Source organism: Ictalurus furcatus, chromosome 28, assembly GCF_023375685.1.
Source record: "Ictalurus furcatus strain D&B chromosome 28, Billie_1.0, whole genome shotgun sequence".
Taxonomy (NCBI): Eukaryota; Metazoa; Chordata; class Actinopteri; order Siluriformes; family Ictaluridae; genus Ictalurus; species Ictalurus furcatus.
The window spans coordinates 10,388,443-10,532,621 of NC_071282.1; the positions used below are offsets into that span (position 1 = coordinate 10,388,443).

General features: G+C 39.1%; 9 protein-coding genes across 17 annotated transcripts in view; 3 read left to right on the forward strand and 6 right to left on the reverse strand.

Annotated features, from left to right (window-relative positions):
- The window catches only part of ptges (prostaglandin E synthase), an 11,146-nt gene extending 8,850 nt beyond the window's left edge, over positions 1-2,296 (forward strand). The window contains exon 3 of the mRNA XM_053618408.1: positions 13-2,296. Coding sequence (XP_053474383.1) covers positions 13-259 — 247 coding nt within the window. The 3' untranslated portion in view covers positions 260-2,296. The remainder of the gene's footprint in view (positions 1-12) is intronic.
- A 20,313-nt stretch (positions 2,297-22,609) lies between these two features.
- On the reverse strand, positions 22,610-28,787 carry ftr83 (finTRIM family, member 83). 2 transcript variants are annotated; one of them, XM_053618318.1, is made up of 8 exons: positions 28,212-28,787; positions 27,478-27,573; positions 26,754-26,987; positions 26,443-26,602; positions 25,643-25,699; positions 25,013-25,102; positions 23,935-24,007; positions 23,422-23,559 (listed from the first exon to the last, which is right to left on the reverse strand). In XM_053618318.1, the coding sequence occupies exons 1-7, from the start codon at positions 28,785-28,787 to the stop codon at positions 23,946-23,948; spliced, it is 1,275 nt and encodes a 424-aa protein (XP_053474293.1). In that variant the 3' UTR covers positions 23,422-23,559; positions 23,935-23,945. The 2 variants fall into 2 exon arrangements, with proteins under 2 accessions (XP_053474292.1, XP_053474293.1); XM_053618317.1 differs by lacking the exon at positions 23,935-24,007 and having other exon boundaries at positions 22,610-23,559.
- Positions 28,788-38,067: 9,280 nt separating this feature from the next.
- On the forward strand, positions 38,068-44,333 carry ftr82 (finTRIM family, member 82). The gene is made up of 8 exons (XM_053618320.1): positions 38,068-38,351; positions 38,596-39,243; positions 41,084-41,179; positions 41,574-41,807; positions 42,292-42,451; positions 42,931-42,990; positions 43,095-43,163; positions 43,351-44,333. The coding sequence occupies exons 2-8, from the start codon at positions 38,653-38,655 to the stop codon at positions 43,869-43,871; spliced, it is 1,731 nt and encodes a 576-aa protein (XP_053474295.1). The 5' UTR covers positions 38,068-38,351; positions 38,596-38,652; the 3' UTR covers positions 43,872-44,333.
- A 1,804-nt stretch (positions 44,334-46,137) lies between these two features.
- On the forward strand, positions 46,138-49,357 carry ift22 (intraflagellar transport 22 homolog (Chlamydomonas)). 2 transcript variants are annotated; one of them, XM_053618513.1, is made up of 5 exons: positions 46,138-46,463; positions 46,565-46,647; positions 46,738-46,827; positions 48,560-48,762; positions 48,948-49,357. In XM_053618513.1, the coding sequence occupies exons 1-5, from the start codon at positions 46,410-46,412 to the stop codon at positions 49,052-49,054; spliced, it is 537 nt and encodes a 178-aa protein (XP_053474488.1). In that variant the 5' UTR covers positions 46,138-46,409; the 3' UTR covers positions 49,055-49,357. The 2 variants fall into 2 exon arrangements, with proteins under 2 accessions (XP_053474488.1, XP_053474487.1); XM_053618512.1 differs by having other exon boundaries at positions 46,140-46,463; positions 48,906-49,357.
- Positions 49,358-49,531: 174 nt separating this feature from the next.
- Positions 49,532-54,752, reverse strand: atp5l (ATP synthase, H+ transporting, mitochondrial F0 complex, subunit g). Its single transcript, XM_053618515.1, has 3 exons — positions 54,605-54,752; positions 54,077-54,237; positions 49,532-49,735 (listed from the first exon to the last, which is right to left on the reverse strand). The coding sequence occupies exons 1-3, from the start codon at positions 54,654-54,656 to the stop codon at positions 49,637-49,639; spliced, it is 312 nt and encodes a 103-aa protein (XP_053474490.1). The 5' UTR covers positions 54,657-54,752; the 3' UTR covers positions 49,532-49,636.
- A 3,099-nt stretch (positions 54,753-57,851) lies between these two features.
- nherf4b (NHERF family PDZ scaffold protein 4b) lies at positions 57,852-70,210 on the reverse strand. 4 transcript variants are annotated; one of them, XM_053618542.1, is made up of 12 exons: positions 68,865-70,210; positions 68,291-68,334; positions 67,131-67,158; positions 66,766-66,827; positions 66,319-66,530; positions 63,705-63,909; positions 61,826-61,962; positions 61,221-61,425; positions 60,683-60,879; positions 59,198-59,437; positions 58,438-58,665; positions 57,852-58,356 (listed from the first exon to the last, which is right to left on the reverse strand). In XM_053618542.1, exons 1-12 carry the CDS (start codon positions 68,993-68,995, stop codon positions 58,303-58,305), a joined length of 1,743 nt encoding a protein of 580 aa, XP_053474517.1. In that variant the 5' UTR covers positions 68,996-70,210; the 3' UTR covers positions 57,852-58,302. The 4 variants fall into 4 exon arrangements, with proteins under 4 accessions (XP_053474517.1, XP_053474516.1, XP_053474519.1 ...); XM_053618541.1 differs by having other exon boundaries at positions 66,766-66,830; XM_053618544.1 differs by lacking the exon at positions 68,865-70,210 and having other exon boundaries at positions 67,131-68,327.
- An 8,254-nt stretch (positions 70,211-78,464) lies between these two features.
- Positions 78,465-81,797, reverse strand: LOC128603295 (ATP-binding cassette sub-family G member 4-like). Its single transcript, XM_053617605.1, has 4 exons — positions 81,664-81,797; positions 81,471-81,571; positions 78,938-79,169; positions 78,465-78,505 (listed from the first exon to the last, which is right to left on the reverse strand). Exons 1-4 carry the CDS (start codon positions 81,707-81,709, stop codon positions 78,465-78,467), a joined length of 420 nt encoding a protein of 139 aa, XP_053473580.1. The 5' UTR covers positions 81,710-81,797.
- A 6,625-nt stretch (positions 81,798-88,422) lies between these two features.
- Positions 88,423-110,246, reverse strand: LOC128603647 (ATP-binding cassette sub-family G member 4). The gene is made up of 14 exons (XM_053618233.1): positions 109,864-110,246; positions 99,732-99,849; positions 99,224-99,356; positions 99,066-99,116; positions 98,656-98,801; positions 97,414-97,537; positions 96,876-96,990; positions 95,835-95,980; positions 95,644-95,742; positions 95,355-95,523; positions 95,162-95,262; positions 92,864-93,022; positions 92,601-92,719; positions 88,423-91,679 (listed from the first exon to the last, which is right to left on the reverse strand). The coding sequence occupies exons 1-14, from the start codon at positions 110,114-110,116 to the stop codon at positions 91,454-91,456; spliced, it is 1,959 nt and encodes a 652-aa protein (XP_053474208.1). The 5' UTR covers positions 110,117-110,246; the 3' UTR covers positions 88,423-91,453.
- A 20,341-nt stretch (positions 110,247-130,587) lies between these two features.
- hinfp (histone H4 transcription factor) lies at positions 130,588-142,690 on the reverse strand. Of its 4 annotated transcripts, XM_053618416.1 has the most exons (11): positions 140,516-140,592; positions 139,468-139,510; positions 139,140-139,347; positions 136,803-137,032; positions 136,130-136,229; positions 134,840-134,992; positions 134,474-134,551; positions 133,580-133,700; positions 131,728-131,866; positions 131,235-131,359; positions 130,588-131,106 (listed from the first exon to the last, which is right to left on the reverse strand). In XM_053618416.1, the coding sequence occupies exons 3-11, from the start codon at positions 139,306-139,308 to the stop codon at positions 130,758-130,760; spliced, it is 1,464 nt and encodes a 487-aa protein (XP_053474391.1). In that variant the 5' UTR covers positions 139,309-139,347; positions 139,468-139,510; positions 140,516-140,592; the 3' UTR covers positions 130,588-130,757. The 4 variants fall into 4 exon arrangements, with proteins under 4 accessions (XP_053474391.1, XP_053474392.1, XP_053474390.1 ...); XM_053618417.1 differs by lacking the exons at positions 139,468-139,510; positions 140,516-140,592 and adding an exon at positions 142,558-142,690; XM_053618415.1 differs by having other exon boundaries at positions 139,468-140,640.
- Positions 142,691-144,179: the final 1,489 nt, after the last annotated feature.

The following is a 144,179-nucleotide window of genomic DNA, read 5'->3' on the forward strand; positions in this document are numbered from 1 at the left end:
TGTGTTTTTCAGGGCTCATAGGAACGACATGGAAAATATCTTTCCCTTCTTGTTTCTGGGTGCCATCTACTCCATGACGGGACCATCATTGATAATAGCTCAAGGTCACTTCCTGGTCTTCTTCCTGGGTCGGGTTGTGCACACTGTGGCCTACCTGCTTGCCCTAAAAGCACCAACACGCTCACTAGCCTACACCATTGCTCAAGTTCCCTGTGTCTCCATGGTCATACAGATACTTCTCACTGTGTGCTTTTACTGAGGTTCCCCAGTTCTCTACTAGGCAGAACGCTTCAGTAAGTTGTTACTAGTTTAATTATTGAACGCTTGAGGACTAAATATAATGCTTCCACACAGTACATTGTTTGTGGGACAATTATATTAACAGTTCACACTTTTATGATAAACTGTTAAGATGGTAAAGGTCTGTTTTCATTTCATTTCGTTGTATTCGTGGTAAGGCTGCAGTGTCAGGAATCAAATGAAAGTTTGAGTAAGGCTTATTGTCCTTAAACTAGTGGACCTGAAAGTTTCTCCAGACTGTTTACAAAGCAGTGTCCACTCAACAAAATGTCCAGGCTCAGTAAAGGCCATTTCATCAACAACAAATCCATTATTCAAGTCTTTTTGAACTAAATGAATGGTTATCATTTTCAAAGAGGCTTACACAGTGTGGGCCTTTCAGAGCTAGTGTAGCATTAAATGAAAAAATGAAAACAGTGAACCAGTGAGTTTAAAGCTGCCATGTGTGATTCTGATAGAAATTAGCAAATGCTAGGTGATTGCTAAAAATAAACAGCTACAGTACCAATTCCACCTCTCCCATCAGATCTCCATCAAACACATGCATGTGCACTGCCAATGATAATGGTTACATATCTGATTTAACCTTTTAAAATATACGAACAGCTATTTGTTTAGCTGTTGTTAAGGTGAGCTAGCTACATGCACTCACTCATTGAGTTACAAGCAAGACTCACTCATTTAGCCAAAATCGGATGCAATGTCATCGACATCAACAAAATAATGTTAGCTAATACAAGTAACTTTCCTATCTTACACTTGGGCATTAACTATTGGGAATTAATGCTTTGGATGATTAATTCTGCTAGAAATAAGACTATGCAAGGTAAAATAATAACCTTCCCCAGAAGTAAAACTAGGTCAACATCGCTCGCTCAGCTCTCTCCAGCATCAGAAAGCCATATCAATGTTTATTGTGTTCTTCTGTGACTCTTCCTAGATACAATAGCACACAAATGTCATCATGACATGTTTAATTTATGTCTCAGTTAATTTGCTATTATATCATCTGCTGCGTCCAGACATCCTTGAGTATAAAATTAGATCTAAAAGTGGCAATGCTACAAGACATCATTTTTTCCTGGTGATTTTTGCAAAAAGCAGATAAAACATACGTTTCCGTCTTGCAATTTTCTTCCTGTGATTAATCAGTATATCCTGCTTTTTTGAGGTTTTGTTTAGCTGATAATCTACCGTGGCCTATAAGTGCAAAACACGAATACATTTTTTTTTTTTTAAATCAGCAACAAATCAGAAAACACAACAGCAAAAACAAAAACACAGTAAATTCAGAAACATTTACTCAAAATGGAAAGGGTGACTCCTTATTGAACATCACATGCTCGTTGCTAATTGAACATGGTGTATGACTATCACAAGGAAAAACTGCACCTTTCAGTTTTGTATGTTATTACAGTGAAGAGTATTTCTTTCTTCTGAGTAACCAATCGTCCTTTTCAGTGTTCACCTACTCATCTCTGCCATTCAAAGTTGGCAGCATATCTAAAATCACATAATATGAATGCCTTTGATAAAAACAAGCACAGATAAAAGCATGAGTACATTAACGTAGGCTTGTTTTTCCTCTTATTGTAAACATTTGCTGTAAAACCTCTGTAGATAATCAGTAACAAGCATGTGATGTTTAATAGGGACCTAACCTTTCCATTTAGAATGAATGCATCTTCTGGTTTGCTGTTATGTTTTTGATTTTTTTATCTTTTGATTTTTTGATGTTTTGATCTGATTTTTGCAGTCTTTTTTATATGCTTCCTGTCTTTCACATTAGCTCCTGTTTTATTATTTTAGCATGTTTGCACTTTCTTTGTGCATGTGCTGCTATTATTTAACACATTAGGCCTAATAATAATAATAATCGTCTTGACTATAGAACCTAGGACAGCCACAGGAACCAGATTATTTCTCTTAGCATCATCGATCTTTCAGAATAGTTTAATCATAGGGTTTTTTTTTTTTTTTTTTTTTTTTTTTTAAATCACACAATACAGCTTTAACTTGTGCTGGTTAAACAGTGTCTTGTGCATTAGGTCAAGGATGTTTGATATTTAATAGCAGTATTAGTATTGACATTAAAAGCTTGTATAAGGTTTTAGTACTGTATTTTTCACAGTGTATTTTTATAATAAATTATTATCTATATTTTCTAGCGTATATTTTATATGTTTAAAATATTTTCAAATAGTTTGATCTCTGTAAGATGTAGCTGCCAAATATAAAAAGAAATCTAATAAAGTTATTATCCAGAAGACTTTGTGTGTGAGTATGTGTGTTGGAAAGAGAGAAGGAGTGACAGCCTCTTGGGGTTATAAAATTGTTTTTTGGTCTATAACAGCCAAAGTGAGAAGTCCCGAATGCCAACATTCCTGTTATGCAAGAGCTGAAAAGTGGAAGAGAGAGAGGAAGCAAAAGAGATGACATTCTTTCAATGAACAGTGTCACTCACTAAACTTGCCTTAATTTCAACTACTAGGTGACTAATCACATTGGTGCATTTCGGATATTTTCATATACACTGCTTACAAAATACAATAATTTTGTAATAATTGTTCACCCATGAAAATTGTGTGATTTCGTCAAGAACTAATTGCACAACAGGAAATTCTGCAAGCCTAATTGCAACACTCATATGACTACTCTCATTCACCTTATAAGCTCATACTGACTGACCTAATTGGCCTTTTATATCACATCATCATAGACGACTAAGCAAAAACAAAAACAAACAAACAAAAAAAACCCCAAGGCAACACACCAGTGATAGAATGATGAGGATGAAAGCAAGTATTTAGATTTAGTGGATTTAGAGTTGCATGTAAAATTAAGGACTCGTTGGCATGGAGCATGCACTAGCCTGCCTCTCAGCTCAGAGCTGCTGCTGCGTGAATGTGTCAGCACATGTTTGTGGCATTTCACAAATAACTGAAGGCTATTTGTTAAACTTCTAATTATATGCATTAGGGTTTAAGCATTGTCATTTTATACTTTAAAAGAAAGGGATTTATCAAAGAATGAGGGGGAACAAGGCACAAACAAAGCCTGTTAGAGCTTCTGCTAGGCTGAGACAGACAAATGCCTTCCTTCATGCTCAGAATGACTCTGAAAAACACTTTGGCCTGGTTCTCAGGTAGAGGTGTGTTAGTATACCGGTATACTGTGAAAAAATAGAATAGAGTCCAATGTAGTGCTTCACACCCAAAAGGAAGCACCTTGCAGGCAACTCTGGGACGGTTAAAGGTCATAGACCTTTCTTTATGGAGCAGAAAAGGTAGAACAGGGCTATGTCTGATACCACTCTGACTGCAGACACAGTCCCAAAAGTTTTAAAGAACACAAACATTTTTGTGGAAGGTCAACAGAAAAAGTTATTAGAAACAACAGAAAATGGCACAGTTTATCTCATTAGAAAAAAAAAATCCTACACACTCCACCTCCTTCCACTACATTTACATATTAAAAACTGACAGGATCTTATACAGTGCATCCGGAAAGTATTCACAGAGCTTCACTTTTTCCACATTTTGTTATGTTACAGCCTTATTCCAAAATGGATTAAATTCATTATTTTCCTCAAAATTCTACAAACAATACCCCATAATGACGACGTGAAAGAAGTTTGTTTGAAATCTTTGCAAATTTATTAAAAATAAAAAATAAAAAAGCACATGTACATAAGTATTCACAGCCTTTGTCATGACACTCAAAATTGAGCTCAGGTGCATCCTGTTTCCACTGATCATCCTTGAGATGTTTCTACAACTTGATCAATCAGCCTACCATGCATGTCTTTGGACTGGCAGAGGAAAACCCTGCAGCATGGGGTTAACATGCAAACTCCACACCCACAGGGCCACGGTGGGAATCAAATCCCCAACCCTGGAGGTGTGAGGCAAACATGCTAACCACTAAACCACCGTGCGCTTAGTGGTTTGCAGTTTTTTGTGATATAAAACCAACATAAAACATGTTAGGTATTTTTTCCACCTTTAGTGTGATATAGTAATAGTAATAATATGGTATCAACAAAATTCAAGTGAAAAAAAATGCAAACATTTTAGGGGGGGAAAAGAAGTGATTGAAATATACCAATCTTAAAAAGGGTTACACAGCCATTTCTAAGGCTCTGGGACTCCTGCAAGCCATAATGAGAGCCGCTAATCTCCAGATGGAGAAAACCTGAAACAGTGCTGAATCTTCCCAGAAATGATTGGCCTACCAAAATTCCTCTCGGAGCGCATCCTCAACTCATCCAGAAGTCCCAAAAGAACCCACTGGAGAGGGTTCTCACCTTCTCAGGTCATCAGTCCATGATCTGAAGCTGAAGTGTAATTGCGTTAGGCAGCAAGACAATGATCTGACACACAAGAGCAAGTCCACCAATGAATGGCTCAACAAAATGAAGGTTTTGGAGTGGGTTAAAGTGGTGACCTGAACCTCTCCTTAAACAGGCAGTTCATGTGTGAAAAAACTCTAATGCAGCTGAATTAAAGCAATTCTGCACATAAAGAGATAACATATGCAAGACTGAAACCACATTGGTTTAATTATAGATTGAGAAGCACTCAGCACTTGCTTTCACAGCCTACTGTGTGTGTGTGTGTGTGTGTGTGTGTGTGTGTGTGTGTGTGTGTGTGTGTGTATGCAAGCAATGGCGAACCTTTCAGACCGGCACTGTAGCTCTTATGTTATCTTGAGCTTGATCTTATCAAGATTTATAATTATGCAAGCATTTTGTCACATGTTTATTAATGTTCCTGGAACTGAGATGAGCGTTACTGCTGATTAAGATCTATGTGATTTCTGCACAAGTGAATGCTGATGTGAAGGTGATCAAAGCTGTGAGGTCAGAATGGTTTGATGTGATAATTTCTTGAGGAAAATTTGAGAAAGCTGTACTTTATCAAAGGAACCACATGTCTAATGTGACTGGACTGTTTTAACAAGCTATGCACTGCCAAAGTGTCATTTGACAAAAAGTGTGAAATGTTCCAGGGCCCATGTTATTAAGAGAGTGCAGGCGTGGACTGGCCATTGGGAAGTTCTGGAATTTTCCCGGTCAGCCAGTCTTGTGAGGGCCAGTCTTTTTTCCCCCTAACCCTGGCATTATATAGCTTATATACAGATATTCAATAGGTCATCTTAGCTGCAGTGACACGGTTTCATCGTTTTACATATTAGCTTAACACAAACAATACAAATGAACAGATTGTGTTTTTTTGTTTTAAATCAATGATTCATTGATCGAGAAACATGTTGTGTCAGTTCGAATTTGGTGTATCAAATTGGGGCCGCTTGACAGGAAATCCCCGGGCTGCTTTTTGTTGCCAGTCCACCCCTGAGAGAGTGTAAATGGTATTTGTGTGGTAGGATAGATTTGGGGAGTGGTGTGGGTGTTAGAGGGCCTTGCCTCCCTCAGAATGAAAATGGTAAAAGTTAGCCCTCTTTGGATTTGTCCTCCTGGAGCCATTAAATCTTCTATGTAGAACACTACTACAACTCCTGTGAAAGGTAAACCCTAAAACAAAGGGTTTTCCTTTCACAAGAGTTAGAAATATTGGCCACGCAAACCCCTTTAAAAAGTATATAACACATTATATTATGTATAATGAATAATGCATGTTCATTAACTGAGTCAAAAATAGTCTACAGGATGATTGTCTGTATTTGTGTATTATTAAAAGAACATTCCCTGTTAATTTCCAGTTCATCATGAAAGTCTGTGTAATTGAGTAGCCTAAAATATGTAACACAAAACAGCTGAATTAGGTCAGACCATGCAGGCAGCTTTTTGTCTGCTTTTTGTCTGAAATTGATATGTCAGACGTCTGTGTCTTTACTCACAATAAACCAGACATCCGCCTGAGAGGCGACTTTTCCCAGCTGTTTTCTACAGATTTAATGCATTTTACATATAGACATTTTACAGGTATAGACATGTCTACTGACTTTGCATACCCAGCTACTACACTGCATATTGCACAACAATTTTTACACAGGGTTACTGCAAATTCTTACATGCACTCTGGTACTTTACTTATGACTTTACTTATGACTACTGTACATTTTTATACAGACATTAACAAAACTGCTCATCACATATGTCTAATGTACAGTTTCAAACCTGCTAACCTGCAATATATTTCATACACTTAATCTGTACATGAATCTTAGTCTATAAGAAATATATTGGAGACCTATTTGTATGTATATTTTATCCCCTATAATTTGTGCTGTATATTGTGTTTATTGTGCATTTAAAAAAAAAAAAAATAATAAAAAAGTTGTGTTAACTGTTAAGTCTTAGTCCTCCCTGTTGCTCTTGTGTTGTGGCTGTTGTGACACCAAATTTCCCCCTGGGGATGAATAAAGTACTCTCTATCTAAATCAACAAGCAATCATCAATGCTCAAGCAACACTGCCATCTAGCGTTTAAACTGACAACATTTTTAAGTTAAGAGGTTAAAATAAAAAGGTAAGAGGTTTATAAAAATATATCAGTACGCCATCACAAGTAATTTAACAACCCTTCATTTTCATTAACAAAAACAAAACAAAAAACGTCTATACAAACAATTTAAGTAAAACTGTAGATGCTATGAATGTCCAACCTCTTGTTATAGCAGCCAATGTTTAGGGAAGAGGCGATCTTTTGGCATTGTGGACTTGACTTCCATAACTCATTCACCTAAGATCCTAGCAAAAATAATCCTGAAAAGGTGACTGTTTGTTACCATGTGATATCAAGATAAAGGATTTATTGTATAAGATAATAAAAAACAAAACTATTAATGCCATCGAAATGCTCCCCAACCAAGTCCAATATTAGAAGTGGAGTCAGGCCACATGTGAAGAAACAATTAGCAAATGTTCACTTAAAATAGCACTCTGAAAATGTTGGAGCTTCTGTTTTTGAATTGTGCACTTATTGTATCTCTAAGACCATGCGGCTACAAAAGTCGCACCAGCCTGCAGGCCTGTCCAGATTGGCATCATCTGTAAGGCATGAGACTGGGAATCAGGAAGTAGATCCCATGACTTCCACCCTGGCATTCAAAACCCCTTATCTTACAGGAATAAGACATTCCCTGATATAAGTCTTATGCATATCCTTTCTTTGTTAGAGAGTTGACAGTTGCAGTTTTATATTTGCATTATACAGACGTATGTATTTTGGAATTTAAAGTATGGCATTCAAGCTCCCAGGTGCAAACAGAAAAGCATTTGTTCTATAATCAGGAGTTTGTGAGTTCGAATCCCTGTGATACCACAGACATGGATCCAAAAGACTTCCCTGTCAATCAGAGAGACATAAGCCAGTAATAGGCATCTGTGAGCTCTTGTATTCAGAAGAGTGCAGTCAGTGCTTTCTTTTGAGAGTTCAGCTGTCCTGTGACATAGCAGTTTGAAAAAATCTCCCAGTTGGTAGCTGTTATATGACAGGAAAGAGTTGGCTTATAACCAAATTAGTGTAAAAAAAAAAAAAGAGAGAGAAAAAAGTTGAGTCTGGCTTCAGAGAGTGGGGTAATCACCTGTATTCAACAGAGGTACTTTCCTTTTGAAAACAGCTATATATTGTATATACACACAAAAAGTGTAATTAGGGTCAATCATTCAAGTCTATACCATTCTCTAGGCGTATGTCACACATGCACTCACCCACTTGCTATTGTCCCCTTAAAGGGAAGAGTCACTGAAAATCTGCAAGAGGACTCAATGAACGGTTTAAATATGAAAATGATGTAAATCATGTGCTATAGCCTCCATGGTCACCAATGAGTGGAGTGCCTTGAGAAGGACTGGCTTTCCCCTGGCTTTGAAACCAACACTCAGAATATTATTCTTTATATGGCACAAGACTTGTGTTTGGGAGTAAATGTTCAGTACTTTTTATACAGATATTTGTATCCCTATAAATCTATTCAACTCAGTGACCGTTTGACCTAGAGCACTCAAAACCAACTGCAGAGCATTATTATTACAAGAAGGTTCAAGATAGTGAAGAGGGCTGGCAAAAAAAGAGAGACATCACCATTATTGTTCAAATCCAAATGGACTTTTTTCAGTAGTTGTGCAAAATAATCTGAAATCTGAAAGTACAATATAAGATTAAAAAAATATATATAACAAATATTTTGTTAAATAGAAAAAAAAGCCATAATAATAAACCAAATCTCCAATAAATATACTTTAGGAGAACATTTATTAAATTAATGTCCTTTAATAATTTAAAATCATTAGCACCTTTAAAAATTGTTTCTCTTGTCCTGTTCTCTGTTTTATTTACTATTGTAATACACAGGACATAATACCATGTAGATCGTTTGTCTGGGACACTAGATGATTTCAGGCAACAGTCATGAAACCAGTGTTCACAGCTTTCACACTGAATCTGAAACAAGCAAAACACCTAGAAAAACAAGGGATAATAGTTAATGCATGCAAAGGGAGAATGTAGCACACAGGTAAATTAAAAGTCTAAGAATTCCAAAACTACAATTGTACTTTAAAAATGATCCAAACAGTAGCACAACAATTTTTTATTCCTTAACAACAGTGATGCCAGGCGCTCATTAACATTTACGTTAAGTAATCAAAAGCAGATGCTTTTATCTAGCACCAGTTATTGTACATTTACTGGAGGAGCATTCCCATTGCAGCAACTATAGGCTATTTATCTAGCTCAAGACCAGAATGGTGATGGCTCATAGCTCACTGATTATGCCACTTTGAACCAGAAACCTTAGTGTGGCAGTGTAAGTGATTTGGCTATCCTATTGGCTCTACTCGGGGTATGGCTTCGGCAGAACAATGGGGTGGGAGCTACCCGACTATTTAAGGACCCTTATTTTGGTAGGCACATGGGTGTCTTGGTGATTCAGAGTCCTCGCTCCCCTGGCATTTCCGGTTCCCATTTCCGGTTCCCATGTCCGGTTCAAATTTCCGGTTCCAATTTCCGGTTCCCATTTCTGGTTCCCATTTCCGTTCAGTCTTAGAGCGGCGCTGGTGGCGCATACATTATAGCGAGTTGGCGCTGGTGATCGCATTCAGTGATCGCAACATTTAGCTGGTGGCTGAATGATATGTGTATGTATGTCGAGCCGCGGTACCTGTGAGTAATCATACAACTTCACATCTGGTGTTTGTTCAACCCAGTGGTGAGAGTGGGGAGTTGAACATCTAAATCTACTCTAAGACAAATCCCTAGCCGAAGACGCTACATGTGACGCTGCTGCTGTTTTTGCTTTACTTACTGTTTTGTTTTACCCAATCTGTTTTGCTTGATCGGTTTCTTGTTTTGCTTCATGGTTTTATTTATTATCTTGCTTTGTCTAGTATTGTTCGTTGTGCTAGTGTCTATTTTGTTGACTTTAGTTTTGGATGTGGAGAGATCGGACATGGAGAGATCGGAAGGAGGGCGTGAAATTTTTTAAAAAATTCACAGACATAGCATCATTTGGGTCCTTGGTGTATTTTATTAGTTTTCAAATAGGATGTGCATAAATTGAAAAACTAGTGTTCCCTCTCCCTCTGTATTTTCTTTTTGCTTGGGAGAGGAGGAGCTTAGCTTGCCTTTTATGTAACTGTCAGTGCAGATCAGTGTTGCCAACTTAGCGACTTTTCAGACCCCTTTAGCGACTTTTTTTTTTTTGGAAAAAAAAAGCGCATAGCGGCTTTTTGAACAAACCTTAGCGACTTTCCAAATGTCGCCAGTACTGTCCTGCAAGTGCGAGGTAGACTTATCTAGTAGCACTAAGATTTTCTATAGTTCAGGAGGCTCTCCTTCCATGCTGTTTGAAATATTACCAATTCAGTTTGATGCCATCTACCTTCTAATTGTCGAGTGGTCTGTTTTAAGGTACACGTTTGATCGTTATACCAGGGTGCTAGCTTTTTCTCTCTAATTATTTTTCTTTTGAGTGGATTGATCAGTGGGAAAGTCCAGTTCAGTTTGAACTAAAATCAAGCATGTAAAATCTGCTGCTGCCTATCTTAAAAAGTGCTGAAAGCGCTTTTGGATGAACTGAGAGTATTCCTGGTGAGATTGTAACAAAAACAATGTGTACAATTAGGTGCTGAGTTTATTGACGCCATTAATAATCCTCCTTGTCAGTTTCTCTCTCTCTAGGCAATGTGTTAGTGAGCAGTAGTCATCCTTGATGGATCCACAATCCACGCATATTCCCATGGATAGACTGGAGTTAATAGAACTTTATTTTAACTTGGGCCTCACATATACAGACATCCTTCATATTTTGAGTGTTAAGCACAGGATTGTTCTCCGTCTGACAACCCTAAAACCAATCCTGAAGAAGAATGGACTGTTTCGCCAGAAAATATTTGACAATTTAGCAGAAACTGTTCACTTCATAAGGGAGGAACTCCAAGGCTCAGGGGCTTTTCATGGCTACAGGTGGATGTACACTAAGTGCAAAGAAAGGGGACTGTCTGTATGGAAAGAGGATGTCCGCCTAATTTTTCCAAGGGGCCAAATTTTGTATGGCATGTTGATTCTTATGAAAATTAAAGCCGTTCGGTATATGCATCAATGGAGCCATTGATGGGTTCTCAAGAAGAATACTGTGGTTGAATGCTTACTGTACCAGTAGTGACCCCAAAGTTATAGGAGGTTATTTCTTAGAGACAATAGGGGAACTAGGGGGATGTGCCTGTATCGTCAGGACAGATATGGGGACGAAAAACAGCTCTATGCGAGATATGCAATGGTACCTTCATCGCAATGATGATGATGTTTATGGGGGTGATAAAAGTTTCATTTATGGAAGAAGCACAAGCAATCAGAGAATAGAGAGCTGGTGGGGCTTTCTCCGTAAAGAGTGTGTGGACTTCTGGCTCGACCACTTTCACCGACTTAAAGATGAAGGTGATTTTGTTGGGGACTTCTTGGACCAGAACCTCGTTATTTTGCTTCCTTGGTTTTGATACAGGCAAGTGGCATCAATAGACAGTGGATGATGTACATGTCTAGCCTACCCTATAGGCCTGTGGTTTTGCTGCAATCAGCAGTTCATCCTAACATCAGAAATGTTTTCCAGGACATGCTACATGATGAGACATTACAATTTGACAGAAAAACTTTTGTGCTTGCTACAAATGTAATTTAATTCTATTTTATTTTATTTATATAGTACCATAAACAATTTAAATTGTCTCAAGGCGCTTTACAGTGCCCTGAGCCTGAATCCCGAACCCCCTAGAGCAGTGGTTTTCAACCAGAGGGGTGCGGAGAGATTGGAAGGGGGGGTGCAAATTGTTCCAAAAAACCCTCCACTGGCCCCCTGAGGCTGCTAGAATTAAATTTAAGTCCCTCACTCTTGCCTATAGGGCAGCCACTTGATCAGCACCAGTTTATTCAAACTACTACCTCTCAACTACTTTGCTCCTCCGATGAGCGTCTGTTGTGTTTCGCTCAACAACAAGAGATCACAGTCACGGTCACTTTTCATCTGTGGTACCTCGTGGTGAAATGACTTACCTAGGGCTGTTGGTTTCTTTATTTGATATTTTATTGTTTATTTACTTTAACAATTACATTGATAATTACATAGGCTTGTGTGTATGTATGTGTGTATGTATATGTGTGTGTGTATGTATGTGTGTATATATATATATATATATATATATATATATATATATATATATATATATATATATATATATATATAACCGTAGCCATAAATTTAATATGATTTCACAATTTCTACTTTTGTCACCTATGCAGGATGAATTGCATTCTACCAAGGAGGCCTGGAACAGCCACCTGATATGTCCATCAACGAATGAACGTGTTCCCCATGGTCGGCCTGATGTCATATATACTATTCCAGAATTATATGACATAGTGGACTATTTGTGCCAAGTGTCAGAGGAAGAATGTATCCGGTGCGAAGGTGACTGCATCCACCGCCGTGACATTGCTTGTGATGATGATGTATTCACACTCTGCACCTACATAATGGCACAAAACAATCTCTGTGTTCCTTTGGATCATCTACAAACACACAACCGTTTTTAAAAGCAGCATTTAGTTCACTGAAAACATTTCCCCTGTGAAGCCTTAGCCTGGTGATCTTTGGTGGTTGACAAGGTTCCTGTCCTGTAAACGAACTTTCCTCCTGCACTGGGTCCATTGGAAGGGTATCATCAAGGTCATCCAGGCAATCATCAAGAAAAGCATATCCGAGCACAATTTCCTCATCAATTAAAAATGATGCCTCTGGTACAACAATTAAATCCTCCTTATCCGGCATGTCATTCTCTGTTGAGACGCACAGTGTCTCACAAAAGTGAGTACACCCCTCACATTTTTGTAAATATTTGATTATATCTTTTCATGTGACAACCCTGAAGAAATGACACTTTGCTACAATGTAAAGTAGTGAGTGTACAGCTTGTGTAACAGTGTAAATTTGCTGTCCCCTCAAAATAACTCAACACACAGCCATTAATGTCTAAACCGCTGGCAACAAAAGTGAGTACACCCCTAAGGGGTAATGTCCAAATTGGGCCCAATTAGCCATATTCCCTCCTGGTGTCATGTGACTTGTTAGTGTTACAAGGTCTCAGGTGTGAATGGGGAGCAGGTGTGTTAAATTTGGTGTCATCGCTCTCACACTCCCTCATACTGGTCATTGGAAGTTCAACATGGCACCTCATGGCAAAGAACTCTCTGAGGATCTGAAAAAAAGAATTGTTGCTCTATATAAAGATGGCCTAGGCTATAAGAAGATTGCCAAGACCCTGACACTGAGCTGCAGCATGGTGGCCAAGACCATACAGTAGTTTAACAGGACAGGTTCCACTCAGAACAGGCCTCGCCATGGTCGACCAAAGAAGTTGAGTGCACGTGCTCAGCATCATATCCAGAGGTTGTCTTTGGGAAATAGACATGAGTGCTGCCAGCATTGCTGCAGAGGTGAAGGGGTGGGGGGTCAGCCTGTCAGTGCTCAGACCATACGCCGCACACTGCATCAAATTGGTCTGCATGGCTGTCGTCCCAGAAGGAAGCCTCTTCTAAAGATGATGCACAAGAAAGCCCGCAAACAGTTTGCTGAAGACAAGCAGACTAAGGACATGGATTACAGGAAGCATGTCCTGTGGTCTGATGAGACCAAGATAAACTTATTTGATTCAGATGGTGTCAAGCATGTGTGGCAGCAACCAGGTGAGGAGTACAAAGACAAGTGTGTCTTGCCTACAGTCAAGAATGATGGTGTGAGTGTCATGGTCTGACATACTGAAGCAGAGCATGATCCCCTCCCTTCGGAGACTGGGCCGCAGGGCAGTATTCCAGCCTAATAACGACCCCAAACACACCTCCAAGACGACCACTGCCTTGCTAAAGAAGCTGAGGGTGAAGGTGATGGACTAAACCCTATTGAGCATCTGTGGGGCATCCTCAAACAGAAGGTGGAGGAGTACAAGGTCTCTAACATCCACCAGCTCCGTGATGTCATCATGGAGGAGTGGAAGAGGACTCCAGTGGCAACCTGTGAAGCTCTGGTGAACTCCATGCCCAAGAGAGTTAAGGCAGTGCTGGAAAATAATGGTGGCCACACAAAATATTGAAGCTTTGGGCCCAATTTGGACATGTACTCACTTTTGTTGCCAGCGGTTTAGACATTAATGGCTGTGTGTTGAGTTATTTTGAGGGGACAGCAAATCTACACTGTTTCACAAGCTGTACACTCACTACTTTACATTATAGCAAAGTGTCATTTCTTCAGTGTTGTCACATGAAAAGATATAATCAAATATTTACAAAGAGATACTGTAAGCTACGGCATTCAAAGTTTCACTCGACATCAGACTGGCAAATTCACTTGTACTTGGAGTTCCAGTTGTGAAAGCAGTTCCACTGGGAGATCCAATTTTGGAAACAGCTCCATGTGAAGCAGCAGCTGCACAGTATGATTCACTTGTGAGGGCTGAGAAAAAAAAAAACCCACAGCAGTATCAATGCTTGAATTAGTTTCCTCTGCAATTCATTGGGGTTTGTATATTTTGATTGAAACAAAAATTCCAGCATTCAAAATACAATGCACAGATATTCACCTTCCTAACATACGGTTCCAAAATATTCAGTTGTTAAAATACCATCTTCATTATTCATCAGGTAATATTTCAACACATTATTTTTCAACCTCACTAATTCAGGCTTGCATGCATGCATTTCTATTGTAAAGTGACAGATATTTTTACACAGTAGGAGGTCATGACAAAAACAGACACCAAACTCAACTACTTCTAGATTGGCTATAGCCTATGTGCAATTCTGTGCCTGTATGTGCACAGGCAATTGCGTGTTCTATGTGGATGATAGTATATGGATGAAATGGGGGCTATTCCAGACTAGCCCAATTTAACCCCAATGTTTTCAACATTAAAACTGTGTGGTATGTTGGAATGGGGTGTCATATACCTTTTCATTGATGAAGGTGGCAATAACCTCCTCACTTAACCTCTGTTGTTCTCGAAGGAACATGTGGAAACTCTGGTCCATTCTATTAAAGAGATATGATGATTTATTGACAGGCAAAAATTATTAAATTACTTTGAACTTTTGGGTCAGTATGTATCAAGTCACCAGTGGTAACTAGCCTACTGGCTAGTTAATCAAAACTCTCCCTTTATGAGTTCCAATTATGTTAAATTCAATTGGATTGATTTTCCTTGAGTGTTAGTTCTATTATTTTGAGTTTCCTATTCTCTTTCCTTAATCTTTCCACTCTTTCCCCTGTCCACTCACTGCAGTCAAGTAATAAGCACCGGAATGGAGTGAAGATATGCTGCACCAGCAGTAAAACAAACTTAATCCAAGGCTTCACTAACGTTATTAGTCATCACCATGTTACATTACCAACAGTTGCAGGACACAACACTACGCGTGTGCATGGAAAACACATATGGCGCCATAGTGTTCCAGTTTGGGTTTTGAAAATCTGGTAACCTACCAGACAGAGTAAATGGAAATTCAAAACTTCATAACTGGACAAGCACTTGCACTGTTAATGGAGGTCTCAAACACAAAGTTTGGCTAACAAGAAAGCCTGGGAAGCTAACGGTTGGGTTTGGAGTGCAAAGCACAATAAAGACAATGTTACACAATGAAAGCTGTGAAACGTCCAATTCAAAACACAACATAGCATTAAATCTACCCTTAAACCTCGATAAATTGGACTTACCAGGCAGATGTACGCCGTCGAAAAGTCCTATGGTCTCTTGTTTGCTGCAGAAAGAAGTGAAGAAGGAAGCGCACACAGAGTACAAACCGAGAGCACGGATTACAAAACCGAGGGTACGGTTTACAAAACCGAGGGTACGGATTGCAAAACCGAGAGCACGGATTGCAAAACCAAGGGTACGGATTGCAAAACCGAGGGTACGGATTGCAAAACCGAGAGCACGGATTGCAAAACTGAAGGTACGGATTGCAAAACCGAGGGTACGGATTGCAAAACCGAGAGCACGGATTGCAAAACCGAAGGTACGGATTGCAAAACCGAGGGTACGGTTTACAAAACCAAAGGCACGGATTGCAAAATCGAGGGCACGGATTGCAAAACCGAGGGTACGGGTTGCAAAACAAAAGGTACGGATTGCAAAACTGAATGTACGGATTGCAAAACTGAGGGCACGGATTACACACGGCTGTTTTTTTTTTCTTACCTGACACTAAGGGGGCTCCGTAGATTCCAATTATTAACAAAGAGCAGATTCTCTTCGTTGCACCGTTATATTAACCACTCGCTTAAGGCGAAGAGTCTACTGAACCTTTCAACTCCATGTCTGTATGTGGGGAGAGGTCCAGACATGATGAGCTTCATCTTGGGCGATCTGTACCTCTCCCAGTCCAGGATGTATGTAAAATACACCACAGATTTGAGTAAACTGTAGGCTGGTTCTCCTTTGAGCTCCAAAGGAGGGGGCTACAAAAGCATGGAAATGATACGTCTATTCCTTGACCCCACTTTATATCCATGCCCATCAATACACAAAGCCCGACCGTAATGAACTCAAATAGGAGTGTTATTCACTTGAAATGTGTTCTCGGAATATCATTGAGAGTATAATGTGAAAAATATTTCAGTTACTACTGATTGACTATTATGTGTCAATCAAGTGCCTGAAATACACTGTAAATGTCCAACACCTGGGACAAACCTTTCATTTCCCCCAACTGGACCAAGAAGCCCAGTAACGGCTGGTCGTGATATTACCATAGATGGGTGGAATAAAATCTAATATTTATCATTATCGCAATAATAAAATTACTCAGTCTGAGCAATGTATTATATCATGAGGTATTATCGATGGCGTAATAAGAGGGATATTCCTTCATTCATCTTCAATAAGCACTTTATCCTGATCGAGGTCCCGGTGGATATGGAGCCTATCCTGGGAACACTGGGCACAAAGCAGGAGAATTCACTCTGAAAGGATGGCAGTCCAATGCAGGTTAACAAACACATACATTCATAAACTAATTCACACCTATGGGAAAATTTGGGACAAGTTTATCAGACAGAGTCTTTGCATGAACTGAGACTCTGGTGATGAGTTTCAGTAAATGTTCAGCTTTCAAACAAGTTACTGAACTGGATTGGAGTTGCTGAGAGATTTTGCCAGATTTGCTTCCCCTTTTCTCTTCTTTGCAATCTGAACCTAGAAACATTACAAGAGCCTTGACAGTCATTTTGTATCAGTGCAGACTGAACCCCCTTTCACACTGGATTGTAGTAAAAATCAATGTCCGTATGCATGTTAGAAGCAGTTTCAGTGCCTCTGGTTCACATCTTCTGTGAAGTCTTTCATTATATTTACTGCTTGGTCTTTAAAAAGTCTAAACAGCCTGCACAGTGGTCGCACTTGTGTTTTGCTGTAACACATGCCAAGTTCTGATGTCCAGTTCTTAGGGTCAAAGAACAATTTCCCCTTCAAATGAGAGATTTTTCTCCAGGTTGTTTATGGCAGCGGTTCTCAAAGTGGGATCAGTGATGCATTGACAGGGGATCCATTTTTAAAAATTTTGTTACAGTGGCATAATTACTATCTACCACTGTCAAAGTTTTTACATTTATTACATTCTTACTCTATTAGCCTATTTGACTGCTCACTTGAATTGAATGGGTTTAATTCAAACCTCAAATAACTTAAAGGTATCCCAGACTCTGGGAAACTGATGACCTTAATCCGACTAAAGTCATTCTCAAAGTAAAAACGAATCTAATTAAGATGTGTGAAGTATTCCTATTTTAGTCTCATTATCGAAGTGCATTATAGACATGTACACACCATAATCACACTATTAACGTTGTGTGGGAGTTTTTGCCACATTTTGCGACAGGACACATACACAAAAATTTATTTCCTTTCGGTGTCATCAAATTCCATTAAAACAACTCTCTCCCACCAGTCCTTACTTCGTACTCATATCCAGTACCTCCGAGTTCCCTTTCAAAAGGACCTCCACATTGAGTTAGCTGAACTGTGGGAGGGGCCCTCACACATGACCAGTATCTGAAGCTTGTGTAACATCATGCGTATAGGCCTTTATAGGCCTGCCGTGATCAGGTGACACGGCAATTAAGTGTGTCGCATGGTATATAAACGACACCTGTGAACCACGCCATCAGCCTTATTATCTTCATCGAGACTGCATGTCGGTTGTTTGTGTAACGCTCGCAAAAAGACTCTTCATTTCCTCTCTATGTTTAAAAAAAAAGGAAAATCTCTTTTATTTTCTTTTATTTTTTTTATTTTCTGTCCCTTTAAAAAAAAAAATAGAGAAAAGTTTGAGTGAGAGAATTCAGGAAGTGTGTTACGCCTTGCTCCCGTTTCATGAATGGGGAGGAATGCACACTTTCTTTGTGAAGTGTCTACGGGTGGAACACGACACGGCAGCCCTTGAGAGGTCTGACTGTGCATTGTGAACGCCTTACAATTAGGCAGCTCCGCTCGCGACTTGCTCTCTTCTCAGAAGCCAAAACAAGTTGGGTTTCAGAACCTCGTGGATCTGGGGGCGGCCGCTGTCTAGGCCGCTAGCCGTCTCAGGTCCGGGGGATCTCGTGTGGAAGGATCTCCTTCCGCTATGGAAAGCCAAAAAACCACCACACACACTAATAATAATTAATAATTATAATAATTATAATAATAACAATTCCTCTCTGACTCCAAGGAGCCAGAAGGATGTACTAAAAGCTGAGAGCAGCATATAAAGAGCTGCTTGAAGTGATTACTAAGGCTGGATGAGCTTTTTTCTCCCCAGTGAAAGTAAATCCCTCACACTGCAGAAAATTCCCTTTTTTTCCCAGAAGTGCATGACAAAATATCAGGCTTCTTTGGAAAACCATGCATAAGCCATATTTATAACCCCACGATGTCAGATTATACGGCCATTGTGGGGAATGAACGGCATGGCTATTTAGCTATGCTGAAGGTGGAGGAAGCGCTTGCGAGCTACCTCTCTCCATTGACGGCACGTAATTTAGGGGGGGCTGGCTTTGCCATCCAAGCCATGTAAGGCCACCGTGGCGTTGGTTGGCAAGGCTTATGCAGTAGTGGGTCTTGCTTGTGGGTCACTTCAGACACTGGCCGTGTTGCAGGCCTACCAAGCAGACCTGCTGAGTGAGCTCGACATATGGCGGCATTCAGCCAATTCCTTCCCTGTTGTGTCGAGTTCACCCGACATCTAAGAGTGGAGCTTGGGCCAGCGCTAGGTTGAGGGAGGCACAGAAGGTAAATATGGCAGCCCGCCAACCCCCGCAGACAGCCAGGGGAACCGGGCGGCCACAGTCGCGGCCTGCTACTAGGCCTGATCTGAGAATGGTCATAAAGGGCCAAACAGACAAAGGACCTGAGGGGCCGTGGAGGGACATATCATGGGACATGAGGTTGTTAGGACAGTTAACCCCCAATACTACTGTAGGGCCTCCCCTAGCCAAGGCTGTAGCAAGTTTTCAGTGTTCTCTGCTCAGCGAACTGTCACAGGGCAACAAAAATCTGATGCTTTCCCTCCAATAGAATGTGGAAAAGTTAACGTCACTAAAAGACCATCTGGCAGTGTGGAAACTATTGCCACATGTGTCTCCATGGGTTCTGTCTACCGTAGAAAAGGGTTACCAGGTCCAGTTCAGAGCTTGACCCCCGGGTTCAGAGGTATGCTCACCACAGTAGTCAGCACAGACCAGAGCCCGACGGTAGAGCAGGAAGTAAGATCCCTCTTGGACAAAGGGGCCATAGAACATGTACCCTGTTCCCTGAGGGAGGGAGGTTTTTACAGCCGTTATTTCCTTGTCTGCAAAAAAGAGAGGAGTATGCGGACAATTTTAGATCTGCATCATCTGATCTGTACTCTTCAAAAATACAGGTTCAAGATGCTGACGCCCAAACTTATTATTCCACAGATTCAGTTTGAGGACTGGTTTGTGACGATAGATCTAAAAGGTGCATATTTCCGCATAGAAATATCGTTAGCTTTATCCCCTCGCACCTTCACAAAGTGCATGGATGTCATTCTGGCTCCATTGTGACTCCAGGGCATCTGCGTACTTAACTACCTGGACGACTGTTTAATTCTAGCACAGTCCAGGGAACTGGCGGTTCAACATCGAGATGTTCGCACCCACATGAAGAGCTTGTGGCTCAGGTGGAACCTCAGAAAAATATGCTTTCTGCAGTGCAGTGGACAACTTTTCTAGTGGTTATAAGGATTCCACTATGATGAGGGCATTTCTATACCCAACATGCGTAGGGTCAATCCTATCAACACTGAGCAAGATAAAGCTGGATCTTGGCATCCCCTTTCCCCTTCAGTCTTTATGAGAGACTGTTGGAGCTTATGGCAGCAGCAGCCAATGTAATACCATTGGGCCTATTGCACAGGAGGCCGTGTCAGTGGTGGCTGAAAAGTTGAGGGTTTCGTCCGAGGATGAAACCTCTGACAGTAATCAGTGTCGCACGGCGATGCCTACGTGCTCTGAGAATTTGGAAGTGTCCCCAGTTTCTAGCCTTTGGTCACACTCTAGGGGTGTCTCCTTATCGCAAGACAGTAATGACAGATATCTCCCTCATGGGCTGGGGCGTGGTCTTAGACAGCTGTCCAGCTCACGGTCTCTGTAGTGGAACTTATCTAGAGTGGTATATAAATTGCCTAGAAATACGGGCCATATTTATAGTACTGAAATTCTTTCTTCCTCAATTGAGAGGTCACCATTTGTTGACAGACAACACAGCGGTGGTCTCATATATCGACCACCAGGGAGAATTATGTTCGCGCCCCCTGTTCAGGCAGGTGCAAATAATTCTTCTCTGAGCAGAGGGAAAGTTTTTGTCAGTGAGTGCAATGTACATTCTGGGTAACTGGAATGTGGGGGCAGACATCCTGTTGAGGCAGAGACTGAGGCCCAGGGATTGGTGGCTCCATCCACAAGTGGTGGAGTCCATATGGCGGAGGTTTAGCCAAGCAGAAGCGGATGTGTTCACCTCTGAGGAGACAACACACTGTCTGCTGTGGTTCACCTCTTCTCCCAACCATTAGGGCTGGACACCATGGTGCACATGAGGTCACATCTATATGCTTTTCCCCCGTTCGCTCTGCTCCCACAATTTCTAGTGAGAGTTTGCCAAGACTCTTTGCTGCTAGTAGCACCTTATTGGCCAGCTCGAATATGGTTATCACAGACAATATCCCTGCTAGATGGCACTCCTTTGTAGATTCCCATCCGCAGGGATCTACTGTCTCAAACCAGAGGGCTGATTTATCACCCTCGGCCAGAACTATGGAAACTGTGGGTCTGGCCCCAGAGTTTTCCTATGAGCTTAATTGCCACGTCACCTGATCACAGCTGGCCTATAAATAGGCATGATGTTACACAAGCTTCAGCTTCAGTCATGCGCGAGGCCGCTTCTCACAGCGTTCAGCTAAAGCAATGTATTGTTCCCTTCTCAGGGAACAGGGTTACATGCATAACCCAGATGTTTGTCGCAGTAGCTTGAATGAAATGTTGCTGAATGAAAGTACAGAGGAGGCCTGTTGCTGGACAATTTGTATCCGCCTTCGTCTATTTGCATGTATAGCATGACAAATAATGAACTGCATTTGAAGCTTTTGTAAAATTAAAAATGAAACACCCAAAACTGTATATTGTACCATAATGAAGGGAATGTCAGATGAAGTGGCATAGGGATTTAATGATGTGTGCCATTAAGCAATCTATGTTCTATAACATGTAAAACGGGAACATGAAAGGAATATTCTAAAAACAACTCATGTAAACACCTTAATCAGAGTATTGTCTTATTCAGAATAAGCTCAATAATTAGATTATTGCTGTCCATGTAAACATACTGATAGTAAACTTTTATTGTGTATCTTTTTTAAGCATCGTAAGGCCCCCTGTGATCATTGCCCATTTACAGCGCTTCTAGGAAGAAACGACCCTGCTACAACTTCAGCAGCATGTGATCTAAGAGATCTACGATCGTCTGATATGAGATTCCTCCTCCTCATCGTAAATCTCTTACAAAGCTATTTGCTAATTCTCTACACTAGCTTTTATTGTTTTTGTACTTATTTAGGTTTTGATTTTTGTCCTGTTTAGTTAGCGACTAGACCACTCTAGCACTTGTGCAAACAAATCTCTTGAAAAGAATAGAAGCTGCAATTAATGTAACTAAATTATGTAAATAACATCAGATCATCACCAAGACAAAGCAATCATGAAGCATTCATATCTATCTGGCAGGGGGGAAAAAGATATTTTAAAGTTAGTGGCTAACTACTATCTAGAGTAAGAAGTGTTAGGCTAACACATTAAGTTGCTAGCTTGTTAATACCAGCTTGTTGACTGCTCAGGTGGTTGAAACATCAAAAACTCAGATATAATAGCAACTCAGATGATCAAGCCCAATGAAGAAATTATTCCTGTGTTTACACATTTCACCATGCTAAGTACCCAAATGGTCACTCTGTTGATTTAAATCTGCCTAATTGTCGTGTTGTAGGCATTTTGAGAAAACTATAGAGGAACTATGAATCAAATACAGTAGTGTGACTATGTGGAAAATCTTTTCCTGTACAAAATTGGGTGCCAACCCTTAGTGTGCACCTTCCCCCTTTTGCCCCTCTGTACCAGCACATATCTAATCTGGACATGCTACCAGTTCTTAGTCCATCAATCAGCTTCATACATCGAGCCAGTAGATGGCGCTGTTTGTACACTTTTAGAGCTATGAAATTTCAGGATTTCAGAATTTCAGGATAAGTTGTATTGGGTAGTTCATATTCATTTAGCTATTTATATAGCCTATCAGTGAGTTCATTGAAAGAGCCAACTATGTACTTCATTTATGTGGAGCATAACATTATAAAACCTTCTATATGGACAGATATTTTAGATTGCATTTATTGTCTTTTTATTTGCATATACAAACCAGCATTGGAATTTGAACACACACACACACACACACACACACACACACACACACACACACACATATATGAGACACCATGTTCACTAACAATATTGCTTATTGAACTATATTGCTTATTCACATTATTTTTCGTACTAATATCACAAAGCAAATAAAAAGAAAAAAAAAGAAAAAACAACGACATTCATGCATATATATGTATATAGTATATAAAATTATAAAAAATATTTTTATGTTTTCTCCCTAAACCAAGTACACAGAGCTACAGTTGACAAATAGAGATGGCCGACTCATACCACACCCAGAAACCAGGATACACAGGCTCAGAGAAGGAGGCTTTAAACTGGTGGATAAGTGTCATGGTCTCTGCTACACTGTAGAAGGACAGCGTGCCTGCATTATAGTCCAGAAAAACCCCAATGCGAGAAGAGTAGGGCACATTGATATCGACTTGATCTTTCATGTGGCGAGCCGAGAAGCTGGAATCGGAGCAGAAAAGGCCCCAGGATTTGCGGTTGTAGCCAATACGGGATGAATCACCGTAGCCTGTCCTCTTGATTCCCTTGTAGGTGATGCCGATGGAGGCCCCCTCACCACTCCACTCCACCTCCCAATAGTAGGTGCCACCAGACAAGGCCTCTTTGCACAGCACCTGGGGCAGGCAGTCGAACCTCTGGGTGCTGTCGCTGTAGGACTGGGGTTCTCTTTTCAGTGCTGCCTTCCTGTTGCCTCGGGAAAGGTAGAGCTGTCTGTATGCTGTGTTTGGGTCTAGAGTTAGCTGGCAGGCATCTGTTCAACAGAGCAGAAGAGGTCGGAGATAGGGTTAATTATTCTTAGAGGTTTTAGATTAGAGATGCCTACGTAAAGTATAAAGTTAAAACAGATGAAATCAACCACCAAGGCCAAAGTGTTAAACTGAAATTTAATACTGATTAAACAAAAGTTTTCAAGGTATTCCAGAAGTGACAGATCCTACAGGTGAAGCCCAGGCACATTTATCTTTAAAATAGGAGTGCTGACCTCGTATCAGTTTTTATAATCAGTGACTTCAGATCAGTGAGGATTGAAATGGTGAGAAAGCTGATCTTTGGTCAGCACTGCTATACTGCTTGGCTGTCAAGGAGTATAGGCCCAACATGCAAATAAAGTCTAGAGTCTGCCCACCTCGTCGCCTCTCAGAGCTGGTTGTACATTAGGCGGTTGTGGCTGCCTGAGGAACCATGTGATCGTCTCTGATCTAAAGGGCCGAAAGTGGCACACTTCAGACTGACTACACACCCATGCAGTTGCTGTATATTGGAATTCAATGAGTTTTGCTACATATCTATGCTTACCTGAAGTATATTGTTTAAGCTCCTAACTAAAATGTTGACTTAATAAAGTTTTCCTTTACCACAAATCTTTGGGATTTGTGTTGCCATAACTAACAGTACTTTGCAGAATATTTGATTATAAGCTATGAAGAGAGTAAAGTGGTTTCACTGTCTTCATCGCTACTCAGGGCGTCACCCAGTTTGTGCACAATAGATGAAAGACTTGCCTTTTGTAGCCCTGACCATATTGTGTTTTTTCAATTAGACAGGAACAAGCCTTTCAGCTAAGCTGTTCCAGCTGTAGAAAAACAACAAACAGTTCACCTAACCATCTACGCAGATGCAGGCGTTCAAGTGAAATGTTTGATGCTCCCCTCCCTCCTGCTTCAGGTCACAATAAACACCTAGAAGGGGTTAGAACAAGTGCATGCACCAGTACGCATGAGCCAGAAAGTAAAGAAGCGTCCAGGCCAGGTTTGCAAAATAAGGCTTGCTCATAAATTTTTGCGCTCTAGTTCTTGGAATGTCTTCTCCCCTTTAACAAACCATACGCCCACTCGCCTAACAGGCCGAGCAAGTTCTTTCAGTCTTTTCATGCACAAATCCCATATCTAAGGAATGCTGCAGGACAACTCCCTCAACAACCCGCCTAGCACTGGGCCAACGGCCAGTCTTGTTTCTCAGAACTTTGTTTAAGGTATAATTAAGCAAATTATGTCACATACCATTACGGAAATGTGTGAAGCATTGTATAAATATGATACACTTAACTTCTTCCTATACTGTTTTTAGTAAACATGTCTAGTTCTTAAAACACTATGAGCCAACACCTAATGGAAACCAGATAGCCCTCTAAGATGACCTGTAAAAGTAATATTTTTGTTTCTGTGCTGTAGATTAAAAAGACACAAAAGTAAAATCAAACTTACATTGGAGAAATTCATCCCTGGAGCGTGGAGCCTGGCTGCGAGGTGCTTGGCTCAGAGTCCTCTGAGTCTTATACACATCAACTTCATCAGCTAGAGACACAGCAGAAAATGACTACTATGCATATACAAGATTTACAGGAACAAAATACATATTATGTAGAATAATGGCAACAATTCTAAAATCAAATGTTTAATAAAATGAATGTGTATGAAGAATGAAGTTTCTAAATTAATTTATGTGGCATATTTTTAAAAGTATATTACATTAATTCATATCACTTATTTATGTACTTTTTAAACTGATCTTTATCCCTCCCCGACCCCCCCCCACCCCATCTTTGACCTATAAATGTAACGCCTAATTGGCTGACAGAGAGAACTCTAGGATTATGCAATCCACACCCAGAAATGTGTGAAACTGCTAACAGTGCATATCTACTCATCATTTACATAGCTGATCACATGGTATTTAGTTCACATGTCAACCTGTTTGTTACTGAGCAGACAAAAAGTATTTATTTATTTATTTATTTATTTATTTATTTTACTTTTTTGACAATGCTTTATTTCAACATTGCAGCCAATGTTAATAAAGAGAACAACGAAAATGTCTCATTTGACATAACTCACCCTTTATAGACTTCCTCCCCTTTTTGTCCTCTAGTTGACAGAAAGGCATTTTGTTCACTGGAAGAGAATTTTTGGGTCATAATTATTAATTCAAATAGTAATGTGTCATAAAATAAAACAACATACTGAACAGAACTGTATGGGAAGACAGTTGTAAAAGGGAGCGCAAAAGACACCTAATATACAGACGGGTGACAAATTAAAGGCAAAAAAAAACAGCAGTGCTGTAGTAAGGTGGATGTTTAGTCCATTACAAGCCTCAAGTACAGCTTCATTGCACCTTGGCATAGATTCTACAAGTTTCTAGATCTGTACTGGAGGGATGAAGACCATTCTTTTAAAAGATATTCCCCTTAATTGGTATTTTGACGATAATGTTGAAGAGCTTTATGTACCATACTATAGCTTTTCATACTCATAAAATCATTCCTGTAAGCCTGTGGATGAGGGCGGAGGCTTCTTTTTTTCGAGAGACTACTCCCATCAGGATAGAAATGTTTCATCATAAGATAAAGGTGATCCGTTAGAAGAACTTTGTATTGACTTGCAGTGGTGTTTTCCTCTAAGGGGCCAAGTGAACCCAGTGCATGCCAAGAAAATTAAATGCCACTACTGCATAATAAAGCCACTTTTTGTTTTTTCCTTTAATTTGTCACCTGTCTGTAGATTATATACAAAGAAAATGGTGACATTCCCACTTTGATAAATTGGAGAAATCTCATGTAATATGAATCTCTGAAAGGCTATATTTTGTTATGATTTCAGTTTCACAACATAATGTAATGTATGCTTTAACTCACCCGTAGTGGCCACCTTGACCAGCTCCTCATTGCCATACTCATTTAAGTGCTGTTTCAACTCCGAGACAGTCTTGGTAACGGAGCCGAAGGAGAAGTAAGGGTTGACGCTAACTGTTGGCAGCTCTTCAGCATCTGTCTGGGCTATCAGCATGTGGAAACTCTTCAAAAGAAAAGTTTAAATGATAAAGAATCAGGAGATGATTTGTCTGCAGTAATTAACCTGAGGTACTGTACCAACCTCACTGATTTTTTTGAACACATAAAGCCGAAACATCTAATCACACTAACTTTGCTCAGGGATTTTCTTCTACCTGGATGAAGTGGATGTGGTCTTCTGTACGCGACAGCTGCGTCAGCTCATTGTCTCTCCTCTTCAGGTCAGCGATCTCCTGCCCCAAACGCTCCATGTGGCCCTCTGCTGTGTTTAGCGCCGCTCTCTTATTGGATGAAATCAGCTTGGCCATTTCCTGTTGCATCCTTTCGATGGTGCGAAGCATGTCTCCGAATAGCTTCTCGCTCTCCTGCAATGCCCGCTGAGCCGAGCTCTGGAAAGAAAAATTGTGTTTCGTGTTATTTTGTTTCCTTTGATTGAACATAATTATCTAATCTATTGTACTTATTTATAAGCACACAAGTTCTGTATTTAAAAGAAGACTTATTAGTGTAGTATTAGACTTAGTATTGACTGTGTTGACTGAAAGGTAAATCTACTTTTTCTAGCTATTAGATCTATAGTTCGTACAACAAAGTCAAATATCAGTTAATACAATGATATGCATTGTGGTTTAGTTTCCTGAAACTCTAGCAACTGACCTAAATGACTTAAATGCGCCATGAATACTGTTGGCTAAGATGACAAAAATCATTTTCCAAGGTCTCTTGGTTCCTAAAGGGCTTCTACTTAAAAACCATTCTGACAGGGGGAAACACTCTTTTGTAGCATTCTTTAAGGGTTTCCTCAGAATGCAGTTATTTAGGACTGAAAAACTTTCATCAATGCCTCATTCATACACGTAAAACGCATTATTTAGTCACCTTTAGTGCATCCACAGCTTGTTTCAACTCCTCCATCTGCTTCACTCTGTCATGGATCTTCTCCTGGATCTCAGCTTGTGTGGCACCCAGACGTTGCTATAGTAACACACACAAACATTATGAATATGATTCATATACGATGTTGTCTTGCATTTTGTTGTTCTTGCTTTCACTGAACTCTGCATAAAAATGGACACTTTTAATGACAACTTTTTTAACAGAAACATTTTTATGCATTGCTTTAAACATAAAAGCAAGGACATGTTGGTATGTTATGTTGGTAACTAAAGTGAGTAGTTCCTTATTTTGGTTAAGGAACAATGGAGGACTTTTGCCATCACAAACAGCAGTACAGTCCTTCCCACACCAGTGATACTGCACAGACAACTTCTTTATTCTAATCTAGCTGGAGATCACTCCCACATCGATATGTTTGTTTTAAGAGTTTGGCAAGAAGCAATATTTGCTGTCCATTCACATCCTCTATGATAAAAGGTTGAATGTCAGGCTAATTTGTCTTAAATTCAACAAAATTACTCTCTTACTGAATGTGCAGTAGTGAGAAGGAAAGAGCAATTTCATGTAAAGGAAACTAGACTGACAAATATGATCCCTAGGACCTGTTTTATTGAACCAACAAGATGACTTTATTATGATTCGTGTCATTCTAATTAACATCAGTGGTGAAACTGAAAGACAAACACCTTCACTCCCTCCTGAATAGTTGCTCTCACCTGCATCTCGCCTCGCTCCTGTTCGGCCGATACCATGTCATGGCCCTTGTGCTCCTTCACAGTGCACAGCACACAAATACACATCTGGTCTGTGCGGCAGTACAGCTCTAGGCCTTTCTGGTGCTGTGGGCAGATCTGCCTGTCCAGATGACCAATTTCATCCACCAACTTGTGCCTCTTGAAGGTCCCCGACTCATAGTGAGGTTTCAGGTGCTTCTCACAGTATGATGCCAGGCACATCAGGCACGACTTAACAGCTTTGAGCTTCTTCCCAATGCAGATGTCACACGCCACATCCCTGGGGCCAGCATAGTTGTAGTCTGGAGCTGGAGGAGCTGGAGGGGTGGACTCCGAAAGCTTCTGGCCTGAATCACTGCGAGAGGACATCAGGCGGCGTGGGGCAGGCCTCTTGCTGTAGCTGACTCGGCACTGCGGGCACAAGTACTGGCCCGTGTGGTCAGCATGGTCCCAGTAGGTCCTGAGACAGATGGCACAGAAAAGATGACCACAAGGAATGGACACAGGGTCCCTCAGGTCCTCTTTGCAGAGGTAGCAGATGTCCTGATCATGCGACATGGACTCAGTAACAGGAGCAGATTGTGACCTTAGTATAGGTGTGTGTCTGTCTGAAGGCAAAGGCAAAGTGAGTATGTGGCACCACAACCGTGTTATATACAGTCAACATTCAGGCAGCGAGGGAGGACAAACTGGTTGAGCAGAAACTAGTTAAATGTGTAGGGGAGTGGCTGAGACACAGGTTAGGAATGAGAGAGAGAGAGACCAGTAATCAATCAGAAGAATACTATGAAGGGAAGAATGAATAAAATGTACGATCTCAAAACACAGTTTTGGTGATGTATGTGTTTCTAATTACAGTGTATTTTTCAAATAGGTACTAGACTCTGGGGTTGCATAATGCATGTGACAGCTTTATAATCAAGCTATGCTAACAGCAATGAACATTAGCGTACACACACACATACACACAAGCACACACATCATGTGACACTGGTGCAACTAAAAATACTTCACCTAAACGTACACTGTGTGATGTTTGTTCATCTGAAGGTAATAAAGAGGAACATGAAATATACTATCATTTATTTAACCCTTTAAAGTCCCAGGTTAGTATTCAGTTATTCATCTTAAAACAAGTTTTTCAGTAACTACTATTAGTTACTCAGCAACTACAGGAAAATTAACAGGAAAGCCAGAGTGAGAAATGTAAGTCTGGGTCTGTCAATGGTTCTAGAAGTTTGAGGGGTTAAGTTATGCAGCACTATCTAGTTTTTGCAGTCCTCCAGTTTTGCACAGTCTAAATGACAAACTGAGGTGTGTCATGAACCTGCGTCATAAGACTTCCATAAACATATTTATATTTATTACAGATATATAGTGCAAGATGCCATGTTCCATCATGAGTTGACACCCTGCAATATTAACATGTCATTTTACCAGTACTGTAATTGTCATAATAGTAGCCATAATTAAATTTATTTCACAATTGTCATAACATACTTATCATTGGCTGAAGGATTAGACACCATTAAAAAAAAACCTGTTAATGACAAATTAGGGCAGTGCAGCTCCATGGCTCCTGGTTAGATTCTGAGCTTGATTTACTGTCTGTGGAGTTTTGCATGTTCCTCCCAGTTTCCGCTCACCTCCTAAAAACATCCCAGTAGGTGGATTGGTGTCTCTCAATTGGATGTGAATGAGTGTGTGAATGTGCTCTGAAATGGACTGGCTTCCATTTCTGGGGTGCAATCCCGGCTTGCACCAAGTGGTCCTGGGATAGGCTTACATTAATGGAGAAGGTTCAATTAAGACTCACAAGAAAAGAGTGAAATAACTCCAAGATGCAACCATAACACTAAGTATGTAATGCAGTGTATACTTATGTGGGGTTAGGGGCAAGAATATAAATAAAATGGCAATGAATTGATCTTTTATTTACTGTTCATTGTATAATTACTAACACCTTCATGAGAATGATCAAAAATTGTAAAATATGTAGACAGCGGTGCTTGAAAGTTTGTGAACCTTTTAGAATTTTTTTTATATATATATATCTGCATAAATATGACCTAAAATATGACCTTCATCAGATTTTCAAACAAGTCTTAAACATAGACAAAGAGAACCCAATTAAACAAACGAGACAAAAATATTATACTTGGTCATTTATTTATTAAGGAAAATTATCCAAAACTACATATCTGTGAGTGACAAAAGTATGTAAACCTCTAGGATTAGCAGTTAATTTGAAGGTGAAAATAGAGTCAGGTGATTTCAATCAATGGGATGACAATCAGGTGTGAGTGAGCGTCCTGTTTTATCTTCCTAAATTCTGTCATAATTGACCAGTTCAAGTTTTCTCGTGCCTGCTTGTGTTATATTGTGGCATGAGAAAACTTAATAAATGTGAAAGTGCAATAAAAATATGTTGTCACTAAAATCAATTAATAATCGTGATAAATAATCGAGATCTCAATATTGATCAAAATAATCGGGATTATCATTTTGGCCATAATCGTGCAGCCCTAATAAATATGACCTAAAACATCATTAGATTTTCACACATCATTTAGAAGTCCTAAAAGTAGATGAAGAGAACCCAATTAAACAAATGAGACAAAATATTATACTTGGTCATTTATTTATTGAGGAAAATGTTCCAATATTACATATCTGGGAGCAGCAAAAGTATAGTTTTACTTTAAACCGCTTTTTTAAGTGGTGCAATTTTTTCTACAAAACACTGTTTTCAAAATTATTAGCACTCCCACAGTTAACTCCAAGGAAACAGCACTGAGCCTTTTCCTGTAATGTGGAACAAGGTTGAAGACACCTTGAAGACACCTTGAAGACACCTTTTGTTAGCTCCATGCAAAACATTTAAAGCACCTTATTGTTCATTAGTTTGTGTATGCACATGTGGCCCTCTCTCTTGAATTCATAACACAGGATTTTAAAAGGGTTACAATCCAGAGACTGAGATGGTCATCAAAGAAACACTGATTTTGTGTCCTGGAGCTATATCTGCATTCTTTTGGAATAAGTGTGGGGTCACTGTAATGATGATTGACCCATCTATAGCCAAATCTTAAACTCTTGGCAGAAGCAATCAGATTTATTAAGTTTTACATATGGCTACCTCTCTGTGTGCCAAAACCACTTCTAGTTTCTATTGCCAAAAGCTCTATTTTGGTTTCACCTGACCATAGAACCCGATCCCACTTGAAGTTCCAGTAGTGTCTAGCAAACTGAAGACCTTGAGTTTGTTTTTGGATGAGAGTAGAGGCTTTTTTCTTGAAACCCTTATAAACAACTCGTGGTGATGTAGGTAAATTCAGATTGTAGTTTTGGAGACTTTCTAACCCCAAGATGCAACTAACTTCTGCAATTCTCCAACTGTGATCCTTGGAGATCTTCTGGCCACTCGAACCATCCACCTCAGTGCATTGAGACAATATAGACACACATCCTCTTCCAGGTTGATTCATAACATTTCCAGTTGACTGGAACTGTATATATATATATATATATATATATATATATATATATATATATATATATATATATATATATATATATATATATATATATATTTGTTTGTTTGTTTATTTATTTATTTATTTATCAAGGGTGCCAATATTAGTGGAGGGCACTGTACTAAAACATTATAATGACGGTACACTTAACATGTGACTAACATGTGATGTAAAATCATCATCATATCTAGCATTATGGGAGCTATCACACTGCAAAAAAATGGCATCTTTGTAAGTAAACAATATCTTGAATATATTGAAATGTATTAGAAAATAGTATTTTATATTATTACAATAAGATTGGAAACAATCCTAAAATTATAATAAACCAACTACATGACTATTAAACAGTGTTGGGTAAGTTACTAAAAAAAACCCTACAGATTACTAATTACTACTTTAAAATTGTGATTTGATTACATTACTGATTATTGCATTTAAAAAGTACTAATTACTTTACTTTCAAAACCTATCAAACCTACAAAAATACAAAGTGAAACTCATAGATCTTGCACTAATTTTAGTGCGTGTCAATGTATGACATGATCAGAAAAAGTTGGATTTATCATAACACTTACCTCGGGTGTTGTCACTGTTTGTAGGATGACCAGACCAATAAAATATACAACTTTTCTAACTAGGCTAGTTTGGTGTTACTAGCCAAGGGGAGGCACAGCTAATCTATCAATGTATGGGTTTAGGTGCTACAGTTCCATGCAAAGTACATTATCTTGTGAACATATCATGTTCACATAAACTGGAACTGATATAGACATTTACACACCTTGTTTTCCTGTTCATCATCAAAGGATGTTACTGTTTCAGTTACTGTTTCAACCCCTTTACTAGTTTAAAGGGTCATGAAACACTAAACTACATTTTTTGAGATTTTCTGAAATAGTATTGCTCTATTGGCAGAAAATGTTCTAATTTTAAGCATTTATTTTGAGAAAGAAGCAAAATTATCTGCCAATTAAATAAAACAACGTAAAGCTTGAAATATGTCAAAGTATCTAAAACCTTTATGTATAATCTTAAATAATGTCATCATAAGAAATATCAGACATACTTATAGATGTCCATATTCAAGTATTTTTCATTTTCATCACCATGTTTTTTTTGCAGTAATGATAGCATGACACTGAAATACACCTGGACTTATATCTGCTTTGAGACTTTAATGTCATGGTTATGTCAGTCTTAATACACAGGATTTGAGTAAAATGGTACCTTTAACAGTATGACTAATTAGCATTGTTGATGAATTACCACCTTTTCCCAAAACAACAGTGCGGTGAGATTTTGGGAAAGGTATGATCTCATTTCCATGCTATTCTTGGGAACTGCATTCTCAAGGGGCCCCAGTATGAGCGCGATGTCTTAATCCATGGCATTACAGTGTACTTCAGAGGTTTCTGTGATGGATGTGCACTTAGTATCCATAAACCGTCTGACCTTTTAACACATCAAGCCATCAAACCCAGATAGTAATCTACAAGGAAGAAGAAGATCACATGGAGTAAAACTAATATATATATATATATATATATATATATATATATATATATATATATATATATAAATAACTATATTAAGAGCATTATGTTCTAGTAGAGGCTAAATGACATGAACAACATGACAATAATAGCTTGAAATGTTAACATTCATTGTTAATTGTTAACTATCCAGAGTGAAGTTTAACAGTGTAGATAACCTTTCCAAATTGGACTAGTGGAAATTACCTTCTTTTTTTTTTTTCCCTGTCTCAAATGTCAATTTAGTGTTGACAGCAAATCTTTGGAGCTGTTATGTATCTCTTCTCAGAAAGTACCTCAAAGTTATCTCTCACCCAGAAGAAAAGATGGCCTTCTGCTCTTGAGTTTCAATGCAGGGCACAAAAAGTGTCAGCAAGAATGTGTCCCAGCCTGATAACTCAGATAGCAAAGGGCCAGGGAAGAGAGATCTGAAGAGGTAAAAGGTTCCACTTTGAAAGTGAGATGGCTTTTAAATAAATAAATAAATAAATAAATATTTATAGCTTAGGGAGGTGTGAAGCAGCACCCAAACCTTCTGGACATCTGCATGGCACAACATACCCTCCACTTCCATTCCTGCAGTGGAAATTATACTAGCAAGGCTTAGAGGCAGGGATTCCTGTTGAGTCATTTTTGCACTGTAGAACTCCATAATCTATAGCGCTGACAATGTAAAAGAAATGTAGAATTACTTTTACAATCCATGTTTATATCACTCACATATCTCACATTCGCATATCTCTCTCATAAAATGTAATAATGTGGACAGCAGAGATTTTAATAGCCCTGGTCAAATATTTATCCTTGCTTGCATAGGCTGTCTGATTTATTGCTGCTTACACCTTCCTCTGAAGCAGCAATTTATAAAAAGCAGTCCTACTGTGATAAAACACAATCACGTGGACATAAAGACACCACTAGTATCTGCAACAAGAGAGTTTCTCCAGATACAGTAATTAATTTGATGAAATGTAGACATTGCAAATAAAACATTGCCAAAAATCACTTTACACCTCACAGTAGGTGTAATATCATTGGTCTATTTTCAGCATGTATACTAAATGAAGTGGGTGAGTTTCTAAAATGCCCCCCTTGTCTCTACTGATTGCAGTGTAACTGGAGCTGCTTCTCGTTCAACTGTGACACCTTCAAACTAAAGCAGAGACGACTGCACCAAGAGAACAGACTAATGGACCCTACCATTTATGTTTTATCACACAGCTGCACTGAGGCTGTGAAAACCACTGGACTGTGTGTCACGTAGTAGTGACATATGTTTTATAGATTACTAGAAAGGTATTAAAAGGGTTTTCAAAACAGGAGGAAATAAATGAATACTTCATTAATATGCTTTATACTAGCAAGTATGTTTGCCATTCAAGAATACTGTAATATATAAAATAAATAAATGAATATATATATATATATATATATATATATATATATATATATATATATATATATATATATATATATATTATAGATCCTTCTATAATCTTTTGAAACCCACAATAATATTTAAAATATCAGTAAGCTTAATATCTATAAAAAAAATCATCATTTGTTGGGTACTTTCTATTGGGAGCTGGCTTTCAGGAACCTTAACCCCTAAATTTCAAGTGATGAAAATGACATTGAAATAATTTTTGCATTTTATTCCATTGTTTATTTTAAAAACATCTTTTCGTTTTTTGTTTTTTTTAAATGAAGTTAAAAAAAATATTTCTTTGATATTTTCTTTGTAAATCATGAAACTTTATGACATTTTCTTGTCACTACCGAGTCCACTGGCTGATACTGAGGTTTTTAATCACACGTCTATATTTTTGATCAGGAAATATTCCTGTGTCCCTCTCTCTCATAGCTACATGGTGAGTAGATTTTTTTAGGTAAATGTGTACAAAAGTCTAAAAATCTGAACAGATCCAAAATGTTAAAAATAAAATGGTTTATTAGGTATATTTATGTCATTGCTAATTGAGCACACCACGAAACTGTCATCATAGTGCTGTCTATGTCATGCAAGAGATTAAATAAAAAAAAAGTTAACCATCTGTAGTTAACAGGTGACGGTTTTTATATGCTGTTTATCCCATGATATGCTTCAGGATGCACGCGTCTTTCCATTACCTCAAAGCACATGAAGAAGTGCTCCATAAAATAAGCATAGACGTCTGTGTCTTTTAGGCTCTTTCTCTCCAATTTGTTTGGTTGTTTCTCGTGGCAGTTTCAGTCTCTGCAACCTGTTCACTCCAACTTGGCTCTTCTCCAAACAGCTAGCAACACACACCCTGCATCTTGGCTAATACTGACAAAGGTAACCATTGTTCAAAGGGAAGCACTTGTAAATACCTCGTCTCCATGCACTGATGAAACAAATGGACAGAGGCAAGCCCTTGACTTCTACATTATCAACATGTATGTTATGCAAACCCACGCTCTTTTTACACTTGGTCAGTCTGTGTTAGAGACACACACGGATGCACACACACATACACACACACACACACACACATTCCTGCAACCTCAGTACGAACCCCTGCACTCCTATACACTTCTCGTAGTCACTAACCAACAGAAACATGATCGCTGAGTTGTAATGTACAGAAGGAAATACAAAGCTTCCTGGCTGAAACGTGGCTCAGAGGAGCGGAGCCGAGGCTCTTGCAAACTGTCTGAGGTTATATAGGGGTTATAAGCATGCAATCTAGTGCAATCTTAATTGCCATAGTACTGATTTATTATATGGATTGTATCCAAACTTATATATATATATATATATATATATATATATATATATATATATATATATATATATATATATATATATATAAAGAACCACCTAGCCAAATTTTGCTTCCATTATTAAAGATATTACTGTGCACGTCTCAGAGAAAGAAGAGGAGGGCGTCCACCCAGAGACAGTTTCACCTATAGCACTGTGTTAGTTATTTAGTGGTCACACAGAGACAATCACAGGAAAAGCTCTGTACAGCTCTGTGCAACAGCCTTTCCTGGAATCTGATCAACTCTGGAAATAAAAAGAGGAAGGAAAGAGAAACTGGCTTATCAGAAAGCATACCAAATAAGGAGTGAGGCGAAACCATCTACGAAGTGATGTCAGATAGGCATGGGAGGCGGGGCAGATGAACCTGGTCTTGTACAGCCAGTCAAAGTTTAACAAGTGTAACTGTCTGTGTCACTATGTGCGCACCTGGAATTTGGACCAAACCAGTTTGAAAAATGCATCTCGGATTGTAGATTTTGACACACTTTCTGAATCCAGTTCAAGAAGGTCAGAATCTCTAAGAGAAGTTAGAGATTAAATTTGATGTGATGACAATATTTGAAAGACATGGTTTGTATATTTAAGTGCAGGTTAAAACACACAGAAAGGTGCACCCAAGCCCTGCCCCTCTTCAGCGACAACACACTTGCTGTGGCTATGCAAATGAGAGGTGAAACGTTGACAATAATGGGCACTGAGGTGTTACACAGAAGAGAAGGATTACACAAACCCTGAAAAAGCAAACAGAGTGGTTTCATTTGTCCTCTCAAAAGGAAGTGTCAGGTGGAGTAAGTAGGCTTGTACTGCAGGGCGAGGGCGACATCTTTTGAGTTGGCAGCTTTCAAGGCCGAAACTAACCTCAAAAGTTCTAGTCACTCAAAATTGCATGAACATTTACACAGACAAATAATTTCACAACTACAGTATGGCGGTGTTCACGTGCAGTATTTGGGTATGCAGTGCGAATAGGGATTGACAAACGCGACTGGAATGCTTGCCCATGACATGCAAGGAATGTAAGATGCTGCAATATGACTTCAGGTTCATCATGTGGTTACAAATATCTACAAATCTTCCGTTACCACTATGACATATGTTTTCTAATGATACAAAACATAGAGTCATTATTTGGTCATAAACCCAAAATATGTTTTTATACCAAACACTATTAAACCCTGTTAAATTGAAATGTATTACATATTTACTAAGAGTGAAATTATGGGGCTGAAATGGACTGCCATTTTATATTTGCACATTTTATTCATTTGTCAGTATTACTTATATAAACATGTATCACACTGTTGCATTTGAAGGAAAAGTGTTTTACATTATTTAAATAGCGATTAGTAACATTTTTCTCTTTCTAATAAAGTTGTTACATTGGAGTTACACATATAATATATACTCCTAATAGATAACACAATGTTATATTATATGGAATAACCAAAATCAGGGTAAAAAAATGTATGGTGGTGTTTAGTCACTGATGGTCCCACCCTTTGATATCATCGTCATTGGATCTGGAATCTGGGGAGCAGAGACTTATATCTTTAAGACAAAAAAAGTTATACTAACAGACAGAAACTATTGAATGAGACACACACACACACACACACACACACACACACACACACACACACACACACCCCTGCAGCAACTGTACAATGAGACTAGTTCAACCAGATTTACTTCAACGTATGAGTCAAATCCCGGGCATAAACCATTACACCCCATCACACCCCCATCATTTGTAATGAATCAAATTATTAAAAATGAATATTATGTTTATTTTATTTAATAATGATTATGTTTTACAATGTTAGCTTTCATCATTTATGTTTTTACACCTACAAAACAAAACTTAAGGTGTTTAGACAATATTTATGCCATAATGTAAATGGGAAAATTTAAATTTTTCATGTTAGAGTACATTATTCTGTAGCTATTGTGAATTATCATCTACAGTGAAACTAATGGGAGAGGTATGTCATTATGAGATTGAGGAATGTAAGAAGATTAAGGGAATATATGCAAATGTACACAATTAACCAAGTGTAAGTTTGGTATGTGTAGACTATCAAAATATACTCTGGCTACCTACTCTAGTGTGTGTTTGTGTCTTTGCTATCCTGGTACACTTTGGACTACAATTCACTCATTCTCAATAGCCCTGCCCTACTTTTCTTTTTACTCCACCCTCCACACTCTCATGCTCTGTTTCTCTTAAGGCTCTGGCACTCCTAACTTGACTTGCTTGTCTAAGGTAGGCTGTGCTCTCTCACTCTCTCTCTCTCTCTTTCCCGCTGTCTATCTCTCTGTAAGAAGGGGAGGGCTTTACCTACTTTCAATCAATAACTTGCGGAATTCAACTGTGCAAGTAGGTTGTGTGTGCAGTTGCTTGCTTCACAGCCCCACCGACTGCAAGGTTCCAGATTTCTGACTTCTTCTCCTTTGCGCTCGCTCTCTATCTCTCTCTCTCTTTCTCTCTCACTCTCTTGTGTTCACAGACACTCCCTGTTTGGACGCATCTTGTGTGTACGTGTCTGTGCATTTGTGAGTTGAACATGGCTGAGCCCGTGTCCCCAGATTACTTCAGCTGCCACCTGTGCGCGAGTCTCCTGAGGGACCCAGTGGCTATCCCCTGTGGCCACAGCTTCTGTATGGACTGCATTAGTGGCTACTGGAATGATGCTGACTATACCGGGATTTACATCTGTCCTCAGTGCAGAATTACTTTCACCCAGAGACCCGTGCTCAGACCCAATGCAACCCTCTCCAAAGTGGCTGAGAAGATCAAGAAGACAGGCCTGAACCTCAACCTGGTGCCTCCAAGCAATGGGAGCTTTGCTGGACCAACAGATGTGCCTTGTGACTTCTGCTCGGGAAAGAAGCTCAAGGCTGTCAAGTCCTGCCTCAACTGCTTGGCCTCATACTGTGAGAAACACCTGAAGCCCCACTATGAGTCAGCTACCTTCAAGAGACACAAACTGGTGGATGAGCTTGGAAACCTGGACAGAAAGATCTGCCCGCAGCACCAGAAGAGCTTGGAGCTCTTTTGCCGTACCGACCAGATGTGTATCTGTGCTATCTGCACCGTCAGCGAGCACAAGGGCCATGATATTGTGTCAGCAGAGGCAGAGAGAAGTGAGAAGCAGGTGAGGAGTGATTTTTTTTGTTTAACTAAAATAAAACTCTGTAATTCTGATAGAAGCTTATGCTGAGTTGTTCAGTATTGTAGCCTTTTAGTGAGGTGTGCAGAACCGTTAAACTGTCCTTTCATCAGTGAGCAGTAATTATAGTTAACCGGGTTTATCTCACATTTTGTATTATCCCATATCTTTCAGTCAAACTAGTTTTGTGTTATCTAAAACAAGCTAGCCATGGATCATTAGTGACAATTCATGAAAACATATTATGGGTAGAGAGGGTAAACATTAAACCAGTTGTATGTGCGGGAGACAGAACTAGTAGAACAAAAGTCACAGCCAAATAAAGTTATCACACTCTGGTGGTTGACCCGAAACCACACAGGGAGTGTCTCTACAGCAGATTAGCCAAAGGTGACTCAAAGCATGTTCTGAGTGGGCTTTACTCTGGAAACAGCTTGCATTTTCTTCCAAAGCACTAGCAAAAAAAAGAGAGAGAAAGGGTGGGAAAGGGTTGGTCAGGACTTCTGGACAGGCAAAATCCCACAGATAAAGGTACGTGCGTTTGAGGAGATCGGGCCAAAGCTTATGACCCAACCATCCCCCCCAACCTCCTACATTATCAGTAAATGAGATTGCTAAACCACTGAAGACATTACCCAGTCAGTAAGTGAACACGTATGATTGAGAGAATGTGCAGATATCTACCGCCCTCTGACCCCTCTTTGGAATTTCATTTCTATTAAACTGCTAAAATCTTTCAACAGCCTTACGCCATTGTCTCTAGTTTGGTTGTATGAAGGCTTGCAATAGGCAGTACCTGTGAGAAAGTGGGAAGATGATATTAAAAACTATAAATAGCTGTCCTTTATATGTTTTCCCCTTCTCTGGAACAAGTACAGGACAACTGACAGCAGGGATTGTTCAGATATTTTTCTGTTTATCTCTATAATAACATTATCAAAGCTTGGCAATAAGTCCAGTGCTGTTCTCATAAACCGTGTGATCCACTGCCAGAGCGGGAACCAGCAGGTACTAACTGAGAATGGTTTGTTTACTCTGTTGAAACCAGAAGGACCTTATTTCAGATTTAAGACCCCCCTATTTTTCATCAGCCTCTCAGTCTCTCACACAAACAGAGACATACACTACACACTCCCTTTATTCACCCCCTTCCCAGATTCCCCACATTCCATCAAGCTTATCTTGAGGAATGGTCCTGTGGGATCACTGAAATGCTGCACCAAAGCCCCCTCTTCATTCTCCAAGGGGCCAGAGCATGTGCACCTTGAAATACTTCTACACAAGACGGGAGCGGCTAGTTTCACATTCCTGGCGTGATTGGCATTCCCACGCTCCCTTTTCTTTCCTCTGTCTCCTGAGATAGAGGCGCACAATTATTAAGCTGATATCTCCAAATAAGACCAATTACTAATGAGCTGCAATGACTCCCTGTGTGAAATATACTAATTAAATGTTATTGAAAGACTTGGCAATGTACATATACAGTAGATACTCTGAGTTCCCATTTTATTAGTTATTTATTAGTAGATTGGTATACATCATAAACATAAATATGCTTATGTACTCTTAGAAAAAAAGGTTTCTAGATTTAATCTTCTGCGGAAACCCTTAAAAGGTTCTAAGTAGGACCTTACACAATGTTTCCCTATAAGAAAGGCTCCCAAGTAGAATTCTTTTAGGAAGTTATTCCTTAAACAATCCTTTAGTGCTTCTTATTGGTTGTCTGTGTTTTTATCTGTGTTGAGTTAGTCACTTAAAATTCATTGAATATTCTGGGTTGAACTTTTGTGTGTGTGTGTGTGTGTGTGTGTGTTTTCTCTGACAGAAACTTCTTGGAGTGTCCCAAGCTGATATCAAACAAAAATGCCAGCAGAGGACCAAAGAGCTGGAGGAACTAAAGACGGCTGTTGACTCGCTGAAGGTAGGTCAGAGTTTCTATGCAGCTCTTCAGAATAGCCCGTTTTCCCAATCAAAAGCAATGTGTAACATAATCAGAGTAGCCAAAAAAAAAAAAAAAGCACAAGGCCATATTATGTGGCTACGAGTGACCCAGGGTAGAACCCTTATCTCTTTAGTAACTCTATAACAACCTCATGCAAGGGTACACAAATAAACCTTGAGGCCTGGGCATATTTGCCCTTTTGTCTGATAAAGTGGAAACCAGTTGTTGACACAGTGTGTCTTTTGTTCTGATGTGTTAGGTCATGAAAGTTGAAACAAAGAAAGCTAAAACAGAGTAGTTGTATAGTCTGGAACTAAGTGATTAGCCAGTGGCTGAATGTGTTTGCTAAACTGTTGTTGTAAATATGCCTCAGAGCTCGGCTCAAAGGGCCATGGCAGAGAGCAAGAAGATGTTCGATGAGATGATCACTTCCATTGAGAGGATGAGGTCGGAGGTCATCAAGCTGATCAACATCAATGAGAAAGCTGGGTTCAGTCAGGCTGAGGGGCTGATGGAGCGCTTGGAGCAGGAGATTGATGAACTGAAGAAGAAGGAGACTGGTTTAAAGCAGCTCTACAGTACAGAGGACCACATCCACTTTTTACAGGTAGACACTGATATGAGTGGTTGGATTCTATTAAATGTGTAGTCATTGATTTCAGACGTTTGCTGAAACTAGCTGTTTTGAAACTCAAAATTTAAACAAATACATCCCCGCCCTTCAGTACTGCTTCCAAAGCCACGCCTCCAAAACACATGCACTGCTGGTTTACGGTTGACATACTGAAATACTAGTCCAAGAGGGGAGCTTTCTGAATTGAACAGGAAAATGGCCACCCTTGAAATAACCTTACCTCCTAATTGCCACTCTAACTCTTGTGCCAAATCTATTGGTCAACACAGTAATTTCATTAAGTGGCCAACTGTTTTGTGTCAGTGTAGCACTGAGACTAAAATATTACAAAGAATGCTCAGATTAAAAAATTCATTAGTCTAATATTGTATAAATAAACTAAAAAACCTATTAACACAGGATATGTACCCAGTGTATATAGTGTCTAAAAACAAGAGTTTTCCTCTTTTACTTACAGAATTTCAACTATCTCTGCACACCAACTGATGATGGCTTCATTCCCAAAGTGTCTCTGAACCCAGACTTCTCGTTCAGCACTGCAAGGAAAGCTGTCGCAGAGATCAAGGAAAAACTTGAAGAACTGGGCAGAGAGGAACTGCTGAAGGTCACAAAATCAGGTCTGAACCCTCATCTAACTACCAATAAAAAAACAAAAACAACTCAGTGAAACAGCTAATTGGTCCAGCTCACTGTTGAGTACATTAATTTACAATCTATGGACATTTTCACTGTTGGATCTATTGTACCTTACTGTTACCTTCTAGCACTGAATTGTTTAATTTTCCACTAAAACAAACACCTAGTGTGAGGAGAATTTTAATCCAGCCAAACAGGGCACATGACCATGAACTACCACAAGCTCCATAAAGTGGAGTCATGTGACTGAGTTGAAAAAGTAAATAGTACTTTGAATCGTGACTAAAGTGCGGTACACGACAGGAACAGCTCTGACTGGGTGATTAACATCCGTTTGTGTTTCCAGGATGTGTTATGCAATGACATAAGCCTGCTGATTGTGGGCATAACTTCTTAATGAAGTTGATGTTTAACAAACAAATGGGTAGCTCTTGATGTGTATTTTCCTGGTGCCTTGCAGTGAATGAAGTTCCCATTTACACACTGGAGAACCGCAGTGTTCGAGAGAAAAGTAGCCGAGGTGAGGCATCAGTAAACACGTCTAAAGACAATGTAATGTAAACAAGCTTCATCAAAATGCACTGAAGTAAACATAACTATACTCTTTTTACTTTCTGTATCTAGTCAAAGACATCCAAACTGTGGACAGTGCCCCTCCTTCACAGCCCAGGAGCAGGTCTGAGTTCTTAAAATGTAAGTAGCATATCTAATCATTCAGCAAGTCTACTTGTTCTTGGATTATGTAACTCTTATGAAACACATTCTTCCAGACTTATTGCTTAGTTTCTTCTGAGAATGGTACTCCTAGGCTTTTGTGGTTTAGATAGTGATATTCACTGAGCTACTGGAAATAAATTAACCTCCTCCTCCTTGCCTATAGACTTCTGTCAGCTCCGGCTGGACCCCAGCACAGCCTATAAAGAGCTCTACCTGTCAGAAGGTAACAAGAAGGTGACTCGAACCCGCAATCTGCAGCCCTACTCTGATAATCCGGAGCGGTTTGACACATTTGCCCAGGTACTGTGCCGTGAGGCTCTGTCGGGTGCCCGCTTCTACTGGGAGATTGAGTGGAATGGCGAGTTCTCTGTTGGAGTGGCCTACCGGGGCATAAGCCGCAAAGGCAAGGGTCCCCTGTGCTTGTTGGGGTATAACGATAAATCCTGGAGTCTCCTCTGCTCTGACACAGGCTATTCTGCCTGGCATAACCGGGTGGACAAAGTTATCAGCGCGCCACATTCTCCAAGGATAGGGGTCTACCTAGACCACAGCGCAGGGGTGCTGGCCTTCTATAGCATCGGCGAGACCATGACATGCCTCCATCGCTTCGAGACCACCTTCACTGAACCCCTCTATCCTGGGTTTGGGGTTGGAACATCGGTTAAAATATGCCAGCTAAAATGAAGACTTTGACCATTTGTTTTTATTTTTACAAAGAGTACTTTTTTTTTTTACATTATGTGTTTTTAAGTCATTTTCAGTTATCAGTAAAGCCATTGCATTTTACTTTACATTTTACTTTACATACTTTACAAAAAAAAACAAAAAACAAAAAACACCCTGAATTTAATTTTCAAATTGTAGCATTTCATTTAAGTCTAGCCCCAAAACTATTATTCCAACATGCCATGCTATTTTTGTATTTTTCCAATTAATATCATTTTAAATACTAAACCTTATATTTTTCCAAGTACCAAGTGCCATTGTCCATTTTGTGATAAAAAGCTTCATTACTTCTCAAAAATTACCTCTTGATATTCTAATTAAAGTTTTTATTAACAGACAAATGTGTGTTTGTATCTTACATCTAAATGCTTATATTAACATGATGGACAGTAACAACCTCAAGGTTTGTTTTTTCCACTGGAGCTTTTATTCCATTATTAACATGACAAACAGAAAAAAAATGCGATTTAACTCATACTCTAGGTAAATAAATAATTATTATGCCAGATTCATGCTCAGTTTTCTGAGTATGTGCAATTGGGTAAAAACTTCAGTTTTCTTCATGTTCTATACATTAAAAGCTTTTCAAACTAAGCAAACTCACACAAATCCTCTAGATCTGGCTCTTTGCCACCAACTGTTCTTGCATTCACAGCTGCACTGGTGAACCTTAGGAAGGAAACACGCTCCCAACCCCTTCCTTTAGTCTTTCACAAAATCAGTACAGGATGACAAACCTCTCAAGTTAAATGATGTTTGTTTGACAATTCCTGCAGCTGCATTCTCAGTAATTCAGTGTATGGGTTTGTATGCACTTAGAGCCTACACTTTAAATAATTTTGGGACTAATAATTTGACAATCAATTGGGTCATTAAAGAAAACAGAAAAATTAATGTGAATAGGTAAAAGAAGAGCTCAGATATGGCACAACATGCACAAGCCTGTCTCTGGAGAGCTGTCCAAACTGACTGTTCTGGTTCTCACCTGCATTTAATATTCTGTGTCATCTGAAGTTTTTGAACAGCAGGATTGTTGGAACTAAATATGAGAAACAGCAACCATAAAACTGTAAGACTGGAAACTCCTGGAAGTGGGTGGGAACATAGAAGTAGTGGATGTCTGCCTATCAATAAAGATATAGTTCACAGCAATCATGGACATGGCAAAAAGTTTGCTGTTGCGCCATCTTTTGGTGAACAGGGTATACGCTTATGGAGCACTTTATTGGGAACACTTCACCAATCAGCCATAATTTTAAAACCACCTGCCTAATATTGTGTAATATTGTGTTTCTATGATAGCCAGCATTAACTTATTCAGCAATTTGTGTTACAGTAGCTCTTCTGTCAGATCAGACCAGACAAGTTAGCCTTCATTCCCCATGCGCCTCTATGCGCCATGCGGCCATGACTCGGTCACCGGTTCACTAGTTGTCTTTCCTTGGACCACTTTTGGACCACTTGGACCACTTTTTACTACCCAGTGCATACTGGGAACACCCCACAACACCTGCAGTTTTGGAGTAGCTCTGACCCAGTCATCTAGACATCACAATTTGGCCCTTGTCAAAATCCCTCAGATCCTTATACTTGCCCATTTTTCTTGCTTCCAACACATCAACTTCGATAACTAACTAACTTGTTGTCTAATATATTCTACCCCTTGACAGGTGCCACTGTAACGACATAATCAACGTTATTCACGTCAACAGTTTTAATGTTATGGCTGATTGGTGTATACTAATACTAGGTAGGGCATCCTTTTGCTCTCAAAACAACCTCAGATTGTCATGGCATGGATTCCACAAGATGTTAGAAACATTCCTTTGAGATTCTCCACCATGTTCACATGATTGTAATGAGCTACATAAATGTCCTGTCTGGTGTAAAGGCCAAATTACTTATACAAGAGAGAGCGAGAGAGAGGGAGAGAGGGAGAGGGAGAGGGAGAGAGAGACCGGGGGGTGTTCTGGTGTAAATGGGCTTTGGAGGACAGTTTAATAGAAAGGACATTTGAATAATTTTCAAATTATTCCAAATGTTCTCCTGCGACCCCAATGATGAGAGATGGTTAAACTATAGGCTCTACAGAGGCAATAAAAAAAAAGTTTTGAAAGATAATCTTTGGGAGAGTTAATCTTGCGGTTAAAGCTACACATACCCTACTTGTTAATGTTCTCACTTGCGTAGTGTACATTCGCGAATCTGCAGATGCGAAATGTGAGACTTCACAGCTTGCAGGCTGCAGCGCCATGACAACGATATGTTTATGTGTTTCTGTCTTTGACACCAGTGTGTCGTTTTAAATATTATATAACATAATATTAGAACTTCAATATACATTCACATGTCCATTCGCTGCTATTTATTTCGGTGAACTCTTACCCAGTTAAAGAAGTTAGCTAGCAATTTAGCTGGCTGGCTTGAAATCAGCTCGTTAGCTGCCTAGCCTAGCCTAGCCTTGTCTAGCTGGTTGTGTGTTATCCTTTGGTGAAAATGTTAAAAGTTAAAAATCTAAAAGTGAAAATTCTTTTAATTGGACCAAGTGAGGTGAGCATGGATTTGGTTATTCTTATCATTTGTACTGATCTGCTTTGTGTTAGAATTCTCTTTAAAACAATGACTAGCATTAACGTTAATATTATTCACAGTGTGGGAAGACAGTATTGGCAAATTTTCTCTCTGACACAGTGGAGACAGTCGGATCTGAATACAGACCGACACAGGGAGTCAGGTCAGTGAAGTGTAATCCATGATAAATGATACACGAGGAAATCTTTTATATTTTTTCCTGACTTAAGTTTTCTGATATGGTGTTTGTAAGGATACTGGAGTTTGAGTCTCAGAATCTGGGAAGTGGGACCAAAGACAGTGCTTGTGAAGTGGAGCTGTGGGATTGTGCTGGAGATTTCAAGTGAGTGTCCCTTCCTTGTACCTGGAACTATTCAGAGGCCCAGAGGTTAAAAAAGAAAAAGAAAAATAGTAGTACAGTTTGTGTAGTTTTATAAGGAAATGAGCTGCAAGTTTTATTGAGCATCTTGCAGAACCAGCCACAGTTCTTCTGGAGACTTTCACGGTCACACTCGCTTCTTATTTTTGCATTTTTTTGTCTGAAAAGTGTCTCTTATGTAATATGCTGCTTTCAGTTTTGTGCTGGAAAACTAATGTTTGGGAATCTAAAAATGTTTTTTGTACTGACTCGATAATGTAGAAATCATAAAATAAAAATCTATAACAAAGTTTGTAAAAAAAATATTTATACATAGGGTGCCTAAAACTTTTGCACAAGTACTGTGTGTGTGAAATATGTGTGTATATATATATATATATATATATATATATATATATATATATATATATATATATAATGTATGTATATGTATATGTATGTATGTGTGTAAATTATTCCATTTATGTATGTTTTATTTATGTTTTGTTAAACACATGGGTACGGTGATGTACCCATCCATAACTGTCCATTTTCAATATCATGCTATCATAGCTCTGTGTATCAGACCAATACTTGATACAGGTTTGATACTGACATCCGCTTTGTAAGCATGTCACTTCTTACACTATATGGCCAAATGTTTGTGGACACCTGACCATCACATCCACATGTGGGACTTCTGTCATCAAAAAGTTGAAAGCATACAATTGTATAGGATGTCATCGTATGCTGTAGCATTACAATTACAATGTGGGATTTGATCACGGTTACCACGTTTGCGTTGCACATCCAGGGACGGGAGCTCAAATCCCGCAGAGTTTGCACGTTCTTCCTGTGCTTTAGGAGTTTCCTCTGGGTACCCCGGTTTCCTCACCCAGTCTAAAGACATTTAGGCTGATTGTCTTTTCCAAATAGTCCAAATAGTGCGTGAATGTGTGCGCGATTGTTCCCTGTGATGGGTTGGCACGCTGTCAGGTATTGATGTTGGTTGAGGAGGCCTGGGGTACACTCGGCGTTCCAGTTCATCCCAAAGGTGTTCAGTGGGGTTGAGGTCAGGGCTCTGTGCAGGCCACTTGAGTTATTCCACATCAATCTTGGCGAACCATGTCTTCATGGAGCTCGTTTTGTGCATGGGGGTATTGTCATGCTGGAACAGGTTTGGACCTCTTAGTTCCAGTGAAGGGAATTATTAAATGCTACAGCATACAAAGACATTCCAGACAATTCTGTGCTTCCAAATTTGTGGCAATAGTTTATGTATGTGATGGTCAGGCGTCCACATTTTTTGGCCCTATAGTCTAATATCTAGAACTGAAAGTTATTATAATGTACAACATCTGACATAGGCCAGAACAACTGTATAAAGTAAGAGTTTAACTTGGCTAGTTGCTTAAAATCCAAACATACAGTATGTTCACAGGGTTTTGGTATAATTCTGCTTTTTCTCTCTGCCTGCTAGGAGAGCATTAGCAATACTGGCACATCTTTCACCATAAGACATTAATCTTGAAATTAAGTCGTTTGATTCGAATACGTTAGTTGTCTTGTATCATTCTTGTCAGGTGAAATAGAATACTGTAGCACACCTTGTGATTCAAATTTGTATATCATTCATATAATAATTAGGATTTAAGTAGTATTTAGTTAATAATGTGTTTAAGTTTGGGTTGGATCACTTTTTACATCCTCATTATAGGTTTGAAGCATGCTGGCCAGCTTTAATGAGAGACTCCAATGGAGTGGTCATTGTATTTAACCCTGATATTCCAAGTCACCTCAAGGAAGTAGAGACTTGGTACTCGACCTTCATCTCCTCTCAAAGCCTACAGGCAGGACAGTGTCTGCTCATAGCACACCACAAGCCTGGTAGTGGAGCAGATACGTCACACCCTCAGTTAGGTAAGACTGAAAAGTAAACAGACTGCAAATTATTGCATATTATTTGTTAACAAATTACGTTATGTTTAACGTTATATACCATTGCACTGGCTTGTTTGAGAGTCTGAGAAATCTGTACATTGTTTTTATTGTCTTCTGTGCAGCCCCTCAATTGAACAAGCTGCCTCTCATTCATTCCAACTTAGAGGAAGACCCTGAAGGGCTGCGTCAGGAGTTCTGCACATATCTAGGAAACGTTGCGCAGCGCTTGTCGGAAAGTCTGGAACGTGAGGAGATGTCCATTATAGCATAACCACCACTTTTTATATTCAGACTACATTATACACTGGTATTATGAGTTAGGACTGATCAAATGAATAGGAATTATTATTATTATTTTTTTTAAAACAGATGTATCAGAGAGAGTCTGTTGATATACAGAATATGTAAGTTGAAATATGCTGGAGAATTCCTTTAAAGATCATTTATAAGTATTTATGTCTGTCCAATACCCAGTTAATAGTTGTTTCTGTGGTATATAAGGAAACCTTGAGTTGACACCAAAAAGGAAAGTCATATACACCTTTCAGCATGCTGAATAAAGGTCTCAGCATCACTTTTCAATTCAAAGTAATGTACAAGGTAGTCATACGAAAAGTGCACATTATGAAGCACATGGCATGTGAAGTTATTTTTTAATGGCCCAAATAAAAGTGTTATATATATATATATATTACACACACACACACCTGTCATAACCCACTGTCCATCACTGTACTGAGCACATACATTTCTTTGAACAATAGATATTTATTTAGTTCCTGGATTCCAAGAAGTTCAAACTGGAAACAAGGGGCTTAGACAAAGAGGAAATAAGCAACAAGACAGTCCACATTTATACATCATATCCCACAATGCCTCCTTTTCCAATGATCTCGCCAATGTAGAACCACATTAGAACTTCTGTGGCGACCAGACCATTCCTCAGAGCATCCTGTGGAAACAAGCGAGATTGTTAACGTCACGGTTAAAAAAAAAAAAAAAAAACGTTTAACCTAGTCACTAAGCTAATTATTATTAAGCTCTTATTTCCACAGTAACATGCACATGTATTCGTTTTATTCAGAATTTTAATTCCAAGTGACCCATAAGTGAAGCAGAACACAGTTCATCCACAGAGCTAAGCAGTTGACAGCCTTACCCATAGACCCAACAGTAACTCTGCACAAGTCCATGGATCTAAACATCCAGTCAATTGTACAAAAACAAAAACTCAATTACAGTGCCTTGCAAAAGTATTCACCCTCCTGGGCATTTTTCCTATTTTGTTTCGTTACAACCTATAATTTAAATAGAGTTTTATTTGGATTTCATGTAATGGACATACACAAAATAGTCCAAATTGGTGAAGTGAGATGAAAAAAAAAAAAACTTGTTTTAAACCATTCTAAAAATTACAAATGGAAGATTGGTGTGTACATATGTATTCACCCCCTTTCCTATGAAGCCCCTAAATAAGATCTGGTGCAACCAATTACCTTCAGAAGTCACAATTAGTTCAATAAAGTCCTCCTGTGTCACATGATCTCATTATATATACACCTCTTCTGAAAGGCCTCAGAATCTGCAACACCACTGAGCAAGTGTACCACCAATCAAGCGGCACCATGAAGACAAAGGAGCTCTCCAAACAGGTCAGGGACAAAGTTGTGGATTAGTACAGATCAGGGTTGGGTTATTAAAAAAAAAACTAAATAAAATAATAATTTTAAATCATCGAACATTTCACGAAGCACCATTAAATCCATTATTAACAAATGGAAAGAATATGGCACCACAACAAACCTGCCAACAGAGGGCCGCCTACCAAAACTCATGGACCAGGCAAGGAGGGCAATTCAGAGAGGCAATACAGAGACCAAAGATAACCCTGAAGGAGCTGCAAAGCTCCACAGTGGAGACTTGTGTATCTGTCCATAGGACCACCTTAAGCCGTACACTCCACAGTGCTAGGCTTTATGGAAGAGTGGCCAGAAAAAAAGTCACTTCTTAAAAGAAAAACAGAAGCAAACACATTTACTGTTCTCCAAAAGGCATGTGGGAGACTCCCCAAACATGGAACAAGGTACTCTGGTCAGAGGAGACTAAAATTGAGCTTTTTGGCCATCAAGGAAAATGTTAGGTCTGGTGCAAACCAAACACCCAGAGAACACCATCCCCACACTGTAGCGTGGTGGTGGCAGCATCATGTTGTGTTGAGATGTTTTTCCATCAGCAGGGACTGGGAAACTGGTCAGAATTGTAGGAATGATGGATGGCGCTAAATACAGGGAAATTCTTGAGGGGAAACCTGTTTCGGTCTCCCTGAGATTTGAAACTGGGACAGAGGTTCACCTTACAGTAGGACAATGACCCTAAGCACACTGCTAAAGCAACACCCTAGTGGTTTAATGGGAAACATTTAAATGTCTGGGAATGGCCTAGTCAAAGCCCAGACCTCAATCCAATTGAGAATCTGTGGTATGACTTAAAGACTGCTGTACACCTGCAGAACCCTTCCAGCTTAAAGGAGCTAGAGTAGTTTTGCCTTGAAGAATGTGCAAAAATCCCAATGGCTCGATGCTGGGAGGTTTGTATCAAATGATCAACCCTCCAAAAAATACATTTTAATTCTAGGGTGTAAGGCAACAAAATAGGGAAAATACTTTTGCAAGGTACTGTAATTCATACATTTCACTGTGAGCTGGTAATCTGAAGCTACAGGAAGCACAAGCTTTGCAAAGTGAGCAGAGCAAGTGACAAAAAAAAAGGAGCAAATTTACCTTTATGCAAATTAAAAGCAAAATGGTGACCATGGATGGTGAAATGATTTAACCAAAATACAACAGTTCTAGTGTTTTCACAGTTTTAATTTAGTGTCATTAAAAAAATAATAATAAGCCTGTCAAATATCATCAAAAGCAAAATGGTGTTTTCAGCTCATTCTGACACTAATTCATTGCGATTCTGGGATGCATTAGAGAGATAGCACACAATTTTGCAGCCCTTTCGAAAAGCATTGGGACGCATATTAAGTGGGGGGATAAACCCAGAAGGCACTGCATGGGGTAAAGAATACTCAGTGCACTCTGCCATTAAATTAGGCAGGAAGGTGATCATTTCTTACACAGGGTAAACTAAGGCATTCCTTTAATTTACTTATTACAGTCTTCATTACATTTGTATTTCCCCAGCCTGTGTTAGGAGCCATTTATTATGATGAGGTTAAGACCAATTTGTTAGAAAATTAAATCAAATTTTACAACAAAATAAGGTGGCAAAAAAAGGCCAGGGAGCACAGACAAAAACAGTTTCTGATCCAGTGCTAGGATTTTTTATTTTAGTTTTAGGATTAATGATTTCCACAACATGTCAAAGAAAAAGCTAATTATTTACATAAATATACTATTCATCATAGGAAAACTTATTTGCTAAAACAATATGTCCATGTATAAACAATTCCTTGGATAATAATTATTTATGGTGGCACCATATTTATCGTCCGTTTTTTCAAATAGTCACTTTTTAAAGCGTTTAACGGGGGTGCATCCACGTCATTTTACACACTGGCTTGACTTGAAGCCAGACTTCCTTACTATCTTGAGTCATTTTGACAATGTGACATCCATACAACTATGCACTTCCATGCATGATTTTGTTACAATTATGTGAATAATTTTTTTGGACACAAGACAGTCACTGATTTTCATGATTAAAACATATTTAATTAATGTCTTGTCCGCACCAAAATAATATCCATCCATTTTCCATGCCGCTTATCCTACACAGGGTCACGGGGAAGCCTGGAGCCTATCCCAGGGAAGTCGGGGCACAAGGCAGGGTGCCAATCCATCACAGTGCACAATCGCACACATTCACACACTACAGACCAGTCCATACAGGATTCCACCGAGTTTGTTTTGTAATTGTCGAGGGTAAAAATGCTTGATTTTGCTGCAGCTTTTTTAAAAAAAGTTTGCAATGCAATTTGCAGGTTTTTTTTTTTTTAAGCGGAAAACTACTTGAATTGGCAAAATTCTAATTGCGTGAAGTTTGTTTTGCGCGGTCTTCCTTTGTGGTGTTTGTTGGTAAATGAGACCTTTTTAGCTGTACTTGTGTTCGACATGTGTGAATCGAAGATGGCTTTGGCTGAACACACGTTGTGATGACGTCACGTGACGAGTCTTGGCCCAAATCTCCAGAAAATCTGCAGGAATTTTGAAAAAGTGCAAGCTCCTCGGAATATTGCGGAATCAAACCTCCAACCCCGGAGGTGCGAGGCAAACGTGCTAACCACTTAGTCACTGTGTCCCCCACAAAAATAATATTTTAATGAAATCTGCAGTTCACTAAGTGCATATTTTCATGGTGCACCGCAATACCGGCATCTCTCTCTGTTTAGTGTTATAAAAGTATTGGTTTCTGTATGTGGGTTTGAACTAGAAGCAGATGTGGTCTAAACCTAAAACAAATGTGTTTGTTTTTCTTATATTACATTAAACACAAACCCTATCACTGTGCCCCCAGAAATACTATCAATTTGCAAAACATCTTTATTCAACTCCCTAAATCATACAGTTCTGAGAAGCTGGGATGCAGTGCTGCTGCTATCCTTTAAGCAACATGCCATTTTAATGGCCACATGAGTCTCCATGAGATTTTCATTTAATAACAAAGAAGAATGACGGTGTGCTCACCGGGATGAGGGTAGGGTTACGCGTGCTCACCAGGATGAGGGTAGGGTTACGCGTGCTCACCCGGATGAGGGCTGGGTTACGCGTGCTCACCCGGATGAGGGCTGGGTTACGCGTGCTCACCCGGATGAGGGCTGGGTTACGCGTGCTCACCCGGATGAGGGCTGGGTTACGCGTGCTCACCCGGATGAGGGCTGGGTTACGCGTGCTCACCCGGATGAGGGCTGGGTTACGCGTGCTCACCCGGATGAGGGCTGGGTTACGCGTGCTCACCCGGATGAGGGCTGGGTTACGCGTGCTCACCCGGATGAGGGCTGGGTTAAGCGTGCTAACCGGGATGAGGGTTGGGTTAAGCGTGCTAACCGGGATGAGGGTTGGGTTAAGCGTGCTAACCGGGATGAGGGTTGGGTTAAGCGTGCTAACCGGGATGAGGGTTGGGTTAAGCGTGCTAACCCGGATGAGGGTTGGGTTAAGCGTGCTCACCCGGATGAGGGTTGGGTTAAGCGTGCTCACCCGGATGAGGGTTGGGTTAAGCGTGCTCACCCGGATGAGGGTTGGGTTAAGCGTGCTCACCGGATGAGGGTAGGGTTAAGTGTACTCACCCGGACTGTGGTCTGACCCAGACGGCCAGCCTGGAAGGCCTTGGCGAGGTCGGACACTCCGGCTACTGCCTTCGAGATCTCGGCTGGGGAAGGTGGCACCAGCTCCACACGGGCATAGTACCAGAAAGTCGATAGCCGGGGCTTCGAGTAGCTCACCGCGGCTGCAAAACCCGACACAAATAACAGTCATTACAAATCATATTCACAGTGATGCTAATCGCTCAAGTGCCGGTGCTGAACAAATCACTCCCATGCCAAGCAGATCCAGTATAGCTTCTAGCTTTATATACTGGAACAATACACTAGCTGAATATTTAGTTAGCTAAGTAGTTAAGTGAGAACTTTATAAAACCATGAACTTCCGTGTAACCGTTAACAAAATGTGTTTTCTGTTAGCAAGTTAGCTTCATAACATCACTGACGAAGCGGCCATTGCTTATCTACAAGACAAGCACTCTCCCTTCCTAGTTAGCTGTATAATTGTTATTTCTTTGCCAAGTGTTCGCTTAGCTCACAAATAAATCTCACCCCCAACCAAAGATGGTACTTTAGCAACCAGTTTCTGTACAGCCTGAGCCATGGCTTCTCGATATGATAATTTGCAGCTCGTCTCTCGCTAGTACGGCTGCCCCTTCGGATGAATGTCACCTACAAGGAAGGACCTCTGCGGTGAGAAGGCTAAACAAGTGCCTGACCTAAATTCCCAACGCAAGTACACAAACACAAAGGAAATGCTGAAAAGCTTATTTACTTTTATACACAAAATGTAATAAATAGTATTTATCTAAACTGATTTAATTAATATAATAAATGATGGAATTTTCTTATAATGGAAATAAGCGTTCAAGAATTGGGAGACGGCATATCATTGGCTTACTAACGCACGGATGTGAAAGCGATCATAAGCGATAACTTCCACAAGGGGAGACTTCCGGGTTTCCAATGAAATTGAAACAGTTAAGGTTAAGCCAAGTAATAGAGTTGGAAATTTAATTTTGTTAAAAGGTTACATATATTAATGTAGATATGTCATTACTTATGAATACAGATCATATATATATATATATATATATATATATATATATATATATATATATATATATATATATATATATATATATGTATGTGTGTGTGTGTGTGTGTGTGTGTGTGTGTGTAAAATGTATCTACTATTTTAATAAAATGTATCAGGGTTTCATAAAGAGTTGTCAAAGAGCAAGAAAATAAAGACCCAAGAGCAGTTCCTTTACAAATTCTCCGTTTCGAGTCTAAAAAAAAGATAAACTCAGAAGGAATATGTAAAGGCACAAAAGGAAAATAAATGTCCTGTGATTGGTCTCTTCATCATGCATTTAATGCAACAATACTTTAATCCTTTTAAATAATTCTTAAATTATATACCTCTGTACATTCATTCCACTTTCACTGCACAAACTGTATATAACCTACATAGCACATTATGTACTTCCATTTACACAGAACTGTGTCTCTGTAAATAGCATGTCTGTGTGTGTGTGTGTGTGTGTGTGTGTGTGTGTGTGTGTGTGTGTGTGTGTGTATATATATATATATATATATATATATATATATATATATATATATATATATATATTGTGTGTGTGTGTGATATTCCTTTTTTTCTGCACTGGAAGCTCCTGTCACCAAGACAAATGCCTGTGTGTGGACACATACTTGGCAATAAAGCTCATTCTGATTCTGCTGTCCTCCTTTACAAAAATGCATGCATCACACATCTAAAAATGTATCATGAACAAGGTAAGATCTATGCAGTATTTTTAAAGCGGTTGTTTTACTTTGTTAGGAACATACTTATATCAGTGTATCCAGAGTGACCTCGAGTTCTGACCTTGTTGGACTGACCATTCAGTGGTTCCTACAGGAATAGTTGCTGTGGTTTAAAATGATTATTGCATTTCTTTTTAAAATTGAATATGTCAGCACCATTAACATCCATTCATTTTCTGTACAGTGTATTGTACACAGGGTCATGGGGAGCCTGGAGCCTATCCCAGGGGACTCAGGGCATGAGGCAGGGTACACCCTGGCCAGAGTGCCAACCAGTCACAGGACACAATCACACACCCGGTCACACACTATGGACAATTTAGAGATGCCAATCAGCCTACAGCGCATATCTTTGCACTAGGGGAAGAAACTGGAGTACCCAGAGGAAACCTCCGAACATGCTAACTCTGTACACACCCCCTTACATACACACCTACATGCATAGCCTTAGTTAAAGAAAGAAAACCACCAGGGATAAAGTCACAAACCTTATGGCCAGAAAACTGCTTGACAGGAGCCACTGTCAGTGCAATTGCAGCAGTGTTTCCATTACAGTAGGATTAATGTAATTGTTTACAAGTCTTATAAAAAGTGAGTGATTGTTTTTGCAAACCGAAAATAATAATGGTTAACCTATTGGAATAATGGTCTTGAATTTCTTCAATTTGTACACAATCTGTCTGACTGTGGATTGGAGGAGTCCAAACTCTTTAGAGATGGTTTTGTAAACCTTTTCTAGCCTGATGTACATCAACAACTCTTTTTTCTGAGGGCCTTAGAACTCGCCTTTGTTCATGCCAGGATACACTTCCACAAACATGTATTGTGAAGATCAGACTTTGGTAGATTCCTGTTTTTTAAATAAAACCGGTGCTCTCGCACACCTGATTGTCATCCCATTGATTGAAATCACCTGACTCCAATTTCACCTTCGAATTAACTGCTAATCCTAGAGGTTCCCATACTTTTGCTACTCCCAGATATGTAATATTGGATCATTTTCCTCAATAAATAATTGACCAAGTATAATATTTTGGCTCATTTGTTTAATTGGGTTCTCTTTGTCTACTTTTAGGACTTCTAATGATGATTGAAATGATGTATGAAAATCTAATGAAGTTTTAGGTCATATTTATGCAGATATATAAAAAAAAATTCTAAAGGGTTCCCAAACTTTCGAGCGCCACTGTATATGTATTAAAATAGTTTTTAAAAATGTGTTTTGAATGTAAATTTGCATATCAAATGCAATAAAATAATTTTTGTAGTAACATAATTAAAAAATGCTAAAAACAAAACAAAACAAAACAAAAACCACACAGAAGTGCAATAAAGGGCTTGACATTCGCTTTCTTGAGTCCATCCCAGTCAGTTAATCTCAGGGCACCATGGACACACACATACACACCTAGGGGCACTTTAGCATATCCAACCCTCCGACCTGTTTATGGGAGGTGGGAGGACTCCAGAGAGGAGAACCCTACATAGACTTGAACAAGGGCAAATCATAATGACATGGAGGATTTCAGTTCACTGATCCTATTTTGCATACACTACGGAAAATAACAAAATGAAATACTTTGTGTATTGAAATTAAATGTTTGGGATTTTAAATGGTCAGCATGTTTGCCTTGCACCTCCAGGGTTCGGGGTTGGAATCCCACCGCCACTTAGCTTGCATGTTCTCACCATGCTTCAGGGGTTTCCTCCAGGTACTCCGGTTTCCTCTCTCAGTCCAAAGACATGTTTTGTAGGTTGATCAACATTTATAAATTGCCTGTAGTGTTTGAATGTGTGTGAGATTGTGCCCTGCAATGGGTTGGCTCCCCATCCAGGGTGTCCCCCACCTTGTGCCCCGAGTTCCTTGGGATAGGCTCCAGGCTTCCTGCAACCTTGTGTAGGATAAGCAGTATGGAAAATGAATGGATGGATTTTTAAGTGCAGGAATTCTTGGTGCAGGAATGCAATGTGTAGATAAAATATAATCTTTATTGGTTTAGACAGAAACAGCAGCAATTTAAATTAAACATTTTTCACAAACCAGTGTAAATTGAAAGTAAGGTAGGTAGTATAACAGAATGAAGCATAAGTAGTGCCCATGCATTTGACTGATTGTGTGTGTTATTTATTTATTTATTTATTTGACATGTTTTGTGTATTTTGCCAGAGAGAGTTACACTGTGGTGAACTGAGTAAAGCATCTCAGAACAAAAAGTAGAGTTCAGTGGTTTATTTAAAAGACTAACTAAAATCAGAGCACCAAGAAAAGAGGTAATAAGCATGGCTCTGACAAAAAGTGCCAAGTTTTACTTGGGGAATCAACAGTCATCTAAACTTCCACCCCAGTGATGTTACATTTCCCAGCATTGTTGTTCATTGGATTTGAATGCACTTCCTGAATCCTCAGGAAGGAACTTGCATTACTCGTCGGGATCAGACTGCTGTGTGGCTGATGAGCTCTCATGGTCCTGCACCTGCAATAAATGAAGCTGATTCCTGTATAATGTCTGGGTGTGGGTTTTGTATATGTTTGAGTACATTTCTGTAAATCATACCTCCTCAGAGGCCTTTGCTACTTTTTGAGAGGTGATGGGCTTTCCAGTCTTTTTCATCCAGTCATAACCTGGTCTGTCCATCACTAACAAGGAGAGAGAGCTGCCTCCTTTCTTCATGAGTAAAATCACGTCTTCTAAACACTCCTGCTCTACATTCTGTCCATTCACCTCAACCAGTACATCACCCTGCAGGAGGCCAGAACTTTCTCCTGGGCCTCCAGGTGTCACCTGCAATGAATAGAAAATAAGTAAGAACTAAAACACAACAGCACATACTGTTTTAGATAAGTAATTAAGGGTGGTGTGATGTGTTAACCCCCAAAGTTGCATTTAATTTTTTTTTTTTTTTTTTTTACAGCTAATTAGAGAACAGGTTATGCGTTTTATCTGTTTGTAGTTAAATGTAGCGTGGAATGTCTGTGAAACAAGTTAGTTCCTGTTATCATGAACGCATTGTTATAAAACCTTGCAGCTGTAACTATTGTCTGAACAGTGCTGTTTTAGAAAATAAACACCTTCTGACCAATCAGACTTGAGCATTCAACAGTGATTTAGTATAATATAATATAATATAATATAATATAATATAATATAATATAATACATATATCACAGATATCACATATCCTTTTACGTTAGTTATGTTATCCATGAATCATCTGTATCCTGTGATTATCTAAATCCTTCGAGCTACTTATTAAATTTTTCCTATGTCTGGCCAAAGAAAGCGTCTATTAAAGGGACAGAGAATTATTTTATACCTGGTTGATAAATGTGCCAGGTTTCTGTTGGACCCAACCCAAATGGAAGCCGAATCCAACAGGGCTTCTCTGTAGCACACACAGTCTTGGTTTGGGCTCAACTTCCACCTCCTCCTGGGCTTCAACTGAGGACACTGACCGCTTCAGAACTGTTGGACTCTGTTCCTGTGGAGTCGACTTCCCCTGCTGCTCCTTCCCAGAGGAATGATCTTCACAGAACAGCAGGGGAGACAGACCCAGCTGGGAAAATATTAAAGAAGACAGGCGGGAATAAATAAAATTAAGCTTTAACATCTAGGCTTTTAAATAGCGTACAGAGCACATCAATGGAATTTATATAATCATTCATTCAATTTAACATATTGCGTGAGCTCTGAATCATAAAATATGCCAAAGTAAAAGACACAATAAATGCCATGGCTAGGTGAATAACTAATACCGCATATGAAACATGCATGGGATGAAATCACTACCTTTCCTTAAAAAATCAGAAACGTTTCATTCATTAAATGTGCATGCTATAGAAGAATTTGACTTCATTTGGATTTGAATTTAATGTTAATTCAAGAGCAACATGTTTTTTTCTCTCGGTTTATAATTAAATTTTTAAAAATGCAAATTTATTTACATTTAGTTACATTTAGATGTGGAACGTCCATGAATGGAGTTCCGATTATCACTCACTTTTCAACAGCTATAAACAATCGTTCCCTCATCAGCCTCTCTTTTTCTGCATGCATTACAGAGAAACTGGAAAGTCCTCGATCTTGAAGACTTTCCTGTGTTGGGAAATCTTAAAGATTCTGCATTACCTTTGACTGTTACAGAAACACTGAAGCTGTAGACTCCTTCCAAAAATACTAAATGAACATCTCCTCACAGAAAACTTTGCCAAATCTACAATTACACATTTTGAAAATTTGTTTATGTGGCATGTCTGCCATACAAGCTCTTGTGTAAATTGTTTCTGCAGAAAGCATAATGGATTAGAACGATCAGATCAATAGAAATCTATGACTTGACTTGGCATTAATGTCAGAGCTGCTGTTACTGAAAATTGACACCTTCTGACCATTCAGATTCGAGAATTCAACAGTGCTGTGGTATAAATATAATCAAGCCATAGCATGACTGGATGAGTGTAAGTGATAAGCATGAGACCTACTGCATATGAATATTGGGACTGGAATGATACAGTGGTGTGCAAAAGTTTGGGCACCCCTGGCCAAATGAAATATTTTGTTGCTTTTTGAAAAGAAGTAAACACCTCTGCAGCAAAATATAGAAAAAAAACAATTTTTCCTGCAAATATTAATGCACAGTTACTTTGAACTTAAAAAATAGGGAAAAAAATAGTAATTGTGCATGTGCAAAAGTTTTATCTGCAGGTGTATTACTGTAATACAGACCTTAAATAATGATAAAATAATAAACAAATTATATTATAATATTGTGTTATATACCGGATCTGTCAAACTCACCCACCTTAGTGTAGAAATCTTGGCCTTCTATGGTCATAGTGGTGAAGCTGACTTGCTGTCCACTCTCTCTGACTTTGCTGACAACTTCCTCATGAGACAGATGATCAACAGACTCCCCATTCACCTCCAACAGGATCTCCCCATCCTTAATATCTCCCAATTCTGCAGGACTGCCTGCATCAACCTCCCGCACCATATGAACTAGATTCACACAAGCATAAGGATTGAAATATTATGGCCAACCATAATTGGACACTCAAGATATCCCAGTGTTTTAGCTGGCTATTTCAGATCACATCTTACTGACCACTCCAGACCCTCAATTTATATTTCCACCAGTTATTCAGATATTCATATTAAGTATTGCGATGCATATGGTGTTTAGTGAAAATGTTTTTAAGTATTGTCATATGATATTTTTGCCATACTGCCCAGCATTATGTATTATTATAGAGTTTTAAAAGCTGTGTCACATGAAGCATGTTGTAACATAATTATCACAATAACAATAGTGCACGCATGCTTGAGTGATTGTCTAGCACCTTTGCGTCCTGTTGATATTTTTTCATGCCTAAGCAGGAAACCATAGCCATCTGGCCCCTGTACCAGGTGTACTCTTTTGGGTTTGTATGGCATGCTCTGGGCATCAGCCATGGCCGGCAGAATGGCCATCTTTCTACTGATGTAGTTCTTCTCACTCTTGCTGTCTATCACCAGGACAGTCATGTGATCACTGCATTTCTTCACCTAAACAGAAAAGGTATTATGCATTAGCTATTCGAGATTGTGGTGCTGTGCTAATGTTTGGACAACTAAATGAGCATTGTACAAAAGGTGTTACAGCTCTATTCAGTTACAAAGGAATATGACACACTAAATATTAAATCCCCAATAAAGAATAGCTGAAATAGCATTAGCACTCTAATTAGCTTTAAGCAGTTAGGGCTCTGGATTACTGATTGGAAGATTGTGAGTTTGAAACCTGGTAATGCCAAGTTGTAAATGTTGGGCCCTTAAACCAAGCCCTTAAGCCTCATCTGTCCAGCTCAATCGTAAGTTGTAAATACAGTGTCTGCCAAATGAGTAAATGTAAATTTATGCATTGTACTTTGCAGCAGTTAGAAAATAAGCACTTATACATGCCCACCATCTTGTTAATAGCAGAATGAGTGAGTTCACAAGCCATGGCACCATTGATCCAAACCAGCAGGTCTCCTTTTCTCAGTCCTGCCTTCTCAGCAGGGCTTCCTGTTATTGGACTTATAGAGAACTTCCCTTTCTCACCTACAGAGGGCACACACTGCATAAAACTAACACACCACGTATTAGACCTTTGGTATGACCACTGTCATGTTTCATACGGTTGAGGCCAAAGGTTTACATACACCTAGGCTCAAGATATTCAAACTCCACACATTTCATATTATCATACATTGCTGTTGTCAAGTCCAATAGTCCAATGTCATATTTAAACTATCAATTAGACACAGACTTATTCCAGCTTTAATTCACTATATTAGAATTCCAGTGGGTCAAAAAAATGTGCATACAAGAGCTGACAGTCTCTTTAAACAGTCTGGAGGATTCCATCTGATTGGCCAAATATAATTATGAAAAATGGAAGCTGGGAGATGGGAAATAGGAGCGTACCTGTGGCTGTAAGAGCCTACAGTTTGAGACTTTTTACCCTTGAGATCATAGAAAAATCCAAGCAACTCAGCCAAAAAAAAAAAGTTGTATTGTAAGTTCTATTATTTTATGGCAATGTTTCAATCTCTGCTCTTGCCCTCTTGACTGCTACAGTCATCTGACATCTTTTAGAGGACTTCAATGGAAATAAACCTATTGGCTTTATTGTGTTTTTATTTTCGACAATTTTAAATGCTAGTAAGTTCTAGATCAATGGTGTCTTATATGTGTTTTATATAATTATCAAATAAATTTTTCTATATCTACATATCTATAAGTCTGGTTCATCCTTCGGAGCAATTTCCAATCAAATAAAGGTACCATGAGTACCTGTACAAACCACTGTATGCAAATTAACTCCCAGGGATGACCAAACTTTGATCTGAAAGGTTCAAACAAACCCCAAGACACCAACAATGTGAAAGACTGAAAGAGTTTGAGGCATCAGCTTTTAATCTGAAGAACAGCATCATCATGATTTCAGGGTGTTTTGTTGGAAAAGGCACTGGTGTGCTTAAAAAATTTAAATCATGAGGAAGGAGGATTATCTAGAAATATTGAAGCAAAACCTCAAGAAATTAGCCAGAAAGTTACGACTTGGTCACAACAGGGTTTTCCAGCAGTAACAAAATGGCTTAAATGAAACAAAATGAACGTATTGGTGTGGCCATCACAAAGCCCTGACCTAAATCCTATAGAAAATTTGTGGACTGAACTAAAATGCTTGTATGAGCAAGGAGGCCCAAAACCTGAATTACACCAGTTCTGTCAATGAGCAAAAATTATCCATCCATCCATCCATCTTCTATACCACTTATTCTTCCTTCAGGGTCACGGGGAAACCTGGAGCCTATCCCAGGGAGCATTGGGCACAAGGTGGGGTACACCCTGGACAGGGTGCCAATCCATCACAGGGAGCCAAAATTATTGTGAGAAGTATAGTGGAAGGCTACTGCAAGCACTTGATTGACGTTTAAGCATTTAAAGGCAATGCCACCAAATGCTAAGATAGTTTAAGTAAACTAGTGATCCACTGAAAATCTGATACAGTAAATAAACACTGAAATAAATGTCATTTATCTATTATTTAGAAATGACTTCTAATGGAAATAAAGTAGGTACCCTAATTGACTTAACACAGGAAATGTATGGTAACATGGTAACATGAAATGCATGGAGTTTGGATGTCTTTAGTCTATGTTTATGTAAACATTTGGCCTCAATTGTACCACTAAATCCTAAATCCTAAATGTAGCTTTGCAATACAATCAGTGTGAACATAAAGAAACAGTACAGCTTACATATTCTGTAAATATGACTCCGTAAGGATTACTCACCCTCCACGGGATGGATGCTCAAGCCCAGGCCACTCGCAGGGTTTCTTATGATATGGCAGAAACGAGGAGGATTCCACTCCTCACCGCGCTGAGCTTTGCACAGTTCCTTCAGGTTCCAGCCCTGAGCCACAGCCTGCTCGTATTCATCACTACTCAACAGCAGGAGGCACAGCTGAGGCCCACTCATCTGGATCCTGCGGGCAACCTGCAAAAAAGAGACATAAAGCGTGGCATCAGAGCAGACCTTAAAGATAAACACTAAAGTGCTGTTGACGTTGAGACTGCATAAATGAAAGGCAAAATGTTTATGTTCTGTTTGGGCCAAAATCACAATTTTATAATATAACATGATTTATATAATGTCATATTTTCACAAAAATGGAGCAATACTTAAAAATATTTTTCCAACATAAAACGCCATGTACTTGGGTTAATTTCTCTAATGATTAAAAAAATCCCCATTATAAACATCCTGTTCACATTACAATAACAACATTGTAAATAAATGTATAAATTAATTTTTTTTTGTCTCTGTCACATACCATCACATACCATACCACCTGTCACATACCATCACATACCAAACCATCTGTCACATACCATCAACCAAGTGTGCAAAAACCTTGAGGCCCCTGACAACATGGTTTCAAATGTAAAAAAAAAAAAAACCAACAACAACAAAAAAAAAACTAATAAAATTCTTATGGAATTAAATCTCTGTCATTTAATAAGCACTTACCAATGTTTAACTAAAGAAATACATTATATACCACTAACTACAATTTAATTATAACTAAGAGCTACCCCTTCCTGATTAAAAATATATGGGCATGTCAGAGACTTTTACATTTATAACATTGTGAGATTTGATTATTCAAAAGTGAAAAACATTGTCAGTCTCGTGCTCAAGTGAAAACAACAAGTATTATTGTTGTTATTATGTTTAATTAATCAAAAGTACAGCTTGCCTACCACTTAACAGCATCAGGTGTCATGATTATCTCAGTTGTAGTGCAGCCACTATGCCTTTCACCATTAACAGAAATGTGAGGTATAACTACACACCATTACCACATATATACTATTACAGTAAAATAGTGTACATAAAAAGTTTGGTTTTTTTTGTGGTTAGGGTAAATGGGGAGCTGATATAAACAGATGGTTAATTCTGATTGGTACTTTGTTGGTCTGATATCACCTTTACCAAATATAGTCCAGTCCAACTATAATTGTACAGAAGAAGAGTGCAGAACAATTTAGAAATTTAGAAATTTCTTAACTATAGCAGTCAGTGGTAAATTCACCACAGATGTTATAGATTGACACTACACTAAGAAGCTAATTATGAGAATAAGCAGACATTGGTCATAAAATATATGGTTTTCTACTGGAAAAGGTTGAAGATACCCATTTCCATCGGTCAAGAACAAGGCAGGTCACCTTTTAGAAAAAAAAACAATTTAGAAAAAAAGAATAACGGTCCATGCTGAAATACTAATATGAGAATATTACATTCATTGCTAGGTTGTGGAGGGTTAAAATAGCTACAGTCATGTGGAAAAAAATGTACACCCCATGGAAATTTTTGTTTTTTTTTTTTGTTGTTTTTTTTTTTTTACATAATTGGATGAGCAAACATTTGATCCTCTTTGAAACAGTGCCTAATAATAAATAAATAAATAAAACTATCAATTGACACATAAAATTGACATTTTGTAGTAATTTTCACAATTTAAATGAACAAAAAAACAGATCAGTCACATGGAAAAAGTAAGTGCACCCATACATTTATCACACCTTCAAATAAAATTTTACTCAGGTGTTCAAGATTGGGTGCCTGTGAACCTGCTTAGAACCTGCTTAGGGAGTGCAGGTGGAACCTGTCTTATATATACCCCTCTCATATCTAGTGTCTGGTGTTCCCTTTGTTATTGAGGTGTGTGGTGTTATCATGCCAAGATCTAAAGAGTTCTATAAGGCCTTCAAAGAAAAGGTTGTGGATGCCTATGAGTCTGACTTGACCAAAGACAGCTTTTCAGGAGAAGCACTTCAATCAACTGTGAAGCACGGTGGTGGAAATGTTATGGTTTGGGGTTGCTTTGCTGCCTCAGGGACTGAACAGCTCGCAGTCATTGATTCAACTATAAATTGTGCATCACATCAAAGAGTGCTTGAAGATGCTGTGAGGCCATCTGTCCAAAAGTTGAAGTTGAACCGAAAGTGGACCTTTCAACAGGTGATGATCCTAAGCACACTAGCAAATCCACCAAGGAATGGCTCAAAAAGAAGAAATGGAGGGTTATGAAATGGCCTAGTCAAAGTACTAAAGGTGTGCAGTACTTACTTTTTCCACAGAAGAATCACATCTATTGATATTTCTGTTGAATAAATGATTGAAAAACCTAATTTTCCTAGTGATTTTTTTTCAAGTGTAGCACCTTTATTAACAGGTACTGTTTCAAAGATGAACCAAAGGTTGCTTGTCCAAATATGTCAATAAAGCCAACAATTTCCTTTGGGGTGTACTTATTTTTTTCACATGACTGTATATTCCAGATATCTTTCGCAACATGGGCCATTGACCTACATGACCTCAGGATTCCTGTTCTCTCACCTCCATATGTTCGATGTCGTCCACAAACTGTTCATTAACCTCCAGGAGACGATCCCCGTCCCTCAGTCCACTCCTCTCGGCCACCCCATATAATTCCACCTGCCTGATCACATGACCTGGTCGTCCTTTCTCCAAGCGCAGATGGAAGCCGAAATTCTCTCCCTCTTCTCTTTTCAGCACACATACCCGGGGCAAGGGGCCAGTAAACTTCACTATAGGTCAAGATTAGTAGTCTTAAATGGGATATTTTATACAGTAAATATAGTACAACAAGCTGTTCTATTGTATGATGTTTAATGTTCAAGTCAATCAGAATTCAAATCAGATATCTAAGGAGCAAAGTTCATGGATTTACTTTGCAATAGGAAAACAATAAATGTCAAAGCCAAAAATTGGTCTAAAGCGAAAACAAGAAAACAAAAACAATGTTAACTAAACTTTACATACCCACATCTTCAGAAATGACCATGGCTGGATTGTCTACTCCTTCCTTCGGATTGAAGACAAATCTGCTAGGCACACGTTAATAGAAGAGATTGTGCCAACGATAAGTGCTCATAATCGTCATACTAAGAACCAATGGAATAAAAGGTGGCTCAATAAAATCGTAAAGCTGTCAGCTATCATCACAATCACTCACTCACACACACACAGGCTGAACATTATACTGTAAAATATGTCAGTATATCTATCCCCATGCCTGTGCAAGAGGGTTCAAAGTTGAATCCTCAGATAAAGTGAGCAGGCGTGAATATGTGTTAGCCAGTGAACATAAACAATAAGAGTTTTAAAAAAGGTAGTTTGCAACTTACTCTGTCAACTCCATGGCATTTCCTAGCACTATAATAAAACAGAAAGACTAGTGACTCAGAATAGGGAAATGACAAGAATCATACACTGTTACACTGACCACAAAATTATATTAGAATCTGCAAACAAAGGACACTGCTCAGACACCAGACATGTAGTTTTAATAGTAATATATTTCACTGCGTATGCTGATCCTAAATCAGTCAATCTGGACAAACATTCATGTCTCTCAAACTCTACATAACTCTATGTGACCTGCCATGCAACTTCCTCATTGGCCGCTCAAACTATCCTGAATGTCATAAATAATCAGTGATCCTGTTGTGGCAGGCCACATTTCAATAAGCTTTGATATTATTCTGTCTCTCTGTGCGGTCAAATGTGTACTATCTGTTTCATAAGGATTCATTTGTGAAATTCTGACTGAGTCAAGAGAAAGAAGTTGGAAATTTCATGTTGCTATATCAAATCTCTGTTCACCTGAATTAATTGTCCTGTTCATTGACCATAGACTGCACTATCACCCCGAACACGAAAAATCCTGCCATGCCCAATTTGACAATAGTTTTTGTTGTTGTTATTAGTGTAATAGTTAGTTTCATTTGGAATTTCTGTAGTACATGACTGTAGAGTCCAAGAATCATAGGTGAAGGACGTTTACCTATGTGTTATGACATCTCTAACCACGCGATTACACCTTCCAAATCAGCCTCCAATTAAAATAGGCACTTTTGCATAGAAATACATTAATTCGTGGTGCATGTGGAGACATAAAATCAATTTTAAGGATCACAAATGACAGAATCTTTGTAATGCAACATAAAAATATTGGTAGTAAATCTGATTGTGTTAATAGAAAACAACTTCGCAGTTCATTTTGAGGCTAGATATGATGAGAGAAAAGCACAGAAATAGACAGAGCTCCACAAATGTATCTTAAATGTGACAGTCACAGGAGATATTAGAGAAGGAGCTAAGATAAGCAACTGATAAATAAATCACTGATTAAAAAAAATACACATGCTTGCATGTGTCAAAAACAAAAGGCCCTATTCATTACACTGTTACACAATGTAACTCTGCAATTCAGAGAAAGTGCATCCAAGCTTGACTGACATTTAAAGCAAATAGCAAATATATTTAACCTATAGATCAATCAAACCTTTGTTGTTCGCTGTACTCTCAAACCACTGAAATGCGCAGATCCTGAAGAGAAAAGACTTGTGTAAATATCAAACCAACCACAATTCGTAGTATTATTACATAAAGCTAAGCAACTTCTCTACCAATAAAGCCTGGGGGGGGGGGGGGGGGAATTTGTACTAATATGATATGATTGCAAATGACACTGGTTGTGAAGTAATCATAGCATCCAAGTTTCGCAAGCAACAATTTTTTTCTGTCATCTTTTCTCAAATATTATAAAACCTTGCCATTGCCAAGATAACATAACTCTAAAATCAATGTCTAAAATAAGTCACATGATATATCCAATATCGGAACATCATGCAGACAGTTTTTTGCAGAAAAGAAGGAATGTACTCCCTCCATGAATATTTCATTAGGATCTGTAAGAAGTTAAGGTATCAAGTCGATAGTAATAATACTGAGCCATGCAGTACCCAATAATAACGAGAAGATAAAGAAGGGAAGACAAAAGAAAAGCAACTCCTTGCTCACAAGCAGTAATAAAGGTGGGGTTTAAAAAACAACTAAAAATGTATTTAAATAGTTACCTGCAGATCGAGTTAGTCTCATAATGGTTGGAATGTGTGTGTGTGTGTGTGTGTGTGTGTGTGTGTGTTCCCACTATCTGACTAAGAAAAGCACCTCCTCTTCCAGGGCTACACACAGAACAAGGCTTCATTTAATGGTTAATCTTGCTTCTCTCTCTCTCTCTCTCTCTCGCTCTCTCTCTCTCGCTCTCTCTCTCTCACACACACACACACGCACTCACTGTCTGTCTCTGTATGTACTGTAATAAGGGACATGCTGTAACAGTCTACACACACACACACACACACACACACACACACACACACAAACATAAAGGCCAAAGCTGTTGTGATTTATTGTGCATTCCTCTTACTGGAGCAGGATGTAATCATAAATCACAACAAACCAGACAAGTATTCTTCTTCTTCTTCTACTGCTACTTCTTCTAACTCATTGATTAGTACAATAAACATTAGCTTTATTGTGAAAATCAGCGCTGTGAAAAAGTGTTTGCCCTGATTTCTGCTGTTTTTGTGTATGTATCATACTAAATTGTTTCAGAATTTAAAACAAAGTCTAACATAAAACAAACGCAACCTGAGTAAACATAAAATACAGTTTTAAATGATAATGTTATTTATTGAAGCAAAAAAGTTATCCAATAGCAACAGTACTGAACCTTCCCAGAAGTGGGCGACCGTCCAAAATTCCTCCAAGAGCTGAGCGATGATTCATCCAAGAAATCACAAAAGAGCCAAGGAGAACATCAAAGCACCTACAGACCTCTCATGCATCAATAAAGGTTCTGTTTATGACTCCACTATCACAAAGACACTGGGTAAAAACGGCATCCATTGAAGACTGGCGAGCTGAAAACCACTGCTAACCCAGAAGAACATTATAGCTTATCTGAATTTTGCCAAAACACACCTTGATGATCATCAAACCTTTTGGGAGAATGTTCGATGGATTGATGAGTCGAAAGTGGAATTGTTTGGGAGACAGGGGTCCCGTTACATCTACCATAAACCAAACACAGAATTCCACAAAAAGATCATCATACCTATGGTCAAGCATGGTGGTGGAAGTGTGATGGTGTGGGGATGTTTTGCTGCTTCAGGGCCTGGGCAACTTGCAATGATTGAGGGAAGCATGAATTCTGCTCTCTACCAGAAAATCTTAAAGGAGAATGTCCGGTCTTCAGTCCGTAAGTTCAATTGGATTATGCCGCAAGACAATGATTCAAAGCATAGGAGTAAGTCCTAGTCCTAGAAGTAAGTGAAAGACTGATCTCCAACTAGTAGAAGCGTTTGGTTGCAGTTATTGCTTCTAAAGGTGGCACAACCAGATTTAAAATTTAAGGGGGCAGTTAGTTTTTCATATGGATGATAGGTGTTTTTTGTTTCAATAATTTTTTTAAAAATAAAAACTGTATCGTTTGTTTACTCAGGATGCCTTTGTTTCATGTTGTATTTTGTTCGAAGATCTAAAACATTTTGTATGAGATATACACAAAAACCAGGATGGGTAAGTAAAATGGTGTTGGGTGTGGAAAGATAAATAATAGATAATTTTGGGTGTGGAAAGATAAATAAAAAATAAATAGCGTTGGGTGCTAAAGATAATAATATTGAGGGGGGAAAATGTTTGTAGCAGCTAAATTAAAACATGCTTAAACATGATAGAGACTACAGCTGATCTGATGTTTGCTGCAATATAAAAAGTGTGTCTGAAGAATTCCTTGTTTTAAGCATGTTGCTCTTACTGTAACATAGCCTTGATGCTGTTATTACAGTGTGTGTTATTTGACAAAGCACAAAATGTACAATCCACCTTCATAATTGAACAGAGCTCAGATTACAACACTTAAAACAGCAATTTTGTATTATTTTATTTTGTTTGTGATTATTGTAGGCTGTAGTCAGTGATTAAGAACACAGCAGGGAAGCTGATACAAGACTACTAGTCAAAAAAATTATTTGAATAGAAATTTGAATGTTGAGTACACTAGGGGAAAGAACTGTTCTGGAGGTAGTAGTCACATTGGCCCCAAAAGCATTTAGATAGTTTAACCACTTGTAAACCTAAATAAAGTTCTTTGGGTTATTAAAAAAATGTCAAAAACAAAATTATATATCTTTTAGAGAAAAAAACTACTAGAATAAGATCTTACGGTTGATATTTCATAAACCACTAAGCTCACTGTGCTGCCCGTTGAGGCTACATTTGCTCCCTCTTGTGACATTTTAATTTTCAGTCTGTAAAATGTGAATGAGCGAGATGAGTTTGCTATGGAAGAGCTCTGACATTACATTTACATTACATTACATTTATTCACTTAGCAGACGCTTTTATCCAAAGCGACTTATTGTTAGATTCAGGGTTTTCACATATAGTAATTTTACCATACTCAGTCTTGTTAAAGTGAACCTAAAAGGAAATGTATGCATGTTAGTTCTTAGTGCTCAGTGCTTTTTTGGTGTTCATACAAGCACAATCAAAAGGGAGCTCAGTTCTATTTCTGAACATTTTACCGTTGCTGTGCTCTTACACCACTCTGTTCTTACCACAACTTCACTAGAACTCAGAGCCCATTTGTAATACTGAATTATGGATTATGTCATTAAACGTGGTTCAAAACTGAACTGAAATGTTGTGAAATACCAGTAGCATCTTGAAAGCGGGAAGCAATGAGGAGAGAGAATTTTATTCCTGAACAGTCGAATTGAAAACATGCTACATACAATAGACCTACTCATGTCACTCATGTAAGTAGTTAGCATGGATAAAATAAAATACATACAGTACATATAATAGAATTGTATTTTAAAAAAATAAATAAATAAATAAATAACCTCAAGAACAACTGTTTATTATTATTATTATTATTATTATTATTATTATTATTATTATTATTATTATTATTATTGTCCCAAGCAGAATGATGATTGGTGGGGATGGTTCTGCAAGATGCTCAATAAAACTTACAGCTCATTTCCTTATAAAACTGCACTAAGTGAGGCTACTTTTTTTTTTAAAGCAAAGGGTCGTCACACTAAATAGTGACTTTGTTTCATTTATTACTGTTTACTGCTCTTTATAGTATTGCTTTTAAATGGAGAAACATTTAACTTCATTATTTTTGAAGGCATCTTTGCTTTACAGCATTTCTTTGCATGTGCCTAAGACCTTTGAACAGTACTGTACAAAGGTACTGTCTACACATACGTGGCCCACTTAGGCCCTTGGTAGGTTTTTTTCTTCTTCAGTATACACTGTCTCTTCTCTGTAGTATTTCAGAAACATATTAAACTGCTTCTAATGTCAATTTTATTGTATTGATTGCCAGTGTGTTCTTTTGTCTCTCTCATTTCTTCTTCTTCTTCTTCTTTTTTCTCACCTCCATTTGAGTGGAGGAGCAGTGGTGGTTTGAAATCAGAGCTCAACTGGAACACGAACTTGTATTAATAGGGTAAGTCATATGTTTCATGTTTGCATACAATATTTTTTTTAAAAAAAGATGCGGTTAAGTTATACAGTTTAAAGATAAGACATCTAGCAGCTATCTAGTTGTTAGCCTTAAAATTAAATTTACCAGTAAAGGATTAAGCTGCGATTTAGAGAATGGCTACCCCTCTTTGGGTAGACTTTGACACGTTATAAACAGCTCCAGGGTTACATCTTTTATGCTTTCAATCTTTAATTGGTTTATTGGTTATAATGGGAATTGTATTGATTTTAATGGAAACTGTAATGGCCCCTGTGGTTCTCTACTGGTAATTTGTTGCCTAATACTGGTGGCATGTTATGTCTAGGTGATACCATTAAGGACCAAGAATAGTAATGGTTTTAATGGTTAGCTGATGTTTGTAATGGTATTTGTAGTGGAAACCATTAGAATTTCTGTGATGATTTCTATTGTTTTTATTTCCGCAGGGTAGTATACACACACAAAACACATCCATTAAATCTGTTAGCAGTCTGTTTATTAGATGTTCTGATATGCTATTTTTATGTTTTTTATTTGTTGTTTACATGACATACATAACGGTTGTGTTTTAAATAATTCATTCATTCAATCATTCCACATTTTGTCATAATAAAGATTTGAGTAATTTGAATCTCATTAGTAATTATGGTATTGAAGCTGGTTAATCTGTTCATTTCAGCACTGTTCAAATATAAAGAATAAGATTTAATAATAATATAATAATAATGTCAATAAGATTTGTCCTTAAGGATTTTCTCTACCCCACACCCCAAGAAAACTATACCTCGGCCAAAAGTGAAGCTGTTGAAGAGAGATATCAGCTCTGCTCTCCTGGCTGAACTAGACACAGAAGGGGAAAGAGAAAAGGATGGAAGGAAAATTCGTTCCTACTCAGGGGGACTAACAAACAGTTTGTCCAAACTATCAATTGGTGTTTGCTTCTTTTTATGTAAACATTACTTTTTTTTAATATTGGGCATTTTATTGAATTATTTAGTCATCTTATATCAGTTCTCGATATACAGTGTTGACCAATTTTTCACAAAAATTCCCGCCAAACAAACAATAAAGCAAACATTAAAGCAAACTGGGACTGCTTTGTTTTCAAAAGATATGAAACTAGAGATGGCCTCAGTACAATATATTCTTTTTTAAAACAAATAAATGATATTTCTAATAAACTGTTCTCTAAAAGTCTTTTTTTTTGAAGCATGTATTCATTGTGTTCTCAGTGAAATTGGCATTTTAATTTTAACATCATTCAAAGACTAGATATTTACTTTTATATAGTATACAAATGTATGCATATTTAATTAGATGAAGCCTGATTTGAATAAATAAATGAAAATTATTTGGTAAAAGCTCCAATACAAAATCCTTGTAAGAATATCAGCAATCATCTGGGAAACATGGATTATGCGGTTTATTGTTTCACCTGTAGTGTCTTGCCTTAAGAGAGTTCAGATCAATCGATAAATAGACAAATTATGTATTTTATATATTATTTTAAATAATGTACCGTACTTAATTAATCAAGAATATGTTGAATGAACATGTTTTTATTTTTAAAATGTGCAAATTAATTGATAAATTGATCAATTTATTGTAAAATTGATCAGAAATATGATAATTTAAATAGGAAAAAAAGAGAACAGAGCATTTTTTAATGAGTCAACTGTCATGTCCACATGTCAAAAATGATAACAGACTATATAACTACAATTCATTCACCCTTGAAATTTTATCTTTTCTGCCTTAAACTAATTAGAATTAATGTAAAAGTTTATACAGGATAAACATGATAATGAATGTGTCATTTTGACGTCACACTACTTGTAATAACTTTTGTGAAAGACTATTGTGACCCTGACCATCTGCAACTTAAACAGCTAGAAATGTATTTTTGTGTACAATATATTAATTACAAATATACATTAAAATATATTCCCATTCAAGCAAAATATTTATGCACAAAGCCTACCAAACTGAGTACACAATAGTGCCAAACACATCTCTAAACATCTCAGAGCTTTGCTCTTTTCATTCCCATAAGAATAATACATTTATAACAATATATACAATAATATTAGGCCATGTAAGTAACAGAAATATTGAAGGAAACCATGTTTGTAACAATATCATAACTGCACATTTTTTGGAAACTTATTTCCTGTTTTGACGTCAGAGAAGGACGCTCATCCAATCCCTAAATATGAATCTTTACTGACATATGCATCTTTAGGTGTTTCTAATTGACACTTTCTGTAGCCCCACCCCTTTTGCCCCACCATTATGAGTGGGTCCTATTATGTTCTGATTAACCCCTACTTAATCCAGAATGAACACAACCGCTGTTCTCAGAACCGCTGTTTTCATCAGAATGAATATTAAAGTCTATAAAATTTAATGCTTTGTCTGAAGAAACAGACAGGTTTGAGATGAAATCCACCAATTCACTAAGGAATTCAGAATATGGTCCTCAGGGTCTGTAAATAATAATTAATGGAATCAACTGGGTGGACTTATTTTTTGTGACTACATATGTTATGTTAGTATAAAGAATTTCACCTGCGTTGAATTTATATACAGATTTTCATGTGACACCTAGTTTATCATTATAAATATATGTGGCGGCTCCTTGTCATATCTCAGCCCAGCCACGACTCGGTTATCCCGGGAACACCGCTAACTACAAACATGGCCACTGAGGACTACACTTCCCACACACGCATGCACTCACCTTCCCCGGAGTTCTGATCACACACACCTGCATCTCAGTACAAACACACTCACACAACAGCATAAGAGAGACTTTGATAGCGAAGAAACTTCGCGAAGTAATGTTCTGTTTTCTCAGCCATTCTCTAAGCCCTTTTCACGTGCGTTTACTAAAGTTTCCGTTGACCAGTGTTTCCATCCCCGACCTCGATTTCTGCCTAGTCCCGTTTTGTTTGTTTGCCTGATTGCCTGACCCTCGCCTGTTTACCGACCACGGCAGTGATGTGCGGTCAGGGGAGGCAGTGCCTCCCCTGTGTCATCAGGAAATGTAAAAAACAAATAATGATTAAAAATAAATAAATAAATATTTGTCCACTGATCTGTGATAGAAATGTTATTATTGTATGATTCCAATCATTCTAATGATTTTTATTGTCAATATCGCTGAATTTGTGTATTTTCCTGTTCAAATACGGGGGAAAGACGCGAAGGGAGGCAGCAACGAGCTGAGCCTCCTCTCGGATTGCGCAATCCCTTGCAAACTGGGTGGGGCTGCTCATTTTTTTTTGAGCAATTTGAGCAAGTGCAATTGATCCCTCTGTATGTCACCAATGTAATGTTTATACACACTTTTATTACATGTCTTCACATTCCATAGTCTAGGTCACATGTGTCAAACTCAAGGCCCATGGGCCAGATAAAATGACGTGGCAGGCCACATCTGGCCAGCGGGCCTTGAGTTTGCAGAGTTTGCGAGAACGTGATAGGTGCATGATTGTCTTAACATACATTTTTGCTGTTCTCATTCCCAACTCGTAAAATACCGACGATTTGTCACGCCCCTAGGCGTCTGATACTGACTCAAAAGGGACCCTTCCACGTCTGTATGAGATGCCTAGGGGCGTGACAAATCGTCGGTGGTCGAGGATTATGGGTAGTGTAGGCCTTTCCGCTATCCAAAACATACAAATAAAACTTTATTTCTCAGAATCGAAGGAGAAAAAAAGTCATACTGAGGGCCACATAAACTACGTCTGCACTAAAGTCACGTCAATTCGATTTGGAATTGAGAAATCTCCACAAATTAACCTCAACATGTCCAAGAAGAGAAAAATTGATGCATAAGGAAGGCCTTTGTGTTATGAGGCGGTGTCAGTCATGAAAGAGTACAATCTACATTGGCATTTTGACACCAAACACAGAGCTGAGTATGGTAAATTTAGCCTCCAAGAAAAACAAAGAATTGCAGCAGAATTAAAAGGCAGCAGAATGTGCTCACAAAAGCTACAGCCAAAAATGATGCAGCAGTGAAAGCAAGTTTTATTGTGGCTGAAGAAATCGCCCAAGCTTCAAAGTCTTTTTCAGAGGGTGCATTTTTGAAGCAGTGCATGCTAAAGGTGTGTCCTGACCAGATACAGACTTTTCAAAATGTCAGTTTGCCAAGAAACACCATCATGGACCGAGTTAAGGAATTAGCAGGAAATTTAGCAACACAGCTGGCCGAAGAGACACGCAGCTGTCTAGCTTTTTCATTAGCTGTGGATGAAAGCACAGACAACATGGATACAGTGCATCTATCCATTTTTATTAGAGGCGTGAAGCCGGACCTCTGTGTCACTGAGGAGCTCTTGGATGCAGCTGTCATGCATGGGACCACAACGGGCCGGGACTTTTTTGATGCAGTGGAGAAGTCCGTAAGTAAAAATAAATTGCCGTGGGAAAAGTTGGTGGGACTAACTACAGATGCTGCATCTGCGATGTGTGGAGGAAAAACAGGCTTGGTTGGACTAATGAAGGAGAAATTGCAAAAAAGTAACTGTCATACACCCCCTATCACTGCATTATCCATCAAGAAGCTCTGTGTGAAAAGGTTCTGGAGCTGGATGATATGACCACGGTCATGAAAACAGTGAACTTTATTCGGGCGCGTGGCCTGAATCACCACCAGTTCCAGCTGTTCTTGCAGGAGGGGGGCTCAGAGCATGGAGATATGCTGTACCATACAGAAGTAAGGTGGGTGAGTAGGAGCAAAGTCCTCAAACGATTTTTTGAGCTGAGCGCAGTACTCGGGTTTTGACATCTTTGCCAATCCTTTCACCGCCGACATCTGCAGTGTGCCCCATAACCTTCAGATGGAGTTAATTGAGCTTCAGACCGATAGTGGCCTGAGAGCAAAGTTTCAGGATGCTGCAATCGCGGACTTTTACCGTCTACTGCCCCCTGGTTTGATGCCACAGCTCCGACTTCATGCTGCTCATATTCTGTCCATGTTTGGGAGCACCTATCTGTGCGAACAGATGTTTTCAATAATGAATTTAAACAAGACCAAGCACAGATCACGCATTACCGATGACAACCTCCACGCTGTTTTGCGGATTGCCTCAGCACAAGACCTAAAACCAGACATTGACACTCTGGCCAGGGGAAAACGGTGTCAGACATCTGGCCAGAAAACATAGGTAAGCATTTTAAAAAACCTGAATTAAAATAGAATGCATTTAAACCAAGACTAAGAACAGTAGAAAATGTGTACAATTTAATGATTGTGCTTGCATTTTGTTTAGTGTTTGTTATTTCCAGAACATGATCTATGAATGAGGATGTGTGTGAGATGGTCTCTCACGGTGAGGACGGATCTACTTGATGTGTTCAAGGACAGGCAGCATCACCTCGTTGTTGTTGTTCTTTTTGTAAAATGCTACTTCTGTAATACATGTAGGTTGTGCCATAGTTCTGCCCCCCCCTTACTGTGTTGAAAAAAGTTCTGAATGAAGTTAAGGGTTCATATCATAACTTCTTTATAATATTTTGCTTTATTTGCTTAAATAGTTTGAATACTGATTCAAGTAATGTGGGTTTCAGACTGAACATTTATTTTTACATCTGTGCAAATGCATATGTAATATTTGTAAGTTGAATACATAAATACAGTAACAGTTATTTAACAATATAATAAGGTGTAGTTTAATTTATTTTCAATTACATTGCATTTTGTTACATTCATACTGTTAATGTGGCCCATCGACGGCAACCATTATGCTGATGTGGCCCTTGGTGAAAATGAGTTTGACACCCCTGTTCTTCAGCATGAGATATTGCATTATAATTATGAAGGTTGTCACTGACCTGACATAGGAGACATAGGAGCTCCAGTGAAGGTATTTTGGAATGGTGTCGAAGTTGACAAAGAAGCCAGAGAAAAGTAAGACTGGAATGTCTGTCACTGGCCCTTGTAGGGAATTTAGCCCGCGGTGGGCAGAGCACAGACACACAGGAGGCCGTTTTAGTGCTGTTCGTGGAGGTATCTTTATTTAAGACGGACGGTGAGGGGAGTGCGTGTGCGCGTGTCTGTGTGTGTGTGTGTGTGTGTGTTGAAGTGCGATCGGGCGGTGAGGGTCTCAGCCGTCTGCGGTTACAGCCAGGGGGCGGAGCCTTCACTCGCGTCGGATTCGTCTGAAACCATAAAAACACACAACAGCGATTAGTGGACATGCACGTGTCGCAAAAATTGCCTAAAACACGCCAGATACTTGCACACATGCTCGGAGATCCTTCTCTTCTCCTTGCGAGTGGAAAATCGCCCTTTTTTATTCTCCCCTCGCTCGTTGGATGGTGGAATTCTTCCGCGTGGTGGACCATTCATGAGCCGTGGGTGTGTCGGCGGCCCTGCCCCGCCGCCACGTGCTCTCTGGCCGTCCAAAACATTGGTGGCTCTGAAGCGGAGCTGTCTCTTCAGCGCCACCGCGGCAGTCGCAATCTTTGTTTTCTGTTCGCCGGCCACCAGCCTGTCGCCACACCCTATAAATGTGGCCAACTGCAATGAAAAATACTGAGCTCAGAAAATACTATTGAAACACCAAGCGTGTTCATGATAAGTAGTGAAACTGGTAAGGTGTGGCTGATAAACTGGCTTGTGTATCATTATTCTTGTATATGTATCTGTGATGTATTTACACACCTGCAGAGAGGTGGAAGCAGCTCCAATGAGGAGGCCCAGAGACTGAGCCACGAGGGCAGTGGAGGTAGACAGAGCCATAAAAAGCACATATCGGAACGCTTCTGGAGGCTGCTCTGTCATCCAATAGACTATACTACAGTACAGTATGGGACATAAAATCTGGGGGGCAGGGTGTGGGGGGTAGAAGAGAGAGAGACAAGGCTGGTGAGAGGAAGAAATTTCTTTTTTGACATTGAGTAAGGAGCTATACTTAGAACCCCCTGCTGCCTGCAAGGTGCAAGTGCAATAAAAACACTATCTGTCCCTTCCCGCTCAGTTGAAACTACTACAAACGACTCGTGAGTTGCCTTTTAGGTAATGTGCAAAGAGTAGAGACGAACATTTTTTCCATCTGTAGGCAGAGCTAATTTCTGGGCTGGAGAAATGTACAACCCCAATTCTGAAAAGTTGGGACAGTATGGAAAATGCTAATAAAAACAAAGAGGAGTGATTTGTAAATGTACTTTGACTTGTATTTAAACAAAGAAGGTATAAAGACAAGGTATTTGTTGTCGTACCTACTCAAATATATAGTTTTTTTGAAGATAAATGTTTATCTTGAAATTGATGCATGCAACACGTTCCAAAAATGTTGGGACAGGGGCAATTTAGGACTAATAGCAATGTGACAAGTTGAAATAAGAAGTTGATGTGAAACAGGTGAGGCAATCGTCTAATCATAGTATATAAGGAGCTCCAACAAAGGCCTAGTCCTTCAAGAGCAAGGATGAGTCGAGGCTCGCCAATCTGTTAACAGATGTGTCAGCGAATAATCCAACACTTTGAGAACAACATTCCCCAAAGACAAATCGGTAGGATTTTGGGCATTTCACCTTCTACAGTGCACAATATAATTAAAAGACTCATGGAATCTGGTCAAATCTCAGTGTGTAAAGGGCAAGGCCAAAAACCACTTCTGAATGCGCATGATCTCCAATCCCTCAGACATCACGGTCTTAAAAACCGTCATGAGTCTGTGATGGCTATCCTGACATGGGCTCAGCTTACTTTGGTAAACTGCTGCCTGTCCTGCTGGAGTCTCCTTAGAGGCATGTTGAGCTGCATCTGAATGTCTTCCAGCCAGGAGTTGGCTAAGTCCGCTAAGGCGGAATGTTTAAAATCCATCCATCTTCTACCGCTTACTCCTTCTTCAGGGTCACAGGGGAACCTGGAGCCTATCCCAGGGAGCATCGGGCACAAGGCGGGGTACACCCACCTTGTACACATACAGGGTGCCAGTCCATCACAGGGCACACTCACACACACACACTCATTCATACACTACGGACACGCCAATCACTACCATGCATGTCTTTGGACTGGGGGAGGAAACCCCCACAGCACAGGGAGACCATGCAAACTTGGCACACACATGGCCCCGCGGGAATCGAACCCCAGACCCTGGAGGTGTGAGGCGAACGTGCTAACCACTAAGAATGTTTAAAATGTCCAACTATTTTACGTCCGACTGCCACCACATCAGCAACACTTTTCTGAGCCAAAACACCCTCGTTAACAGCCAGCTGGAGGGTGTGAATGGCACATGGCAAGCTAGGTAGTCCAGCATCACTCATAGCCTTGATCATGTTGTTGGCATTGTCCCGCAACACAACGTAAACACAACTTTTCGGAATGCCCCACATCTGAAGCATGTCATCAAACGTACCTGCTATGACTTGGCCAGTGTGGGAACCCCTAAACTGCGTTGCTTGTAAAATGACTCTCTGGGGAGTAAAATCCTCATCAGTCCACTGTGCTGTTAAACTTATAAGAAACATTGGGCTGACACTGCTAGTCCAAATATCAGTGGTGAAGCTGAAGGCCGAAATGTCCTGCAACAGGTTCCTGATGTGCTTTTTCACCAAGTCATGCAGCTTTGATAATGCGGTATCTGTAATGTGGTGACAGCTGAGAATCTCATACTTCGGCTCAAGTACACCAAGAAGACGACGAAATCAAGAGCAATGAACTGGGTAAGAGCTTCTGTTAGTTTTACTGCCCGTGGGTTGTCTCTGGACATTTTCTCTCGCTTCTCCAGCGTTTGCTGCAAAGTTGGTTGTTGCTGTTTCCCGCTGCTAGCATTAGCAAACTCTATGCACTCGACATAGTTTGTTCTTTAGATGTTTAATTAAATTGCTTGTGTTAAATGAGCTATTTTTTACCCCTCCTCTTCACAGTTTAGCAGAGCATAGTTTGCAGTCTGCTCTACTTTTATCATCTTAAAATATCTCCAAATTGCTGACATTGCTCCTCTTCCGACTACCTGCTCAACTGACGAGAGGTTAGGCTATGTCACGTTGTCATAAAGTGGTATCGGTGCGGTTGTATCAGGGTAGTTTTACAAGTACGAGTACATGAGCACAGTATCGGGCCGACACCCGAGTACTGGTATCGGTATCGGTGCATCCCTAAATGCCATACCTGGAATGGAATGTCAGAAACGGTCTTTGCTAGGTAGTAGGCCTTTAAGCTGTAGCAGTAGTTCAGATGCTCCCTTATAAACACTGCCATCTCCAGAGGAACTGGGAAAATAACACACATACTCTATATACTCAAATTCTTTTTATTAATTGCATGTAAAATTGTAAAACAGATGCACAACAGAAGTCCTTACAAGTGAGGACAGTGGGCATTAATGCACCAAACATGAGGAAGAGCATGGAGAAGAAGAGGAATCCAGTGTTGTTGAACACTTTGCTGGCATCGTTGCCGATGTTCAGGTACAGCAGACCAATCAGAACTCCAATACACAAGTTCAATTCAATTCAATTCAATTTTATTTGTATAGCGCTTTTTACAATAGACATTGTCTCAAAGCAGCTTTACAGAAATATCAACATGGTATACAGCATGGTATACAAGTGCGACATCACCCTCAGGTGGGTCAACACCTGGACACACAATTACAAATCTTCAAGTATGTACTGTATGACGGTCATCATAATATGAATATGAATAATATGAATAATTCTGTCATGCTGTAAAACAGAGATCATTTTATGAAGTCTTACTGTGTCTCTGCATATAGTGACGAAGCTTCTTTTGAAAAGAATGCAGAACTGTGTAAGTGTGCTGGTGGCAAAAGTATGTTTTTCAATGGGTCCTGAATCCTGTGCAAACAGAAGACAACACATGTGAGGCACATAGGTGCAATGGACAGGTTGACATTGTAAGTTCAACAGCGAGTGTATGTGGCACTCACATTGTAGCTCTGAGATGGGCAAGACGATGTGGGATCACATTTGTCATTAGAGTTCTTCTTGTCACCCTCTGAACACATACCACCCTGCACTGCCTCGAAGAGCACAGGATTCAAATCCCCATACTCTCCTGATGCCACCTTGATTACTGTAGAAAAACAGATAGAAAGCACGCAGACATTATACAGAAGATTTAGAGATTTATAGGATTCCTACTGTGTCTCCAAACCATTTAGACAGTAGAAAAAAGAAGAACATGTGATTTATGATATTACTACACAGATACACTATTTGGGCAAAAGTTTATGGACACCTGACCATCACACCCATTTTTAAACAGCCCATTCGAGATTTAATCTGCCCTTTGCTGTTATAATAACCTCCACTTGCTTGGCTGTGGAGATTTGCCCATTCACCCACAAGAGCATTAGTGAGGTCAGCCACTGATGTTGGGTGAGAAATCCTGGGAGCAGTCAGCTTTTCAGTTCATCCCAATGGTGTTCAGTGGGGTTGAGGTCAACCATGTCTTCATGGACCTCACTTTATTGACAAGAGTGCTGTCATGTTGGAAAAGGTCTAGGCCTCTTAGTTCCAGTGAAGGAAAACTGTAATGCTACAGAATACAAAGACATCCTATATAATTTTGTGCTTCCAACTTTGTTTCAACAGTTTGGGCTAGACCCTATTGTGTATTATTGCACAGAAAACTTGCTATAGTGTAATAAAGTACTTAATTCTCTACCAAGTCAAGTCAAATTTAATTATCATTTTCACATTATCATTTGTTGAGACATACTGTACATTGAAATGCTTATGGCATACATGCCTTCAGGAGAGAGTTGAGGTAGGAGGGTGCTGTTCCAGACAAGGTCTTGTAGGTGAGCATCAAGGCCTTGAATTTGATGCGGGCGGCTACAGGAAGCCAGTGGAGGGAGATGAAGAGGGGTGTGACATGGGTTCTCTTGGGCTGGTTGAAGATGAGGCGTGCTGCTACATTCTGAATCATTTGAAGGGGTCTGATGGAGCTGGCCGGGAGGTCCGAGAGTAGTGCATTGCAGCAGTCCAGTTTTGAGATAACAAAAGCCTGGACTAGTATTTGTGTAGCCTGTTCAGTGAGGTAGGGTCTGATTTTCTTGATGTTGTACAGGATGAACCTACAGGACCGTGCAGTTGTTTAGATGTGGTCTGTAAAGGTCAAGCTGTCGTCGAGAATCACCCCAAGGTTCCTGGCCGTCCTGGTTGGCTTGAGTGTGGTTGAGCCGAGCTGTACAGTGAGGTTGTGGTTGATTGAGGGACAGGCTGGGATGACGAGAAGCTCAGATTTTGCCAAGTTGAACTTAAGGTGGTGTTCCCTCATCCAGACCGAGATGTCCGACAGGCAAGCAGAGATACATGCAGAGACGGATGGATCGTCAGGCTGGAACGACAAATAAAGCTGGGTGTCGTCAGCATAGCAGTGGTATGAGAAGCCATGAGACTCAATCACCTGCCCTAGAGATGTAGTGTAGATAGAAAAGAGCAGTGGACCCAGAACCCTCTGACCCCAGACCCTGTGGAATGCCAGTTGAGAGTTGCTGAGTTTCAGAAATACCTCCCCTCCACGATACCTTGAAGGATCTGTCTGAAAGATAGGATTCCACCCAGCGCAGAACTGTTCCGGTGATGCCCAGGCTGGAGAGAGTTGACAGGAGGATCTGATGGTTCACAGTATCGAAAGCAGCAGAGAGGTCGAGTAGGATGAGGACAGATGATCTAGAGGTTGCTCTTGCTAGTTGTAAGGCTTCAGTGACGGAAAGCAGAGCAGTCTCCGTGGAGTGATTGCTCTGGAAGCCAGACTGCTTGGTGTCCAGGAAGTTGTTCTGTGTGAGAAAATTGGAGAGTTGATTAAAAACGACTCCTTCAAGAGTTTTGGAAAGAAAAGGGAGGAGGGAAACAGGTCTGTAGTTGTCAACCGCAGCAGGTTAAGTGATGGTTTCTTAAGCAGTGGGGTAACCCGGGCCTGCTTAAATGAGGAAGGGTATGTGCCAGTAGAGAGGGATGTGTTAAAGATGTGTGTGAGTGCAGGTAATAGTGTGGGAGAGATGGACTGAAGAAGGTGAGAAGGGATAGGGTCAAGAGGACAGGTTGTGGGACGGCTAGAGAGGAGGAGTTTAGAGACATCAGTCTCTGAGAGGGGAGAGAAGGAAGTCAGTTGGGAGTTACATGGAGGAGGAACCGGTCTATGCATGTCTGGGGTTGAGAACTGGTTCCTGATTGATGTCACCTTGTTGGAAAAGAAAGTGGCAAAGTCATCTGCAGTGAGAGAGGTAGGGGAAGGTGGAGGAGGGGGACAGAGAAGAGAAGAAAAGGTTTTGAAGAAAGTGCGGGTGTTGGGAGAACTACCAATCTTTTCTTGGTAGTATGTGGCTTTAGCAGTGGAGATGCTATTGGAAAAAGAGGAGAGAAGTGTTTGGTAATTGGTTAGGTCAGTTGGATTGTTAGATTTACACCATTTCCTTTCAGATGCTCTTAGTTTGGCCGGGTTGTTACACAGAGCTTCTGAGAGCCAAGGGATAGAGGGTGATGTGCGAGCAGGTCTGGAGATTAGGGGGCAGATGCTGTCAAGAGAAGATGTTAGGGTGGAACATAGCATGTCAGTTGCGGTGTTTAAGTCCAGTGAGGAGAGGTGGCAATCAGAGGGAAGTAAGGTTGTGACAACGGAGGAGAAGTGTGAAGGGGAAAGGGAGCGAAGATTACGACGAAACGAGATAGAGAGTGGAGACAGTGAAGGGGGTGAGGGGAGAGAAATAGAGAACTGGATAAAGAAACGGTCAGAGGTGTGGAGAGGAGTAATGAGAAGATTGTGTGTGGTGCAATTACGTATGAGGATGAAGTCGAGCTGTTTGCCGGCTTTGTGGGTTGCTGGTGTGGTGAACTGCTTGTGGTCAAATGTGGGGAGGAGAGCAAGAAAGTCAGCTGCATGTGGCTTGTCTAGATGAATGTTGAAGTCACCAAGGACCACAAGAGGAGTTCCATCATCCGGGATGGAGGACAGTAGCGTGTCAAATTCATCGATGAACTTCCCCAGTTGACCTTGAGGACGGTAAACAACAAGAAAATGTATTTTGACAGGGTCAGTGACTGTAACAACATGAAATTCAAAGGAAGTGTAGGAGCAAGAGGGAGAAAGACAGGTAAATTACCATGTTTTGGAGAGAAGCAAACCTGTACCACCTCCTCATCTGTTGGGACGAGAGGTAGGGGGAAAAGTTGAAGTTGGAGGCTAGGGCAGTGGGTGTGGCAGTGTTCTCAGTATGGATCCAGGTCTCGGTCAGACCCAGCAGACTGAGGTTGAATTGGGTTGCAAAGGCAGCAATGAAATCTGCCTTGTTGACGGCAGATTGGCAGTTCCAAAGTAACTGATAGAGAATGAGAGGGAATCTGCAGAGGCCACGTTCAGAGAGCATAGGTTGTCCAAGTTGTGTACTTTTCTGGGAGTGTGCCGCGGTCTGCGCCTGTGACAAATAACAGGGATAAACTGATGACACATGTTAGTGTGTAAACAGGTAAACAGCAAGCCGAATAAAGGGGGGGGAAAAGTAGACTTAGCAGTCTGAGTGGTGTCTCGTCCTTGTTCGGTGGACTCGCGCAGGTAGACTCGCAGGTCTTTACACGAGCTCGGTCTTCACACGATAAGGGCTGACGCTTCTGCCTCAGTGTTTCTTAATTCTTAAATACTGCGGTGCTTCACAGCTGAGCACGCCTCTTTCATTAGCAAAACAAAGAGTAGTCGCATGAATGATCGAGTCCCGACCGAAACTGAATATGAATACCGGAATTAGCTTTAATCTAGCAATGTGTAAACAGCTCGTAGCAACAAGGAAGCACAGTTACAGCTTCTATCTGACAATTGGTGCTAAAACTAGTTTCAACTAAGAAATCCAGAAAGAAACACTTACTAGTTACTGTTCACCTGGGTGAATAATCGCTTTCAAAATTATAATCCGCAGGTCAAAATTCACCTAGATAAAGTTCAAACAAGGCTAAAGTAACTGCTACTAAAAGCAAATGTGCATTTTTTACAATCCCTGTTCCTTCCTCTTCGGTGTGCTGGCTTTTCCAGCATGAGTTTTTTTGAGTCTCATTGTTTCCATTTTAATGTCCTCTAACCAAGCATTTGTAGATAAAACAGTTCACAATGCCTAACACTGACAGAATCTTATCAAACTTTGGGCTGTTTTTTTTTTTTGGCTTTTTTTTTTAAAGAGAGAAATTTCACTAACTATGCTAATGAAGTAGGATAGACAATGTTCATCTATGATGATGCTGGGGAAGCAAATTAAAAGTTTAGAATTGGGCTGGGAAGTATACCAATAGTAAAGTGAATACCAGTGTGATGCATACTGTAGACATCCTAATAATCATTAGCTATGAGGCTACTAAACAAAATGAACCAGCAGTCTCGCATCATCTTTTTTTTCTCTCTCAGCCAGTGGATCACCATCAGTGTAGCAAACCCCAGAAGTGAAGCTTGTAAATGCCTTTTCGTAGCTAGCTAGGAGTCTATCTATTCTTGTTTTAGGAATTTCAACTACTGTTCCTTGCAGAATGTTTTTTCTGCAAGGAAACAGGGGCAGTGGTAGCTCAGTGATTAAGATGTTAGGCTACTGCTTGGAAGGTTGTGAGTTCAAACCCCAGCACTGCCAAGCCTGCACTGTTGGGTCCTTGAGCAGGGTCCTTAACCCTCAACTGCTCAGGTATATAAATGTAAGGTGCTCTGGATAAGGGTGTATGCTAAATGCTGCCAATGTAATGTAAATGCTTTTTAGTTCTGAGCTATTCTCGAGCTAACATGAATGCACATCATGTTTAATATTAACCCACAGATTTTCAATGATGTTCAAGTCAGGGGACTGTGTGGGCCATTCCAAAAAATTCAGCTTGTATTTTTTAAGCAGTTTATAGTGGATATTTATGGGGTTTTGAGGCTTTGTCCCGATGTGGAATCAACTTATTAGCAAAGTCAGCATATCCTTTACATAAGCACTAAGGATATAACCAAATACGAATACATTCATCGGCATGAACAGAAAATGCAGTCTAAATGCATCTGCTACCTTGCAACATTTCCTCATACTGTAAGTGATAGTTGTTGCATATTGTTACGTTATCCAATGTATTTCTGTTTGCTCTATGTGCCATTTGTGTGCCTATGTCAGTGGTGGGATGGGTTTCTTTTGTCTCCTCCCCCTTTTCTAGGCCCCGCCTACTGCATGCATCACGTTCCGGCTTGCTAGTGGATGATCACGTCTTGTCCACGCCTGCTCCGGCCTTGTGCGACAGGATTGGTTGCCTGCACGTTTCCGGAAGTGTACTTGAGCCTCGTCAGTCTCTATCCCAGGGCAGATCATTGCCATTTGCTTTGTGTATAGAGACAAGTGCTTTTCGCCTGTGTATGACCCTATGCCTGATTTGACTTTGTTTATGCTCTGCCCCGTTACGATTCATGGGATACTTTTGTGTATATATTATTTTGTTAATTAACACACTAATAGTCACCTCTGTAAATAGTGCACGATTAAGAGTGGTTTGTAGGAAGTCGGCGCCATTTGCGTTGATTCTTCTTTTCTCCTGGTTTTGGGTTAGCTAGGGAGTGAGGGAAGACTGTGTATTTTTGTTTTCTTTTTCGTAGTTTAGTTAGTTTTCTTTTGGTAAAGTTAGAGGGAATTTTTGTTTATTATTTTGGCCTGGCCGGCTTCTGAAGAGTGAAACCACTGTGTATATATATTAAAGGTGCTCCGTCTGGAGAATAAAAACAAAGCAAATGTAATCTTGGTCTCGCCAACCCTTTTCTTTTTCTATTTTCTTTCTTTGTATGTTGAGGTCCGACCTAGAGTGGGTCATAACAATATTGTAATGTGTGTTTAGAAGATATTGTAGTTTTGCTCTAAAGCCAAACAAACCTTTCATACTATCCTGAATTCTTTACAAATTCATCTCTTATTTTAAATATGACCACATGTTAAGCAACCAATAGCAAACAACTTCAAATAAGCTCAATTCTTTTCGTAACATCTTTGACCTTGACAGAAATGATGGATAGTGAGAGATAAGGTTAAAAAAACTTTATTATTCACGTAATAGCTCATTTGGGAATGACATGTGACAATACAATGATTCACAGCAAACAGGTGTAAATAATATATAAATGCATTTATTGTAATAATTTGAACAGAGTCCAGTATATATAACTTGCATTTCTGATGAGACAAACATAGAATAACACAAAGATAAAGATAAAGAACTGAGAAACAAATGTGGGAAATCTTCTCTGTGCATGCTGTTTTCACACTCAGCTTTGCAAGCCATCCCAAACCAGAATGGCTCTGAAATCAAAATACAATTATTTTCCCTGATATTTCAGTGGTCAGGATCATATCTTTTTCTGACTGAAGAGCATTTTTAAGTACATTGTATACAGTTTTCATGGCATGCATACTGCATTTGCAAAAACAAAAGTGGCACTGATGAAGAACAGAAAATAAATGTGTCATTAACAATGTATTTGCCCAGACATATGATATGATTGACCCATGAGAAATTATGTCATGAAGGCATCGCTTGTTATGAACCTGTTATGGGACATAATGTGTGTATGACATTGCAGAAGTTGAAATACAATGTTTTGTCATATAGAAATGGCAGACACTCACCGGAAATTCCGTGATATATTGGAGAAGAAGATATAACACGCACCAGGCACAGAACAATACTATTGCTATTAGAGTCAGGTTCAACCCAACTCTCTATTCTACAGAGACATTAAACACTGTTTTCTGTAATCTCTTACTACATTTCCAATGAGGGACCACTTTTGCCTGTTAACACTAAAGAATAGGGAAGAGAGTAAGCTGTTAGTTGACTAGCACCCTTACAATAATGAGCACTGATTTTACAAATACCAGGTTGCTATCAGGTTGCATCATTTCCATTCAGACCTGGCCATTCTCAGTCAACACTATATGACAAAAAAAAAGGCAAACCTAATCTTGCATGTGCACTCTGGCCTTGAAGTCTTCAGGATACATTATGCAAATGTAGCCTCACACTTTTATTGCACACTGGCCCTCAGAGTCTATCCTTAAAGCTGTGTTTGAGGCAGCACCATGTAGGGATTGTACTAGGACAAGAGTAATCATCACTTTACAGTAAGTAATATGTGTTAGTTCAGCAGAACTCAGTGCTAGCAGTTATGGTGATGTTGTCTCATTCCTGTTTGTCGACTTTTGATTTTTTTTTATACCACTTGTTTCAGTATATCCAATTTACGAATGGAAATGACAGGATACTCTGATTAAAATATGGTTAAAACAAATATACAAACAACCAAAAAAAATTGAACAGTCTAGTTAGTAAAAAAAAAAGAAAAAAAAAGAAAAGCATTAAGTATATAGGTGTGGAAATAATTCATGAGTAACATGAATTCCTATATGTATTTGATTCTGAAGTCACCATGCGTGTTACATTTTCACATCCATCTCTAGCACTGCACATCATAGTCATATAAAAATAAAACTAAATACAAATTAATCTCAAATTAAAAGATCAGCATTGCACATCTACATTTGTTGTGTATATATACTCAGGTTATTATAATTACGTATATTAGCAGACATAACACATAGCATGAATCAGAGCCACGTTGTGTCCATCATCAAGTAAGACGTTTGCATTGCATTGCAGTATTGAAGAGGCTGAATAAAGTAAGCAGTTACACTTAAGTGTACAGGGAAGTGCTCATAAATAGGAATTAAGGTCCATCAAGCAGTATACAATAAGCCATAAGGTGGCCTAGACTGTCCATCCAGCATTTTGATAACACACACTCACAGTTTGGTGAGCTGACAGTAGAGCTGATGGCAGAAATGATACTGAAGTTTACATGATCTCCTGCTATGAGAGTCGGGCAAACAGTTTCACATAAAGCAGATTCAGGAATCCCAACTCCAGCAGGACACACATTTACGCATATACTGAAGAAAAGGTTGGGAATGCACTGTTTCCTCTTCCATTTCTTCTATCCAGAGAGGAAAGCTAACAGTAGCTACTCCTAAACGGACAAGATGTTTCCACTGAAATTCTGGTTTCTTTTTCCTAAATTAAGGAAAAGTTCTTTACATTGTATTCCAAATTTCCCATCCGACAATCATTTCTTTAGCATCATGTTCAGTGTAGGCAGCGGTGTCACATTTTTCTTAATAAAACAGACATCATACACAGTGTCCAGTAATCCATCAAGAAGAACTTATGGGAAAAAATTTAAAAACCACAAGATCACCCTATGTTCTTCAGTCTTGGAAATTGAAGTAAAAGATCAGAAGTCAAAAAACGTGAGAGGGCCACATGACGAACAAAACTTTTGTTATTGATTTTAGTTCATCCCATTCTAAGGTATCTCGGATGAAAAGCACTTGCTGTAGTTCCTCAGATCTATCTAATGGAGATCAATTGTCCCATGTTTTATTAGATGTACTTCAGTAGGTTAAGGTGAGATAGTGCTGCTTTACGTGTCCAAGGAAGAACATAGTTGAAATTTCTAGACCAAGGGCAATAAAGACAACTCTGCTTGCGTTTGTAATATGAAATCAGTTCCTGCATGTACGCAGTTACTCCAAAAGTACAATTTGGAAACAACAGAAAAATATTCAGGAGAATGGTGGCTGTTTGACAGGCACTTGCTCATATACTGTCTAGTACATATTTAAGCCTGTTCACATTAGGAGAGTCCACAACATACAGGGCAAGTGAGCGATTGTCAGTTGGGACAGATGCTGTTCTGTAGCTCCAGCTTCATTCACCAATCGTCATGCTTCTTATTTATAATAAGAGTTTGGTCATCATTTTATACTGTATCTAATACAAGAACTCTGCATGAATAAGACTGGAAAAACAAAAAAGTAAACATAAAAGCCACCAAGTTCCCAATTGAGCCTGTGCTGTCATACTTGATTATCTAATTGAAAGAAACTGAATCAATAAGAATAATAATTGAAAAAAATCTTAAAAGGAATATCAATGTGCAGAAAAAACAACCCATTTGCATTGAATGAAGAATTTGGTGAACATTGCACAGGTTTGCCTCCACAGCATAATTGTGATCCAAAACATAATGTCAATGTGCATGTTTGTACAAACTAAAACAAGTGTAGTAGCTGATGTCAAACCCTAACGTTCGGACTTGACTTTGTATCGCAGCACTAGATAAGTGCATAACCGAAGAATGAGGAAGAAAATCCCTAAGACTATGAAGTCCAGGTACAGCTTTGCATCTTCTACGTCCAGCAGCTGCAACACCTCCTCAGGCTTCTGGAACTTACAGACAATGCCAGGGCACTCCAAGTCCGTTCGGTTCATACCATAAATGGATAGGATCACACCCTCAAAGCCATACCTGTGGAAGCATGGGGTAAACTGCATTACCATAGCTCTGATCTCAAATTCTCCATTCTAATTGGCCAGACGGTTTTGATTCATTTTCTGTAACAGCATGGCTCAGTGTTCTGTGAGGAGATGCTGTCCCCAGTGTCAGCACTTTCTAACAGTCAGAGGTAACGGCTGTTCCTTTAAGTTTTCTGACACTGGAAAGACTTCAGAATGGAGGGCTTTGCAGATTCTCTGTAACCTGCTGCATTTTTGTCTTATTAAGAGAGGCTGATGAGGGAATGACTGTTTTAGCTGTTATAATGTAATTGAGAACAGGAATCACTCCTGGTGTACATTCCACAACAATAAATGTAGCTTTAAACAGATAAAACATATGTCATTCTTCAACACATAAAGTCTTACCAAGTTAGTGTTAGCAAGTGGCTGTGGCATAAGAGACACACTCTGAGAGGGCGGTGTGCAAAGAAGAGCAAGAGTGTAGTTCTACATTTACATTTAAGATTTATATTAATATGTGATATTTACATGTATATTTTATATTTAACATTTACACTGTAACAAGACTATTATTTGACATCAAACACGCTATCTATATGTATCAGAATGGCCTCAAATAAAGTGAGAGTGAAAAAAGTATTAAACTTTTCTGGCTCCCCGTGGCTACAAGCATGACATTTTTCCATATTAAGTTATTAATTGAAGCAAAACTGTTGGATCTGTGGCTGCAATGGTGTCGCCATTAACTTATCCTGAGGCCTATTTTAAATAATTGATTTTTCTTTTCTTTTTTTTACTCCAGACATATGGATTCAGTGTAGCTCACCAAGTCACCAGCTCTAAAAATCCTGCATGGAGCTGTGTGGATTGTACAAATTTGTCCTTCTACAGCATGAGATATTGCATTATAATTATGAAGGCTGTCACTGACCTGACATAGGAGACATAGGAGCTCCACTGTAGGTATTTTGGAATGGTGTCGAAGTTGACAAAGAAGCCAGAGAAAAGTAAGACTGGAATGGCTGTCACTGGCCCTATAAATGTGGCCACCTGCAATGAAAAATACTGAGCTCAGAAAATACTATTGAAAGACCAAGCGTGTTCATGATAAGTAGTGAAACTGGTAAGGTGTGGCTGATAAACTGGCTTGTGTATCATTATTCTTGTATATGTATCTGTGATGTATTTACACACCTGCAGAGAGGTGGAAGCAGCTCCAATGAGGAGGCCCAGAGACTGAGCCACGAGGGCAGTGGAGGTAGACAGAGCCATAAAAAGCACATATCGGAACGCTTCTGGAGGCTGCTCTGTCATCCAATAGACTATACTACAGTACAGTATGGGACATAAAATCTGGGGGGCGGGGTGTGGGGGGTAGAAGAGAGAGAGACAAGGCTGGTGAGAGGAAGAAATTTCTTTTTTGACATTGAGTAAGGAGCTATACTTAGAACCCCCTGCTGCCTGCAAGGTGCAAGTGCAATGAAAACACTAACTGTCCCTTCCCGCTCAGTTGAAACTACTACAAACGACTCGTGAGTTGCCTTTTAGGTAATGTGCAAAGAGTAGAGACGAACATTTTTTCCATCTGTAGGCAGAGCTAATTTCTGGGCTGGAAAAATGTACAACCCCAATTTTTTTTTTAAGATAAATGTTTATTTTGAAATTGATGCATGCAACACATTCCAAAAATGTTGGGACAGGGGCAATTTAGGACTAATAGTAATGTGACAAGTTGAAATAAGAAGTTGATGTGAAACAGGTGAGGCAATCGTCTAATAGTATATAAGGTGCTCCAAAAAAGGCCTAGTCCTTCAAGAGCAAGGATGGGTCGAGGCTCACCAATCTGTTAACAGATGTGTCAGCGAATAATCCAACACTTTGAGAACAACATTCCCCAAAGACAAATCGGTAGGATCTTGGGCATTTCACCTTCTACAGTGCACAATATAATTAAAATACTCATGGAATCTGGTCAAATCTTAGTGTGTAAAGGGCAAGGCTGAAAACCACTTCTGAATGCATGTGATCTCCGATCCCTCAGACGTCACGGTCTTAAAAACCATCATGAGTCTGTAATGGCTATCCTGACATGGGCTCGGGAATACTTTGGTAAATCTTTGTCAGTCAACACCATTTGCCGCTGTATCCACAGATGCAAGTTAAGGCTTTACTATGCAAAGCAGAAGCCATACATCAACACTGTCCAGAAGCACCGCTGACTTCTCTGGGCTCAGTCTCATCTGAGATGGACAGTAGCACAGTGGAATCGTGTTTTGTGGTCAGACAAGTCAACATTTCAAATAGTTTTTGGACAAAACAGCCATCATGTTCTCCGGGCCAAAGAGGAAAAGAACCATCCAAGCTGTTATCAGCGTCAGGTCCAAAAGCCAGTGTCTGTCATGGTATGGGGGTGTGTCAGTGCCCATGGCATGGGTAACTTGCACATCTGTGAGTGCACCATTAACGCAGAAAGATATGTACACATTTTGGAGCAACATATGCTGCCATCCAGAGCAGGACATTGGCAAACCACATTCTGCCCAGATTACAAGCGCATGGTTGCGTAAGCAGAGAGTGCGGGTGCTAGCATGACCTGTCTGCAGTCCTGACCTTTCTCCGATTGAGAATGTGTGGCGCATTATGAAGCACAAAATAAGGCAATGAAGGCCCAGTACAGTTGCATAGCTGAAGAAATGCATAATGGATGAATGGGGGAAATTCTGCTTGCTAAACTTAACCAACTGGTGTCTTCAGCGCCCAAATGCTTAATAAGTGTTATTAAAAGAAAAGGTGATGTTACACAGTGGTAAACAGTTGACTGTCCCAACTTTTTTGGAGTGTTTTGCAGTTATCAGATTTGAAATGAGAGGATATTTTCAAAAAATTTAATTCACAAAGTACAACATCAAATAAGGTGTTAATAATGTGTTTTCAGTATAGTACAGTACTGATGACTTTTATCGAATCAGTTATTTATCTATCATGGTGCCAAGACATGGAGTACACCCCTGACTAAGAAGAGTTTGGCCTATTGGAAGAAAAGTAATCCCCATGGCCTATGAATAGAAGCATAAACCTACTGTGACTGGGTTGAATAGAATGCTAGTTATGTATTTAACTGTAGTTCTGTGAACACTGAACAATTGCCAGGGCTCCAATGCCAAACCAGGAACTCAGCAAGAAGGTTCCAGGGACAGGTAGCCATTGATGATGGTATTCTATAGGAAACTATTTCATATGTTCACCAGGTGACTCTGTTTTAAGGTCTTAGCCTGTAAGTGTTCATGTACAAGAAGGTATCCAAGTGTTTAAATCCAGGTTACCCAGTGTTCATAGAACCACAGTTACATAAATAACTTTAGTTTTCTAAGGTGTTTTGGAAATAATGTGATTATTACAGATCTAGAAACATGTTTGAACATTATACACTCCGTCTTTCATGTGCTGATACTGTATATAGCATTGCTAGAATAAATAGTATTAATGCCATACCTGGAATGGAATGTCAGAAACGGTCTTTGCTAGGTAGTAGGCCTTTAAACTGTACCAGTAGTTCAGATGCTCCCTTATAAACACTGCCATCTCCAGAGGAACTGGGAAAATAGCACACATACTCTGTATACTCAAATTCTTTTTATTAATTGCATGTAAAATTGTAAAACAGATGCACAACAGAAGTCCTTACAAGTGAGGACAGTGGGCATTAATGCACCAAACATGAGGAAAAGCATGGAGAAGAAGAGGAATCCAGTGTTGTTGAACACTTTGCTGGCATCGTTGCCGATGTTCAGGTACAGCAGACCAATCAGAACTCCAATACACAAGTGCGACATCACCCTCAGGTGGGTCAACACCTGGACACACAGTTACAAATCCTCAAATATGTACTGTATGACGGTCACCATAATACGAATATGAATAATATGAATAATTCTGTCATGCTGTAAAACAGAGATCATTTTAAGAAGTCTTACCGTGTCTCTGCATATAGTGACGAAGCTTCTTTTGAAAAGAATGCAGAACTGTGTGAGTGTGCTGGTAGCAAAAGTATGTTTTTCAATGGGTCCTGAATCCTGTGCAAACAAAAGACAACACATGTGAGGCACATAGGTGCAGTGGACAGGTTGACATTGTAAGTTCAACAGCGAGTGTATGTGGCACTCACATTGTAGCTCTGAGATGGGCAGGACGATGTGGGATCACTCTTGTCACTAGAGTTCTTCTTGTCACCCTCTGAACACATGCCACCCTGCACTGCCTCGAAGAGCACAGGATTCAAATCCCCGTACTCTCCTGATGCCACCTCGATTACTGTAGAAAAACAGATAGAAAGCACGCAGACATTATACAGAAGATTTAGAGATTTATAGGATTCCTACTGTGTCTCCAAACCATTTAGACAGTAGAAAAAAGAAGAACATGTGATTTATGATATTACTGCACAGATACACTATATGGGCAAAAGTTTATGGACACCTGACCATCACACCCATTTTTAAACAGCCCATTCGAGATTTAATCTGCCCTTTGCTGTTATAATAACCTCCACTTGCATGGCTGTGGGGATTTGCTCATTCAGCCACAAGAGCATTAGTGAGGTCAGCCACTGATGTTGGGTGAGAAATCCTGGGAGCAGTCAGCTTTTCAATTCATCCCAATGGTGTTCAGTGAGGTTGAGGTCAACCATGTCTTCATGGACCTCACTTTATTCACAAGAGTGCTGTCATGTTGGAAAAGGTCTAGGCCTTTTAGTTCCAGTGAAGGAAAACTGTAATGCTACAGAATACAAAGACATCCTATATAATTTTGTGCTTCCAAATTTGTTTCAACAGTTTGGGCTAGACCCTATTGTGTATTTTTGCACAGAAAACTTGCTACAGTGTAATAAAGTAGTTAAATCTCTACCAAGTCAAGTCAAATTTAATTATCATTTTCACATTATTATTTGTTGAGACATACTGTACATTGAAAAGCTTATGGCGTACATGTAACAGAATATACAAAACACACACACACGTGCAAGAGCTTAAACATATCAAAATACAGTATACAATATATGTAAGTAGGGAGAGAGAGAGAGAAAATATTACACTGTGCTAAGGCAATGAAAAAGTATGCAAAGTAACTCAATGACACTGGAACTGGAAATGAACTGACATACAGGCTGTTTGGGAACCACACACACACACACACATACTGTACATACTGAAGTCAGCAGGATTATGGTAAGTAGGACAGTGGAGACCAAGGTTCTTCAGATAGGGGATGAGGTATGGGACTGTGCCCTTATATATGCACTGCCCCTGACTCAGAATATACAGCTGTAACACAGAGCACAGAGTGGATTGCAGATTAGACACTACTGCTATTTGATAAAAATTACATACAATTACATAAAACTAGCACATAATAGTTTATTTGTCATTTTATGTAGTATTCTGTGGCACGTATCTGCATTTCTAATTAGCAATTAACTAATCACTAGTGCTATAGCACTGAGTAAGAACTACTAACCAATCACTGAGACAAATACCACAGCCGAGGTGTGAACTGAGGTGTGACGACTAGCTAGAGTTTGCAATATTGTATTTAAATAAAAATAAAAAAATTTAAGCTGCTATGAACATGACTGGTTCTTTAATGACTTGCCTTTTGTTTATCTTATGAATACCTGCTGGTTATTAAGTTAGGATGATTAAGTTGAACTTTTTGTTAGTTTTTAAGTTTTCAGTACTGTCTGATACCTTGTCAAACATCTCAAAGAGTTTAGCACTGGGCTGGTGGATGGTACAGATGATGGTTCTTCCACCCAGCGCAAGAGACCTCATTAGAGAAACCACCTGGTAACAGGATGAACTGTCTAGACCACTAGTGCACGCGCACACACACACACACACACACACACACACACACAAAGAGTTTTAAAATATACAGCTGGTTTCAGAACATCATGCATTCTTTAGATTCAATACTATTTTATGTACACTTACTGGCCACTTTTATTAGGAATGCCTGTACATTTGCTCATTTATACAATCCATGACCCATTTACTTGAGTAACTTTAAAATAATAATAATAATAATAATAATAATAATAATAATAATAATAATATTAATAAATAATTTAAAAAAAAAAAAGAGTACTTTTAAGAGTAGGTTTAACTGGCCATACTTATAGTCTTACTCAAGTTTATTTTTAATCACAGAAATGTACTTTTAATTGGCTAAATTCCTACATTACTGTTAAATATTAAAGAATATATGTAGTTTTAATAATTAGTTTATATGACGTATAGTTAGGTCACGAGTCTCTTGATATGCTGCAGTGGTCTGAATGTGGATGCAACCACCATTCACTTTTTAGTGGCTCAGTCCTGGAGAGTGGGAAGAATATTGACATTTTCTTTTCAGATATACTGAGCAATGAGAACTATTTTTCACTATTAAAACTTTTATGTGTTATGTGAAAATTTCAAGAGCCCCCCTACATCTTGTTTTGACATCCTTCGGGGGGCGGGGACATGTTTATATCATATAATCAGAACAGACAGACAGACTTTCAAGGAGAGGTGTGATTTTCCCTTCATTATAATCAGATCCGAAGTAACTTGTAACTTGAGTAGTTTTCTCATTGCATACTTTATTACTCTTACTCAAGTAATTATTAACGTTACTTTTACAGTTACTTGAGTAATTCTTTTTATAAGTAGTTTTACTTGTAAAATGTTTGGCTACTCTACCCACCTGTGTGAACAACCATGCTGTGGTCAAAGTCATTGAGATGACTTGGATTTTTTTCCCCCCATACTGTTTCATGTAAGCATAGACTCTTGATATGTATCTGCATGATTTTATGCATTGCACTACCACATGACTGTCGGATTGGATAATTGCATGAATTAGCAGCAGTACAGGAGTTCCTAATAAAGTAGTTGGTGAGACAACTATATGTATATGGATATATACACATAAAAGTGGTAAAGCACCTGGTTGGCTCATCGAAGAACATGACAGGGGGGTTATTGACCAGCTCCAGTGCAATAGCCAATCGTTTACGCTGACCTCCGGAGAGAGCTTGTGTACGAGTCTGTGCACTCTCCTGCAGGCCTAGAGCAGTGAGGATCTCATTCACCTGCCACAAATGTGCACAAGGTCAAATGAAATGTTTTAGTAAATTCAATGTCTTAATAAGAAAATTTTACAATTCTAGGAAGTTTGCAACACATACACATAAAAATGTAATAAAACATGTTATTTGTTTGTACTAGTTTGTTATTGTAAGTTATTATAACAGATATAATTCAATGTCATTTCTATGTATTCCCCAGTCATTTTTGGCAACTTCACAGACGTGAGATCGGGTGGTATAAGCTAAAACCACAGCTGTTTCACTCACCAGTTCCTTCTTCACTTCCATGTTCTCATTTAGCTTAAGGTTGGCTGAAACCTGCAAGAGAGCGTGCACATCACTGAGAGAGAATGTGAAAAGTGGAACAGAGGAGACTGAGTGTAGTGTGCAATAAGTAAATGTTTTTACTGGACTGAAAGTCTTACCATCATAGCCTCCCGTGTGGTGAGGTGCGGCAGCAGCATGTCATCCTGCATAATGTAACAGGACATCTTCCTGAAGGTGCGGAGGTCACGCGGTCGCCCATTTACCAGGATCTGACCCTCCATGCCAGTCTCCCTAAAAGAGAGAGAGAGAGAGAGAGAGAGAGAGAGAGAGAATACAACATACAAAAGAAAGACAGAAGAAAAAGGTAAAAAGGAAAAGGTGTTCATAGAGGAAGAAAGGAGAAAAGGAAAGGTAAACACATTACATATTGAAAGACCAGCTGCATTGGACTGATTATTATTAAGCAGCTATGAGGGCAACTGGAATAAAGTGTACAGGTGCAAGAACCACTGGGAAATATAGCATTGAATAGATGTATTATAAAAATGTGTTACATTTTTAATGAAAATGGATGATGTACTATGAAAGCAAATAAAAAGACAGAACATTTGTTCTGGCAGAAGAATGAATATTTATCTCCTCTCTTCAACACTTTCTCTCACTCACCTGTACCCAGCAAGAATATTCATGAGGGTCGACTTGCCGGCCCCAGAAGGCCCCATAATCCCGATGAGCTCTCGGCTGCAAAACCTCCCTGACAAACATTTCAGGAGAGCCTTACATCCTGCACATATCAGATACATAACAGTTTAGGTCATTGTGCTCCACCAGTACCATTTTTCATATTCTGTTAGAATGAAAAATTATACTATACATCTCTATTCATTCATATGAGAAAAATATATTTGAAGTGTATATTCCCATTGATATTTAAATTTTTTTAGTACACTTGAGTGACTACAAACAGGAAATTGTTCAAGCATGATTTCCTGTTTCACAGGGGTATAAATATGAGGTAACACATAGGACAAATTCCTTTAGTCATTCATAACAATAGGTAAGACAAAGGGATATAGCTGTGATGTTTGGCAAAAGCTTGTTGAGCTTCACAAAATGAGGACCCTTATTTTTGTAAGCAGATAGGTGTCTTGGTGATTCTGAGTCCCTCGCTCCCCTGGCATTTCTGATTCCCACTTCCGTTCAGGTACGTTCAGGTACGTTCAGGCTTTGTCATGGCATAATGAGGTGAACACCTCAAGGCTAATTTGTTTGTTTTTATAGTCTTAGAGCGGTGCTGGTGGTGCGTGCATTGTGGCGAATTGGCACCGGAGATCACGTAAAGTGATCACAATATTTAGCTGGTGGCTGAATGATATGTGTATGTATGTCGAGCCGAGGTACCTGTGAGTAATTATACAACTTCGCGTCTGGTGTTTGTTCAATCTAATGGTAAGTGCACCTCTCCCTTTTTCACACTGGGACTTGGTAGATTTAGGTTGACGCTCTGATCTTTGTGTTTAGGTGAGAGTGGGAAGTTGAGTTAAGTCTTCTCTAAGACAAACCCCTAGCCGAAGACGCTACATGTGACGCCGCTGCTGTTTTGCTTAGTGGGTTGTTTTGCTTCAGCAATTGTTTTGCTTTACCTGGTTTTGTTTAATGGTCATTTCTCCGTTTGATTTATTGTTTTGCTTTATGTACTGTTTTGCTTCATGGTTTTATGTATTTTGTTTTTACTTTAGTTTTGGATGTATGTCTGGTTTGTTTTGTAACCACATATAGTAAGAGTGAGTAATCTGAGAGTGGTAAAATGAGTGTTTTCTAGCCTCAAACCTGTTTCAGTTTGTTCCACCTAACCACTTTACTAGTGAGAGGGTGTGTGTTGAGCCTTACGGTCTCCATGCTATAGTGGCCATAATTGTCATTTGTACTGTTTACCATAATTCTGGTTCTGCTTGGTGTTGTCAACTGCCTCTATTTCGTGTGGTGGTGTCAGTGGGCCTGGGTGTTATAGCTACCATACCACAGTGTCTGTAATATTTGTCTTTCTGTGTTTTGTTGTTTAGTGTCTGTGTAACTTTGGGTTAACTGGTGTCTTCTTTCTCTCCAGGAGCTAGTGAGTCTTGGTGGGACAGGGGAGGCTAGCTGCCTTTATTCGGTGGTGTGTGCTTCACAGCATGCTCAGTTTGCCAACACAACAACTTCCTTATGGTGTAGGTAGTGTGTGATGATTTTGGTGTGACTTGCAGTGGGTTTGGATGACCTCCCGAGCTGTAGCTGGCCTGCCTTGTCCCTGCCAAGCCTGGGCCTGGAGAAGTTCTTAGTTTTAAAATACTTACTGTGCTTCCGGGGAAAGTGATTTTATATTTTCATGTCAAGTTTTAAATGATTAAATGTCATCATAAAATACAATTTTTATATTCGTACTCGTGTCTCACTCATGTTCCTTGCCCCGATTGGTGAAACTTATCTGTGTGCCTTTTATTTGGGAGTATTTCCCTGGTTCTCCCCCAGGGTGGCGTAGTTGGATTTACTGAATTTGGGATCAACGTCTCCCTCCACTTGAGAATTGCCACACATGGTTGTTGGTGCCAACAACCATGAATGTTTAGAGGAGAATGGCCAGTCTTCCAACTGCCAGGAAGCCCAAGGTAACTCAAAAAACCTCTCTTTACAACCACGATGAACAAAAAAAGCATCTTTGAATGCACATGTCAAACATTGAGGCACATGGCCTACAACAGCAGAAGACCACATCACATGAATGAGGAGGGGTACAGCTGTTCCTATTACAGTGAATAGTGAGGGGGGAAAAATGCTACTTTTAAAAGAATATCTTATGAATGATTTGTTTTAGAGGAATGATGGTTACTCCAAATGTGTGAGCGGAAAATTGGAAGTACCATATGTAATTTAAAGGGGTTTTTTGTCCACTCTCCTAAAGGGTGCCAATAATTCTGGATTGGACTTTAAGAGTAAGTTTAAAATATGTCATAATAAATATGAGCAAATCATACTGCCAAAAGCACCCTTTTTCTTAATTAGACTGTTCACGTGTCTCTCCATCTCCATGTTGTAATGCATTCTGAAAGAGCCAGACAGGTGGGCAGGGGTGAGACAGAGAGTGAATGAGAGAGGAACCTGGGCACAAATCCATTGCATAGCCTTATAACTATCAGTGACGTGTGTGGCATGCCAATGAATCAGCCGTACGATGTGTGTGTTGCATACTGATCACCCAACAAATACATTCAGTGTCCTGTGCTGTGATGCAGCTGATAAATGTAAATTACGGCCTAATTTAGGCTCTGGTTCATGCTGATGTCATTATGCACCGTCAATCTGACATCCTGCTGATATCATTAACAAAATCATTCTCTTTGATGTTTTCCTTGGTGTACTGCTATGTTTTTTCCTTCTCTTTCTTGCTCTCTATCTTAATTTTTGTTTTCTCCTTACGTTTCATTAGAAAATCTAAAGTCCGGCCAGACGTTTCAGTTCTGCACATCAGCAGGGATCGAAGATGCAAACATGGCATCTGACTTGAAACAGACGCTCTAGTCCAGAACAAAAGCTCATATCACACTGTCATGCTTTCAGTGTTGTATTACTCATCTAGGATCAGGTAGATCCCTGTGGGAAATTAAGGAAATACACCCTTGTGGTGATAAAAAAGTAAGCCACCAGTTTGATTTTAAAATAAATGAAGCGCTTGATGCACATACAAAATATTGATGCAAGGTCTGTAAGGCTTAATCTGTCATATCCTAAATTGAGAAGTACCTAAATCCTAAATTGATAGTATCTGTCTCATCCTTTAACCCTGATCAAATGAATCAACCTTTGATTAAAAACCAGCTGCATAAGCTAAAGACCTAAACACAAAGAAAGAAACAATATCACACTCTCTAGCAGTGATTTAATCTGCTCGCAAGAAGATCTTAGGATCATTTTCTCATCATTCAATAAGTGAATAATTAGATACAGCTATTAAGTGTAACAATCCCAATGAATTTTTAAATGGGGGAACTGATGTCATTGAATTGAGTTGAATACTTGAGTACAAGCAGCTGCTGAATAATTCGACAGTTCCATGATTGCATAGGTCTATGTGTTACACATCAGCGGCAGCTCTGTGTACGTGTGCGTGTGTGTGTGTGATTGAATGAGTAAGTGAGTGTGAGATATTCTGTAGATCCAATGTTAATGATGCATGGTCATGATTCAACAATTTGCCATTACAATTTGGGGTTGAACAATTAATCCTAATTTCACCATGATCATGATTTTGGGTTTTCTTAAACTTATTTCCTAAACCTAATTGACTGTGATAATGGTTAAGTCACTGTAGTGCATTAAATCACAAAACTCTCCATTTATAGTATGCTTTATCTATCTTTACAGTTGCATACTGGTCCATCCAAAACTATTGGAACTGCCAGGCCAGTTCATTTGTTTGTGCTGTACATCAAAGGCATTCGGTTTGAGATCAAAAGATGTATATGAGACAAGGGTTTAGGATTTCAGCTTTTATTTCCTGGTATTTACATCTAGATGTGTTAATCAACATACAAAATAGAACCTGCCAATTATTAGGCAAGCAAAAGTATAGGAACAGATATGTCAGAGTAAATTAAAGCAAATAACACTTTATATTTGGTTTTAGATTCATTGCGTGCAATAACTGTATTAAGCCTGTGAAAGGTTTCTTTTTTTGTGATGTTTCTTTTTTTCTCCTTATCTCCTCTTCAGAAGATGAAATGCTGCTCAATTGGGTTAAGGTCTGGCGATTTACTTGGCCAGTGTAAAACCTTCCAATTTTTTGCCCTGATAAAGTCCTTTGTTGAGTTGGCAGTGTGTTTTGTATCATTGTCATGCTGCATGATAAATTTTCTCCCGATCAATTTGGATGCATTTCTCTGTAAATTGGCAGACAAAATGTTCCTGTAAACTTCTGAAATAATTCTGCTGCTACCACCATGAGATACATCATCAATAAAGATTAGTGAGCCTGTTCCAGAAGCAGCCATGCAAGCCCAAGCTGTGAGACTACCTCCACTGTGGTTCACAGATGAGCTTGTATGTTTTGGATCATGAGCAGATCCTTTCTTTCTCCACACTTTCACCTTTCCATCACTTTTTAGAGGTTAACTTTGGTTCCAGAACTTTTGTGGCTCATTTCTGTATTTCTTTGCGAATTCTAATCCGGCTTTCTGATTCTTCCTGCTGATGAGTGGTTTGCATCTTGTGGTATGTCCTCTATATTTCTACTCTCAAAGTCTTCTTCAAACAGTCGATTGTGATACCAACACCCCTGCCCTGTAGAAATTGTTGGTGATGTCACTGACTGTTGTTTTTGGGTTCTTCTTCATAGCTCTCATAATATTTCTGTCATTAGCTGTTGTTGTTTTCCTTTGCCGACACATTCAGTGTCTGTCGCTCAGTACATCAGTGGTTGCTTTCTTTTTCAGGGCATTCCAAATTGTTGTATTGGCTATGCCCAATGTTTGTGCAATGCCTTTGCTTGATATTCCCTCTTTTCTCTTTTCTCAGCTTCAAAAATGGCTTGCTTTTTCACCATAGACAGCTCTCCATTCTTCATGTTAGCTTATCCTTTCTAACAACACATGCAGTCTTCAGAAGTGAAACTGAAGGCTAAAACCAAGAGTAGATGTTCAGTGCCAATTATTGTTTAATCAGTCAATCTAACAGGACACACTTGGGTAACAAGAAACACCTGTCAATCACATGTTCTAATATTTTCGCTCGCCTACAAATTGGGTGGTCTGATACCAAATGCGCTATGTTCTATGTCTTTTAACACATCTACATCTAAATACAAGGAAATAAAAGCTGAAATTCTAAACGTTCTTCTCGTATTCATCTTTTGATCTCAAACCCAAATGTGTTCAGTCTACAGCAAAAAACAAATGAATTGACCTTGCAGTTCCAGTAGTTTTGGAGGGGACTGTGCAAAATAATAAAATGATAATGAAACATTTTTCTTCCCAAACTGACAAAATAATTATGATTTTTTATTTATTTTTTTTTAATATTGAGAAAAATGGTATGTGGTAGCAGATAGCAAGCAAGAGAAAAGCAATGTTAAAGGGAAATGGAAAGATGGGAGGAAGTAGAAAGCAAATAAAATACATGAGACATGGGGGGGGGGGTCAATCAATGAGGAAGGGAGGTAAAGTTATAAAAACAACAACAACAAATATAATGACACAGCATGACATTTACAATGGGATGTTAAAGGAAGGAACAAGAGCAGCCGTATACTTGTCAACTCATTCTGTCTCATATATCTTCCATTCTCTTCTTTCTATAATACTATACTACATACTACAGCGAATTCCTCAATTACAAATAGCTCAGGAAATCAGGTCGAATACAAGTCCTTCCAGATGAAATCATCTTCAAGTGTAACACATGCAGTTATTCTCAATATTATATTCACAATATGATTTAAGGAGGCGGCTCTTGAACTGTTCCCAAAACTGCTTTTTTTGGAACATGGGTCAAGAAGAAAATTTATCAGTCAGTCAGAAATGGCAGCTGACTGTGTGTGTGTGTGTGTGTGTGTGTGTGTGTGTGTGTGTGTGTGTGTGTGTGTGTGTGTGTGTGTGTGCTAAATCCTGTGGTTTTATCTGAAGAGCCAATACGTTGCCTGTCAGGAAAACATACCGGCGCAATGATCCTTTCTAATAGGTGTCTAATAGCACAATAAATCAAAGCCTTCAGTATATTTTGTCAGCAATTTGAGTCAAAGACTCCATGACTCAGCCAAAGAGAGCCATCTGAGGCCATTAATAAACAGAAATACAGAACAAATACACAAATACTGAGTGAAATAAAAGGAACAAAATATTATGAAAAGGAGAACTGTTGCTGTAAACAGTAGTCGTCAGGTACACGTAAACATGAGTCACTTTTTTATATGTAAATGTCAGAGATGGGGAAAATTATTTCTCTTTGGTTGCTTAACAATTCTCACAGCAAATGTACTTCTCATCAGTTAAAGAATGGCACGTCATACTTATTATTGTTTTTCTCTCATGTTCGTTATTCATTTATTACTGGTCATAGATCAAGTGGAGCATCAGCCTTACTCGTCCATGTGAAGGAGTTGTTAACACAAAAGTGATAACATTAGAACAAGAGCATTAATATAAACCTGTGACCGGAAGCACCGCTGCCACTACTGTCAGAGTTGCTGTAAGAGAAAGTTAATCAACCAATCAGATTCAATAATTCAACTGTGATATAAAGTTAATATTGGTTAACTGAATATTAACGGTCCTATATTTTTATGTCGCCTCAAGCAGAAGATCCTACACTACACCTTTGTACTGAACAAAGACATCATATTAATGTTAATGGTAACACTTTACAATAACAGTACATGAATAACCATGCACTAATACCTGAATTAATTCATACTTAAATATGAATTAATAAGAAGTTAAATCAGTTTCTTTAAGTCAAATACACTTAAATATGACACAAATTTTACTCAAATTTTTTTTTATTTAAGTGTATTTGGCTTAAAGAACTTGATTTATCAACTTAAAAATTTTGAGGTAATTAGTTTCCTCAAATTTTTAGAGTTAAATGAACTTATCCGGTTTTACAGTGTAGTACTACAATGGGATTTGAAGAGAAATGGATGGAGAATGAAGCAAAACGGGTTGAGATGAAGTGACTGGTGTTTATTATTAGTGTGCTTTTCTACATTCGATAAGAAGGATCAATGTAAATTATGAAAGTAATCCAGTGCCGTCCAATCATATTTGTGTGCACAGCTGTGCATGGCAAAAAACAATTTGAAGTTATGCACGTTTTATTCATATTCTTTCTTATAGAGCAGGTTTGATTGAGTTTACCCCTACATGTTAATTAATACATTAACTAACAAACATGTCCATTAAGGTGGTCGTTATTCACGCATGAATTCATAAGACTCACATCGAAGAGGTTAGCTCTACATTAGTTTGTGATAACTACATGCCTTAACTCATCATTAGTTCATATTTAAGTACGAATTAATTCAGGTATTAGTGCATGATTATTCATATTATTCATGAAGTCATAAAGTGTTACCATGTGAATGTTTCAGATTCATTTTCATTTATTTACCCACATTAATGTTTTCTTTTCATTTAACGTTTAGCTTGATTTTATACTTCTGAGGTGTAAAAATTGCCATCTTCAACGCATCCTCATGCAGTAATAAACTGATTTCTATTACCTGCATATACTCACAACATATGATTTGAGATTTAAGCATAGGAAAAAGTGACTTATAGTGTGTAATAACTTCTATGCTACAATTAGTGTGTGTGTATATATGTATGTGTGTGTGTGTGTGTGTGTGTGTATATATATATATATATATATATATATATAAATATATATATATAAATATATATATATATATATATATATATATATATATATATATATATATATATAAAATTTTATTTTTTTCTATCAAATGTAAAGTATGCCAAAAAATGACACATTTATTCAACACTTTTCAGCATTTTCAAGGTCAAGAGTAGAACATTACTATGAACATAAACAGTTAAACTTAAAAATATTCATTTTCTTTGAATATATTATGAGAATGTAAACGATGACATTTACTCTGGCAGCTTTAATGGAACTTCATTAAAGCCTAGTTTTACGTAATGAAAAAAGGTAACATTTGATAGATATTAAACATTGAGATGCATCAAGGTGCACAACGGACGGATCTAATCAAATCGGATCATAAGGTTTATAATAAGTGTGTATCATTGTTATTCACACTGTTCTGTGTGTGTGTGTGTGTGTATGTGTGTAAGTGTATGGATACATGGATATCATTTCACCCCCCGCCCACAGGAGAGCTGAAGTGTGTGTCAGCATTATGTGTCTCGCCAGCCTCTGCATACTGCTAACGGGCCATAGACAAGCATGTTACTGCTATTAGTTTCACTGTATGATTAAATTCAAGCACTAATAAGGTCATTCTATCGATGTGTCCCTGTCAGAAAAAATAAGAGTGTCACTGTATGAGCACACAGTGCTTTAGTGTTTTAATACACTGTGTGTGTGTGTAAAACAAGTAACTGGCTAATGGACCAGTTTTAATCCAGAGGGTTAGTTAAGCACAACAGACAGCTCAGCAGTGTGTTGGTGTACAGAAGTGAATTATTGTCTAAACGTTGCTGAGTATAGCACTACACAACCCCTTAGGCAGCGAGAACACATGGTGAAGAGTGTGTGAAAACATAAAACGCTGTACGTGTAGATGTAAGTGTTTGAATACAGTTCCTTATAATATGTGTTAAAGCTACAGCACAAAAGAGTAAGAGAAAATGTGGAAGTGACAAAGAATAATGAGCAGGGAGATGCCCGATAAATCATCAGTATCGATCCCAATAGTGAGGAAGAAAATGAAAACATTTCTGCTATGTGTCACTTTGAGGAAATTCTGTTTAACCACCCACTTCTAGCCAACTCATCACAGGGCAAAACAGCACACCCACTCACGCATCCGTTCACACACTACGGACAATTTGGGAACGCCAGTCAGCCTACAGCGCAGGTCTTTGGACTGGGGGAGAAAACCGGAGTACTTGGAGGAAAAACCTGAAGCACAGGGAGAACATGCAAACTCACATGTGCGCACATGGTGGAGGTGGGATTTCAACCCTCATCCCCGGAGGTGCGAGACAAACATGCTAAGCCACTAAAAATCATGCATTTATGGGGGATGTGAAGGATTTAAGGAAATGTAGGTATTTCATTCTGCTTTAAAAATCACCTGTTTTTTTTTTTGTTTGTTTGTTTTTTTTAAAGAAAAATAAAGCATTTAACCAGTGTTAACTAATGTGAGTAAACTGAATCATTTAATTAATACTAACTGGCATTAATTTGGTGATTAATTTAGGAAGCTAGCTAACTGTAATTTGAATTCACTTCCCTCATGAAATTTTTACAATTTAACTATTGGATATTACCCAATTATTGGTGGAAAATGAATGGCATGCTAACCAATCTACCTAATATCCCAGCAGTTATTTGGAGCAGGATACTTTTGGAGAAGTATTTAAGTACTTTATCAAAATGACAAAATTCAGTTTTTAGATTGACAGCTTTTACATTTTTGACCAGTATGATGGTTCTTTCAAAAGTAAGCTTTTGTGTTCTTGTTGTTGATCCTATTGCATTTATCCTGGGATGTGTAATACTAACAGCGTATCTGTTTGAAGAATCCTCATCACCACACCATTATGCCACACCTTTATAATCAATATATCTATTCAACTAATGTTGTAGACAAAAAGTGAAATCATTCAATCATACAATTTCACCGGATCTTAAGTGTTTCACAGAATTCAACTAAATCCAAACACTAAATATGAAATCAAGGAATGTTGCTTCAAAAACAAAACAAGATCACATAAAACATCCATCCATTCGTCCATCCATTTTCTATACCGCTTATCCTTCAGGGTCGTGGTGAACCTGGAGCCTATCCCAGGGAGCACTAGGCACAAGGCGGGGTACACCCTGGACAGGGTGCCAGTCCATCGCAGGCCACAATCACATACACATTCACACACCACAGAGAATTTGGACATGCCAATCAGCCTACCATGCATGTCTTTGGACTGGGGGAGGAAACCAGAGTACCCGGAGGAAACCCCCACAGCACAGGGAGAACTCCACATTCAAACTCACACAAAAACTTTAATTATATACACGGTAAAATTCCTAACTGTGTTCAGAACTATAGGCTCAGTACCTCTCCTCTTCCAGCAGGGACCCTCATGAATAGTGTAGGAAAGCTCGGTGAACTCCAGGTCTACAGCCGAGCGCCGGGGCAGGTGTGAAAACCTCTGCGCCTCTGTGATATGGTTCTCCACTTTCTTCAGGTGGGTCAACATGGCTGCATCCGGAGGGGCTCCTTCCGTCCGCTTGGTCACTTCCATGGGAATGGAGACCGACCCTGGCTCTGAGGGCTTTTCAGCCATACCAGCAACCTGTAACATAGGCATACTGTAAGAACGTGTTGACAAGATCACATTGTTACATGGAACTCCTGTATTTATACCATTTCTCACTTCCTGATTTTCTTCCTGAATACAGTGGTTTTCATAAGTAGTCACCTCCTTGACCTTTTATATGTTTTGACCTGAAATGAATTTAACTAGGATTATATGTCATTAATCTAGACAAAATACCCCAAAATACCGAAGAAGGGGAGATCAATATAGTTTGCAAAACTAATTATGTGACTTCTGATCACAAATGGTTGTACCAGAACTCCTTTTGTGGGGTTTTCAAGAGGAGAATACTTGTGCAATGAGAACATTTTATTTATTTATTTATTTATTTATTTATTTATTTTCAATGTAGAAATATGTTACAAATAAGAGGAGTGCATGTTTATGCAAGCCACTTTAAAACATTGCCTATGTTCTTTGCAAGTCCTCATATTATAATCAGCAATTAATTAGGATTGCCTGTGTTCCCAGGTTCCCATATTATATATTCACAGTTCCTTTTTTCCTAGTTCATTGTTTTCTAGTTCCCAGCTTTTTGTTTATCTAGTTCCCAGTTTCAACTACAATATATGGAACAGAGATCATATGATAACACCCAACCCCCTCTGGGTCAAAGTTTTGATTATATATATATATATATATATATATATATATATATATATATATAGAGAGAGAGAGAGAGAGAGAGAGAGAGAGAGAGAGAGAGACTATGTTAAAGGATAATATCTGAACATGATGATTTGGAGAATGTGTGATGGCAATATCATATATAATATAAATATATTGCACTGAAGTAGAAACAAAAAAGACAAAGAGGTGCATAATGCATAATGAGTTCTTCGGCACTTACAGTTCCACAGCTGTGAAGTCATGAAGAATCAAAGAAGAAAAAATGATAAACGAGGAGTCTAATGAGAGCTGGAATTTTTCATTATATGTGATGAACCACAACTCTGAGGTGTTTGAATGAAACACCTAAACACAATTCAATTACCAGCACAATTCTTCTAAACAAATGCTCCCCATCCTGAAAGAATATTTTTCCTTATTGATCTTAGATTTTAATAAATCCAACTTAGATTTAATAAATCCAACTCCCTTAAACAAAAAAACAATAATTATAATGGCTGTTGGCATTCAGATTGGTGAGGTCGGGAACACAAAACTGGTGTGAGGAAGATAGTACACGAAGCAGAGAGCTGTCTGAGCCTTACTCATAATTGGGCAAGCTCACAATCTCAGTATGACATAATGAGCGTTCCTATCTCTGCTTTGATTATGTCATCCCTTGAGTTTTGGTCTAGCTTTGGTATGGAATCATTTTTGAGAATTGCATTCTTGACTATTACTCAAGGTAGACTCAGTTTGTTAGAACCCACTAAACACCGTCTAATTTGAGCTGGAAGTTCAATATAACACCAAACTAAATAAGATGATAGAATTGACAGAATAAGAGATTATGCTTAAGAATAATGTAAGTAAAAGTAGAAAGTAGAAATTTTTTAATAAAGTGTAAATGTTTACATAAGCCAAACTGATTTAATATTTTCCTTGATACAGCTCATTTGCATTTCCTGACACCCACACAACACCATAAAAGTTCAAGCGTAAAGAGGGAAACACAACATGATTAATAATGGGGAAAGAAAAGGCAGAAAGGCAGAAGTGGTAGTTTAACATCTCTTTCCTTATAAGAGAGATGTGCACTACATCTTCCATCAGCTGAGACATTTGATTACAGCTTACAGCTACTGTATGTGCAGACAGACCGGCCCATCCTCCACATATACGGCAGCATTTCTTTTGTCATAATTAAATGACTAGTTTTATTTGTCTTCATTTATGGGTTTGAGTTGGCATGCTTTCTTAATTTTTTTTTTCATATTATTTAATTAATACCAATAATATAACATTTTTCTTGACGATATTCGAAGTCCCTGAACTAATGAACTAGTATGAGGGTGTGTTTTTGGTAGAGACTACAAAGCACTTCTACACTGTAAGTTGCAGTAAAAAGAAGCAATTTAAACGTGACAGCATAAACCATATATAAGTGCATTCCATGCAAATTTTATGATTTGAAGTCGATCATTTTAGATATACATCTGTTGCGTAAATTTACAAACACCCAGGCTCATGAGTAGGATGTTAACGGTTTTCCGTAATGACAGGATTTCATGAATGCCAAATTTCTTGTGTAAATGCTCGTACAAACAATTTACAATCAAATATGTTCTGATCCAGTTTGATAAATGCCAAAATCTCCAGCTAGAGTCAAAATCTTACTCATTAAAAGTGGAAGGATCGAGTGAACAAGGTGCTACTTAAACGTACTCAAGTATTAAAAATAAATGTTTTAACTGGTGAAATTAATTTAATGTCATTTCATGTGTAAGATATATGACACATTAAATATGATCTAAAACTGTTACAACGTTAAGACAGTTAATTTTAAAGCAACTACTCTTTAACATAAAACATAATTAAGTTTTCTGGTCATATGCATGAATAACACTACATAGTTTGCTAATTCATTAATAATAAGTAATATCAAGTAAATAACCAATATTTACCATTAGCTAGAATATGACTTGCTGTCTAGACAATTTATTTTAGCTACTGGAATCAATACTAGTCTAAACTGGCATTAGCAAAGAAAATAGGACAATTTAGTTGACTGAGTCCCTCAGATGTCCTCAGTGTGAAAAGATGGCTCTCAACATCACATAGCCGCTGTTGGAAAGAGGTCAAATATGCAGGAGATGCTGGAAAAGCAAAGAATGTGCAGGACCTGGAGGTTTTTTTTCTGAAGGACAGTGGGCAGTTTAACGGCTCAGGACAAACAAGGGACTCATGAACAACACTCACAAAACATAAAAACAGTCGTTGATCATCCAGGTAACAACACACAATGTTAATAATCAAGGGTATGTAAACTTGTGAACTAGCTTATTCAGGACAGAACTAAATAAAAAATAACATGGGATTGTAATGATTGATCTTGTTTTGTTAACAGTATTAATATTTAGTAGATTCTGCAAGGGGTATTCAAAGTTTTGGGCACAACTGCAAATATATATATATATATATATATATATATATATATATATATATATATATATATATATATATATAGCCATTACACATTCTCTACTTTTTATCCTCTGTCCTGAATGGAATGGAAGTGCTAATTGGGACTTCTCGCTATGACACTATGAAAACAAAAAATAAAATAAAATAATAACTTTTTGAATAGAGATAATTGGTTCAACAGATACTATCATGAGATATTATCATGACCAGACGTCAAGCCTTTAGATTAAAATTTTCAAAAGAAAACATCTAAATTAGGAGTTGGGTAACTTCAGTTCACTACAGACCAAATATGATGTTAGAAATAGCAAATAACACACAAATACAAAACAAACACACTCTGCACTGAAATCAATCAAATGATCTTCTCCAGCCTTAAAATCAGGGGAAAGTAACTACGTACGTTATAGTATTTGGGTACATAGTTTACTTTAATGGTACTTCTTGAGTATAAATAAAGTATTATCATACTACTTTAACTTTTACTTGATTTTTAATTATACAATATTCAACTTCACTACATTTATTTTAGATCATCATTACAGCGTAAAAAAAATAATGCAGTTAACCTTGGAAAACTATAAGCCAATCAAAATCTAGTATGTGCAAATTCTTTAAAACTTTAATTTGAGACCCAACCAAAATAAAGCGGTTTCCTGCCTAAAGTCTATACTTCAGGTACCAAATGTTTATTCGATATGTTTACTGCTCAGGATATGTGTAATAGGATATGTGTGGCATCCACTAGATATCTAACTGTGTAGCTAGAAACATGTATGAATTAATATAAACTAGCTAACAAACCTGGCAAGCTACTGAAACCCCAGATTATCCATCCATCCATTTTCCATACCGCTTATCCTACACAGGGTCACGTGGGAGACAGGAACCTATACCAGGGAAGATTAGGGGCACGCTGTGGGAGGACATCCTGGACAGAGTGCCAACCCATCGCAGGGCAAAATCACACACACATTCACACACCCATTCACACACTATGGTGAATTTGAGAATGCCAATCAGCCTAAAACGCATGTCTTTGGATCGGGGGAGAAAACCCGGAGTACCCGGAGGATAACCCTGAAGCAAGGAGAGTACATGCATACTCTGCACACACAAGGCAGAGGCGGGCTAACTTGATTAGTAGTACATAAATGGTCAAAAATGCATCCTCAGATACAGACCAAGTTCGGATTACAGTAGTTGTGCCAAATCAAGAATTTACTCCAATTGTTTTTCAACACATATTTACTTTTACTCATTTTTGATTATGCTTTTACTCCTTTCATTCACTCCATGTATTCTTTCTACCACTGCTTACAATGATAATCTGTTGTAGTTTCATAGGACAAGTGAAAATACATGTCTGTGTTGTTGTGAGACAAACACACCCATGCTTGAAGGTGGGAATGCGGTGGTCATATCTCCGGAAGTGTTTTGTGAAAGTATGGCACCGATTACACTCCTACATCATAGTGGTGATTCATAAGAACCTTATGAATAACACTGAACACACACTCTACACGCACTAGGATGCTACAGGAATGGAGAGCAGAAAGGGCCACAAGCATGATGTGAAAACAAAAGGCATGAATCTGAAAAAAAAAAAAAAGGAGCAGAAAATGTGCTGCAAATCTCTTTGAATGACCTTTTATCCTAGTGTCCAGACTAATAATAATAATAATGATGGTGCCGGCTCATAGGGTCTGACCACACATTCCATCTCATGGTGAAAAGAAAAGAAGAGCAATAGCCAGTAGAAGGGAAAACACTACTGACCACACCAAAGAGGCCATGGCATCAAATGTGTTATAGTGTTACGCATCAATAGCAATGCACTTAGGCTTGGCTTCAACACAATCTAAGCCAGATCCTGATGCTGCCCTAAAGAGCACCTGCTCGCTCTCGCTCTCTCTCTCTCTCTCTCTCTCTCTCTCTCTCTCTCTCTCTCTCTATCTCTGTCTGTGGAGTGGTTCTGCATGATATTGCCAGCTAGCACATCATCCCATTAAAGCAGCAGTTAAATCATCCAGACTAACATGTTCACTCTATCAATAAAACATAGCTTCTTCTGAAGATTAAAAATATAAGCAATCAACAAATCAACTTCAGATAGACTCTCTTCGGTGGCATTTAAATCCTTAAATCCTCACTAAAACCCTCATACCAGCTCTGCTGGAAAAAAAAACCCCACTCTGACATCATTGTTACTGTAATTATAAAGCAGTGGGAAGGAAGGTTGGCTGGAACAGATTTTCTCATGTCTACAGGTTAAGTGGCACTTCATGCAAGCTGTAGTAGAGAAAAACAAAACCTCGGACTGTGAGACAGAGTCTAGCCAAAACAGTCCAATGACAGGCTACCAGTCATCCAGGAAAATCTATACATGATGCACAAACAGTAAACCCACCCATCCACCTTGCCTGAATCCACTGAAAGAACGTGCTGCAATACATTTCATAATTCCACTTGAAGATTCATGGCAAGGTGTGTGTTTCCGGAAATCCCATATTCTCTAGTGAGGAGGTGAGGGGTCAGGGTGGGGTGTCTGAGCAGGCATCATTATTGATTGACTTGCCATTACTGGCCTTCCATTATCACCCTGCGATGCTTTCAGTCACTGCAGGTACACAGGGAGGAGCAAATCTGATCCAGCTCTGATCAGAGCATGGCCACCAACACGGCTTATTGTTCCACCACTCAGACACCAAGCTAAAGAGATAGCTTTAAATCATTGCACTGGAAATATACAGGGATTAAGTCTTATGCAGTGTGTAAACTGACATTTTCAAAACGTGATTAAGGCTGAGTGGCTCTTCTTAGATGCTTTAAATGAATCGAATGAGAAACAAACACACAGATAAGTGATGGTAACCTGAGAAAATCACTATGAAGGGTCACCTATGCTCCAGCCTGCTATTTGAGCCCTGCAGGGCTTAAAAGATCATATAAATGTTACATAAATGAATATGCAGCATCTACATAGCTACAGAAACATAAAAACATGCACAAGGACGGACGCCAGCACTAGTACAGAGTGGTGCTGGTGAGGAAACTTACTTTTTTTCCCCCCTTTATATATAATTTTTTGTCAAATTGAGATGAACTGATACGTCTCCAGCTGGCTGATGCTCTTATTTACATACATAGATATCCGTGTGATCCTGACATGCCCGAATGGATCACACCGGATTCCGCACAAAGCACAAAGAGTCCGCAACACGTCCTTCTGAAGGAATCAGCTACATCTGGCATCCATTCCGCAAAATCTCTAAGAATACGACAAAACGCCCAAAAACCAAAACAGGCATGACAGTCATGAAGACTGGGAAGGACGCGTCGACATAACAGTCATTCATCAGAGCAGAAGTTACATTCCGGTCAGCTGGCTGCAAGGCAATCTGTCATTTCAATCTTCTGTAAACAAGTCTGCCGGAGGACAGGCGCGTTCACTTCCGTTTCCCGCATCAGCATCCACACAGGATCGGTACCGCAGCAGTCCAGTATACAGCGCGGGAAATCAGTGTCCTGACACTCTAGTAGCTGTATACGCTACGGATGCGAGCAGCAGGTCGTCTGATGCCAAACGATCCCAGTGTTGCATGAGTGAGTGCAGATGTGAAAGGATCCAGATGTGCAGGCCGGTTTGTGCTCAGGCCTGTCGGCGAGGTGGTGTAGAAGGGGATGAAGCATGCGTGTGGGGTGGGGTGGGGGTTTGGAGGAGAAGTCATCTCTGCAGAAAGCTCAGAGGGAGGGTTGGCGCTGTGCCATATGCGGTCACGGGACAGGTGGGGATCTCGAGTTTCCCCACGGCTGTCCAGGATGCTCCATCATGTGCTCTGCTCGTCTGAAATGCCATTACTGTGCATTTGGGTATTTCGGCAGGTAACTGGACCCTGGAATATGACAACGTATATCCTCGACATGACATCATGCGATCTGTGATGAGTATGTGCTCCAGCGCACAGATACAGGCTTATATGAGTGTTTTGTAAAATTGTAGGCTATCTGTAGGGGCGGGGAATCCGGCGGATCCACGTTTTTAGACATGGGATCCGGATGGCCGCAACTAAATAAGTATGGGATAAAGTTGCATGTGCAGAACGTATACCCGAATGTGTACCTTGTTGCAAAATTACTGACCACATAGGCTACTTTCTCTTTAGTCCTAACACAATTGGTCAAAATATGTCCATTTTTATAAAGAAATAAAGTAAAATAATTAAAATAAATAAATAAATAGGCGCCTTGGAGTCTATAGTAGGCTATTGCAAGAGAGCTGTATAGTCTATGATGGCTCATCTACATATAAAGTTCAGCAACTTACACTCATTGACGTAAAGAAACAGGCGCTGTGCCTTTAAAGAGCGCAGCTGCGCATGCGCTGGTGCTGATGCTGCAGTGCTCGGGTTATTTTCGGTGACTCGTCCGAGGTTACTCGCGTTCAAACGACGCCCTACATCACCCGTGCACAGAAACCGAAATACACCACAAAGGTGCAACGCATACTTTTCCTCTCCAGATCTGTCCTGCAAAAAAAAAAAAGAAGGAAAAAATCATGTTCAGGCAGTTCCACACCTTCATCTGAATATTATTAGAAGGTGCTGAAAAAGTCTCCTCTTTCCTCAGGCTTACATTTATATGCGTAAAGGGTGCTAGTAACTAGGCTTCATCAGTACTCTAGGACTGCATTGGTGTAATAAAGACCACAGTGCTTTACAGTTTATTCACTCTATAAGTATATTGAGCAATACTGGACCTTTCCATGTAGCTGGGGTGGAACCTCTATTACCTGTTGTACTTTTTGCATGTATCGTTTACCTAGAAGGATGCATGAAGTGTACCTTTAAATCTTCACATAAAAACTAAATAACTAAATACAGGACAGAACACATTTTGGGTTAAATTAAACCATCCAGTTGGGTTGTTAATTTTAACTCAGCAAATGGGTTGTTTTTCAACCCAAAGGACAGTTTAATTTTTATAAAAAGGCTGGGTTGATTTTATTTCATAAATGGGTTCATATTTTCAGGGTTATTTTTAGCCTTTGAAAATGTCAAATCTACCACATTATAAACAAATATGTCAGCATGGTTTCTCCTTTATTTATACACAAGAAGGTGTTCAGAAATGTATTGCTAGAGCTGCTAAAGTGGTGTTTATATATAGACTTTGAAGTAAACGACTCAAATAAGTCATATATTTAAGATGAAAACGTGAGATTTTGACCAAAGAGATGTTTAAAACATCCAAAAAACTGAGTAACCAACTTGCAATCCAGTGGGCATTACAAACAAGTAATCCAAATGTAATGAAGACAGCAGTGCATTTAAGGTCATATAAACTGGACTGTTATCGCACATTTTTGCTTTTTCTAGTGTACAGTAATGGTTTTATGGATAAATATATTGATATGAACCTTCACTCAATCATGTGTTAATTTTTACCACACCTGCATGTCTAGTTAAGGATAACACATTTTGTCACAATAATTGTGTTAGTACATTTAACACATGCTGCATGTTAAACATCTCCACACAAAGATGTTAAAAATAACACGCAGATAACACAGAGATGTGTTTATACTTTTTCCCCCAAAATTATTTTAAAATGCAATTTGTTTGTATGCTAAAATTCTGCTAAAAAGCTAACAAAATAAACAAACAATTGCATGAAATTTAGGTGACATTTATTAAAATCATTAAAACATTTGACAGATGTAAGAATTGGAGTTGATGCATCTTCGTACAAATCTCTTGGCCATCTGGGAAGACAAGAGTCCCACTCCCTTCCATTTGAAAAGCTGTAAAAGAGCAAAGAGAGTGCTGGTTAGTCACTAGCTACAAAATATGGACAAGTGTCTTTGAGCTTCAACTGAGAAATTGTGTTACAATGTGACCTTCACTCTCCTAATGAACAAAATGGCGCTGTAGACTCACCAGGAAAAACTTGAGAATATTTATTTTCCAGCCTTTAGCACCTCACCGACATTTTTTTTTTTTTTTTTTTGCACAACCTAATTATGTGAACCAACATTACAGAGATACTGGAAAGCATTATAACCTAAACCTCATCCTCTCTTTTTGTCACGTTAACCTTGTGAAGAACATTTTGGCCTGAACATTACTGAGTTAGCTAAGTTCAATTAGCCACTGACTGTGTGCACCTGTTAACCAGTATTTACATTCACCGAATACATGAAGAAACATGGCCCTAACCCATCCTCCTAATGCTAATTACTATAGCTTGCCTTGTCCAAAACACTGGCTAAATCTAAGTGACATTAACCCACTATCTGTATTACATCATGGTGAATAGCTGTAATGCTACATTATTGTTAACTCTCAGAAAGGGAATGGGAATAACTAACATTACCGTGAGCTGTATGCTAAAGTAATGTTATTCCCTCAGGTGTGTCTAGGTTAGCATCACTCATCCCTATTGGTGACAGCATCCAGCTAGCTAACCCTAACTCGGCACCTCAGATCAGATACAGACCCAGAGATTTATAGACTAACCTCAGTCCATATTTCACAGCCAACAAAAACACATGACACTAGCAGTGTAACACCAACACTGAGGAAGCAGTACATGACATTCACTTCTGAAGCTGTAGCGATAGGTAAAGTTAATTATCACTCACCGAGTTACTGTTCTCCAGTGAATACATTTTCAAGAGCTCCCTGCCTAAATATCACAAACTAAGCCCGGCATTTCCAGCAGTAAAAAAAGCATTTAAGTTTGACCCAAGGAGTTGGGCTGAGACGTCAGGGGGTGGGGGGGGGGGGGGGTGGATGCATTGATTCAACTGTCAGTGAAAATGTCCCAACTAATGACCCAATGGTTGGGTTACACAAAACTACCCAAAAACTGGGTAGAGACTGATAAAATAACCCAATTAAGTGACCCAAACGGCTTAACCCAACGTTTGGGTAGAAAAAATAACCCAACATTTTTTAGAGTGTACCAGGAGAAGTCCTCTGTAAGAATTTGAAACTGGGGACTCTCTCAACAGCCTCGCCATTTATGAGCACAGGACTAAGGGATTTTCTCCTTGTCTTCCTGATGTCCACCACAATCTTCTTTGTCTTCCTGGTGTTGTCAGAGCACCAGGCTGTCAGATTTAAGCAACAAATGAGCAAACAAATAGCACCAAAGCAAAGCATCAACAGAATTTTCACAGTGTATAATTTCACTTTTGGGTATACAATTAATTACAACAAGGATTATCAAAAACCAGTAATGTATAAATAATAAGCCACTGTGTTAACCCTGTGGTCAATGTTTTGACAATTGTGTCATAAAAAGTGTACAAAAATAGAACATTAAAAATATATCTACTATCTTCTATATATCTTCTTTCTGGCTTCGCTCATGTGACCAATTACGCTACCCGCATAAAAATATTCATGTATCAAGACCACATATAATTTAGTTTATATATTACAATCTAGTTTATAGAGTAAAATGAGTCTTGATAGAAAGAAAGGCAGACAAGAAAAGAAAAAAAACAACCACAGAAGCCCATGTCAACCATTTATTTGATAGTTTATATCGCATATCTAACAGAGGCCATCCTAGTGGTCATCCAAGTGTCACAAGTATTCCTCAGTCATTGTCAGGGGCTTGGGCTCCATTTATACAAAGGGGAAATCCACCAAACAAAGGATATGTTTGAGCCAAAAAGAATATCATGAGGATAACAAATGTATTAATGAGGCAAAAAAACAGGCGGTAAAGGCATGTACGGTTAAAAGAGAACGTTAACCAAAGCTTTATACATGATTAGAGACTATAGGTGAGTAATGAGTGCTCCTGCACCATAAAAGACTGGAGTGTCAAGAGTGTGCATTTATTTAGGAAATAAAGAAAAATTAATCTAGCCAGAACTTACATTGTTTGTCATATCCTACCATTTGTAATTTAACACCAAACAGCCCCACCTCAACCACCAGTGGTGGCTTGGCGGATAAGACTCTGGGTTACTGATTGGAAGGTCGGGGGTTCAAGCTCCAGCACTGCGAAGCTGCCACTGTTGGGCCCTTGAGCAAGGCCGCTAACCCTTTCTACTCCAGGGACACTGTATCATGGATGACCCCAACTTCCTGGCATGCTGGGGTATGCGAAGAAATATCACTGTGCTGTAGTGTATATGTGACCAATAAAGACTCATTATCATAACACAAAAAAAGTAGCACATCATCCTAAACTATAACATTTCTCCTGATTTTTAAAAACTTTAACACATTTTTCAAAAAATTACAGAGAGGTTTAAATTGGTGCAACCCTGACCACAGCTTACAGTATTGCATGGTGGAAATAGAACAGTTCTGTTATGTAAGTACTGTGATTAAGAGTTCAACGCCATAGCAAGTAAAGGCCAGGTCAGTAAGATTAATCCTTGCCAGGAGGAGGGACCAGATTTTAAAGCAAGTGTTGGCCATTAAAATTGTATAAAAATTGTATATATAAACTGCATACCCATAATCACCCATTTACCACAAACTGCATAGAATTGTTCAGTATTCTTATGTAGATATCATATGAAGTACTGTTAGCTAGAAAAAAGTGACAAAACTATGTTACACATCTTTAAATGGCAAGTTATTTTCCATCTCAACATATAGTTTGGTGTTATTTGGGTAGACGGTGTGGCCCAAAGACTGAAGGCAGAATTATACATTAGAAGTTATTTTGGAAGGCACTATAGCGCCATATTTGCCTCCTTTACTTTTATATAAACTTATTCTACTGTTTTATGAAACTGTTTAAGGTCTCAGAGTTTCAAAATGGCTTTAAGTTTACATGGTCTGCAGCCAGGAAGCCATTTTTAGTGAATAAGGTTGTTTTGATTGTCTCTTTCAAAAGTGTGTTTGTTGTGTAGTCATTGTAGAGATCACTTTGAGGTAACCTCCTTTATAGATGTCATCCAACAGTCTTATCGTGGAATGAGTTCTGTTTCAGTGATTTGTGTGGACGTATTTACCACTCACAGGATGAAGTCAAAATTAAAGCGAAGGGACCAAAAGGAAGTCCCCTATCCTGCTGACGCTGAAGAAGAAGATCAAATAAATATTTCAACTAAAAGACATCTTAATTTGAGCATAAAATATTTCTGGTGACCTAAGTTAGACAAGGTTAGTGTTGATAAGACTTCATAAAATTGATGGTGTGTGTCAGACTTACCACAAGGAATGAAGCAATCACATTCGCAGTGGGTGCAGCGCGTAAACCAGTGTTTCCAGCCTGAGTCTTTGATCCTGCAGTGGTCTATGAAACTACAGCCGTGCTTGATGGACACTAAGTATTTTGATGGGCAGGTGGAGGTGCACGCTTCATCAATGTCTCGCTCATTGATTTCTACCTGGCCCTTACGACACACTCCTGTCAAACACACCCAGAGCATGAGATTTATGAGATTTATTATGAAAGGAATGATTATAGGAATTAAATACAGAATCTAATGTATGGATTGTCTGGGATTCGGTAAGTGAATCGTGAATGTCTAGTGAGAGACATACTCACTGAGGCATGATGGCTTAGCAGTCCATTTTCCATTAGGCTGACAGGTGCTTGTTGGTTCTCCAACCAGAATAAATCCCGACCTGCATTCATGCCGCACCATCGAGCCCACCCACCAGTCATTCCCATACACCACCCCATTAAAGTCCACGTCTGGCAGACCACAGTTTACTAGCATGCAGCAGAAGAGAACACAGGACAGAAACATGCGAAGATAAAACTAATGCAGTATGAGCCATGAAATTGTAATAACATTAAAAATCACTGACTCTGAGAACCATGGGTATAGAGTATATGTTTCATATTCAGTAATGCTCATATTATTCATGCAACTGAGCCAGGCATGCAAGCTTCACAGTGATACAAGAACCTTTCGCTGCAGAACTTAAAGTAAACGGGGGTGGAGTCGGACCTGATCCAGCTTCTTAACTGGGCAAGGTCTAACCAAATATCTAGATGGTGGAGACAACTCAGTGTGTTTCTGGTTGGATAAGTGTTCTTTAGAGGATCTTGGGTTAAGGTTAGGAGTTAGCTCCAACCCCTGGACTTTTGGTTTTCAGAAATCCCATGGTTAGTCCATCCATCCAGTTTTTGTACTGCTTATCCTACACAGGGTGCCATCGCAAGGCACAATCACACACACACACACACACACACACACACACACACTACAGACAAATTGGAGATGCCAATTCGCCTGGGGGAGGAAGCTGGAGTACCTGGAGGAAACCCTCCAAGCACTGGAAGAACATGCAAGCTAAGCGCACACAGGGCGGAGGCGAGAATCGGATCCCCAACCCCGGAGGTGCAAGGCAAACGTGCTAACCACTAAGCCACCATACCTTATTCTATGGTTACAAAAATAAGAAATATTGTTATATTTGACTAGGTATTTGGAGCTTATACAGTGGCACAAAAGTAGTACTGCAAACTATAGTGCAGAGGAAATCACTTATTAATCATTCATGGATGCTCAGCACAGCATCTGGAAATCTACCATGCTGCCAGCACTAATCTAACACATCTGAGTGCACTAATTAAAGAAGTAATTTGTCATTTTTAAGGCCACTGCTGCTTGTGAGGCAACGTTAACATGCGTTCTCGTCCCACCAACTGACCCTGCAACCTCTGTTAGAAATACGTATGCCTTCTGAATTGTTTGTTAATGAAAAGTGGCAGAGCAGCTTTGTACCGATGGGGATGGACTCTACATTCTAGATTGAAAAAATAGAAAAAGAAGCCTAAAATGGAGAAATTAGTCAGATTTTGCATTGGCAAAAATGTAAATGACATTCTGAAATGTTTTTCCAAAATATCTTAGAAATTATAGGCATTTATATATAATTATTAAAGAGTGAAACATTGTACATTTTATTTATTTATAGTTACATGCAATGTTGTCACATATCCACAAAATAAGCTAGTTCTTACATTAGAAACAGATATGAACAGTCTCCCTCACCAGCCAATAAGACAAAAAATGCAGCTTTTTGTGTTACCAAGCAACTGGAAAGTCTTCTACAGTGGGGCTCAAAAGTTTGTGAACCCTTTAGAATTTTCTATATATCTGTTGAAATCCCTATATAGCTGCTAAAATTCCTATATATCTGCCAAAATTTCTATATATATCTGTTAAAATCCCTATATATATATATATATATATATATATATATATATATATCTGTTAAAATTCCTATTTATCTATTAAAATTCCTATATATCTGCTAAAATTCCTATATATCTGTTAATATTCCTATCTATCTATCTATCTATCTATATATATATATCTATATATATATCTATATCTATATATATATATATATATATATATATATATATATATATATATATATATATATATATATATATGTTAAAATTCCTCTATATCTGCTAAAATTCCTATATATCTGTAAAAAAAAATTCCTCCAAGCTGTGCAGAACTGATCAACAGTTACCGGAACCATTTAGTTGCAGTTATTGCTGCACAAGGGGGTCACACCAGATACTGAAAGCATAGGTTCGCATACTTTTGCCATTGACAGATATGTAATATTCGATCATTTGGATTGGATCATTGGATCATTTTCCTCAGTAAATAAATGACAGAGAATAATATTTCTGTCTCATTTGTTTAATTGGGTTCTCTTCATCTACTTTTAGGACTTCAACATCAGAAACTTCTAAAGGGTTCACAAACTTTCAAGCACCACTGTAAAAGACATTGCAATGTTGTAAAACTTAAAGTTAGTTGTACTTTTGAGTGTTACAAAGAGCTGATGCTGTAGACTAGCTTCCAAAAATTTGCATAAACAGCTCACACAAAACTTCTATGTATGTGGAGCATCTTCCTGACAAGTCCCAGTGTGAACTTTTACTATGGAAACAATAAGCATACAATCAGAATATAGATTTCAACGGTGCTTTGGTATAAAACAGTAATACATACCCCTGCAGAGAGACTTGTAACCCAGCCAGCAGCAACTTGAATCTCCACACGCGTCCTTCTTGAGCTCCCGGTGTCGTCCCTTACATCCTCCGAAACAAAAAGGCGCTGTCCCAGACCAGTATATTTCTGTCAGCTCATCTTCGAGTAATCCTGGTCCACATTAATATACTGTACATTAAAAACCTCAGCCATCATTTGAAAGGTCAACTATTCTAAAGGAACGCTATGTGCTGAATTAGATGCCTGTTTGTTTGAAAAATGAACATCATCCTAACATAAAATGTTTTACCGCTCCCTTGGTCTTCATCCATTGATGTCATTCCTGTTGTCATTTCCGTTGATGTTATTTCATTCACTTCCACAGCTGGACGTAAGGTGGACATCCCAGACGCTGACCCCAGAAAGAGCAAAAGTAAAAATGCTCTAGGTCTCATGATCAGAAGAGTGTGAATGAGTGATAACAGATATCCTCTGCCTTTGCACTGAGAACTCTATCCCTCTCTATCCAAATTTACTCCGCTCATTCTTTGCACCACTCTCTGCAATCCAGGTAGCTAATCCTTCTTTCCTGTCAATCTGTACCCAAATGTGGTAATATATTGATCAGAAAGGAGCTTAAGATGCTATGAGCTAATGGTTTCTACCCACTCTCTGGAACCTGCAGAGTAAGAACTAGAGCATGACTAAGAGCCAATTAGGCTACACTAAGCTCTGTGAGCACACTAATCTTTATCACACAAATCTTTATCATACAAATCTTTATCAAAAAGGCTACTCAAGTTTGGGAATAGTATATAATAATAACTGTAATGTATATAATCACCTAAATATAAAAAAAAAAATTAGGTCCCATATAAGCTTACTACACAAAAAGTAACCTCATTTGACCTCTATGCTCTAGTCAACAGTGTGTCTTTCGTGACATGAAGAACTTAAGGACAGAACGGATTATCTGCCACATGGGCTTACAAAGACTTCCAAGTGCTCTCTAAACCATACACTATATTTCTTTCTTTACTTCCTTAATTTTTTCTATTAAAATAAAGCGATCTCGACTGCCATGTTCCCTCCGCTGGCTATCTGTAGCTGTCGACATTTAAAGCTGTGATTCCAAATATAAACCAGCCTTCGCTACTATATGGAGAAGGTCAAATCCTACACCCTACAAAGAGACAAGAATTTGAACAGCCTTCTGTGTCTTAATAAGTGAATTCCAAATATAATCATTGAAGCCAAATCATTGAACCTTTAAATGCAAACAGATTCCGTCCAGTGTTCACACTATTCAAAGTCATGCCCTAAACAAGGCTAAAAAGCCTGAATGCTAGTGTAAATGTTCTAAACTGTCAGGCAACATAACATATATACAGGGAAATAGTGACACTGTCTTGGACTGATTGGATGGATGTTCATGGTTTTGATTTGTTTTTGAATTGTTTCTCCTGTTTACAGAGCCTGAGCCAGACGTCAGCATTTCTTTTCTGAGAAGATACTTTTTGAGATTGTCAAAACAAAAGGGAAACCTTTCAAAAATCTAAAACGTAATCTGAATTTAAAATCACTGACCACACCTTTAATGTAAACTAATGTACAGTAAGTGTAAAAGTCATGGGTACCTGTTAATTCTTTTATAACTATTGCCTCAAATGTTTGTTTTTACGGTTTATGTATACACGGATCAGCCATAACATTGTCATTGAAGTGAATAACACTGATCTTGTTACTCTGGTACCTGGCAAGGGGTGGGATATATTAGATAACAAGTGAATAGTCAGTTCTCAAAGTTGATGTGTTGAAAGCAGGAAAAATGAGCAAGCGTAAGAATCTGAGCAACTTTGACAAGGGTCAAATTGTGATGGCTAGACGACTGGGTCAGAGCATCTCCACAACTTCAGGTCTTGTGAAGGTCATGGGCACCCAAGGCTCATTGATGCGTGTGGGGAACGTAGGCTATCCCGTCTGGTCTGATCCCATAGAAGAGCTACTGTAGCATAAATTGGTGAAAAAGTTCATGTTGGCTACAACAGAAAGGTGTCAGAACAGGCAGCTTTTGTTTATGGAGCTGTGCAGCTACAGACTGCCCATGCTGACCCCTGCCCACCAACAAAAGTGGCTAAAATGGGCACATGAGCACAGGACTAGACCATGGAGCAATGGAAGAAGGTGGCCTGGTCTGCTGAACCACACTTTCTTTTACATCATGTGAGTCACTTACCTGGGGAAAAGATGGCACCAGAATGCACTATGGAAAGAAGGCAACCTTGGGTCCTGGCATTCATGTGGATGTTACTTTGACACATATCACCTACCTAAACACTGTTGCAGACCAAGTACACCTCATCATGGCAGCGGTATTCCCTAATGGCAATGGTCTCTTTCAGCAGGATAATGCGCCGTGACACACTGCAAAAATTGTTCAGGAATGGTTTGAGGAACATGACAAAGAGTTCAAAGTGTTGACTTGGCCTCCAAATTCCCCAGATCTCAATCCGATCGAGCATCTGTGGGATGTGCAGGAGGACCCACCTCACAACTTACAGGACTTAAAGGAACTGCTGCGAACATCTTGGTGCCAGACACTGCAGCACACCTTCGGAAGTCTTGTGGAGCCCACGCCTTGACGGATCAGAGCTGTTTTGGTGGCACAAGGAAGACCTACACAATATTAGGCAGGTGTTTTTTATGTTGCAGAAGGTCGGTGCAAATGTGTCAGTGGAGAAATGTAAGATTTTAAATGTCCAAACATTTCTTTTTCAAAAATTAATTTTACTGAGAAAATATTTGTACGTCATTAAAGAAAGGAGGCTATTAAGTAAGAGAAGACTCTTCATGTAAAAACATAATCAGAGCTGTGTGTGAGACAAAGCTCCCAGTAGTGCAGCGGGTTCTCCAAGATGCTTTAAACTCTGCTTGGCCGATTTTCCATAAAAGAAAAGAACTGAGAGAACTGAAGCAGGGTGATCACACCAAATATTGAGCCGATTTAGATTTTTTTTTTTTTACTGCTAGTTATAGACATTTATTTTGATGTATAGAAACTTTATATTTCATTATGTTAAAAGCATCTACGTTTTACAGATTTTTATTTTTTATTTTATTTTTTACATTTGCTGTCTATTTACATTGACTTCTGATGTGTGTCTTATGCATCCTTAGACTGTAGACAATAAAGCACTTCTGTTTCTCTGGATAAAAGCATTTATGAAATGTAAATAAAATAAGATGGATTAGTAAAGCAGCCAGGAAACACACTTGATTCACGAATCATTGTGATTTACTACGAATCACATGAAACCAGTATCCTCTGAAAACTACTAAATCCAAATTCTGAGCTAGAAATGTAACTGGTATCTCAAAATTTGCTGTATAGTGAAACTTGTAGTGATTCAGCCCGTGTGTTACCGTAAACTCATTACTGTATAAAATGCTCCAGAATTGACCCAAATGAGAATGTCATGCGTTAAATTTAGAATGCTTGATATTCAGGTTTTAGTTTCGAGCAATTAGACTGTGCCAAGGCCTTGGTGATATAAACAAGCCAAAGGGGAGGTTGGTTTTTTTTCTTCACTAAATCAAATGTCATGTGCAAGTTTTACATACCAACAGCATCTCAATTTAAAACATAACATTAAAAAAAAAAAAAACATTTATGAGAGACAATGATTAAAAGCCAATTATCCAACAAGATGAATATCTGAAACTTACCAAAGCATAAAATAAAAGTGTGAAATCTTTAAAATAATAAATAAGAACAAGGGTTTGGATACCATATACACTGTGCTTTTCCACCTAACAAATAACAAATGCATAATCAGTCTGTGTACATCGCGTTCATTAATTTTTTTTTTAATGAAAATAGGAAACAGATTTTTTTTGTGTTGTTTTGACTCATTGCAAAGTATTCTTTTTTCCAAAATTGTTAAAAACTTGCTTCACCACAGAGTCTAGAAATGAAATATTAATGAAGCCAAATACAGAAAGGGGGGGGGGGGGGGGGCTGACTGCAGTACACTTCAGCGTAAACAGAGCCAACCTGGAGGAACAAGTTAGCTATTCTACATGCTGTGTTCTCTGGTTAAGATGTCTACTCTGGAACCTTGTTTCATAAAATATATGGAAAAATGGGAGCAACATATTCAGAAATAAATTTTGGAAGATTATAATATTCTTAGAATTGTAGCACCTGAAAAATCCTGATGACATATTTTAGCCGCCATGTTGTCGTTTACAGTCACCCTTTTGCTATATTTTAAAAAGTAAATAAATAAAAAGGAAAAAAAAAGAACACAGTAATCATTACATCAGTAATTTACTCTCTTCTTGATACTAGCTACCTAGTAGTTGCTGATGCACATCTTGGTCATTGAAGAGTTTAGCCCCAAAATGAAATAATGTAAAAGAAGCAAAAGAGAAATGTGAGTGCTTTCTTGTAATAGATATTATTTTAAAGCCATAAATCCATTTACATGTGATATCTTTTCCATTTCAATACAAACGAATGAAAGCAATTTAATAAACAGAAAGTCATTATATACATTGTCATATGAGTGATCCCATAACTAAATATATGTGAAGAATTTGCTTACTCTACTTGTCACAGTACCAGTGGCACCAGAAAGGGCATATCGGTGAAGCAGATCATCAATAGGTCAAATGTAATTCTTACTCAAGTCAGATAACCACCATTTTGAAATAACACTACCTAGCTAGACTTTCTTTTCCCAATGAACAGTACGGGACAACTTTAGTAGTGTCCTCATTCCCAAAGAGCAAGTAAGCCAGACCTTGTTTAAGTACCATTACCTTTGTGTGGAGAATGACATCACCACCCCATAATCTCCAGAGAACACGTTCCCCCCTACATATCAGAGATAATGCTATGTGATGGGAACAGTCACCAGGGTAGAAATAGCTCTGAATTCAGATTAGCAACTGCTCCCTGCCGTACTGCACTGTCTGCCGAAAAGGTGTTATTGGAGTTAATCAGTAGTATGCTTCCAATTAAAGGAGCAGTTTGTAACTTTTATAGTGGCGTGCGAGTTGAACTGCAATTGTTTCTTCAACCAAACGACCTGCGCTTGAAGGTCAACAAAAGCCTGAAACAAAAATATTTTTAAAAATTACACTTTTAATGAACGGATATCATAATTATGGGAATCTCTAAGGTCCTTCTGAAACTATTTGATCACTGTATGTCCAGAAACACTGTACAAACGACACCTTTAATATCAAACCAAAACCAACTATTGTGCTAAACTGTACAGTGTGCTGAACGGGATCCAGAAACGAATCGTCCAAACTGCCTCAGGCCTGAGATAAAATTAAATAATAATAAAAAAGTAAGTTTCTTCAATCTCTCACTCACTCACACACTCTCGCTTCATACTCCAAGACGTTTCTTCTAAGAAATCCACTCAATTTGTTCTACTAGTGCATAAGACATAAGCAATGGACCTGTGCTTTTGACTAAGTTCTTTCTATTTAATGGACTTCGTTTCATTTCATTTGGGGCCGGGGTGTGTGTGTGTGTGTGTGTGTGTGTGTGTGTGTGTGTGTGTGGGAGGGGTGGGGTTAGACCACCTCCATGCCCAGCTTCTGAGCGGTGTCCTGTAACTGTCGCATCACAGACTCTTCCCTATTCGAATCCACCTCTGAGGAAGAAGCGCCACTTGTGAGGTCCGGCAACACATTCTCTCGAACTTCTTGCATTCTGCAGTCTCTTTCTCGATCCCTTCTTGTGACCACTTTGGTGTTCTCATCTGCGGTTACAGGGAGCTCAGTTTCCCCTGACTCTGTTTGAGGAACAGATTCACTGCTGTCTCCATCGCCCTGTCGCTCCTGCATCAGCTGCTCAGTCAACTCTACGCTTTCGTAGCGGATCAGCTGCAGCCGCATGAAGCCGTCCTCATGCTCCTTATATCTAAAGGACAGACAAATAGAACACACACACACACACACACACACAGATTCGAGTCTTCCTGTGGTAAAATCTGATATTTAAAAATGTAGAAATTAGAAATAGTTGTAAGAGAAAGGTAGTGTTTATACCTGAACCTGGGATGCCCTGAAGGCCATTTGAACTGGTGTTTCTTGCGTAGGTGTGCAGTGAGGTTATTCCCTCTAGTGAAACACTGCTCACACACATGACACTTATACCGTGGAGTGTAATCTCCCTAAACAATGCAACACAACCGATTTATTGAGTGTGTGTACATGCACACAAACAAACCAATCATTACCTTTTAAACAGTAAACTCTAACAAATGATTAAACAAATGATCAAGGGTTTTAAAAGCTGCCATACTACTATCTGCTATGAAGTTGCTATCCAGACAGCCTGCCTTGTTACTGGCCACTTTACCATACACAATTACCTGTTTTAGTCCACCTTGCAGATGTATAGCTAGAGCCCTGGCTGTACATGTAGATCATTTTGTTTGATAGATTGTTCCATAGGGCTATTCTAAAAAGACCTATAGTGGCTGCTTCTATACAACCAGCTCAAGTCGTGTATGCTCCTGTAGGTTTCTGAGTGGCTCACCTCATGTACACGTTTGTAGTGGTTTTTGATAGAGTGCATGGAGCGGGTGGAGTAGTCACAATCAGCAAAGTCACAGTGATAGGCTGGTTCGCTGCTGTGCGTTTCCAGATGCTTTCGCAAATCTATCAAGTTCTTACAGCTGAAGAAACATGCACAAAGCACACAGATGAGCTCATACTAATGTAGAACTACACTATATGGCCAAAAGTACAGTATGTGTTTGCCCCTACTAAGTGTTTCAGCCACACCCATTGCTACCAGGTCCATGAAATCAAGCACATGCCATGCAATCGCCATAGACAAACACTGGCTTTAGAATGAGTCGTACTGAAGAGCTCAGTGACTATAAATGTGGCACTGTCATAGGGTGCCACAAGTCAGGTCATGATCTTTGCTCAATCTTTGCTCTCCTAGGTCTGCCCCGGTCAACTGTAAACTCTATTATTGTGTATCATCTGCATCTAGGAGCAACAATAGATCAGCCACAGAGCAGGCTGGCTGAGTGTTGAAGCTCGTAGCGTATAAAAAGCACCTATCCTCTGTCTCCACCTATCCAAACTGCCTCTGGAAGCAACATCAGCACAAGAACTCTGTGTCTGGAGCATCAAGAAATGGGTTTCCATGGCTGAGCAGATGTACACTCGGCTGCAGTGGAGTAAAGCACGCCATCATTGGACTCTAGAGCTGTGGGAATGTGTGCCCTGGAGTGATGAATCATGCGTCACCATCTGGCAGTCCGACAGGCGTATTTTGCTTTGGCAGATGCCTGGAGAATGCTAATGCCAACAGTAAAGTTTGGGGGAGGAAGGATAATGGTCTGGGGTTGTTGTTCAGGGTTTGGTCAACGCCCCTTAGTTCCAGTGAAGGATCATATTAATGCCACAACATTTTAGACAATTTTATACTTCCAACATTGTGACAAACATTTTGGGGAAGTCCAAAAGGTCACAGCATGACTGTGCACCTGTGCATAAAGTGAGGTAATGGTTTGGTCATAAAGACATGGTTTTTACATGTCTGGTGTGGAAAACCTCCAGTGACCTGCACAGAACCCTGAGCGCAACCCCCCTGAACACCTTTGGCATGAACTGGAACATTACAGAAATTCTAAGGGTTTCCACTACAGATACCATTATAAACCATCAGCTGTTAAACATTAAAACCACTACCAAATGGTTTCTTTTAAATGGTAGAACATATTAGGGTCATCGGTCCTTAATGGTACATAACTTGCCACCAATAGAAGGCCACAAATTACCAGTAGAGACCCATAGGGACCATTACAGTCTCCATTAAAACCAATACTATTCCCATTATAATCATTAAAACCATTACAAATTCTATGAGGGTTTCTATTGTTTATTTCAGCAGGGAGGCTTCCTCGCCCGATATCATTGCCATAGCTCACAAATGCTCTTTTGACTAAATGGGCAAAAATTCCCATAGACACACTCCAAAATCTCATAGAAAACCTGGTCAGGCATCCACATTCTTTTTGCCACATAGTGTATCTTACATAGACAATAAATTGGATTATACCAATACATTTAAACATACCAATACATTCAAAACATACTGCTGAGTCCATGACGTGACATGAATAACTTTCGGCCTGCGTCACTTTCAGTGCCATGCTTAGTTTTATTTAGAGTACTCAGAATGCTCAGAGCATACAAGAACAGAGTTGCTATCACAATACTGGATATAAAGCCTTGCCAAAAGATACAACCACAATAAAACTATCAAGCATTCTTTTTCATTATTGTTTTTTTACCAACAGAGCCCTAACCCACTGTGTTACTGGAAGCAGGCTGGCGCTTGTTAATAGAGAGGCCACAAGTCATTTTGTTACCTGTACTCGCAGTAGTCACAGCTGTAAGGTTTCTCGTTGCTGTGGCGAAATTTGATGTGGTTCCTCAAAGAGGATGGCGAGGGGCATGTCATGTCACACAGCGGACACTTATAATGGTTTACTGTTCAGAGAGAGAACACATCCCATGAGCAGCAAACTAGGCCTGATGTATAAACACTGAATTTGCAAACAAAAGTGTGTATGCCAATTCACAAAATGAGATTAATCTTGTTAATCTTGAGTAAAAAAAAAAAACGTTTAATAAAGCGAAGGGTGAATTTAAATACAGATAAATGCACAACTGTCCTCCAGAATTATTGGCACCCTTCATCGAATGAGCGATAAAATAAAAGTGTATAAAATAAACTGTACACATAATAATTCAGATTTTACACTCAAACAATAGGAGAAACTATTTATCTTTGGTTTAACAAGAAAAAAAAAATCTCATTAGAACTACTTTTTTAACAAGATAGAACTAGATTCTCTCAAAAACACATGTCCCAAAATTATTTGCGCCCCTAAGGATAAGTCTAAATAAATGCCAACTTTACTCTCAGTCCCCAAAAAATGGGGGACTGATTAAACAATAATCATGTCATGACATATCGCTTTGCGTGTATTTCCTCATTTGTAAGTCGCTTTGGATAAAAGCGTCTGCTAAATGAATAAATGTAAATGTTGCTTCCCACGTTCTGTTTCTCTGGGGCAAAAAAAAACAACTTTATCATTTCTAAATGCAGGGGTGCCAATCATTTACTTCAGTTAAGTTGATGTATTGTCAGTGCGAGATTAAGCTAATTAACTAAAAGCACATTTTTCCAACTTATCTTTACCAAGGGTGCCAATAATTCTGGAGCTGATGAAGTCTATGCACACACAGCAGAGACATACCATGATTCCTCATGTGGTCTCTCAGCAGCCTCTCAGTGGCAAAGCGCTTTGAGCAGTGAGAGCACTGAAACCTTTGTCCTACGCAGAGACCAGCGTGCAGGAATAAAGAGAAGAGATAAAGCGATAAAAGGCAATGTTAATATTTCCATCATCAATGATTTCATTTTATTTATTTATTCTTTAGAATCTATAACATTGAGTATAAAGGTAGCTCGTGACAAGAGAGTCCAAATTAAGATTTATCAACACATTAAGAAACAAATATGCATAAATCACCTAACACCACCATAAAATGCTTGTTAATTACATAAACATTACTATATTTGTTGCTACCTTACACATATGACATCCCGTCGCATCCCTTACCCTCTATGGAGATCTGTCGTCGGATGTGGTCGAAGAACTTGGTGTTGTTGGCAAACATTCCACCGCAGGTTGGACACGCCACCAGCTTCTCCTGAGTGTGACTCCGCATGTGCTCCCGCAATTTAAACCGGCCCTTAAACGAGGCCTCGCAATCTTAAAAAGAAAAGAAACAAACAAAAAAAACGACAAACAGCTGTCACATCAGAGCAAAAAAGATTGTTTATATTGAATATACTAAACTGTCAGTTCAGATAATCACCTGGATTTGTCAGAACCTTTCAATCTCATTAAAGGTTGGTGTATAGCAGAATCATCAGATAAGTAGGAATATTTGTTACTACTTGCTTAATTGTAATGTTTGTGTTATAAAACATCAATTATGGACGTATCCTAAATTGGTGACTGTGATTAAGAATAAATACATAGAATAAATACAAAATAAATACAGTTCAAGACACAGAATAGAACAGATAAAGTTCAAGAGATTGAGTTAATGTTTGCTTCTTTTTGTCGGTGCCAGATGGGCTGGGTTGAGTATTTCAGATACTGCTGACTTCCTGTACATTTTCATTTGTACAGAATGGTATGAAAAACAAAACAAAAAGTAATCATCGACTGAGCATCTCAGAAAGCATGGCTTTTCAAGCCTTGAGGCAGATCTGCTGAAGCAGAAGACCCCATCAGATTCCACTCCTGTCAGACAAGAACACAAATCTGAAGCTTCAGTGGGCACAGGCTCACTGAAACTAGACAGTTGAAAAGATTGAGAAAACCCCCCCAAAAAAAAACAGTGGCTGGTCTTCTTCCGATCTCCAGTTCCGTCCGACTGTAACCTCAGATTCCTGTTCTTGGTTCACAGACATGGAACCTAGAGGAATTCTCCTCTGACCTCTCTCATCAACAAGGTGTTTCTGCCAGCAGAACTGTCTCTTACTGGTTGTTTTTTTGTTTCACACCATTCTATGTAAAGGCTAGAGGTGTGCGTGAAAATCCCAGGAGATCAGCAGTTTCTAAAATACTCAAATCTGGTACAAACATCCCTACCACGGTCAAAGTCATTGACTATCAAGATGAGTGGCAGATCAGACCTGCAGTCTCTGACAGTGGAGTGTTAATGTATGCTCACTGGAATATTAGGCCTCACCTGGTCTGAACTGATCTGTGCAGGATTTTACACACATTTCTTTGCTTTGTTTTTTTTTTTTATTATTAAAACTTTGATGTATATATAATATGACACTCAACATCCAAACACTTATATTTCACACTGTATTGATTAGGATTATTTACCTTTCCAGCCACAGAACAGAATGTTCTCCTTATTGACTTGTAGGCAATGTGCATGCATCTCCACGTGCCTGTAGAACCACTCGGGGTTATCCATGTTTGTCTGTGAAGATCAAAAAACACAACATGCAATCATCCAGTAGAATAATGTTGTTGGTTTTTTCCATAGTTTAAATAAGCACCTGCAACAGCACTATCTTTTCTCTATACAAACATACAGTACACACACACACACACACACACACACACACACACACACACACAAACAGCACACAGTCTTAAAATACACTTTTGAAAGTGTGCACTTTGAAAAGTGTTGAAATTCTTGCCTGTGGTAAATGGACTGTACTTACATAGTACTTCTATCCAAAGCGCTTTATACTGGTTCTCATTCACTCACACACACACACACACCAATGGTAGCAGAGCTGCCATGCAAGGCGCTAACTTGCCATCGGGAGCAACTTGGGGTTCAATGTCTTGCCCAAGGACACTTTGGCATGTGGAGTCACGTGGGCCAGGAATCGAATCGCCAACCCTACGATTAGTGGACGACCCGCTCTACCACCTGAGCCACAGCCAATGTGGTAATTGTGGTAACTTTGGTAATCACACATATGCTACAGGTATTATAAGTTTGATTGTTTTTTAAACACAAAAGCGCACTCTCTCTCACATCACAATGCTCCCACAGGCAGAGGAAGCTCTCCTGGACCTCAGGCACGATGTTGCGGTTCTGGAGACCCACTGAACAGTCACCCATGTCCGGATGAGCCTTGAGCATAGCCAACCCCCATTGCTTCAACTTGGCGTGGTAGCAGTGAAAGAGCATGTGCCTCAGCATCTCCCCATCAGACTCCACTGAGCAGAAGCCACAGTCCTGCCACAGGCAGCTGTGCACGTCCTCTGGAAAAGAAAATAAACCACTCCGTCTCAGGTGATCTGAACACAAATATGTCTTGAATTTGTCACTGAATCCTAAATGGCACTCTGCTATAAGTCGGTGTAACTTGAGATGTTTCTTCATTAGATACTTTTGAACGAGAAAGAAGAAACGCATGGAAAGAAACTACTGTGACAGGTAGTGTGTAACACGATGCTTTCTCGATAGAATGAGCGAGCAGGATGGCTACTGTGATTAATGTGCTGTGCTCCACATCTGCAGTAAGCAACATAAATATTTTAAAAATGTGGTAGCACTGTGCTGCTGCCTTTAAAAGGTCTCTCCAGTAGCTTGAGGTCATGGTGGTCAAACTCCCAACCTACATTAAACAGCAACAATAAGTAAAATAATGATGGGTTCCTATCCCAAATGTGTGTTCGCACTGAAACAGTGCAAACTGGATTCCTTTGTAGTCTTGCCGATGCTGAAACCTATCAAAGATTGTCTTTCACCAAGCTTATGTAAACACAGTCTGTGCATTGTAATGTTATTAAATGCAAATGTATTCTGTGGTTCAGCAGAGTTAACAGAAATGACATGAATTACAACAAAAAGACATGAGCTGAAACTAAACAGTTCTTTTTTCCACACGTTCTTTAGTGTCACTTAGTCAGCCATGCTCTTCTAACCATACCCGTCGTTGCTTTGCAAATGTGAATGTGAGACTTGGTAAGACTGATATTGACTATGTTAAAAACATCACTGATCTTTAAATTCAAATGCAGCACTTCAGCTTGCAGTGTGAAAGTACCCACAGAGCACTGATCAGCCATAACATTAAAACCACCCGCCTAATATTGTGTAGGTCCCCCCTTGTGCCACCAAAACAGCTCCGACCCATCAACCTGACCTCTGACCTCTAAAGGTGTGCTGTGGTGTAGGTCACCAAGATGTTATCAGCAGATCCTTTAAGTCCTGTAAGTTGCGAGGTAGGGCCTCTATGGATCGGACTTGTTTGTCCAGTACATCCCACAGATGCATGATCGGATTGAGATCTGAGGAATTTGGAGGACAAGTCAACAGCTTGAACTCACTGTCATCTTCCTCAAATAATTCCTGAACAATTTTGCAGTGTGGAAGGGTACATTATCCTGCTGAAAGATCTAATATCTGCCATTAGAGAGTAGCTCTTCTGTGGGATCGGACCAGACGGGCTAGCCTTTGCTCCCCACGCGCATCAATGAGCCTTGGCCTGCCATGACCCTGTAAAAATATTAGAATAAAGAATTTATAATACAGAAATGTCGACCTTCTGAAAAGTATGTTAATTTATGCACTCAATACTTGGTCTGGGCTTTAATCCTTTTGCATGAATTGCTGCATCGGTGCGGTGTTGCATGGAGGCAATCAGCCTGTGGCACTGCTGAGGTGTTCTGGAAGCCCAGGGTGCTTTGATAGCGGCCTTCAGCTCGTCTGTATTGTTGGGTCTAGAGTCTCTCAGATTCTCTATGGGGTTCAGGTCAGGCAAGATGGCTGGCCAATCAAGCACAGTAACACCAAGGCCAGTAAACCAGTTACTAGTAGTTTTGGCACTGTGGGCAGGTGCCAAGTCCTACTGTGGAAACTTCACACTGGACTTGGCTTCTGTGCCTCTCCACTCTTCCTCCAGACTCTGGGACCATGATTTCCAAATGAAATGCAACATTTACTTTCATCTGGAAAAGAAGACTTTGGACCACTGAGCAAAGGTCCAGTTCTTTTTCTCCTTAGCCCAGGTAACACACTCCTGTCTCTGGTTCAGGAGTGGCTTGACAATAGGAATGCCACACTGCGACATTTCTGTATTATAACTTCTTTATTCTAATATTTTGATTTCCATGAGCTGTAAGCCGTTATAATCAAGGTTAAAACCAAAAAAAAAAAAAAAAAAAAAACGCTTGAAATATTTCACTTAATGTGTAACGAATCCAGAACATATGAAAGTTCCACTTTTTGAATTAAATTATGGAAAAAAAAAAGAATAACTTTTCCACGATATTCTAATTTTTTGAGACACACCTGTATATCCCACCCCTTGAAAGATGCCACTGTAATGAGATAATCAATATTATTCACTTCACGTGTACATACCTGGTATATCCGGGTCCTCGCTCTCTGCAGCGAGGTCTTGGTAATGAGTTTCCACATGCTGACAGAACTCCTCCATCCCACCGAACGTCTCCTGGCACGAGCCCCACTCACAAGCTAGCTCGAGCACAAACTCCTCTCTACGGAGGGCGCGCTTGCCTGCTGGAGCCATCACTTAGTGACTAGCTAGACGTTAACCTTGCCCAAGCATCTGGAACACACAAAGTACTTCAATGTGAACTATGACGATATGCTATCGAAATCACCGCTCAACAACAGCTTTTCTGAAATATCACAGGAATCGTCGGTACACGTTAATAATTTGGCCTACCTTATCAAACTGTCCAACCATGATGTGCTTTTATACTGTAGGTCTTCATAAAACAGTAGCCCACAAATATAATGATAATGAGTCTTCATTGATCACATATACATATGCACAGTGAAATTCTTTTCTTTGCATACTCCAGCATGTTAGGAAGCTGGGGCTAGAGCGCAGGGTCAGTCATTATACAGCGCCCCTGGAGCAGAGAGGGTTAAGGGCCCAACAGTGGCAGCTTGGCAGGGCTGGGGCTTTAACCCCCGACCCCCTATATCAGTAACCCCGAGACCTTAGCCAAGCCACCACAAATGTGAAAATGAGAAATTTCTTCTTTGAAAATGTCAATAAAAACTAGAGGTAGCATATTTTTGGTATTTAATATGATCTCGTGATCAGAAGAAGAAGAAAACAAAAACAAACAAACAAACAATCCAGCATGCAATAAATAAAGAAGTGTGAATTTAATGTGCGTGTAAAACTTAACCGCGCATGCGCAGAAACACCGGTTCCATTCCGCCTCACAGTAACACGAGGCTGATTGGAGGTTAAATCGTTTAATACACATACAGTACGTGGAAGTTAAACGTAAATAACATTAAAGTCGATTCTCTGCTGATACAAGACACAAAATGATGTATTGCAACAGTTGTAACACAGCATTTCTGCTATATCACCCACCTCTAATGTGAACTAATGTACAGTACTATGCAGTTAATCTGGTAATAGTGCTTACTGCGACATACATACAGTATACAAAGATTATCTACAAACCAAATCATTTCACCTAGACCAAGAACGCCTTATAGATCATGTGTAAATATAACCGATTTGTTTCTAAATACAAAAAAAAATAAAAAATAAGGTTACGCCCTGCAGTATTCTATTGCCGTAATACAAAACGAGCTAGCAGGCTAGTTCGCACAAACATGGTCAGGTGGCTCTATTGTAGGGGATTTTGTGTTTACGCCCTGATTATAAATGAAGCGAGACACTTCCCGCTGTATTATTTATGTGGTTAATCGTTTTAATATTGTCCAACTGTGCAAAAACAGCTCACCTCATACCACTACTTTGGACATTTCCTTTCTGCATCCCATAACAAACAAACGAATCACACACATCCCCGCCCCTTGATATCCGAGCCAATCGGACTGGCTTGCTCAGTCCGCTAAAAATATTCTTCCCCTGCGTAAACGCGTCGTCTAAAGCGTTCCGTTTCTCATGAGGCGAGTTACACAACATAATGGACGCGGCTTTACGCTCGGTTTGAACTGTGATGTGTTAAATAACAATACGTTTTTAAATCCTTTTTTTTTTAAATTATTATTAATAACATTCGATCATGTGGAACATCATACAAGTCCATGTGAATGAGTTGTTGCTATGGAAACAATAAAATATTAGAATGAGCACATTAATATTAATCAGTGGTTTTCTTTGCAGTCAGCACTGTTATTATAGGAAATTAATCAACAACCTTTGTCACATTGGCGATTTCAACAGCACTAGGGTATGCATAATATTACGTGGGGGCACAGTGGCCTCACATCTCTAGGGTTGGGGGTTCGATTACCGCCGCGGCCATGAACAGTGGAATAGCCGTAGGGGTCGCCACGCGGGATTCCTGGCCGCCATCTTGCTCAGTGCTTCATAGAGGTTTATACCCATTCACCACGGACACTTTAGACACGCCAATCAGCCTACCATGCATGTCTTTGGACTGGGGGAGGAAACCGGAGAAGAACACGGGGAGAACATGCAAACTCCGCACACACAGAGCCGCTGGAATCGAACCCCCAACCCTGGCGGTGTGAGGCGAACGTGCTAACGACTAAGCCACCGTGTGCACCATGGAGGTTTAATCTGCAGAATTTCTAATTTCTAGAATTTCTAATTTCAGAATTTCTAATCAAGCAGTCTCTTGACCATTCAAATAATATGTACATATAATAAACATTATCAATATATGCATAAATATACATCTGTATTTATACATACTGTTACTAATGTGCATATTATTAAATTATTCATTACTGATATGATTTGTCATGATTTGCATGACAATGTCTAACATTTGAAAATGGAGGGCAAAAATTATTACAGAATGTCTGTATATACTTCAAGGACCTCAGAAAAGAGACTAACTTATGTAATACAAGCCATCAGGGTTGGTTAATAAGCAATAGATTCAAAACATTCAGACAAAAATCCCACACATTTCTCAGTCACTACCTTGTGATACAACCTTCCAAGTGACTTTACAGACTAAATTTAGCTATTGTATTCATCACATTTTTATTTTCATGTTCATATTGTTAAATGAAACCAAGCTGTATTGTGATATTCATCTGATCAGTACTCACATGCAAAAATGGATGTAAAACCCGTCATTTAAATTAGTGTATATATAGTTCACTGTCCTAGAAAGATAACAGTCCTATTCAGGGTCTGTCTCACTGATTGATTTAATCCAAGGTTCTGAAGTCGGGCAATGTGATAATGTCTTAGAGTGCAGAATATTTCTACCAGAAGCCTGATCAGGTAGATGGTATGATTGTCAATGCCATCTTGAGTTTCAGCAGCATGGTCTGCCATGCCAATTCCAAACACACGCCTGGCTCCAATATCTGACAAGACTCTGTATTGGACATGGGAGAAGACACTCTTCCTTGGTAGGATCCTTGCTGGATCCTGCCTGTACCAGGTCTGTATCACCAAAGGATGTGCAGTTCCCTGATGATCCTGGGGCTAGGGCCCAACAGCTTGTGCTCAGATGTTTAAATGGCTTTGAAATGTGCAGCAGTGGGATTGTTACACCAGCCTCTTAGAAATTATGATTCAGGTTATAGGTTCATGTATTATATGTATGTTAAATATATATCTGTATTTTTCTACATTTTTAAAATTGAAAATCATTATGTATGATGTACATAACCAATTATCACCAATGAATTATAAAACTAAAATTCAGGATATTTTCAAGTACTGTTAATAAATTAGACTATACCACCTCTTATAACAGTGTCTCTCCTTTGTAAATGTTTATTGTTATCAATGACACTTATCATTACAGTTTTAGTATCTTATGGTTATACTTACGTTATTATACTGCAGATATCCTCCTTTGTGTATATATATGTATATATACCATTCATCAATATAGCAACTTAAATCAAAGATCAAATGTTAAAATAACAACAATTGAAATTCTAAATCTAAGTTCCAAATTCAACTTTAAACAAATAAACATGGAATATATGAAATTATAATAATTTGCTTACCACAACTTCATACCGCATTGAAAAATAATTCAATGTGATCTTGGCTAAATTTGTACATAAGGATATATCTCAAGGTTCAGGTCTGTAACAGATCTCGTATCAGGCCCCGAACAACCTCAATTCCTGACATGAGACCAGCTGTACACACACGACTGCAAAAAAGTGTACTATTTCAATAAATTCCATCCTACTACTACTTAAGCAGCTTATCTATATGTTGTATACAATGGCTGTGGGATTAACTGCAGAATACTACATCTGTATTCTGTATGTACACCTTTGTTTGGGAAACTGAAAATATGGAAACTACCTAAGTTAAGAACCAATTTCATTTAAAATATCGTAGATTTGTGTACTGTAGTAAAAACTGACCAAACAAAGTGAAGATCATAGAAACTGCCTATGTCAATGTGACGTGTCTGATGTCCATGCAAATACACTGTGTCTGTGGTACTGTGTTGCCTTTTGGACAGGATTTACAACCTAATATGACACAATACTCATGTATGAAATGTAATGCCGCGTTCTTTGGCTTGCTGATTGCGATAATTATAGCAATTCACGTCAAAACACTGTGCCCCTTGGCTCAGTTTGGGCTTTTTCCTTGGGTACATGTGATCTGACGCCATCCTGCCAGTAACTATGGACTCCATGTAGCACTGAGCAAGATGGTGGCCAGAGATCTCGCCTCGTTATCACTAGTTGTGCTATGATTGGCCATTCCAGTGTATTTCTATTTCAGTGGCCCTGTGTGTGTGTCTTCCCGTGCTGCGGGGGTTTCCTCCGGGTACTCTGGTTTCCTGGGGCTCCAGGTTCCCTGTGACCCAGTAGAATAACCAGTATAAAAGATGGATGGATGGATAATATTACGTTATTGTGAGGGTAGTGTGTTGACATCCAGTATTGGACTGATTTGTCACCCTTCAGACAGCTGCCAGGTGTTTAAACATCTGCCTACACAAGAAACACCATATAAACCAGTTAGTTAGTCTGCCTAATTAATGTGACATGAAAAACCCATCCATTTTCCATACCACTTATCCTACACAGGGTCACAGGGGAGCCTGGAGCCTATCCCTGGACAGGGTGCCAGCACAGTACAATCACACACTACAGACAATTAGGAAATACCAATCAGCCTACAGCCCATGTCTTTGGACTGAGTACCTGGAGGAAACCTCCGAAGCAAGCTTCATGCACACAGGTCAGTGGTGGGATTCAAACCCCCAACTCCAGAGTGCTAACCACTAAGACATCATGCACCCAGATTAAGAAAACACTCCAGTATAATAAACCCCAAAACTCCTTCAGAAGAAACACTATTGCTGGTCCTGATCAGAACGTTTAGCTTGACAGAAAAAATCCCAGTACATTTAGTACAATGTGGTGTGTAATTCTTAAACGTGCTGTATGCAATCAACTGCCTTTGAATTTTACTCA

Coding starts and splice junctions, on each gene's coding strand:
- ftr83 (XM_053618317.1), bottom strand. CDS start 28,787: ATGTCGCATGATCAGGACATCTGCTACCTCTGCAAAGAGGACCTGAGG. Junction 25,103..25,642: donor GGGGAGGAAGTCTATAAAGG/GTGAGTTATGTC, acceptor CTGTGTCTCTAG/CTGATGAAGTTGATGTGTAT. Junction 23,560..25,012: donor CAGGGATGAATTTCTCCAAT/GTAAGTTTGATT, acceptor TCTGTTGAACAG/ATGCCTGCCAGCTAACTCTA.
- ftr82 (XM_053618320.1), top strand. CDS start 38,653: ATGGCTGAGCCCGTGTCCCCAGATTACTTCAGCTGCCACCTGTGCGCG. Junction 41,808..42,291: donor ACCACATCCACTTTTTACAG/GTAGACACTGAT, acceptor TTTTACTTACAG/AATTTCAACTATCTCTGCAC. Junction 43,164..43,350: donor CAGGTCTGAGTTCTTAAAAT/GTAAGTAGCATA, acceptor CCTTGCCTATAG/ACTTCTGTCAGCTCCGGCTG.
- ift22 (XM_053618512.1), top strand. CDS start 46,410: ATGTTAAAAGTTAAAAATCTAAAAGTGAAAATTCTTTTAATTGGACCA. Junction 46,828..48,559: donor GATTGTGCTGGAGATTTCAA/GTGAGTGTCCCT, acceptor TCCTCATTATAG/GTTTGAAGCATGCTGGCCAG. Junction 48,763..48,905: donor TACGTCACACCCTCAGTTAG/GTAAGACTGAAA, acceptor TCTTCTGTGCAG/CCCCTCAATTGAACAAGCTG.
- atp5l (XM_053618515.1), bottom strand. CDS start 54,656: ATGGCTCAGGCTGTACAGAAACTGGTTGCTAAAGTACCATCTTTGGTT. Junction 54,238..54,604: donor AGTACCATCTTTGGTTGGGG/GTGAGATTTATT, acceptor CGGGTTTTGCAG/CCGCGGTGAGCTACTCGAAG. Junction 49,736..54,076: donor TGGGTCAGACCACAGTCCGG/GTGAGTACACTT, acceptor TTGTTTCCACAG/GATGCTCTGAGGAATGGTCT.
- nherf4b (XM_053618541.1), bottom strand. CDS start 68,995: ATGAAGCCTTGTTCTGTGTGTAGCCCTGGAAGAGGAGGTGCTTTTCTT. Junction 66,531..66,765: donor GGTCATTTCTGAAGATGTGG/GTATGTAAAGTT, acceptor CTTGACCTATAG/TGAAGTTTACTGGCCCCTTG. Junction 63,910..66,318: donor ACGACATCGAACATATGGAG/GTGAGAGAACAG, acceptor TCTTTTTTGCAG/GTTGCCCGCAGGATCCAGAT.
- LOC128603295 (XM_053617605.1), bottom strand. CDS start 81,709: ATGCTCTTCCTCATGTTTGGTGCATTAATGCCCACTGTCCTCACTT. Junction 81,572..81,663: donor AATGCCCACTGTCCTCACTT/GTAAGGACTTCT, acceptor TTATTTTCCCAG/TTCCTCTGGAGATGGCAGTG. Junction 78,506..78,937: donor TTATCAGCCACACCTTACCA/GTTTCACTACTT, acceptor TTATGGTTTCAG/ACGAATCCGACGCGAGTGAA.
- LOC128603647 (XM_053618233.1), bottom strand. CDS start 110,116: ATGCCTATGTTACAGGTTGCTGGTATGGCTGAAAAGCCCTCAGAGCCA. Junction 95,743..95,834: donor GCCCATCTCAGAGCTACAAT/GTGAGTGCCACA, acceptor TTGTTTGCACAG/GATTCAGGACCCATTGAAAA. Junction 95,524..95,643: donor TCACTATATGCAGAGACACG/GTAAGACTTCTT, acceptor CTGTGTGTCCAG/GTGTTGACCCACCTGAGGGT.
- hinfp (XM_053618417.1), bottom strand. CDS start 139,308: ATGGCTCCAGCAGGCAAGCGCGCCCTCCGTAGAGAGGAGTTTGTGCTC. Junction 134,993..136,129: donor TCTGTTCTGTGGCTGGAAAG/GTAAATAATCCT, acceptor TTTCTTTTTAAG/ATTGCGAGGCCTCGTTTAAG. Junction 134,552..134,839: donor ACGACAGATCTCCATAGAGG/GTAAGGGATGCG, acceptor GTCTCTGCGTAG/GACAAAGGTTTCAGTGCTCT.